The sequence below is a fragment of the Bos indicus x Bos taurus genome, chromosome 3, assembly GCF_003369695.1.
Source record: "Bos indicus x Bos taurus breed Angus x Brahman F1 hybrid chromosome 3, Bos_hybrid_MaternalHap_v2.0, whole genome shotgun sequence".
NCBI classification, from domain to species: Eukaryota; Metazoa; Chordata; class Mammalia; order Artiodactyla; family Bovidae; genus Bos; species Bos indicus x Bos taurus.
In genome coordinates, this window is record NC_040078.1 from 52134629 (window position 1) to 52278807 (window position 144179).

The 144179-nt window shown below is 37.3% G+C and overlaps 1 protein-coding gene and 1 pseudogene across 1 annotated transcript; one reads left to right on the forward strand and one right to left on the reverse strand.

Moving 5' to 3' along the window:
• The first annotated feature begins 4436 nt into the window (after positions 1-4436).
• Positions 4437-114377, forward strand: HFM1 (HFM1, ATP dependent DNA helicase homolog). Its single transcript, XM_027536541.1, has 38 exons — positions 4437-4538; positions 11145-11257; positions 12453-12762; positions 19522-19787; positions 20045-20092; positions 31299-31369; positions 31810-31942; positions 32783-32934; positions 33480-33557; positions 33750-33908; positions 35952-36152; positions 36236-36324; positions 41226-41269; positions 41376-41477; positions 41874-42019; positions 43003-43097; positions 43706-43839; positions 44665-44712; positions 47787-47867; positions 56004-56095; positions 57521-57627; positions 57721-57768; positions 63830-63927; positions 64015-64143; positions 70011-70096; positions 70396-70479; positions 70604-70761; positions 72116-72219; positions 72674-72820; positions 92175-92255; positions 92501-92616; positions 96022-96101; positions 97099-97202; positions 105195-105308; positions 106678-106768; positions 112725-112827; positions 112930-113081; positions 113825-114377. The coding sequence occupies exons 1-38, from the start codon at positions 4468-4470 to the stop codon at positions 113892-113894; spliced, it is 4305 nt and encodes a 1434-aa protein (XP_027392342.1). The 5' UTR covers positions 4437-4467; the 3' UTR covers positions 113895-114377.
• LOC113889621 lies at positions 29337-30016 on the reverse strand (annotated as a pseudogene).
• Positions 114378-144179: the final 29802 nt, after the last annotated feature.

Genomic DNA, 144179 nt, shown 5'->3' on the forward strand with positions numbered 1-144179 from the left:
TCCCCGCCCAACCATAAGTTCCAGAATGGAGTTTTATATACCATTTTTTCATAGCTGCATTATTCACAACAGCCAAAAGGTTGGAAGCAACACAAATGACCATCCATGAATGAATGGGTAAACAAAATGTGGAATATATGTACAAATGGAATTCAGTTTCATAGACTCAGTCTTGTCTGACTCTTTGTGATCCCATGGACACTGCCTGCAGCACGCCAAGCTTCCCTGTCCATCACCAACTCCCGGAGCTTGCTCAAACTCATATCCATCGAGTAGGTAATGCCATTCAACCATCTTATAATCTGTCCTCCCCTTCTCCTCCTGCCTACAATCTTTCCCAGCATCAGGGTCTTTTCCAGTGAGTCAGTTCTTCACATCGGGTGGCCAAAGTATTGGAGCTTCAGCTTCAGCCCTTCCAGTTAATATTTAGAGCTGATTTTCTTTAGGGTTGACTGGTTTGATCTCCTTGAAGTCCAAGGGACTCTCTAGAGTCTTCTCCAATACCACAAATGGAATGCAAGTGAAAGTCACTCAGTCGTGTCTGACTCTTTGCAACCCCATGACTACACAGTCCATGGAATTCTCTAGGCCAGAATACTGGAGTGGGAAACTTTTCCCTTTTCAAGGGCATCTTCTCAACCCAGGGATCAAACCCAGGTCTCCCACATCACAGGCGAATTCTTTACCAGTTGAGCCACAAGGGAAGCCCAAGAGACTTGAGTGGGTAGCCTATCCCTCCTCCAGCAGATCTTCCCCATCTAGGAATTGAACCAGGGTCTCTAAGAGTCGGACACGACTGAGTGACTTCACTTTCACTTTTCACTTTCATACATTGGAGAAGGAAATGGCAAACCACTCCAGTGTTCTTGCCTGGAGAATCCCAGGGACCGGGGAGCCTAATGGGCTGCCATCTATGGGGTCGCACAGAGTCGGACACGACTGAAGCGACTTAGCAGCAGTAGCAGCAGCCCCTGCATGCAGGCGGATTTTTAACCAACCGAGCTATCAGGGAAGCTCACCTTAAAAGGAATAAAACTCTGATACTTGCTACCTCATGGATAAACTCTGAAAACATCATGGTAAATGATATAGGCCAGACATAAGATAAACACCATCTAAATCCATAAATCCACTTATATGAGGTACCTCAGATAGACCAATTCTTAAGGAGGGAAACTAAAATTACCAAGAGCTGAGGGAAGGATTAAGCATTTTATTCAATGAAAATAGGCAACAATATCCGGAAAGCCATAATTTAAAAGGGATTATAAACTTCTGGAGAAAACAGGGAGAGGCGGGAAGGGAGAGGTTGGGGGCTCCGGCGATCCATTGCTTAGAGCTCGGCTTAGCCAGGCTGGGGGTCCTCCGGGCCGGTGAATAGGCGCTCGGCTCCCAGGGCCGGCGAAGAGGTGAGTTTGGCGGAACCTGGACGCCCGTTGGGGAAGGTGGGGACTGGGACGCGGGGCTCTCACAGGAAGGAAAAGATGGGAGAACAGGGACCCAGCGGGGAGGGAGGCCAGGTTGGCTGCTGGGAAGTGGTCGATTTTCCAAAGCAAGAGTCGAGCGGCAGGAGACGGGCGCGGGGAGGTGTATGTAGTACGGCCGGCAGGACCCCGTCCCCGCCCCAGCCCGCGCGGTTCCTCAGCCGCCTTCCAGTCAGAAGGTGCGAGGCGAGGCCTGAGGAGGCTCCGGCTTGTGAGGGACGGGTTGGAAGGCCGCCGGCCCACAACGCTAGCGGAATCGTGCGTTGCTTTGGTGGTTCCCGGAGTCCCGCGTGTTTATTCCGAAGTGTGTTTCACGCCCGGGGCGGAGCTGGAGGGCGGCGCGAATGTAGCCGTGAGTCCGCAGCGACGCGACCCTAGATTCCCGGGCCCAGTGGCGGCGCTCGCGCCCGCGTCGTGGTCACTCGCCCGGCTTGAAGACTTCCGCCGCGCGCTCGGGAGTCTGGGGTGGGCTTGCTCGGATTTAGGGTACATCAGGGGGGTGTTTTTACCTCAGACCCCAATTCGGTTCCTGCTGTAGTTTTTCGGCCCCCTGCGTCTCACCGGGCAGGTGGTGGAGATCAGGCCTCCGACTGTACAGACCTCTCCCTGGCTGAGACTCAGGGTGGTAATTTGTTCCCACGTTCATTCTCTTTGCCAACTTACTTCCCTGCAGTCATTTGTGACGGTTGGTTTTTCCAGTGAATGTTGGTCTGTCTTCACTGACTACCGATTTCTGGCAAATCCGTATTTATTATCTAGGTTCTGCACTTTTGAAATGTGTATTTCTGAGGGTAAAAGTTTTAAGAGATAACTAATGGATCTGAACATTTTATACAATAAGGATTGTAGAAGGTAAAATCGGAGAAGGCAATGGCACCCCACTCCAGTACTCTTGCCTGGAAAATCCCATGGACGGAGGACCTTGGTGGGCCGCTGTCCATGGGGTTGCTAAGAGTCAGACATGACTGAGCGACTTCACTTTCACTTCTCACTTTCATGCATTGGAGAAAAAAATGGCAACCCACTCCAGTGTTCTTGCCTGGAGAATCCCGGGGACTGGAGAGCCTGGCGGACTGCCGTCTATGGGGTTGCACAGAGTTGGACACTGCTGAAGCGACTTAGCAGCAAATGATTAATAAATTGAGAAAAATGAAGAGGGCAACTATGCTAAACAGATGGAAAGGAGACAAGCCCAATAACTAAACAAATGAAAACCCCCACAATATTCTGATAAAGTAAGAACAGTTCTAATGTAATCAGATTTAGCCCTTTGTTAGTAGCATTTTGTAAAGGGGTACATATGGAAACATTTTTCTCTACATACTTCCTGATGTAATAATGTGTCTCTTCATCACATCAGGGAGGGCTCAAAATTGAAGGGACTTGCTCTGACTTGGTCGGAGAAGGCAATGCACCCCACTGCAGTACTCTTGCCTGGAAAATCCCATGGACAGCGGAGTCTGGTGCGCTGCCGTCCATGGGGTCGCTAAGAGTCGGACACGACTGAGCGACTTCACTTTCACTTTTCACTTTCATGCATTGGAGAAGGAAATGACAACCCACTCCAGTGTTCTTGCCTGGAGAATCCCAGGGACGGGGGAGCCTGATGGGCTGCCGACTATGGGGTCGCACAGACTTGGACACGACTGAAGCGACTTAACAGCCGTAGCAGCGGTAGCTCTGACTTGGTAATGTGGATTTCTCCACGAGATGGCGCTCATATAGTGTCTTTGATTTTAGTTTCCATCCTAAGGAACGATTTTCAGTATATTAACTATCACAGAATAAATAGAAATGTGGCTTATATTTTATGATATGTGCATCTGATTTCGTGTTTTATCGTGTAGAGTTTTATGTTTCAGAAATTAGAAAAAAAATTGAGATGTAGTGTTGATGTGCAGGGGGAAGAATTGTATGTATCCATAGACATGGTTCTATTTGTGTGTGCGAGTGTGTCCAACTTTTTGCAACTCCATGGACTGGAGCTCACCAGGCTCCTCTGTCCATGAGATTTTCCAGACAAGAACACTGGAGTGGTTTGCCATTTCCTCCTCCAGGGAATCTTCTCTACCCTCGGATCGAACCTGAGTCTCTTGTGTCTCCTGCATTGGCAGGTGGATTCTTTATCATTGCACCACCTGGGAAGCCCAGATTTTTTCAGGTAGCCAATACTGAATGTTTTTATACTTTACATTTAGATAACACCACTGAATGTAAAAATTATCTTTTTAAGCATATATATATGTGTGTGTTATATAATATGAATATAAATATATATGTGTTAAACTTGTTAATTTTTTTATTTTGAAAAATTCAAACATATATAAAAATAGACAGCATTCTAAGGAACTCCACGTACCTATTATGTAGCATTAGCAATTACTAACTCATTGCCAATTTTTTTCATCAGTATTCCTTAACATTTTCCTATTTATTTAGAAGTAAGTCTGCTCTGTTCCTTGATTTTGAAGGAAATCCCTGCATATGTACACAGTATATTTTTAGAAACACACACATTCACAATAAAATGTACTGTCTTATACAATATCACAGTAAAATGCACTATACTCAAAAATAATGGTATGAACAAAGTATTTTAAGAGCCCAAAAGGAGTCACTAATTTTGTTTTCCATAAGAGGACAAATTCAGAGAAGCCTTTGAAGAAGAAATGACATTGACCTGTTCCACGAAGTATGGGTAGGAATATGTCAGGTGGAGAGTGGAAGAAAACACATTTTAAGCATTTGTGCAGCATGAAGAGAGGCATACATGTGTGACTATGTGTGAATGAGTGGATAACAGTGTAATGTATTTGAATATTTAAGCACTTAGGAGGAAATTGCAGAAGAAAACCTGTGATTATTTTAGGAAATTAATAATTATAGTTTATGGATCTAGAAAAATTTTTTCTACATCTTTGTAAATGGGCTATAAATGGATTTTGGTATTTTTTAGATTTATGACAAAGTCCAGCTTTTAACAATGTTGGAATCAAATGACTCCGTGTTTTCCTTGGATAATTTGTTTTTTGAAAAAACAGATGAAGCTGAAAAGTAAGTCTGCTTTAAAAAATAGCAGTCTGTTTTTGGTTTGTTATTTTTACAGCATTTTAGTTTTATCTTTGGTAAATTTATAAATAAAAAATAAGGGATCAACAGAATGACATTTCAGATATATACTTGGTAAACATGGAATTCAGGTATAAGGGAATAGCTGAAGTTTGACATATTTTAATTTAAAAAATAGAATAGATTCTTGCCTATTTGGCTTTCATTTATTTGCATTTCTGGTTTGTTCAAGTTACTTTTGGCTAAAGTAAAGACTGAAAGTAATGGTCAAAGAGTAGCTCAGGATAAGGAGTGATGATGGCAGCTTTTGGAAACAGAAAGGGCAGTGTGCCAAAGGCCAAGTGTGATAGGCAGGTTCAATAGGCAAGCAGTAATCAGGGGTGGAAATAAAAATGTGACACTAAAGGAAATATGAATTGGGGAATAGGGAGTCTGTTAAATACTGGCTTTTAAGGATTTTCACAAGTGAATCATTTTAATTCTAAGTTTTCTATGTATTCTTTTTTAGTGAATCATTGAGTAAATTATTTATTGCTCACTTATTCTTTTATTTATTCAAATATTGACTGAATAAGACTTTTAAAGACTTTAAAGACTTTTACTTTAAAAAACTTAAAGTCAGCTTGAGGTTCAACACATATATGGAAGAATCATTCATAAATAATGTGACCATGTAATTCAGACTGGAACACTTTTGAGAGTGAAAGAATGCATCCAAATAGAATGACAGTTGTTAATCAGGACTGGCATCAGCAAATTTGGAACATATGGTTGCTCTTCTAACAATACAAAGTATTGTTAGTTCCTTCAGACTTCACCTAACAGTCATGAGTAGGACTGTATTGCTGAGTCCTATGGGACCCTATGGGAAGTCCCTTCCCACCAGGGAATCATTGACCCTGGAGATGATCTTAGAACTCTGTGACATAGTCCTGAATTTCAGTTGTTTTGGTGTATTGTCAGACAATCTGTTAGATATTGTCAGGTAATGTGTTCAGATTTTTTATTTGGAAAATAGAGCTGCAATAGCTATGTTTGAGGTGCTATGAGATGTAGAAAAGTGAAAGACTGGCCTCTTCTGGGAGATAAAACCCTAAACAAAGCAATAAGGAAAAAGATCATCAAATCCTCAGGACTTGGCTTAGACAGTTTATGTGGTGTTCTTCAACTTTATTTTCTGTTTCCCAATGCTTGCTGCTGCTGCTGCTAAGTCACTTCAGTCGTGTCCGACTCTGTGTGGACAGCCCACCAGGCTCCCCCGTCCCTGGGATTCTCCAGGCAAGAACACTGGAGTGGGTTGCCATTTCCTTGTCCAAAGCAGGAAATTGAAAAGTGAAAGTGAAGTCACTCAGTCGTGTCCGACTCTCAGCGACCCCATGGACTGCAGCCTACCAGGCTCCTCCGTCCATGGGATTTTTTCAGGCAAGAGTATTGGAGTGGGGTGCCATTGCCTATCTTTGTTCTAATGAAGGACAAGCCAACTTAGGTTGGAAAGGAAATATTAAAACATTACATGTTAATAGGATCACAGCTGAACTATAGGGCAATAGGCAGATGCCAACAGGGTGACAAAATCTCATCAGTTACTACAGGTTTTCAAACTGATTGTCAATTTCAACTGATTTCTTGGCTTTTCTGTTGTCATAGATGATTTTGGACCAGGAATATTAGGGTTAAGACATTAATTAGTAATAATGTTTTGGTGTCATTTATAGACTTATGACCCATGATTAGTTGTCCAGTATATCATCAGTAATTTGTTAACTTGTATTGGTTAAGATGCTAAAGTTTTGGAATGATTTATTACTTTTTTTTTAATATTGGAACAGATTAAGATCCCTGTTACAGCATTTGAATTGGAGAAAATAAAATGGAATTATAGCCATTATTTAGATAGCATACCTCAGAGCAGTGTCATTAATCCCATGATACACAAGGAAAAAAGATTGAGAATGTATAGGGATATGCTATATGCTGCTCTATAAGGATAAATTGAAGTCATCACAGAAAGGTAGTATATTAAGTTTAAGAGTTTGTAACTGAGTGTTGTTCAGTTGCTCAGTCTTGTCCAACTCTTTGTGACCCTATGGACTGCAGCACACCAGGCTTCCCTGTCCTGGAGTTTGTTCAAACTCATGTTCATTGAGTCGATGAAGCCATCCAACCGTCTCGTCCTCTGTCGTCCCCTTCTCTTCCTGCCTTCAGTCTTTCCCAGAATCAGGATATTTTCCAATGAGTTGGCTCTTCGCATCAGCTGGCCAAAGTATTGAAGCTTCAGCATCTGTCCTTCCAATGAATATTCAGGACTGGATTCCTTTAGGATTGACTGGCTTGATCTCCTGGCTGTCCCAGGGACTCTCAATGAGTCTTCTCTAGCTCCACAATTTGAAAGGATCAATTCTTTGGTACTCAGCCTTCTTAATGGTCCAACTCTCACATCCGTACACAACTACTGCAAAAACCATAGCTTTGACCATATAGACCTTTGTCAGCAAAGTAATGTGTCTGCTTTTTAACACACCATCTAGGTTTGTCATAGCTTTTCTTCCAAGGAGCAAGTGTCTTAATTTCATGGCTGCAGTCACTGCAGGAATTTTGGAGCCAAAGAAAGTAAAGTGTCACTGTTTCCATTTTTTCTCCATTTATTTGCCTTGAAGTGATGGGACCTGCCTCTTGAGAAATCTGTATGCAAATAAGGAAGCAACAGTTAAAACTGGACATGGAACAACAGACTGGTTCCAAATAGGAAAAGGAATACGTCAAGGCTGTATATTGCCACCCTGCTTATTTAACTTATATGCAGAGTACATCCGGAGAAGGCAATGGCACCCCACTCCAGTATTCTTGCCTGGAAAATCCCAATAACAGCAAAGCCTGGTAGTCTGCAGCCCATGGGGTCGCTAAGAGTCATACACAACTGAACGACTTCACTTTCACTTTTCACTTTCATACACTGGAGAAGGAAATGACAACCCACTCCAGTATTCTTGCCTGGAGAATCCCAGAGACAGGGGAGCCTGATGGGCTGCCATCTATGGGGTCACACAGAGTCAGCACGACTGAAGTGACTTAGCAGCAGCAGCAGCAGCATACATCATGAGAAACATTGAGTTGGATGAAGCACAAGCTGGAATCAAGATTGCTGGGAGAAATGTCAATAACCTCAGATATGCAAATGACATCACTTTTATGGCAGAAAGTGAAGAAGAACCAAAGAGCCTCCTGATGAAAGTGAAAGAGAAGAGTGAAAAGCCTGGCTTAAAGCTCAACATTCAGAAAACTAAGATCATAGTATCTGGTCCCATCACTTCATGGCAAATAGATGTGGCAGACTTTATTTTTTGGGGGCTCCAGAATCACTGCAGATGGTGGCTGCAGCCATGAAATTAAAAGATGCTTAATCCTTGGAAGGAAAGTTATGACCAACCTAGACAGCATATTAAAAAGCAGAGACATTACTTTGCCAACAAAGGTCCGTCTAGTCAAGGCTATGGTTTTTCCAGTAGTCATGTATGGATGTGAGAGTTGGACTATAAAGAAAGCTGAGAGCTGAAGAATTGATGCTTTTGAACTGTGGTGTTGGAGAAGACTCTTGAGAGTCCCTTGGACTTCAAGGAGATCCAACCAGTCCATCCTAAAGGAGATCAGTTCTGAGTGTTCATTGGAAGGCCTGATTTTGAAGCTGAAACTCCAATACTTTGGCCACTTGATGCGAAAAGCTAACTCATTTGACCCTGGTGCTGGGAAAGATTGAGAGCAGAAGGAGAGGGCGACAGAGGGTGAGATGGTTGGAATGACATCACCGACTCAATGGAGATGAGTCTGAGTAAACTCCGGGAGTTGGTGATGGACAGGGAGGCCTGGTGTGCTGCAATTCATGGGGTCGCAAAGAGTCGGACACGACTGAGTGACTGAACTGATGGGACGGGATGCCATGATCTTAGATTTTTGAATGCTGTTGTTTTTTTTTAATTTATTTTAATTGGAGGCTAATTACTTTACAATACTGTGGTGGTTTTTGCCGTACAGTGACATGAATCAGCCATGGGTGTACATGTTTCCCCCATCCCAAACTCCCCTCCCACTTCCCTCTCCATCCCATCCCTCTGGTTTGTCCCAGTGCACTGGCTTTGAGTGCCCTGTTTCATGCATCATACTTGGACTGGAGATCTATTTCACATATGGTAATATACACGTTTCAGTGCTATTCTCTCAAATCATCCCACCCTCACCTTGTCCCACGGAGTCCAAAAGTCTGTTCTTTATATCTGTGTCTCTTGCTGTCTCACATATAGGGTCATTGTTACCATCTTTCTAAATTCCATATATATGCTTTAATATACTGTATTGGTGTTTTTCTTTCTGACTTATTTCACTCTGTATAATAGGCTTCAGTTTCATCCACCTCATTAGAACTGATTCAAATGTGTTCTTTTTAATTGCTGGGTAATATTCCATTGTGTATATATACCACAACTTTCTTATCCATTCATCTGCCAGTGGACATCTAGGTTGCTTCCATGTCCTAGCTATTGTAAACAGTTCTGTGATAAACATTGGGTACACATATCTGTTTCAGTTCTGGTTTCCTCAGAGTGTATGCACAGCAGTGGGATTGCTGGGTCATATGGCAGTTCTATTTCCAGTTTTTTAAGGAATCTCCACACTGTTCTCCATAGTGGCTGTACTAGTTCACATTCCCACCAACAGTATAAGAGGGTTCCCTTTTCTCCACATCCTCTCCAGCATTTATCGTTCGTAGAGTTTTTGATAGCAGCCCTTCTGATAGACATGAGATGGTACCTCATTGTAGCTTTGATTTGCATTTCTCTGATAATGAGTGATGTTGAGCATCTTTTCATGTGTTTGTTAGCTATCTGTATGTCTTCTTTGGAGAAATGTCTGTTTAGTTCTTTGGCCCATTTTTTGATTAGGTCATTTATTTTTCTGGTATTGAGCTGCTGCTAAGTTGCTTCAATCGTGTCCAACTCTGTGTGACCCCATAGACGGCAGCCCACCAGGCTCCCCTGTCCCTGGGATTCTCCAGGCAAGAACGCTGGAGTGGGTTGCCATTTCCTTCTCCAATGCATGAAAGTAAAAAGTGAAAGTGAAGTTGCTCAGTCATGTCCAACTCTTTGCGACCCTATAGACTGCAGCCTACCAGACTCCTCCGTCCATGGGACTTTCCAGGCCAAGAGTACTGGAGTGGGGTGCCATCACCTTCTCCGGTATTGAGCTACATGAGCTGTTTTTATGTTTTTGAGATTAATTCTTTGTCAGTTGCTTCATATGCTATTATTTATCCCACTTTGAAGGCTGTCTTTTCACCTTGCTTGTAGTTTCCTTCATTGTGCAAAAGCTTTTAAGTTTAATTAGATTCCATGTGTTTATTTTTGCTTTTATTTCCATTGCTCTGGGAGGTGAATCATAGAGGATCTTGCTGTGATTTATGTCAGAGTGTTTTGCCTATGTTTTCCTCTAGGAGTTTTATAGTTTCTGGTCTTACATTTAGATCTTTAATCCATTTTATTTTTGTGTATGGTGTTAGAAAGTGTTTTAGTTTCATTCTTTTACAGGTGGTTGGCCAGTTTTCCCAGCACCACTTGTTAAAGAGATTGTCTTTTCTCCATTGTATATTCTTGCCTCCTTTGTCAAACACAAGGTGTCCATAGGTGCATGGATGTATCTCTGGGCTTTCTACTTCATTCTATTGATCTATATTTCTGTCTTTGTGCCAGTACCATACTGTCTTGATGACTGTAGCTTTGTAGTATAGTCTGAAGTCAGGCAGGTTGATTCTTCCAGTTCCAATCTTCTTTCTCAAGATTGCTTTGGCTTGAATGTTGAGTTTTAAGCTAGCATTTTCCGTCTCCTCTTTCACCTTCACCAAGGGGGTCTTTAATTTCTCTTTGCTTTCTGCCATAAGGGTGGTGTCATCTGCACATTAAGGTTACTGATATTTCTCCTGGCAATCTTGATTCTACCCTGTAATTCATCCAGCCTGGCATTTCTCATGATGTACTCTGTATATAAGGTAAATAAGCAGAGTGACAGTATACAGCCTTGATGTGCTCCTTTCCCAATTTTGAACCAGTCTGTTGTTCCATGTCCATTTCTAATGATTGCTTCTTGACCTGCATCCAGGTTTCTCAGGAGGCAGGTAGGGTGGTACGGTATTCCCATCTTTTTAAGAATTTTCCAAAGTTTATTGGGATCCACAGTCAAAGGCTTTAGCATAATCAATAAAGCAGAAGTCAGTGTTTTTCTAGGATTTCCTTACTTTTTCTATGATCAAACAGATACTGGCAATTTGATCTCTGGTTCCTCTGCCTTTTCCAAATCCAGCTTATACATCTGGAAGTTCTCAGTTCACATACTGTTGAAGCCTAGCTTGAAGGATTTTAAGTATGACCTTGCTGGCATGTCAAATGACTGCAGTTGTGCAGCAGTTTTTGGCATTGCCCTTCTTTGGGATTGAAATGAAAACTGACCTTTTCCAGTCTGTAACTGAGTTATGTTTAGTTAATAAATACGTAGTTTCTGATGTTATATCTTTGTTAACATAAATTCATATTTTTGTATTTTATATAGCCACCTAGACAGTGAAATATCTATGGATTGGTTTCTTCCACCTGCTCCACTGATTTCAGAAATTCCAGATACTCAAGCATTAGAGGAAGAAATAGAAAATCATCAACTGTTAGGTAAACTATCACATATAAGTTGTAAAGTCAAACCCATTCAGCTCATGTCAATGTAAAAAAATCTAATATTGAAATATTCATTTCTTTTATATTAATGGAATAAAATGAAAGTTAGAGACTAATTCAAAATAGTGGTCACCAAACCTTAAAATCTGAAACATTTTCCTTCTCCATGCATACATATGCACACATATGTATATTACAGGCACAAAACATACTATCACACACACCTGTTATATTGTTCTGTGAATTTGTTTTCCTCATCCCATTAAAACTATCACTGCTATTTAGTTTTTGTCTTAGACTTTACTAAAGGTAGGATCCTCTGGTTTAGGAAACCAGATTCATGAAATACACTGAGTGAAAAAAACAAGATGCAAAAACTATATAGTGTGTTATCATCTTTACAAAGTTAGAAAACAAACACACTCAAATAGTATATGTGACCTAATGTGATATTGTTGGTAAAACTGATTTTTAAATTAAGTATTAGGTTCATGCATGTTTAAGTTTCAAAATTTTTATATATTTTATACTCATATATAGAAAATTATATATAGAATGTAGTAATTCTATTGTGTGTTATAATAGAACACACACCCATATATATAATATGTATGTATACTAGTATAGTATAAATGATAAGGCAAATTTAAGGCCTAAAAAGGCCTCCAAATGCCTTCCAGACTTTCAAAGATACTTATAAAGTCTCTGTAAAGACACCTTTAAAGTTCCATCACCTTGATGAAAACATTCTATTATCTTAATTTTTGGGCTTCCCAGATGGTGCAGTGGTAAAGAATCTGCCTGTTAGTGCAGGAGACACAAGAGACATGGGTTCAATCTCTGGGTCTGGAAGAGGAAATGGCAGCCCACTCCAGTATTCTTGCAACCCACTTCCAGTTATGGTTATTTCTGTGGGTCAGAAATTAAACCTATTTTATAATATAGGCTTAAATTTCAAACTTAATTTCAATAATTCTTAACTAATTTCGAGTTATCCTTCACTTATGATGTACCATAAGAGTAACAACTATTGTATTTCAAAATCACATATGGTATTACAGATCATTTTGTTATTTTCATATTCACCTAGTAAGCTCTTTTGAAAAATTTTATTAAATTTTTCTATCATCATTTTTAAATTTTGTTTTCAAGGAGAATGTGTAATAATTCAAGTGTTTCTTCTTTGTAGGTCAGAATAAAAAATCAAAAATGTTACCATCAAATTTAAAGATAACTAATGAAGACATAAATTATGTTTTACAAACTCAAAAATTCCAGTTTGACTTCCCTTCTAATGAATATGAAGAAGATGATCTAAATTTAGGAGGGGCAGGTAACAATGACTTACATGTTGCTGGCAAGCTGACATGTGGTTCTTCTCAGAAATGGAAAAATCACATTGGCACTGAGATAGAACTTGAGAAAAATGTTCCAGATGATACAAAGTTAGTTAATTCTGCACAAGATAAAGGAGTGAGCACGTCAGCCTTCCGCAAAAGGTAATTAGTTAAATGAAATAAATGATATTCAGTGATACAGTTGAATATTTATGTGTATGTCCAGAAGTTTGAAGTATGATAGAATCTGAATGAAAAAAAAAATCAACAACAAATAGAGGTCTACTGTGTACTCAACACTCTTTTAACTGAGTTCTAGCCATAGGTTCTTGCCTTCAGAGAGCTTGCAGTTTATCAAGGGAAAGGCAAGTAATAACTAAAAATAATTAAATACTTTTTGTATGACAATTATTTTGATGAGATATATGGCTAGAGCAGAGGTTCTCAAACTTTTTGTTTTTAGGACCCCTTTCCACTTAAAAATTATTGAGGATTCCCATAGAGCTTTTACTTTTTTGGGTTATATCTATTGATATTTAACCATATTATAAATTAAAGTGATGGGGAAAAAGTGTTATGGAAATTGTTTTGATCCTATGAACTCTCTGAATCTTGACCATCATTTGAGAATGGCTGTTAATATGGGATCCTAATCTGCTGCACAATCAGGGAAGATGTTCCTGAAGAAATGATTTTGTAAGTTTAAGGAAGAATAAAGTCAAGCTGAGTGCAAATAAAGTAGAATGTTCCAGGCAGAAGGAATAGTCTGTGCAAATGGACTAGAGCTTGGCTTATTCTTAGAAATTTTTATAGTTTAAAGTGAGAGAGAATGAGAGCATGCTAAGAGACAAAGTATGGAGGGGCCAAGTCCTTCAGAATCTTGTAGGGAGTGAAACATTTTGTACTTTTAAGGTAGTGCTTATTAAATTGTGGCCTGTGAACTCACTGCATCAGAATCACATGGAGTGCTTGTTAAAAAATTTGGATTCCTGGTTCCTTTCTTAGATCTGTTGAATCACACTCTGGATCAAGGTGGGGATGGGACCGAGGAATCTTCATTTTTAACACATTTTTTGAATGATAGTTAGGCACACAAAAGTTTGAGAACTGTTGCCCTAAGGTCCTGGGTTTTGAGCAGAGAGGTAAAATTAGATATTCTTTTTTTATTTAAAGTCCATTTTTGCCCCAGTAGGATAAATTAGAAGAGAACTAGAATACATTGTGAAGGGTCATTTAGATTATTTTATTAGTCTAGATGAGAGAAAATGGTAGCCTGACCTAGGACCTGAATCCTAGATGTCTGGCTTGAACCAGATTGATGAAGGATGATAGTATTCTTTCATGATGTAGAAACTGTGAAGGAAGAATAGAGGAAGGTGATGAGTACAAATTTGTACATGTTGTTTTAAGTACTTACAAAATGTCCAAATAGACAATTGGATATATGGGTTTAGGATTCAGAAGAGATATCATTGATAGTTTTTGTTTTTTCTGTAACATAAGAGATGAAGTCATCTGTGGAATTTGAGGGGGAAAGTAGAGGTATTGAGCAAGTATGAGAAGGGTGGAAGAAATTATGGAAAATGGGAAAGCAATCTAATTAGAATAATGGTAGAATTGTTGGACATTGTGAAGGTCCCAGTTGAGGTTGATGTCTGTGAATTTTTAAATAAATTTTATTATGATGTAATTCACATATCATAAAATACATTGTTTTGAAGTGTACAATTTATAGGTTTTAGAATAGTCACAGAGTTGTGCAACCATCACTACTATACAATTTTTGCTGCCCCAGACTAACTCTGTACTCATTAAGTTACTCCCCATTTCTCCATCCCTCACCCAGCCCTGGCATTTACTAATTGTTTTCTGTTTCTGTGGGTTTTCCTATTCTAAATATTTAATATTATAAGTGGAGCCTTTTCTGTCTGGCTTCTGTCTCTTAGCACAACATTTTCAAGGTTCAACCATGTTCTGTCATACATCAGTACTTTATTCTTTTTATGGCCAGTAACATTTCATTGAATGGGTATATCACATTTTGTTTATTGATCTGTCAATTGGTGAACTTTTGATTTGTTTCCACTTTTTGGCTATTATGAATAATGTTGCCATGAAAATTCAGATGTAAGTTTTTGTGTGAATAGGGTGTTGACCTCCTGGGAAGTCAGAAATTGAAATACAACTTTATAGTTGGTTTTCCTTATCTGTAAATCTGCATCAGTGGAGTCAACCAACTCAGATTATATAGTATTGTAGTATTTATTGAAGAAGAAAAAAATCCGAGTATAAGTAGACCAATGCAGTTTAAACTTATGTTGTTCAAGGGTCAAATGTATTTTAATTCTTTTGGATTTATACTTAGAAGTGGAATTGCTGGGTCATATATTAACTCTATATTTATCTTTTTTTGAGAAACTGCCAAATTGTTTTACAAAGTAACTATGCTGCTGCTGCTAAGTCGCTTCAGTCGTATCCGACTCTGTGCGACCCTGTAGACAGCAGCCCACTAGGCTTCTCTGTTCCTGGGATTCTCCAGGCAAGAATACTGGAGTGGGTTGCCATTTCCTTTTCCCAAAGTAACTATACCGCTGAACAATTTCACTAGCAGTATATGGAGTTTCTGAATTCTCCACCTCCTTGCTAGTACTTGTTGTCTGTCTTTTCTATTATAGCCATACAAAATGGGTGTGATGTATGTCTCATTGTGGTTTTGATTCGTGTGTTTCTGCTGACTAAAGGTTTTGGGCAGCTTTCCATGTGACTATAGGCTATTTATATATCTTATTTGGAGTAGTGTCTATTCAAATCCTTGATCTGTTTTTAAAATTGTGTTGTCTTTTTATTGTTGAGTTGTAAGGGTCCTTTACTTATTCGGGTTGAAAATCCCTTATCAGTTATATGAGTAGCAAATATTTTCTTACATTCTGTGTGCTGTGTTTCACTTTTCTGTTCATATCCTTAGCTGGCCAAAAGTTTTTAATTTTGATGAATTCCAATTTTTCTAATTTTTGATTGGATTTTTGGTGTCCTATCTAAGAAACCATTGCCTAATCCAAGGTTGTAAAGACTTACTCCTACATCTTCTTCTAAGATTTCGCTCTTACATTTGGGTCTATCATCCATTTTGAGTTAATTTTTTCAGTATAGTACAAAGTAGAAGCCCAGCTTCATTCTTTTGCACATAGATATCCAGTTGTTCCAGCACCATTTGTTAAAAGCAAAACAAAACTGTTCTTTCCCCATTGAATGACATGACACTTGCACTTATAATCCATTGACCATGAATGGAAAGTCTGGAGTGTTTTCTTACCATCCATTTATCTGACTCTTCAATATCAATTGGTGTGCAACAATACAATTCAATTTTCTTACTAACTCCTAGAGTTAGCATCAGACTGCAAGAGTTAAGTAAGGATTCAGTCCCACAAGACTACCCTACTTCAAATGCCAGCCACAAATAGGGTGACAGGCTACCCAAATTTCTGCCTTGCAGTCTACAAATTTGGGAGTTCCCACTACTGTGCATTTGGTATAACACTTTGCTAGAATTACTCACAGATTTAAAAAAGCATTTTACTAAGGATTACCAATCTGTAAACATGGGATATTTCCACTTATTTAGATTTTCTTTAATTTCTTTCAAATATATTTTGTAGCTTTCAGTGGACAAGTCTTATACTTATTTTGTTACATTTACTCATAAGTACTTATTCTTTTTGATGTTATTTTAAGTGGAATTTCAGATCGTCCATTGAAAATGTATAGAAATACAGTTGATTTTTGTATATTGATTTTGTTTCTTCAGTCTTGGCTGATGTGAATTTGAATTTGAATATTATTCATCTACCTAACAGTTGTGCTTTTTTCAATAGTGTTCTACCACTTGACTGCAATTATGAAAATATAGTAGATAGATTTACATAGAATTTCAGATTTGCAAGATAAGTATGATAAAAGTATAAAAGGGGAGAGGGGTTTAGAATATTGATAAGAGAGTGATTGAAAAGATATGTCATGGTATTAGAAAAGTGAAGGGGAAGATGGTTTGGGAGAAAATAAAGAGGTTAATTATAGTAATTTTTTTCTTTGACCTCATTAGTACCTTGAGCAAACAAGCTAAAAGGATAGGAGGTTGTGGTCAGAAAATGATTTTTTAGAATTGTTGTTTTGAGAAGAGGATAATGGTAACATCTAAGGCGGGAGAGTAGGTGACTGAAATCAGATGAGGGAGAAAGCTACTAGAGATAAAAGGCTAAGAAACGTAGAGGGTAGAATTTTGAATGGGTTGTCTATGTAGATGGTAAAGTAACTCAGTTACTCTGGGAGATGGTGAAGGACAGGGAAGCCTGGCGTGCTGCAGTCCACGTGGTCACAAAGAGTCCGACTAGACTGAGCAACTGAACAACAACCACCCAGTTTATGGAAGAGCTTGTAATTAAGAGGAAAAGATTCTAAAGTGAACAGAGGTTGATATAGGATATATGCAATGAGGAGGAATACAATTTTGCATAGCTAGACAGCACAGATACTTTTGTGAGAGAGTAGAAACATAATGGTGTAAATTTGGTGTGGAGAAGAAATGTGAGAGAATTAGCAGTTTGTCCACTTAAGAGTTTTTTTAAGAGCGAGAGTTTTCCAGGGCAAGTAAATATTTTTGTTAAGAGCAGGAAGTAAATATAAAATTCAGTAAAGAAGCACAGGACATAAGAGAGTGTGGCATGGAAGAGCCAAAGGACCTAGGGAGAATATGAAGTTCAGGGAATTTAAATAGTTGTGTGGATAATATTTTTACAGTTGGAAAAATCTATTTCAAACTCTAACTTTAAAGTCATACAGATAGAAAGTGGAGGAGCTTTTGATTTATACCCAGGTTTGTCTGATTCCAAAATCTGTGCTTTTAAGTGATATCACAGCATATAGCACTGTTGGTATCAGTGTTTTCCTTGTTTTCAATACCATTTTAAAATGGGATTCTGTTGTATTATGAAAGATTAACCATCTGCTTTTGCATTTTCTGTCTTCAAAAACAGAACTGCTACCATTGGACGATGCAGCTCTATAGTTTGTTTTAGAATACATGTCTCTAGTTTTTTGAAAGATTCGATTCAGTTCAGTTCAGTCACTCAGTCGTGTCTGACTCTTTGCGACCCCATGGACTGCAGCACGCCAGGCCTCCCTGTCCATCACCAACTCCTGGAGTTTACTCAAACTCATGTTCATTGAGTCAGTGATGCCATCCAACCATCTCATCCTTGTCACCTTCTTCTCCTACCTTCAATCTTTCCCAGCATCAGGGTCTTTTCAGATGAGTCAATTCTTCACATCAGGTGATCAAAGTATTGGAGTTTCAGCTTTGGCATCAGTCCTCCAATGAATATTCAGGACTGATTTCCTTTAGGATGGACTGGTTGGATCTCTTTGCAGTCCAAGGGACTCTCAAGAGTCTTCTCCAACACCACAGTTCAAAAGCATCAATTCTTTGGGGCTCAGCTTTCTTTATAGTCCGACTCTCACATCCATACATGACTGTCTCATACAAAAACTTGGGCTTCCCTGGTGGCTCAGATGGTAAAGAATCTCCCTGCAATGCAGGAGATGTAGGTTCAATTTCTAGGTCAGGAAGATCCCCTGGAGAAGGAAATGGCAACCCACTCCAGTATCCTTGCCTGGGAAATCCCATGAACAGAGGAGCCTTGCGGGCTGTAGTCCATGGGGTCGAAAAGAGTTGGATGCAACTGAAGTGACTAACACAAAAAAACCTGTCATTAAGAGTAATAGTGAAAATAACAGAAAATATTTTATATTCGTATTGTAATTATTTGGGTGTCATTCCTTACAGAATTCTGTAAGACTGATAACCTGCTGTCAGCTCTATTACTTATTCTATAACTTGCTGCTGCTGCTGCTAGTGTTGTATTATTAGGAATCTTATTGATTACTTCTTCCCTTAGGGCTATTAAGGGAATCCATCCATTACTTTGATGGATTGTCTTTGAATCAGTCAACTATAGTAAATTACAATCATAAAGATGGCCTTTCTTTGTTTTACAGAACTTTGCAGAGAGCCATTTCTTACACTCAAGTGATTATTGAACAGTGCTTGGGAAGTTGGTGCTAGTTACTGACAAGAATCTGTCCACATGGGCTGCTCTGTAAGATTGCTTCAGTGTTCTCATGTTATAATGGCTAGGTCCCCTCAGAATGAATGATTTAAGAGACTATGTGGAAGTGACAGTCTTTTATGACCTAGCCTTAGATGTCACATGCTTGTCCTTCCACAGCATTCTGCTAGTCTTATAGGCAAGTCCTGATGCAAAGAAGGTAACTCCAAAAAAGTGAGCACCAGGATACAAGGAGCATCAGAGCTGTCTCAGAGGCTGGCCACCACAGATGGATTTATCTGAGTTTTAAGAAAGTGAAAAGACATAATTAGGTGATAAATTTAGCAAATCATACTTTAGAAGAATGATTAGCTTTTGTGTTCTAATAAGCCATAATTGGTAAATTTAGCAAATCATACTTTCGTAGAAGGAGAAGGCAATGGTAACCCACTCCAGTACTCTTGACTGGAAAATCCCATGGACGGAGGAGCCTGGTAGGTTACAGTCCATGGGGTCGCAAAGAGTCAGACACGACTGAGAGACTTCAGTTTCACACATTGGAGAAGGAAATGGCAACCTACTCTAGTGTTCTTGCCTGGAGAATCCCAGGGATCGGGGAGCCTGGTAGGCTGCCATCTATGGGGTCACACTGAGTCAGACATGACTGAAGTGACTTAGCAGCAGCAGCAGCACTTTAGGAGAATGATTAGCTTTTATGTTCTAATAAGCCATGACCTATAGGTATTTTTAAAGAAACCAATTTTATCCTAGTTTTTTATGTTCTAAGTAATGATTACATATGCAAAATTTTTTGCAGGTTATTTAAAATATCTGATAATATACATGAAGATGGTTATTCCAATGACAGTGCAAACTTGGACTCTAATACTGGCTCAGTGAAAATTGTCCAAACAGAAGTGAACAAAGGGAAATCATGGAAAGATAGCAATAGTAAGCAGAAACCTCAATATTCAGACTGTAACATTTTGACAGCCACTGATACACTTTTTGCTTCTGAAATCAGAGAAGGCATAATCAAAGCACCACTTTTTCCAGTTGCATCCCAGCCTCATACAGTTCAAGGTAATTTCTTGCTTTTTTTTACTTTATTTTATGAGTACAGTCTAGTTTGTATTTCTTAGTATAGGTAAGAATACAAAAATAAATTTGAGTAGGTTGTTACTCTATGTGCAATTTATTATATTGCATTTTTTTAACCTGTGATATAATATTGTTTTATCTATTCTTTTAGTAAAAAGTTTATACAGATTCTATTGAAGTAGCTTTTATGGAAAAGTTTAAAAATATCCGTAAGAATGTAGGATTTTTTTTTTCCCTAGGGGTAACAGAAAAAAGTTTAGATTCCTTGAAGGCTGTCACAGAAATTCGTATCCTTTAAAGTTTTTTACTACATTAGCATTATATTTGATGTCATAATTTTAAAGCATTTTATTTTCATTGCATTTCTGTTTGTTTTGGCTGACAGAGCAAAAGAGGGAAATGTGGATCTTTTGGGTCATGTAGGAGTCCCAATATGTGTGATAGTGCTACTGAAAGTGTCATCTGCAGACTGGTGCCAGTTGTGAACTGTTGGTTACCAGTCAGTGGCAAGTACAGATATGAGATTTATATTATGGAATGAACTTTTAGCATATTTACTTACAGATTGATACAGATAATTTCTTATTTTTTAGGTATTGGTATAAACGTGGGTAGGGGAAATGACTGAGAATGGGATATTCTATAGATTGGGGACATTTTTACAAACTGAGTAATTTTTGAAAGAACCTAGTTTGTAGTTTATACTATTTTATATTTCTGGGCATTTCCAATGTAAATATTTTGAGTATGTATGTTTTGAGTACGTATCTGAAGGTAACATTTTTTCTTTGATAGTTTGTGTATGTCTGTCACACTATATTTATTCTATTTTATAATTCATCAGCTGTTTCTGTGACTATTTCCCTTTGACCTATGGACTCCTTGAAGGCAAGGACCAAACCTTGTGTATCTTCTTATGTTTAAATACATTGAAAGCCATATAAAGTAGGGAAGTTGTTCTGGCAAAAAAGTAGCCCTGAGGAAGGGGGAGGATAAGAAAGTATGGAATATGTTTGAAAAGAACAAGAATTCCAGCTTGGGTGAAAAAAGTTATGATTAAAGGGTAATATTCATGTTGATGTATGGCAAAACCAATACAATATTGTAAAGTAATTAGCCTCCAATTAAAATAAATATATTTTAAAAAAGGGTAGTATTAATAGAAAATAATGATGGTTAGGTATATTAGGATTAGATCATTTAATGCCATGAATACCAAGTCAGAAGTTTTTGCTTTTACTTTTTATATATTTATTAAGCCATGAAGAGAAACCATGAAGTATTTTTGAGCAAGTCAAGTTACATTACCAAAACCATGCTTTAGGATTATGGAATTAGTGACTCAAAGCTGGAGAATGTTCTAGAATCCACAAAAATAATGATCTAGTTGGCAAAACAGAAACTGAATTTCAGATATTAGGTAGTTGAGCTGGAGAAATCTAGGGATGAGTGATTCTTATCCTGGGTATCCTGAGGACTGAGATAATTCTGAAGTATAGTTAGAAAACGTTTGCTTGGCCACTTGTGAAAAGTTGCCTTCAATGCAGATAAATGAGTGGGTGGAATGGGAGGAGCAGATTATAGAAGGGTTATAATTGATTATATAATAATGTCACACATGGCTAGCCGTTAGTGCTCCTATTTACCATGGCATCTCAATCTCACTGCATTTCCTTCTGTCTGGTGACCTAAATAAATTCTGGTGTGGGAATGTAGGAAACACGTTAGCAGTAAACAGTTAGTTTCATTATCTGTATGATGGGAAATTCTTATCCCATACCTGAACTGGCCATATTATGACACTTATTTTTGAAGCGTTTTAAAGATTTTCTTGCTATCTTAGCACAGCTGAAGTGGTTCTACTACTTAGGTCTCTTTGTTAGTTAAGACTGCTGCCTACTCTTGTGTCCCTTGTATCATTTTCTGTCAAACTCACTGAACTTACTATACTTTATTGTTTCCAAGTGTGTATTTAAAGTGGAAGACTGTATCCTACTCATGATAATGTGAGACTTTGGGGACTTCTTGGACTTATTTTCTGATTATTTTACAGAATTTTGCTATATTTGAATCCTGAGGACTATAGAAGTTTGATCACATTGATCCTGCCACAGTACTTTGTCATTTTCAGGTCTGCAGACATCCCCTCCCCCCCATACACTATTATAACATATAATTACTGGGAGACTGCTGAGAATTTGTTGGACAAAAGGAAAAATTCGATATCAAATGTTGATAGAGATAGTAAATGATGTACTTAGTAGTTGAGTTTTCCCATAAGCTAGAAAACTGATTTTACATCTACTCTGAATCATAGATTCATTTTTGCAAGTGTAAATTGACGTGGAACTACCTATTGAGAGAAAAACCAGCATGATGACCAACTTGTGGGCTTGTTAAAAATAAATATTTTAAAGGAAGAGATATATTTTGAAGGAAAAAATGAGATTCATTCAAAAGCTGATGGATTGACAAACTTAGTATTACGTTTTTGTTTTGGAATGAGTATTCTGACATAGTATACAACTGAAAGTAAACTAAAGATTTGTGAGTTATCTGCTTGATTTAATATATACAAACCTGCATAAATTGAGTTCTTACTATGTGCCAGGTTTGTGATATGCCAGTTAAGAAAACAGACAGTGAATTCTTACCCTTGAGAAGTTAACATTTTTGAGATGGAGGTGGGGAACAATTGTAACAGTATATAAATAAGTCCTATGGTATTTTAGGAGGTTATAAATAATATGAGAAAAGAAAAATATGGGGCAGAGTAAAGGAGATTAAATTGGGAATGCTGGAATAGACGTTTAGGATTAGAATTAAATAGAAGAATTAGGATAAAGAAAGAAAAGTGAAAGTGAAGTTGTGTCCGACTCTTTGTGACCCAATGGACTATACAGTCCATGGAATTCTCTAGGCCAGAATACTGGAGTGGGTAGACTTTTCCTTCTCCAGGGGATCTTCCCAACCCAGGTCTCCCGCATTGCAGGCGGATTCCTTACCAGCTGAGCCACAAGGGAAGCCCAATAATACTAGAGTGGGTAGTCTATCCCTTCTCCAGTGGATCTTCCCGACCTAGGGATTGAACCAGGGTCTCCTGCATTGCAGGCAGATTCTTTACCAACTGAGCTATCAGGGAAGCCCAGGAATCAGGGTGGGTCTTTAGAAAAAGAAGCTGGAGGAAATGAATCAGAAGCAAGAGTAGTAGACACATGAGGTCAGAAACACAAAGGTGAAGTGGGGAGGCAAGATTATGTAGGGCCTTGTGGCCAATACTTTGAGAGAAATGGGGGAATTTGAGCAGAGCTGTAATGTGCTTTGGTATAACTTTTAACAGGATCACTTACCACAATCTGTCAAATTTTTTATATCTTTATAAAAATGTAATTGCTTAAATAGCTACATACTTGTATTCTGAAATGTATTATCTGTTTTATATCTCCTAATAGATTGTAACAGCCTCAGTTTCTGGAACTCACCTTCTTCTTTATTTACAACTTCCTCAGCTTTCTAAATCTAGTAATGTATTCTGCATAGTGTTTACTAAGTGTAGTTGACAAATGTGACTCAAAACTAATAAGAAAACCATGTAAGTATTAATATCTCCCCAACTGGCAATAGACTCTTAACTTGGAAAGGAGACAGTTTATTCTTTATATCTACTACTATTTTTGAGCTTTCTTAGAGGAAGGCTGATTTAAGTTCCTGTTGAGCCAATATGCTGATAATTGCAATTAAATCCACCACTTAGCACAACTAAATTACCAAAAACAAAGGAATTAAGGGATTAAGTGACCAGCAACAAAATATATCAGCTAATGAAACATAATCAACAGTTAAAAAAAATGAAATTTGGGATTTTAAAAAAGAGATAAAAATCAAGTGGCCTAATCAAGATGAATAAGAAAAAAATATCACTCTGGAAAAGATAAACTTCATGCTTAGTTCTGATATATTTTCACATATATGTTTGCATGTCTTCTGTCAGATCTTATTGTCAAAGTATAAAGGCAATGCCAAAGAATGCTCAAACTACCACACAACTGCACTCATCTCACACGCTAGTAAAGTATGCTCAAAATTCTCCAAGCCAGGCTTTAGCAATATGTGAACTGTGAACTTCCAGACGTTCAAGCTGGTTTTAGAAAAGGCAGAGGAACCAGAGATCAAATTGCCAACATCCACTGTATCATGGAAAAAGCAAGAGAGTTCCAGAAAAACATCTATTTGTGCTTTATTGATGATGCCAAAGCCTTTGACTGTGTGTATCACAATAGACTGTGGAAAATTCTGAAAGAGATGGGAATACCAGACCACCTGAACTGCCTCTTGAGAAACCTATATGCAGGTCAGGAGGCAACAGTTAGAACTGGACATGGAACAACAGACTGGTTCCAAATAGGAAAAGGAGTACGTCAAGGCTGTATATTGTCACCCTGCTTATTATACGCAGAGTACATCATGAGAAATCCTGGGCTGGAGGAAGCACAGGCTGGGATCAAGATTGCCTGGAGAAATATCAATAACCTCAGATATGCAGATGATACCACCCTTATGGCAGAAAGTGAAGAGGAACTAAAAAGCCTCTTGATGAAAGTGAAAGAGGAGAGTGAAAAAGCTGGCTTAAAGCTCAACATTCATAAAACAAAGGTCATGGCATCTGGTCCCATTACTTCATGGGAAATAGATGGGGAAACAGTGGAAACAGTATCAGACTTTATTTTTTTGGGCTCCAGAATCACTGCAGATGGTGACTGCAGCCATGGAATTAAAAGACGCTTACTCCTTGGAAGGAAAGTTATGACCAACCTAGATAACGTATTGAAAAGCAGAGACATTACTTTGCCAACAAAGGTCCATCTAGTCAAGGCTATGGTTTTTCCAGTGGTCATGTATGGATGTGAGAGTTGGACTGTGAAGAAAGCTGAGTGCCAAAGAATTGATGCTTTTGAACTGTGGGGTTGGAGAAGACTCTTGAGAGTTCCTTGGACTGCAAGGAGATCCAACCAGTCCGTTCTAAAGGAGATCAGCCTTGGGTGTTCTTTGGAAGGAAGGATGCGAAAGCTGAAACTCCAGTACTTTGGCCACCTCATGCGAAGAGTTGACTCATTGGAAAAGACTCTGATGCTGGGAGGGATTGGGGGCAGGATGAGAAGGGGACGATAGAGGATGAGATGGCTGGATGGCATCACCGACTCGATGGATGTGAGTCTGAGTGAACTCTGGGAGTTGGTGATGGACAGGGAGACCTGGTGTGCTGTGGTTCATGGGGTCGCAAAGAGTCGGACACAACTGAGCGACTGAACTGAACTGAACTGAACCCTTGGATAGTCTTGTTTCTCTACAAGGACCTTATAAGTTCTTTTCAGAATATGGAATGTGCCTGGGGACTGGAATAATTTAATTCCTCCTCCACCCCAGCTTTATTAAGGTATAATTGACAAATAAAATTATATTTAAAGTGTTCAATATGGTAGTTTGAAAAACATATACATTACAAAAGTTTCCCACCATCAAGTTAGTTAACACATCTGTCACTTCACATATTTACCTTTAAAAAATTTTTTTGGGTGAGAACACAAGTTCAACTCTCTCAGCAAATAATACAGTTATTTTCAACTCTACTCACCGTTTTATACATTAGGTCCTCATATGTTAATCTTCTTATAGCTAAAAATTTGTATTCTTTTACCAGCCTCTGTTTCTCCTGTATCCCCAGCCCCTGGCAACTCATTTTTATGAGTTTGACCTTTTTTTTTTTTAGGATTCCACTTGTAAGTGATACCATGCAGGATTTGTCTTTCTCTGTCTGACTTAGTTCACTTTGTATGATGTTTCATCCATGTTGTCACAAAAGGCAGAATTTCCTTCTTTTTAAAAGCTGAATAATAGTCTGTTGTATATATTTTTTCTTTATCCATTTATTTCTTAATGGTTAGGTTGTTTCCATGGTTTAGCTACCGTAAATAATAACTGCAGTGAAATCAGGTGTACAGACATTTCTTTTTTTTTTTTTAATTTTATTTTATTTTTAAACTTTACATAATTGTATTAGTTTTGCCAATTATCAAAATGAATCCATCACAGGTATACATGTGCTCCCCATCCTGAACCCTTTGAGATACTGATTTTGTTTCCTTTGGATATAACCCAGGGATTGCTGGATGATATGGTACTTCTGTTTTGAATTTTTTGAGGAAACTCCATACTCTTTTCCATAATGACTGTTTTGATTTATATCCCTACCAGTAGTATGCAAGGATTCCCTTTCATCCATGTCCTTGCCAGTATTTATCTCTTATCTTTTTGATTTGTAAGTGTTAGGTGCTATCTCATGATTTTGACTGGCATTTCCCTAGTGAACAGGGATGATGTGGTGACTTTTTCATGGGATGATAACCTTTTCATGTGCTGTTAGCCATTTGTATGCCTTCTTCGGGAAAATGTCTGTTCAGATCCTTTGCCTATTTTTAAACTGGATTATTTGTTTTTTGAGTTTTGTAAGTTCCTTGTATATTTTGGATATTAACCCTTGGTGGATGTGTGGTGTGCAAATATTTTCTCCCATTCCATTGGTTTCCTTTTCATTTTGTTGATGGTTTCTTCTTTCTACAGTGCAAAAGCTTTTTAGTTTGATATATATTTAAACTCGTTTATTTTTGCATCTGTTGCTTTCACTTTTGGTATCAAATCCAAAAAATCATTGCCAAAACCAGTGTTAAGAAGCATTTCCCCTTTGTTTTTGTTTAGGAGTTTTATGATTTCAAGTCTTCTTTTAAAGTCTTTAATCCATTTTGAGCTTATATTTGCATATGATGTAAGATAGGGGTCCAGTTTCATTCTTTTGCATGTGGATATCCAATTTTCCCATCACCATTTATTGAAGAGATTATCCGTTCCTAGTTCATGGCTCCTTTGATGAAAGTTAATTGACCATATTGGCGTAGGTTTATTTCTGGGCTGGATATTTTGTTCCATTGATCTATATGTCTGTTTTTAATGTCAATATCATACTGTTTTGATTACCATAGCTTTGTAATATAGTTTGAAATCAGGGCATATTATGGAAACAAGGCTGGAGAGCTTTGTTCTTTTTTAGTATTTATTGCTTTGGATGTTTTTTTTTTTTCTTTAGTGGTTTTCTATGAGTTTTTATTTGTTTTTCTATTTCTGTGAAGAATGCAGTTGGAATTTGGATAGAGATTGCATTGAATCTGTAGATCACTTAGAGTAGTGTGGACTTTCAGCAATATTAACTCTTTGAATCCATGAACATGAAATATCTTTCCATTTATTTTTATCTTCAATTTCTTTCATCAATGTCTTATAATTTTCAACATACAGATCTTTTTACTTAAGTTTATTCTTCAGAATAAATGTATTCTTTATTGACCTTTTCTGTTGTTTTTCTGGTGTTTCTTTTTATTTATTTCTCCTCTAATCTTTGATATTTCCTTTTTCTGCTAACTGTGGACTTATTTCGTTCCTCATTTTTTAGTTTCTTGAGGTGTGAAGTTAGATTGTTTATTTGTGATTTTTTTTTTTAATTTTGGTATTTATCACTATAAACTTCCCTCTTAGAACAGCTTTTATTGGATCCTATAAATTTTGGTATGTTATGTTTTCATTTCATTTGTCTCAAGGTATGTTCCCTATTGATTTCTTCTTTAACCCTAATGGTTGTTCAGGAGCTTGTGGTTTAATCTCCATATATTTGTGAATTTTCCAATTTTCTTCTTTTAGTTGGTTTTTAGTTTTGTGTTATTGTGATTGGACAAGGGGCATGATATGATTTCAGTCTTCTTTTAAAACGTTATTAAAACTTGTTTTGTGCCCTAACTTATGATCTATCTTGGAGAATGTTCTATGGGCACATGAGAAGAATGTATATTCTGTTTCTGCTAGAAGGAATGCTCTGTGTATAGTTGTTTGATCCATCTGGTGTAAGGCATAGTTTAAGTCTAGTGTTTCCTTGCTGATTTTCTTTTTGGATGATCTATCCATTGTTGAAAGTGGCATCTTGAAGGTCCCTACTATTATTGTATTGCTGTCTATTTCTCTCTTCAAATCTGTTAATATTTGTTTTATATATTTAGGTGTTCCAATGTTTGGTTTGCATAAGTATTTACAATTGCTCTATCTTCCTGATGAATTAACTGCTTTATCATTGTATAATGACCTCTTTGTCTCTTATGACAGTTTTTGTCTTTAAGTTTATTTTGCTGATATAAGTAGAGCTACTTTACTATGTGCTGATTTCCATTTGTATAGAATATCTTTTTCCATCCCTTTGCTTTCAAACTATGTGTATCCTTAAAGCTGAAATGAATCTCTTGTAGGTAGCAAATAAGTTAGTCCTGTTTGTTTTTTAAGTCCATTCAGCCACTTTTATGTCTTTTAATTAGAAAATTTATTCCATTTACCTTTAAAGTATTTATTGATAGAGATGGACTTACTATTGCCACTTTAATGTATTTTGACATTTTGTGTTCTGTTGCTTCTTTCTTCTCTTGTTCTTTTCCTTTGTGATTTGATGATTTTCTGTAATGGTGTGTTCTTGCTCTTTTCTATTTATCTTTTGTATCAACTGTAGAGTTTTGTTTTGTAGTTACCTTGAGACTTCCATTAAAAAGTCTTACAGTTTTAACAGTCTCTTTTAAACTGATAAAAAATTTGAACACATACAAAAGCTCTACAATTTTATACTCCCTCACATTTTGTTTCTGATGCCACAATTTATATCTTTTAATATTGTGTATCCAATAATAAATTATTATAGATACAGTACTTTTATCTTCTAACCATTATACTGGAGTTGTAAGTGATTAACTACCTTTACTAATTAGCATCCTTTCATTTCAGCTTGAAGAATTTCCTTTAGCATTTCTTGTAAAACTGGTCTAGTGGTAACCAACACCTTCAGTTTTTTTTGTTTTTTGTTTTCTTTTAAGCTTTTATTATTTAAATACACCATACTAGAGCAAATGTCTCTGAAAATATCACAAATAAAAGATTTTTTTTTTTCATTTAGCAAATTAGAAGTGGGAAATTTCTACATAGTAGCTGCTATGAGCCTGATTTTTTTTCCCATTTTTTTTTTTTTTTTGTCTTTGCCATGGGAGTAGCAACATTAGGATAAAAACACTTAAATGTATACATACAATGTATTTTACAGAGATACAATAAAAGTGTTTGTGATAGAATATCACAAAAGCCACATCTCTTTCCTTTATCTCATGTTCAGTTTTGATTGAAACACATTTCCTTACAACACTTAAATATACAAAGAGCAAACAGAATGTTGTTAAGGTAAAACACAGGGTACAAACTCTGGCCAGTGCCCTGCTAATTGTTAATGAGGGTAGAAAGCAAATTTGAATGCTTCTTTTAATTAGCTTCATTAGTCATTTCCCTCTTCCCAAGCTCCCTCCCCTCCTCTCCCCCCACCAAAGATATCCTCCAGTGGATCTTTTTTCATTTTCTCTACAGTCTCCCATTAGCTCAAGTTCACGGAGTCCTTAATGTTCATATTCAGTCATTTTAATACACCCATAAATGCGGGAAGAGCAATCAAGACTAAAGAAGGTGCAATGGCATGGAGCTGGCACTGGTGCTAGCTACAAAGGTGACTTGTCTACTGAAGACACATGGGATCCACCTGTGATGAACAAGATCTAAGATGAAGGCACGCATTCTGCATTACTCTGACCTTTTAGCAGACCTTCTGGTCTGGCAGTAGTGGATTGCTCTGAAGTGAATTCAAATGGCCATTGATGAGAGCTGTAGGTCTATCATGTTCACAAAATAAACTGCCATTGATGTAGTGAAACTGATCTCCCGGGACCAGGCGATTCCGGCAGGTAGAGCATGTAAAACACTTTAGATGATACACATTGCCTTGGGTCCTCATGACGAGTTTACTCGCAGGGAATAGACAGTCCACAAGCACTGCAAGTACTATTCCCAAATAACCTAATGTAGTCATTTCTGCAAAGGATCATGCTGCTCTTGGTGTAACAGGACGTGCCGATGTCGCCCAGCTGCGCCTGGCAGCAGGAGCACTTGAGGCACCGGCTATGCCAGTAGCTGTCCATGGCACAGAGCAGAAAGCGGTCTGCAATCTTGCCCCCGCAGCTTGCGCACAGCTTCCAGGAAAGGGAGCTGGCCGTCAGCAGGGGCGGCTGGGAGGTGCTGTCCGGATTCACCATGGTCTGCTTTCCCCCTATCTTGCAATATTGCAAAAGGGGACGGCGGCTGCTTTTTTTTTTTTAACGCGCAGCTCTGAGGCTGAGTTGGGCAAGGGTCCCACGTAAGTGTCCGGCTGCGGGGAGCAGAAGTGTCAATCTGTTCTCGCCGTTCTTCTCTGGCTCCGCGCGAGCAGCTGCAGAAGCCCTCGGCACGTGCAGCACGGCGCAGCGGCAGCAAGTGCTGCCACACCTTCAGTTTTTTTTCTAGCAAAACCTCTTCAGAATTGAAGAAAAACTTTGCTACGTAAAACATTATTGGTTGGCAGTTTTTTTCTTTCCACACCCAAAAATTATCATTCCACAATCTGCTCCACCAGGGTTTTGCTGAAATATTCACTCATAGTCTTATGGGAATTTCTTTGTAATGAGTTGCTTTTCCCTTGCTGCTTTTAAGGTTCTCTCTTTGTCTTTTGTTCAGCAAGTGAAAGTGAAAGTTGCTCAGTTGTGTTCAACTCTTTGTGACCCCATGGACTGAATAGTCCATGGAATTCTCCAGGCCAGAATACTGGAGTGGGTAACGTTTCCTTTCTCCAGGGGATCTTAACCAACTCAGGGATCAAACCTAGGGCTCCCGCATTGCAGGTGGATTGTTTACAAGCTGAGCCACAAGGGAAGCCCAAGAGTACTGGAGCGGGTAGCCTATCCCTTCTCCAGTGGATTTTCCCAACCCAGGAATTGAACCAGAATCTCTTGCATTGTAGACGGATTCTTTACCAACTGAGCTATCAGGGAAGCCCTTTGTCTTTAACTTTTGGCAATTTAATTACTGTGTGTTTCAATATGGGTCTCTTGAGATTCACCTTCTCTGGTAATTTCCGGGATTTTTTTGAATCTGGATGTGTTTCCCCATGCTAGGATAGTTTTCATACATTATTTCTTTAAATAAGTTTTATGTCTTTTTCTTCTGGGACCCTTATAATGTGTATATTGGTCCACATGATGTTGTTCCATAAGTCCCTTAAGCTAATTTCACTCTTTGTCAATCTTTTTGGTTTTGCTCCCCTGATTGCATTAACCCCAATGTCCTGTCTTTTAAGTTCACTGATCCTTTCTTTAAGTTGAGCCTCTTGGGGTGCCATCTCCATCCTTCCCTCTGTAGCTGTCTGTTCCTTTCTTATGATGCCAAAATACAAGTATTAAAGCCTCGAAATTAAATATTGTCAGTCAATATTGATTTAATTTTTCAGTTGAGTAACCCGTTTTTAAAATTTTGAAATATTTGACTCCTTAATGTCATTCTCAGCTGCTAAATTTAGAAGTATTTTCAAAGAATTCCCATATTTCAATTATATACAGTCCAAAGCCTTTGATGATGTAAGTATTTTGTTTAATTATTTACCTGTCTACCTTTTCTTACTGGATTGTGTGCTCTCTAAGGACAAGGACCAGATCACATTCACTTTTATGTCCTTAGTGCTATCAGTGATTGGTACATTATAGGGGCTCAAAAAATGTTTGTTAAATGAACACATGCAATTTTCATAGGTGGGTTGTTTAGATTTATAAAAATGTCTCTGAATGCTAAATAAATTATTTACTTCTAGGTCTAGCATATTACTTTGACAAAACTTGATGATAAATTATTAATAGTATTAATTTTTGAGAGTGGCAGATGTAAAGCAAGCTTATTTTAGTAAGTTTAGAAGTTAAGATGTTTGAACTATTATTCCATAGACTCTTCCTAAGGCATATTTTCTAACAAACTGAGAATTCAAAAATTCTATCCTATGATTGATTAAATTTTATTTTTTTAGCTTCTTTATACAGATAGGAATTTTGTGATTTGTGCTCCAACTGGTTCTGGGAAAACTGTAGTGTTTGAACTAGCTATAACAAGACTGTTAATGGAAGTACCATTGCCATGGTCAAACATTAAAATTGTTTACAGTAAGTATCTGTATATTGAAAAAGTAATAATTAATCATAATAATGAAAACCCATTGAGGTAAAAGTAAGAAATAAGTTCAAATTCAAGACATAAGAATTATTATTTAGTTTCTCATACTTTTTAAATAAAGACATATCACATTTGGATCTTCCCAACCCAGGGATTGAACCCAGGTCTCCTGCATTGTAGACAGACACTTTACTGTCTGAGCCACCAGGGAAGTCCTATTATTTAGTTTCTCATACTTTTTAAATAAAGCCATATCACATTTGGTCCTGTTACCATTGAATTCAAAACACATTTTCCCAGATTTCAAAACATATTTTCCCAGACATATATATTAAAATTTTTTTCATCAAAAAATATATGTGCTTAGTCATTCTGTCATGTCATGACTCTTTGCAACCCTGTTGACTGTAGTCTGCCAGGCTCCTCTGTCCATGGGGATTCTTCAGGCAAGAATACTGGAGTGGATTGCCATACCCTCCTCCAAGGGATCTTCCCAACCCAGGGATTGAGCCCAGGTCTCCCATATTGCAGGTGGATTCTTTACTATCTGAGCCATGAGGGAAGCCCCCCCAAATTTATACACATGGTTAAAAAAAGACGATGATCATAAATGGTGATAATTTCCTGTCTTACCTTTCTTCACTATTAGTTACAATTTTCCCTTGTTAGTTCTGCTCAGTGATTAACTTTATATATCTGAATATGTTTATGTTATTAACTTTTAATGTATAAATATTAGGTGGCATCTAGATGTGTGCTAACTTTATTAACATTTGTGAAAATAATTTTTAAATTGCACTGACATTCAAAATGGATATCTTATATTGCAGTGGCACCAATAAAAGCCCTGTGTAGTCAGCGTTTTGATGATTGGAAAAAAAAATTTGGACCAATAGGATTAAATTGTAAAGAACTCACTGGAGATACAGTAATGGATGACCTATTTGAGATTCAGCATGCCCATATTATTATGACAACTCCAGTAGGTGTTATTTATATATTTTTTTTTGTTTTTTAGAAAATATCTCTTTCTCTTTACCATGAATGAAAACTAAAAGAAAACACAAAGTAGAAGAATGTATTTGCAATGTGAAGCAAACAAACAAAAAGTACTACTGTTCAGGGTATATAAGGAACACTAACAAGTCAATTAAGTAAAAGATAAACAATTAAAGGGAGTAAATTGGCAAAAGATATGGATAGGCAGTTTGTTATTGTGGACAATTTATAATCATACTTGTTGCTATATTCTTTTATCCAAATGTTATGTATTATAGAGAGAGGACCTTGGCAGAGCTTAAAAAGGGTAATTAGACTATAACTTTGAGTAAAAGTTAAAAATAAATGGGGGTTCAGTTTTTTAAACACAGTATTATCAAAATTCCATAAGTCTCTTTGGATACTTTTAAGACATCAATATTAACTAAAATATTGCCCATCATCTGTAATATCTTAAAATTTTATCAATATCTTACTAATACTTATTACAATTCCTTATATATTAAACCACTTGCATTTTTTTCCTAGGAAAAATGGGATAGCATGACTAGAAAATGGAGAGACAACTCTTTGGTCCATCTGGTTCGATTGTTTCTCATTGATGAGGTAGTGAACACATTATTCACTTTCAGATATAAACATGAAGAGATGATTTGAATGGACAAACTCTATATGTGCTTTATCCCTTCAAGGGGAAAATGCTTATTTTCTTAGGGAAGTGTGTTTAATATTGTTTTACATTTTAGTTGACTAGATAGATTTTTGTTTTTAGCTAATGAGTCTTAATTTTTTTCTCAGGTACATGTTGTAAAAGATGAAAATCGTGGACCAACTCTTGAAGTTGTAGTCAGCAGAATGAAAACTGTGCAGATTTTATCTCCTGCTGTAGAAAATACCAACAGTATTATTCCAATGAGATTTGTGGCTGTATCTGCAACGATTCCAAATGCTGAGGATGTAAGCTAGAATTTTAATCTATCAGTTTTTCTTTTTATGGCTTAGTGAAATATTTGATCTTAGAGAAAAGTGAGGAGTTTTTTTCTGTAAATCACCTAACCAATTTAATTGGAAGGTATGTTGTGGAAGGTTATGGTTAGATCTTATAGCTATGACAGTATTAAGGCCGTGAAATTTGGTTGAGTGGATTTAATAAAGTATGTTTGGTGCAAGTCCATTGTTTATTAGTATCTAAAAGTCATAATTTCATGGATTTTAGACATTTCATAAAAAGCTGGCTAATATGATTGTTGTAACCAGCTGACTCTAGTTGTCTAGCAAATATGATACAGAATAAAAGTAATTAGTATTAGTTGAATGATTGCCACCCACCTCCCCCATTTCTATTTGCCTGGAATTGTCGTAGGCACTCTTAATAGATGCAAAAGTGAAAACATATAGACCCTGCTCTTCAGGAGGATCTCAAAGTTAATAGGGTACGCGAACAGGTAAAGAAATAATTGTGCAATATTATACTTTCTATGACAAATACATGTCCTACTTTTTTCTTCAGTTTTTTGGCAAGCTTGAAAAATAGGACAGTCTCCCTCTGCTTTCTCACTCCTATTTACTTAACAGCCTACTTGTAAGGTGACTTGTTCCCTCAGCTAATTCTTAGAAATTGTTTTCATAAAAGCTGCTATACAGTATTCTCTAATCCAGTGTAAAATTTTGCCTTTACTCTAACACAATTAATCATTTTTATTTTTAAAATGACAACTTCTTTTGCTTATATTCAAAACTAATAGAGAAAATTTTAAAGTATGTATAAACAACAAAAACCAGCATTTGTCCTTCTAGATGTATTGATGAATTCATAATATGCATACTCATTTATGACTTACATGCTACTTTTAAGTGTTTCCATGTCAATAAATGTTATATTCATTTATACTTCTACCATTAGCTATTTATCTGCAGTCTAACACTGGATAATATAATGAAATTATTGTTATTATTACTTATAAATAGTTCTCATTTGTTATTGAAAATGGTACCTTATTTTAAAATTTTGTACTGCTTTGATTACTACTGAAGTAAATATTTTTAATATTTTAGTCAATCACTTTAAGTTCTTTTTGTTTTGCAACTTGTCAGGTCATAGACTTTGTCCTTTTTCACATTGGGATACTAAACTTTTATATTGATTTGTAAGCAATTACTAAATATCAGTACTCTAATTCTTGAAACTGTCTTCCCCTTCGTGATAATCATTACTTCTGTGAACACCATCTGTCTCTTTCTATAAGTCCTGTTCCTCAGTTTTGCCTTTATCCTTGGCCTTCTCAAATTGTAAATTCTTGTTCTCATCCGTACCTATGAGAGCCTTGAAGATGTTTTAATAATTCCTTCCTATGCAGTTAGAAACTCATTAATCTTCCTGTCAAAGAAACTGTTTCAAGCAGAACATGAAGCCTAACCAGTCTATGTGAAGTTAAGGATTGCTCTCCACAGTTCCAGAAATTAACTAAGGACTCTAGAATTGAGTCTGAAATATGCTTTTGGCATTTCCATCTCACAAGTGTTTATTTGTTCTGTGTTTAGAAAAGTTGTCAACCTTTGCCAGCCTTTGCCAATCATTACTTTGCTACTATTCAGCTAGTATTCAGTATAACACAAAAGAAGTGTCAGCTATATCTGAGCAATATCTGAAATATATATCTGAAATATATCTGAAAAATAGCAAAGAAGTTACAGTGCTACTGAGAAATTAAATTTCTTTGTTGAAATTAGTTTTAATTTAGACTCTATAGAAGGAAACTAAAACAAAATAATAATTGAAAGTTTATCATGTTAAAAAGTGGGTGTAATCTTGAAACACTGCTAATTGAAAATATTTACCAATATATCAATTGAATAGTATCTTTAAAATATGTAATGTTGAAAAAGACTACTTGACTAAATATTTTTATACCTTGACTTTAAGGTGATCTGTAATTGGGCATGTTAGCCATAAAACTTTACTAGAAAAAAATTCATTGTGTGTGTTTCTGTCATTTAAAGATTGCAGAATGGCTTTCAGATGGTGAAAGATCTGCTGTATGTCTGAAAATGGATGAGAGACATAGACCAGTGAAACTTCGGAAAGTGGTTCTTGGGTTTCCCAGCAGTGATAACCAAACTGAATTCAAGTTTGATTTAACCCTCAACTACAAAATTGCCAGTATTATACAAACGTACTCTGATCAGAAACCCACACTTGTGGTATGGATTGTTGGTTGATTATTTTTTAATGTAATGTTTAATTTTTAATATGATTAATATAAAAATTATTCATTCGTTTTTAGTTTTGTGCAACAAGGAAAGGTGTGCAACAGGCTGCTTCGGTTCTTGTGAAAGATGCAAAATTTATTATGACTGTGGAACAGAAACAGAGGTATATTTTAAAATATTTTCTTGTATGTAGAAAGACTTTCAGGGATAACGTAAATGAGATGAGAAAACTGGGTTGACCTTTTCAAGTTACTTGACTTTCCCAAGCTTGCTTCCTTATCTGTAAAATAAAGATAATAGTAATTTGGAGGATTAATAAGACAATGAATCTTAGTACAACTGTTGATCCTGTCTTCTTTATTTCATAGCCCTATTTGAAAGATTATTCGTATTTCTTCATTTTTTTACCCACTTCCAATCCATGTTGTATCGTTTACTAAAGCCAATCTTGTCAAGTCATCTCTCAGGAGCCTCTAACACATTTGACCACTCCTACCTTATTTAAAAACACCAGTCTGTGTGTTTTCATGATCACTGTCTACTATGTTTCTTCCTATTTTGCTTTCTACTCCATCTCAGTCCGTTTTCACTTCTTCTACCTAATTATTAAATGTTAACATTCTAGGGGTTCTTTCTACCCAAGATTCTGTTACTAAGGTTTCTAAACTTGTCTAACATACCCAACATTTTGTTTACTTTGGTCTCCATAGATTTTTTAAAAATAGTTTTTCTGTGTATCATGTATTTAAATTTAAGAATTTTTTACATTTTGAAAAAATTTAGTTAACTTCAGGAAGTTAATTGGTAGTATGCTTGTAGTGAAAGTGTTTCCTGAGATTTTGGGGGTTTTCCCTCTTTTTTTGGATGGTTTTATTTATACTTATTCATTTCCTTATTTTTCCCAGTTTTATTGAGATATAATTGACATCTGGCACTGTATAAGTTTAAGGTATAGAAAATAATGATTTGACTTACATATAGCATGAAATGGTTACCACATTAAGTTTAGTGAATATTTGTCATCCATACCTATAGATGCAAAATTAAAGAAATAGAAATGTTTTTCATTTGTGATGAGACTCTTAGGGTTTACTCTCTTAACAACTTCTATATATAACATGAAGCAGTGTTAATTATATTTATCATATTGAACATTACTTTCACTTTTCACTTTCATGCATTGGAGAAGGAAATGGCAACCCACTCCAGTGCTCTTGCCTGGAGAATCCCAGGGACGGGAAGCTTGGTGGGCTGACGTCTATGGGGTTGCACAGAGTCGGACATGACTGAAGCGACTTAGCAGCAGCAGCAGTAACTATTTATCTTCCCCTTCATGGATTACAGCCTTGTCACAGTGAAGGGGGTTGTGTAATTTAATGAAACTATGAGCCATGTCATGCAGGGCCACTCAAGATGGATGGATCATAGGGAAGAGTTGTGACAAAAATTGGTCCACTGGAGGAGGAAATGGCAGCCCACTCCAGTATTTTTGCCTGGAGAACCCCATGGACAGTATGAAAAGTCAAAAAGATATGATACAGAAAGATGAGCCCCCTCAAGGTCATAAAGTATCTAGTATGCTACTGGGGAAGAAAGGAGGGCAATTACTAATAAATAGCTTTAGAAAGAATAAAACGACTGGCCCAAAATAGAAACAACACTCAGTTGTGGGTGTGTCTGGTGGTGAAAGTGAAGTCCAGTGCTGTAAAGAACAAGGTTGCCTAGGAACCTGGAATACAGGTCCTTGAATCAAAGTAAATTGGACATGGTCAAGCAGAAGATGGCAAGATTAAACATCTTAGGAGTAAGTGAACTAAAATGGATGGGAATTAGCAAATTTAATTTAGATGAGCATTACATGTACTACTGTGGGCAGAAATCACTTAGAAGAAATGGACTAGCCCTCAGAGTCAGCAGAAGAATCCAAAATGCAGTCTTGGGTGCAATCTCAAAACAGACAGAATGATCTCAGTTCATTTCCAAAGCAAACCATTCAACATCACAGTACTCCAAGTCTATGCCCCAACCACTGATACCAAAGAAGCTGAAGTTTAACAGTTCTATGAAGACTTACAACACCTTCTAGACTAACCCCAAGAAAAGACATAGTTTTATCTTAAAGGATTGGAATTCAAAAGAAGTCAAGGGATACCCAGAAGAACAGGCAAGCTTGACCTTAGAGTACAAAATGAAGCAGGACAAAGGCTAATAGAGTTTAGTCAAGAGAACACACTGGTCATAGCAAACACCCTTTCCCAACAACCCAAGAGACAAGTCTGTACATGGATATCACCAAATGATCAATACCAAAATCAGACTGATTATGTTCTTTGTAGCCAAAGATGGAGAAACTCTATAGAGTCAGTAAAAACAAGACCTGGAGCTGACTGTGGCTTAGATCATGAGCTCCTTTATTGTAAAATTTAGGCTTAAATTGAAGAAAGTAGGGAAAACCACTAGGCAATTCAGGTATGAACTAAATCAAATCCCTTATGATTATACAGTAGAGGTGACAAATGGATTCAAGGGATTAAATCTAGTAGACAGAGTGCCTGAAGAACTATGGATGGAGATTCATAACATTGTACAGGAGGCAGTGACCAAAACCATCCCAAAGAAAAAGAAATGCAAGAAGGCAAAATGGTTGTCTGAGGAGGCTTTATGAATAGCTGAGGAAAGAAGAGAAGCAAAAGGCAAGGGAGAAAGGAAAAGATATACCCCCCCCCCCAAAAAAAAAAGAAAAGAAAAGATATACCCATCTGAATGCAGAGATGCAGATAATAACAAGGAGAGATCAGAAAGCCTTCTTAAATAATGTGAAGAAATAGAGGAAAACAATAGAATGAGAAAGACAGATCTCAAGAAAATTAGAGATATCAAGGGAACATTTCATGTAAGGATTGGCATGATTAAGGACAGAACTGGTAAGAACCTACCAGAAGCAGAAGAGATTAAGAAGAGATATCAACTACCTCATGTATACAGATGATACCACTCTAATGGCAGAAAGTGAAGAGGAACTAAAGAGCCTCTTGATAAGGGTGAAAGAGGAGAGTGAAAAAGCTGGCTTGAAACTCAACATTAAAAAAACCTAAAATTAAGGCATCTGGTTCCATCACTTCATGGCAAATAGACAGGAAAAAGTGAAAGCAGTGACAGATTTTATTTTCTTGAGCTCCCAAATCACTGCTGGTGGTGACTGCAGTCTTGAAATTAAAAGATGCTTGCTCCTTGGAAGGAAAGCTATAACAGACCTAGACAGCATATTAAAAAGCAGAGACATTATTTTGCTGACAAAGGTCTGTATAGTCAAAGCTATCATTTTTCCAGTACTTATGCATGGAAATGAGAGTTGATCCACAAAGGAGGCTGAGCACTAAAGAACTGATGCTTTTGAATTGTGGGGCTGGAGAAGACGCTTGAGAGTCCCCTGTACTGCAAGGAGATCAAACCAGTCAGTCCTGAAGGAAATCAGTCCTGAATATTCATTGGAAGGACTGTTACTGAAGCACAGCTCTGGTACTTTGGCTACCAGATTCAAAGAGCCAGCTCATTGGAAAAGACCCTGATGCTGGGAAAGATTGAAGGCAAAAGGAGAAGGGGATGGCAGAGGATGAGATGGTTATATAGTGTCACCAACTCAATGGACATGAATTTGAGCAATCCAGGAGATAGTGAAGGACAGAGGAAGCTGATGTGCTATAGTCCACGAGTCTCAAAGAGTTGGACATGACTTAATGACTGAAAACAACAACAACCTATTTATCTTATAACTGGAAGTTTGTGCCTTTTGACTATCTTCATCTAGTTCCCCTTCCCCACCATCTTTTTCCATGAATTTGTTTGTTCCTTTTTGAAGTATAATTGACCTTCAACACTGTGGGGTCAGTGTCCCTGTTCTACAACAGAGTGATTTGGTGTTTTCTATACATTTCAAGATTATCGTCATAAGTCTAGTGACGATTGTCATGATCGTCATAATGATCTGTCACTATATAAGGTAATATTGATACATAATTATTGACTGTATTCCCACACTTTACATTTTGTACCCATGACTCATGTTTTGTAACTGTATGTTTGTTCTTTTTAATCTCCCTTACACATTTCTTTGCTTCCCTCTCCCCCGGCAACCACCTGTTTGTTTTGTTTCTATTACTCTATTTTTATTCTGTGTTTGTTCATTTGTTTTGCTTTTTAGGTTCCACATAAGAGGAAAATCATATAATTTTTGCTTTTCTCTATCTGACTTACTTCACTTAGCATAATACCCTCTAAGTTTATCCGTGTGGTTACAAATAAATGGCAAGATTTCATTTCTTTTTTATTACTGAGTAATATTCCACGTGTGTGTGTGTGTGTGTGTGTGTGTGTGTATACCACATCTTATATATCCATTCATCTATTGTTGGACACATTGACTCCATATCTTTGCTATTGTAAATAATGCTGCAATGACCATAGGGATGCGTATATCTTTCTGAATTAAGTGTTTTTATTTTTGTTGAATAAATACCTAGGAATGAAATTGCTGGATCATATGGTAGTTCTATTTTAAAACTTTTGTGAAATCTCCATATTGTTTTCCATAGTGGCTGCATTTGCTATATTCCCACCAACAGTGCACAAGGATTCCCTTCCCTCCACATCCTCACAAGCACTTGTTATTTGTTGTCTTTTTGATGATAGCCATTCTGACAGGTGTGAGGTGATGTCTCATTGTCGTTTTGATTTGCACTTCCCTAATGATTAGTGATGTTGAGTACCTTTTCTTATCCTGTTGTCCATTTGTATGTCATCTTTGAAAAAAAAAGTCTATTCAGGTCCTCTGCCCTTTTAAAAATTGGATTATCTAGGGGTTTCTGTTTTTGTTTTGCCTAGCTGTAAAATTAGGGACTTCTCAGTGTGAAAGTTAGGTAGTCTCTACTTGTTGAAGATGGTTTTTGAAAAATGATGTTATAAACATATTTTGATATCTGTAATCTTCAAAATAATTAAGTAATACACTATCCAAGTTTTTGATGCTAATAGGAAAAACTCAATAATTTTTTGTTTTTTAAATAGGTTACAAAAGTGTGCATATTCCATAAAAGATTCAAAACTGAGAGGTAAGTTTAGAGATAATTTCTAAATCATATTTTCACCTATAGATAAAAGGAGCCAATTACTAATTAACTTTAAAAGTACATGACAGATGACATTTTTCTTTTGTAGATATCTTAATACATGGTGTTGCTTATCATCATGCTGGTATGGAACTGTCAGATAGAAAAGTAGTTGAAGGAGCTTTTACTGTTGGAGATATACCAGTTCTTTGTAAGTAAAACATATTCTTGTGGATATTGTAAGATCTTTTGGAAACTATTTTGAGGGAAAAAAAGAAAAAACTCAGGTATTCTTACTTATTTCTATTTTCTTCCAAGAATCTAAATTGTAACTACCCATACAAATATGTGCTACAGTAAACTCTCTTGCAGTTTTAGTTCTTTATTATTTTAGCAAATACTGCAGTTTGAAAAGTAAGAATTAGTTTTTCAGCTTTAAGATATATTATTTTGCATAGTGATGTTCTTTTCTTTCTTTTTATTCTGAATTTCCTATATATAAGTTTTTATTGTTATACATTTATAAAAATATTCTTTTATAAGAAAACTTTTACCTGAAACAATAAAGTTATATGACTTAAAAGTAATATTCTTTAATTTGATACAGTTACTACCAGTACCTTAGCCATGGGAGTCAATTTGCCTGCTCACCTAGTGGTTATAAAATCTACAATGCATTATGCTGGAGGAATGTTTGAAGAATACAGTGAAACAGATATTCTACAGATGATTGGTAGAGCTGGTCGACCTCAAGTAAGTGACAGTATTTCACTTTTTTGTAATTCATTTTAAAGACAATGTAAAATGAAAAAAAATAAAATAATAAAGACAGTGTAAAAAGCAAAAAGAAATGTGTATGCTTTGTTAAACAAAAGATTAATATTTCACATTTAAAGTAGGTTTGAAAATAAATGTAACTAAGAAAATCTACTACTTTCATGGAGGAGTAGAAGTAAAACAAGTCTCATCAAAGTCCCACATAACTCCCTTCACAAGTCTCAAGTACTCCCTTCACTCCCTCTAACTCCTACTTGTTGATAAGTGATTGAGTTTGTGAATGTATATGCTGTTACAGGGTTTTGGGGTTGTTGTTGTTTTTTTTTTGGCTTTGGGGATTATTTTGTTTTGTTTTGTTTGCTTTTTATACTGAATGGCATTTTGGATGGGACTGATTTTCATTCCATAGGACTCGTACATTGCAGAACATGTAGCATCCCTGGATACTATCACAAATGCCAGTAGTGGTCCCCAGATATTGTGACAATTAAAAATCAGCCCATATACATTATAAAACATGGCCTAATCTGACAAATTCCTGAATAAAAAAGTCATTCATATATGGACTAAGGTAAAATTTAGGAGGAATATCTTTTCAGAGAATACCAAAATATTATGTTACACAAATTTATAATTTTTATAGGATAATTTAGATTATATGTGAATTACACTAAATCTTGCAGCTTTTAACCAGTTACCTAAGTTTGTTTTGGTTTTACTATTGCCAAAATTGTTATATTGCAACCAAAGTGGTATTTTTATGTCTATACTGTTGGGAGGATTTTAAGGTAAATTTTCAGTTAACATTCAATTCAGAAGCATTTTTAAGGTCTTTTTGACCTGTTGTTTAAGACAGGGAATTGTTTAATATAAAATGAAAATCTTGAGTTATTGAAGAAAACTGGTATGAACATATACTTTTCTTTATTAAATTTCTCTCTCTTTTTCTTTTCTTCCAGTTTGACACTACAGCCACTGCAGTTATTATGACTCGGTTAAGCACAAAAGAGAAGTATATTCAGATGCTTGCTTGCAGTGACACTATAGAAAGCAGGTAATATGTAAAATATTCCAAAAAATAATGTTAATATATCCTGTATTTTTCCTTTTAATAGATTAGGGATTTTCTAAGGCCATTTTCTTGGAATTTTTCAATAATCTAGTTAGAAAGTTTATTCTTTTAAGAAATTAATAGTTAGAAAAAGACAGTGTAATAGTTGTTTAGCATTGTTTATCAGCATGCAGTTGCATGTATTCTTGTTATAAAAGGCCAAATTAGTAATGAGAGGAATATAATTTTCACATCTTTAAATTTGCATAATAATAGAAGACAGGAACCCTGAGACCTTGTAGTAAAGTGTTTGATTATAATACTCTTGGGGAAAATAGGATGTAATCTATTCCCCAGCCTTTTTTTTTTTAAGCAATATTGTTTTCTAGAGTCATGGAGTAGAAAGAAATCTGTAACTTTTGAAAAGTTAAACTGACATTAAGGTTTACTCATATTTTTGAAAATTAAGTTAACTTTCCTGAATTATTAAAGTAGCAATAGTATTCAGTTATAGTCAACTATATCATTAAATTATCAAATATTATTCTAAACAATGAGTTTTATGACATTGAAATGCATAATACTAATGAAAAGTTTTTTTCCCCCATTAGTTTGCACAGACATCTTATTGAGCATTTAAATGCAGAGATAGTATTGCATACCATCACAAACGTGAATATTGCTTTGGAATGGATACGATCAACCTTGCTTTATATCAGAGCCTTGAAAAATCCATCTCATTATGGTTTGTTACTTTGATTTTGAAGAGTAATAATTTTATCAAGCCATTTGGGCCTATTTTTTACTAATAGGTCACAGAATAGATTATAGAAGTTAAAAGGTAGCAGAAATAAAAGTAACAACTATAACAAATACATTTAGAGGCAAGATTAGACAAACATGAGAAATCTTTATCTGTTTTACTTCTAGTCTTTTAATAAGGCTTGAAATCAACACCGTTAAATATAGACCTTTTAGAAAAAAATTGTCTCCAGTAAAAATTTTTTAAATGCTTAGAATTATTTAAAATAAGTTAAAGGGCTTCCCTGGTGGCTAAAATCAAAAACAATTTTTGAATTTTGTCCAAACTGGTGTTCAAACCAAAATATATGATAATATTGTTGCTGTTGGAATTTTCATCTTCCTTCTAAAGCTAACATTTATGGTTATGTTGCTTCTAGAGGGTTCTTTCATGTGGTAAAGATTATAAAGTAAAAATACTTGGAATTGCAGAATATAAAATTAAAACCTGACTTGCTATAATACCATTCTAATTCCACAGGTTCAAAAGTTTCAGATCTGTAAGAGGAAAAAATACATATAGTATTCCTGGTCACTGTTATACAGTAAAATTAACAAAAGAAAGCCATTTGATATTGAAAGGATTTCACAACAATAGTTATTTTCTATAGATGTTTAAGCCTTTTTTTAACTTTAAGGTACTTTTTTCTTCTATTTAAGATTTAGTTAGACTACTCTTTTCTAGTTAACTGGGGTATCAAAGTAAGCCTCTAAGGATGAATAAATCTCATTCTATTTTATTTTTAATAAATTTTCATAACTTAAATAGGTTTTGCATCTGGATTGAACAAAGATGGAATTGAATCAAAATTACAAGGTTAGATGCATTTCCTTCTAAAAAATTATATTCTATAAATTTTAATGAAAAGGTCTAGTTGTAAAACTAGGAATAGTCCAGTAAAATATTTTTTAAAATTACTTTATTTGCAGAAAAAATATATGGATTTCTTTTTTCACAGGTAAATAAAGCTTTACACATATACTTTTTTTTCTGAATTAATCTATTAATTTTATCAGACTATCTTCCTTTGTATGACATTAATTAATTTGTTTTTAAAAATGATCCTGGCCTTTGGCAATGTTGACTATAGATATACAATTTTATTATTTATTTTCCTTTTCTAGTTTAATTTTAATTGAAAATATAAGCTTAGCTTGACTGTGGGCTTCTTATCCCAGTCTGTGCTAATAAAGTATTCCTGTCAAACCTCAGTTTTAGTTTTCAGTTAATTTCATTATCTCATTTTTGAAATGAGTATTTTCATTCCTTCATTTCTGAACTCAGTATTTCATTACATATCTTTGAAAATAACAGATTGTTGAGCATTTATTAGGAGTAGAAATTGCTGCCTCTACATTGTACTGAGACTGTCTTCCAGTAAAAGAAAAAATGTTAGACCCCTAAAAATATTTAGCCAATTTTAATTTATTCTCTACTTGGATATATACATATGGCAAATAAAAATTCAGAGATAAGGATGAAGAAGTAAAATTATCATTCTTAAAGAATAAATATTTCGTTAAAAATGCTGATAAGCGATAGCTTAAATTAATAATGCTGCTGTTGAGAAACAGATCTGTAAAATAGTTGTATTATCCTTTCTGTATTGACCAAATTTGAAATGGAGTTTTAAAAGCTTACTTTTCCTCACACACACACACAAAAATAAAGGCGTACTTTCTTTAAATCAAAATGAGCAAATACACATGAAATGAGAAATAATTCATGAAATATTACCAAGAAATATCTTGCTATATTCTGGTAGCTGTAATGATTTAACTTTTCTAAACTGTTCTTAACAGTTCGTATTTGTCTTATTGTCAGTTATTATAGAGTGGCTAATTTTCCCCTATAACGAATAGCTGAATTTATTATGTAACTGGATAGAATGTTTTGGTTTCCTTAGAGTTCTGCCTTAAATTTCTTAGGAAGGATCCTTAGCATAGATTATGCTGTTTCCTAAATTTGGTTATATTTTCTTGCTCTGTATCCTCCAGTAGCTTTACCAATGTGTGTGTTTGCTAAACACTTTAGTCGTGTCTGACTCTTTGTGACCCTATGGACTGTAGCCAGCTGGGATCCTCTGTCTTTGGGATTCTCCAGGCAAGAATACTGGACTGGGTTGCCGTGGCCTCCTCCAGGGGATCTTCCTGACCCAGGATCGAACCCATATCTCAGGTCCCCCGCACTGGCAGGAGGGTTCATTACCACTAGCGCCACCTGGGAAGCAGCCTTACCATCACACTTAGAATAAAATGCAAATCTTCACCACAAAGTCCTGTTTGATATCCCTGTGCCTGTTTGTTTCTCTGACTTCATTTCTTGTCACTTTCCCCTCCTTTTTTCCACTCTGTCCAAATTGGCTATCTTGCTGTTCCTTAACCACATCAAGCTGTTCCCACTTCAGGTCCTTGCAGTCTCTTTATTCTTGGAACATATCTCACATGTTTTACATAGCCTTTTAAAAAGCAAGAGAGTTCCAGAAAAACATCTATTTCTGCTTTATTGACGATGCCAAAGCCTTTGACTGTGTGGACCACAATAAACTGTGGAAAATTCTTCAAGTGATGGGAATATCAGACCACCTGACCTGCCTCCTGAGAAACCTATATGCAGGTCAGGAAGCAACAGTTAGAACTGGACATGGAACAACAGACTGGTTCCAAATAGGAAAAGGAGTACGTCAAGGCTGTATATTGTCACCCTGCTTATTTAACTTATATGCAGAGTACATCATGAGAAATGCTGGGCTGGAAGAAGCACAAGCTGGAATCAAGATTGCCTGGAGAAATATCAATAACCTCAGATATGCAGATGACACCACCCTTATGGCAGAAAGTGAAGAGGAACTCAAAAGCCTCTTGATGAAAGTGAAAGTGGAGAGTGAAAAAGTTGGCTTAAAGCTCAACATTCAGAAAACGATGGCATCTGGTCCCATCACTTCATGGGAAATAGATGGGGAAACAGTGGCAGACTTTTATTTTTGGGGGCTCCAAAATCACTGCAGATGGTGATTGCAGCCATGGAATTAAAAGACGCTTACTCCTTGGAAGGAAAGTTATGACCAACCTAGATAGCATATTGAAAAGCAGAGACATTACTTTGCCAACAAAGGTCCGTCTAGTCAAGGCTATGGTTTTTCCAGTGGTCAGTATGGATGTGAGAGTTGGACTGTGAAGAAAGCTGAGTGCCGAAGAATTGATGCCTTTGAACTGTGGTGTTGGAGAATTCTTGAGAGTCCCTTGGACTGCAAGGAGATCCAACCAGTCCACCCTAAAGGAGATCAGTCCTGGGTGTTCTTTGGAAGGACTGATGCTGAAGCTGAAACTCCAATACTTTGGCTACCTCATGTGAAAAGTTGACTCATCGGAAAAGACCCTGATGCTGGGAGGGATTGGGGGCAAGAGAAGAAGGGGACGACAGAGGATAAGATGGCTGGATGGCATCACCAATGCGATGCACATGAGTCTGAGTGAACTCCTGGAGTTGGTGATGGACAGGGAGGCCTGGCGTGCTATGATTCATGGGGTTGCAAAGAGTCGGACACAACTGAGCAACTGAACTGAACTGAAAGCTTCAATTTCATTCAGGTCTTTTTGAGGATTAAATGAGATAATACAGATGTATCATTTTAAGTTGTAAATGTTATCACTTGAGTGTTATTTTTATTACTTTTACTGTTATAAAAAATTTTTCAGCGTATTAGGTGGCTCTTTTGTTTAAATGAGATTTTTTTCATTTGTTTTGTTTTTACCACTTAAGTAGGAATTACAGTTCTTCCCAGAAAAATTACACAGAAACATGACTTCAGAATATTTAATAATATATTCTGTTTTTTTATTGCCTTTTTATTTTACTAAAGTTTAAATATGTTTTTTATATTTGAACAGAATTGTGTTTGAAGAATCTGAATGATTTGTCATCTCTGAACCTGATAAAAATGGATGAAGATATTAATTTCAAACCAACTGGTAATTTTTTCATTGTTAGTAAATTTAACAATTAAGACTAAATTTAAACATTTGTTCCACTAAAATTTAGATGATGGTAAAATTAAATTGGGGTTTCAATTCTCAACAGGGTATCATCATTATTAGAATGAAAAATTTATATGATTCCTATTTATAAGATTATAGAGCTGCCTTTTTGACAGGCATTAAATTTCTGTTCACTAACTTTGGTGACTTATGTGGCAACATGATGGAAAACTTGAAAATGAGGGGGAAAACATAATCTCAGTATCCTAAAAGAACCATTCAGTTAATAATTTTGGATTTGCTTCCAATGTTTTCCCTATTTTTTTTACAATTGCAATCCTAATATGTATACGATTTTGTATCCTGTGTATTTCTCTTAGTGTATGTCATAAACACTTTTTCACATTGCTTGTTTTTGAAATCATTTTAACATCCATTTCAGTATTTCATGGAGGAAGTGTACCTATCATTTATTTAGTCATGTACATGTTTGAATTTTTTTTTAAGTTACATATAACAGAGAAGGCTATGGCAACCCACTTCAGTACTCTTGCCTGGAAAATCCCATGGGCGGAGGAGCCTGGTAGGCTGCAGTCCATGGGGTCGCAGAGTGGGACACGACTGAGCAACCTCACTTTCACTTTTCACTTTCATGCATTGGAGAAGGAAATGGCAACCCACTCCAGTGTTCTTGACTGGAGGATCCCAGGGACAGGGGAGCCTGGTGGGCTGCTGTCTATGGGGTCACACAGAGTTGGACATGACTGAGGCGACTTAGCAGCAGCAGCAGAGGATTGAAAAGTTCAAATCTTTGGGTTGCTTCAGTGACATTGTAACTCTTGTAGCTAACATTTTACCAATTCTTACTTCTTCAAACAAGGCTTATGAAGATGGTTAGTTAGGTGCCTTCTCTTTCTCTCTCTGTCTCTGCCTCTCTCTTTTTGATTCTATATAGGGTATAATAGAAGCAAGAAAGAGTGTTTTGTAGTTTTTAGCACACATGATTAGAAGTTTCTTGGGGAAAAATATCGACTTCATTGTACTTTGCCTAATAAAATTGGGAAGCATAGAAAAGTTTGAAAAAATCAATATATGACTATCTAACTTTGCATGTATCCTTCTATTTTTAAATGCGTTTTTATGTACTTGCAACCATACCATAGCAATGTATGATTTTGTGTCATGCTCCCTAACTCTCAGCCACAGATTTATAACATTTTTTTCCTTCTCCCGTGGTCTTCATTTTGGTAAATCTGTTTGTGAGAATTACCTTCTTTGTATTCTAGGATGTCTCACTGAGGAGGCATGAGAATCACTAATATAACTTCTTCCTTTTTTATTTTTAACCCTGTCATTTTATTTAAAAAAAATTTTATTGGCATATAGTTGCTTTACAATGTTATATTTCAGTTTCTACTGTACAGCAAAGTGAATCAGCTATACATATACATATTAATATATTCCCTCTTTTTTGGATTTCTTTCCCATTTAGGTCACCACAGAGTATTGAGTAGAGTTCCCTGTGCTATACAATAGGAGGGAAAACTAATATAACTTCATCATCTATTCTTTATATACTTTAATTCTCAAGAATCTTATTCCCACTGTCATTCTTTCCCTGTGGAACTTCTCGAATCCACTGATACCATTTCTTCTGCCTTTAAACATACCTAATAAATGATATATATATATATATACTATTTGCTGTCTTTCTCCATCATCAGTGAATACTACTTGATTAATTTTATTCTTTTTAACTTGCTTTTGATTCTATTTTTTCTGCTTCTTTAATGAATTTCTGTTTGCTGACTTTTTTTGCCTTACTATGGGCTTCTTAAACATGCAGATGTTGGACCTTTATTCTCAGTTTATGATAATTTCTTTGAAAACATAATTTACTTTCACAGGTTAAGCTATAGTCATTATGTAATTGTGGTTTTGATCTAGGTCTTTTACCTTTACTATAACATTTGACCATTAATTTTCTATTGGAAATCTTTTCTTACATATGTGACATGAAATTTGACACTTGGAAGCATATAACTGTTAATTTGACCTGGAATATTGTACAATGATATGAACATAAAATCTTTGTTTCAAATACCTGGATTTCAGTTCCATTTCTGCCACTATGCTAGCTGGGACCTTAAACTCACTGAGCCTTAGTACTAATATATATCTGCAAAATAAGAATATATATTACAAGAATATATAATATATATATTTACCTTATTAGGTTGTTATGATGATCAAATGGGATAATGAACATTTATAGGAAAAAAAATTCTGAAAACGTGAGTTGTTGCTCTCTTTTGTCCAAGGTTAGGAAAATATCTCTACTTGCCCCTCCTTCTCAATAGCCTAACCAGTTTGTTAAGCCTGAAATTATAAAATGTTTGATGTCTTTGGTTTCTCTTTCATTCCTCACTCATTGCATGACTAGGCAGGATGTGTCCAAAAGGACAATCCAGTCTTGGAGCTGAAAATATTCCCTATCACATAGCAGGGTAATGTTTCCTAAGTCTGGTTGGGTTAACTACTTACTCTCAAAATCATCTAAGAGTGCTGTTATGTTAAAAATGAAACTAATGAGCCCTACTCCAGACTTAAAATCCTCAACTTCTAGGAGTAACACCTGGTAATTTAGATTTTAAGCTTGAACCCTGGATGCATATTTTGCACATAAAATTGAGAACTACTGCCCTGGGAGTGATATTTCAATAAATAGTATAGTGAAAATCTATTCAGATCTTTGTGTCATACTCACAGTTTATCTCAATGTGTATTCTGAAGGTGTGGGGAAGAGATTCCAAACTGAAATAGAGAATGCAGTTTTACTCTAAACTATCTTCTTTAGGAAAATCATGGGGTTCAATGACATATTAAATGTGCTAAGAAGAAAGGCAGTAAGAAAGAGCCAAAATTAGTTAGCCTAGGGTTTTTACATTTTTATTTGCCCAGAGAAATCTTTTAAATGGAATATCCATTAATATTGCAAAGAACACTAATGTTCTATCAGTGTATAGTGTATCAATTCAATGTTAGTGTTATCCAGAAACATCCTTACAAACACACCCAGCATAATATTTGACCAAGTATTTGGGCAGCTTATGGCCCAGTTAAGTTGACACATAAAATTTAGCATCACAGCAGCTTAACATAAAATATACTTTCTAGCTGAATGCAGCTGAATTCTCAGAAGAATTATTGTGCATGATGCCCTTTTACATACTCCTCTGTGCTGAGGTTGGTCATATATTCTGCTTTGAAAACATATATTATGCAATTCCCAATCATTGGATATTTTGTCCTTTGTGTTTATTAACTCAGCATCCTCAACTCTTGTTACACCCTAAACCATTAAGTTAGTTTAAACACACACACAGTGTTATATATACATTAATGTACGTATTTCTTTATGAGGAATTTAACATGTATTTTTAACTGTGCTAGTATTTTTATTAGGATTATTTAGGTTAGTTCTTTTGATACAATGTTGTATGAATTTGTTGTTTGCCTCAATACTTTTTTTCCATAAGCATTGTTATTTTTCATATGCAGTTTTATATGAGAATTTATAGGAATGCATATACTATGTATTTATAGGAAATAAAGGTTTACATAAAAATATAGGAATACTATGTATTTAAGGACAAGAATTTTTATTAACTGGTTTGTAATAGTTTTGTTATCAATCAGTTTGTTTATTTTCTAATTTCCACTATTTCTTCTTTGACTTATGGATTATTTGGAAATCTGGTTTGTAACTTCTGTACATCTGATGGTTTTCTAATTATTTTTCTTTTCTAGTTTCATTGTTACTCCAGTACTTTTGCCTAAAAAATCCCATGGACGGAGGAGCCTGGTAGGCTGCAGTCCATGGGGTTGCTAGAGTCGGACACAACTGAGCAACTTCACTTTCACTTTTCACTTTCATGCATTGGAGAAGGAAATGGCAACCCACTCCAGTGTTCTTGCCTGGAGGATCCCAGGGACAGGGAAGCCTGGTGGGCTGCTGTCTATGGGGTCGCACAGAGTCGGACAGGACTGGAGAGACTTAGCAGCAGCAGTTTCATTGTTACTGTTCTTGACATGTGATGCAGTTGCTTTGTATCAGATAATGGTCTCTGTATGATTTCAGTCTTTTGAGATTTCTTGAGACTTGTTTTATGGACCCGTATGTGGTCAGTTTTTATAAATTTCGAGTGTGCTTATTCTTTTGGTCTTAAGTTCCCTCCCAGATAAATATCATGTTAGTTCTTTGATGATTAGTAAAAGATATTTCATGTATTTCATTTTTCTGATTTGGTTGCCTTCAGCAGAGGGATTGGTTCATAATTACTTTGTTGTTGTTGTTCAGTTCCTCAGTCATGTCTGACTCTTCATGCCTCCATGAACTGCAGCATGCCAGGCTTCCTGGCACCTAACGAACTGGGGAGTTAATCTTTCAATGTCATATCTTTTTGCCTTTTCATACTGTTCATGGAGTTCTCAAGGCAAGAATGTTGAAGTGGTTTTGCCATCATGATTACTAAGCCTACTATTAATGTGGGTGGATGCTCTTTACATATTATTTCTAATTAATTCTTTTTTATGACTTCATGATCCTTTGCTATTATTTTCTTTTATCTCTTTGAGTATTTTTTAAATTAAATTTTAGTCTATATGTTCCAGTAATTCTACTTCTTGCTTTTGCCTTTTTAATTTGTAATCATAATACTCAAGTATCTAGGTATTTTTATCTGTATGCTTGTGTTCTTGTCTGGGTTTTTAGCTCTTCTGCCTGCTAATGTATATGGAAGAAGGGCTCAAAAGACCAAGTCTTATTTTGTGCAAATTTAAGGATTAACAACCTAATGAAAATTGACAGTAACTGCAAAAAGCACAGAAAGTCATTCAACTGGGATGCAAATCTTACCTCTATGAAGGAGAGAGAAGGAAGGAAGGAGGAAAGGAAGGAAAGATAAAAGGAAGGAGAATTTTGTCCTGCAATGCAGTCCTAAGACCATTCGGCAAAGTTGATGGGGAATCTTCAATTCAAAGTTGCCCATCCAAGGAGTCCCATTAAGGTCTACATTAATATTCCTGCCATGCCCGGTCATTTGTTTGGAGCATCTCATGAGAAGTGTAATCTTGGTGTGTACATAGTGATAGATTCAGAACACAGCAGCTGGGACCATCCATCAGAGCACTTCTTGCAGTAGGAGATATGAGAGGTGTATTCTCATCACCTCTAGTTCCCTTCCCTCACTCCAACTCTATGACTTTTATTTTGAAATACCCTATATTTGCTACTATGAAAATATTTATCATTCAAAAACTATATTGATAGCGAGTTGTCTCTTTATTTTCTCTCTTCACTTGCAATTCTTTTAAAATTCTTTCCATTCTGTCTCCCTTGACTCATTTTCTTCATAGTTTCATTTCTAGGTTATTTATATACCTTAGCTAGGTAACTTTCATTCTTACTAATCAGCCAGCAAATATAAGCCTTTTCTCAAAAACTTTCATTTTCTCCAGAAGGGAGATCAGATCAGATCAGATCAGATCAGTCGCCCAGTCGTGTCTGACTCTTTGCGACCCCATGAATCACAGCACACCAGGCCTCCCTGTCCATCACCAACTCCCGGAGTTCACTCAGACTCATGTCCATCGAGTCAGTGATGCCATCCAGCCATCTCATCCTCTGTCGTCCCCTTCTCCTCTTGCCCCCAATCCCTCCTAGCATCAGAGTCTTTTCCAATGAGTCAACTCTTCGCATGAGGTGGCCAAAGTACTGGAGTTTCAGCTTCAGCATCATTCCTTCCAAAGAAATCCCAGGGCTGATCTCCTTCAGAATGTACTGGTTGGATCTCTTTGCAGTCCAAGGGACTCTCAAGAGTCTTCTCCAACACCACAGTTCAAAAGCATCAATTCTTCGGCGCTCAGCCTTCTTCACAGTCCAACTCTCACATCCATGCATGACCACAGGAAAAACCATAGCCTTGACTAGACGAACCTTTGTTGGCAAAGTAATGTCTCTGCTTTTGAATATGCTATCTAGGTTGGTCATAACTTTCCTTCCAAGGAGTAAGCGTCTTTTAATTTCATGGCTTCAGTCACCATCTGCAGTGATTTTGGAGCCCCAAAAAATAAAGTCTGACACTGTTTCCACTGTTTCCCCATCTATTTCCCATGAAGTGATGGGACCAGATGCCATGATCTTCGTTTTCTGAATGTTGAGCTTTAAGCCAACTTTTTCACTCTCCACTTTCACTTTCATCAAGAGGCTTTTGAGTTCCTCTTTACTTTCTGCCATAAGGGTGGTGTCATCTGCATATCTGAGGTTATTGATATTTCTCCAGGCAATCTTGATTCCAGCTTGTGTTTCTTCCAGTCCAGCAGTTCTCATGATGTACTATGCATAGAAGTTAAATAAACAGGGTGACAATATACAGCCTTGACGAACTCCTTTTCCTATTTGGAACCAGTCTGTTGTTCCATGTCCAGTTCTAACTGTTGCTTCCTGACCTGCATACAAATTTCTCAAGAGGCAGATCAGGTGGGGAGATACCCTATAGTAATTTATAAACATCTAGGCTAAGAAGGGGCTTCCCAGGTGACTCGTGGTGAACCCGCCTGCCAATGCAGGAGACATAAGAGACACGGGTTCGATCCCTAGGTCAGGAAGATCCCCTGGAGGAGGGCATGGCAACCCACTCCAGTACTCTTTGCCTGGAGAATCCCATGGACAGAGAAGCCTGGTGGGTTGCAGTTCATAGGGTCACACAGAGTCAGACATGACTGAAGCAACTTAGCACAACACAGCACAGGATAAGAGGAGCATGGCTCAGGTGGTAAAGAATCCGCCTGCAATGCAGGAGACCTGGGTTGAGAAGATCCCCTGGAGAAGGGAATGGCTTCTCACTCCAGTATTCTGGCCTGGAGAATGCTATGGACTGTATGGTCCGTGGGATCACAAAGAGTCGGACAAGACTGAGCAACTTTCACTTTCAAATATAATGTATACTAGTTCCCTTGGTAGTCATATTCTCACTGTCTCACATACAGCTCTTAGAATCTCACTTTTATGAACCACTACATTACTCATGTTTTGGCTGAACATGTTCACTAGACTCCTGAGAAAGTGGCTATTCCTGAGTCTAAGTTCTGTCCACTGTACCTTGTTCTTGATGGCTCTAAGTGATGGAATGTCACATTCTTTATTCTTCAGCAAAACCTGTAGCACATAGGTAAATAATAGACCTTACCTTGAGAAGCAGAATACCATTTTCCTCTTCTCAGCTGTTTTCTGTGTGTTCACAAGACTTGAAATTCTTTGTGCTGTTTTTGACAACTTATAATTGAAGCCAGTAACCTTTTAAATGAATTCCATTTCATCAATTACTTATCCTCACTCTGCCCATCCTCCTACCCTCAGCCAACCTAATGTTTTATTTCTAAAACAATTTAGTTTCAAATTCCAATTTCATTAAAATAATGCTGAAGAATTTTAAGTGGTGTCTTTTGTACCTGATGCTATTAAAGGCACAGTTCAGTTCAGTCGCTCAGTCGTGTCCGACTCTTTGTGACCCCATGAATTGCAGCATGCCAGGCCTCCCTGTCCATCACCAACTCCCAGAGTTCACTCAGACTCACGTCCATCGAGTTAGTGATGCCATCCAGCCATCTCATCCTCTGTCGTCCCTTTCTCCTCCTGCCCCCAATCCCTCCCAGCATCAGAGTCTTTTCCAATGAGTCAACTCTTCACAGGAGGTGGCCAAAGTACTGGAGTTTCAGCTTCAGCATCATTCCTTCCAAAGAAATCCCAGGGCTGATCTCCTTCAGAATGGACTAGTTAGATCTCTTTGCAGTCCAAGGGACTCTCAAGAGTCTTCTCCAACACCAAAGTTCAAAAGCATCAATTTTTTGGCGCTCAGCCTTCTTCACAGTCCAACTCTCACATCCATACATGACTACTGGAAAAACCATAGCCTTGACTAGACAGACCTTTGTTGGCAAAGTAATGTCTCTGCTTTTGAATATGCTATCTAGGTTGGTCATAAGCTAAAGAAATGTGTGTTAAACTGATGAAAATGCAAGTTGTATCAGCTGATTTGGAATGTTTATTTTTTCCATCTCTCTCTACAGAGGCAGGAAGATTGATGGCTTGGTATTATATTACATTTGAGACAGTGAAGAAATTTTGTACAATGAGTGGAAAAGAAACTTTATCAGATCTGGTAAATTAATTTTCACAAGAAAATAAGTATACTGTGATATAGTATAAAATAGTATTGGGGGAAACAACTTATTTGTATATCTCCTGCAATTTAAGAATAAATGAGCAGAAAAGAAAGCATTTCTAGTAGTGCATATATTTTCCTCTTTATTTGCCTTTAATTGTAAAATATGGAATATTACTCCTTAGAATATATTTCCAACAGCATCTTTGTATTAAGGCTAAGAAAATTTATATACATACCCGAAGAAAGGATAGCAGCTACCTTTCAACTTATGTGATAATTCTGATTACCTTGGTAGTGGCTACCAAATATAGTATGTTTAGAAAGATTCCAAGATGGTGTGGCATGATATATTAGGAAAGTCTGCCATGAATGAAAGACACATGCCTCTTACTTGCAACTCTTCCCTAAATCCTTTGCATCAGGATAACAATAACTGTAGAAAGAGAATAGTATTGGTGATAGGCCAGAAAAAATAACTAATTTTGGAGAAAATGGGAATTAAAAACAGGCTATCCTAAAATATTGCCAGTGGGGTACCTTTGTAGCTACAGCAGTGAATAAAAGCATAGTCATATTTTTGGCACCTGTAACTATATTGCTCCTTCCTTCCTTAACTGGGAATATGAACATGAAACATGACTTTTATATTTATTCTCAAATTTAAACTATTTAAAATATCTAAGTTGATTATTGCAATAAGATCATTATATTGATACTAAAAATTGTACAAAAGTTGATGAGTAGAAGGCTTGTATTTTCATGTAAATACTCTTCTAATTTACTTTTTATTGAAGTATAGTTGATTTACAGTGTTGTGTTGAATATTATTCTTAACTGAGAAGAAATCAAGAGTTAACATTAACCCATCTGATTTTGAGTTCTGTAAGTGTAAAAGAGAATTAGAATTAGAAAAGGTGCTAGTTTCATTTTACAGGTGTGAGAACTCAAAGCAGAGTGCTTTGCTCAAAATCATCTGGGAGAATTAGGTAGGTTCTTGAATACAAATTTCTTTATACCAACATCATTCTTTTTCATTAAAAAATTATCCTCAGTAAGTATAACCATTTGCAAACTATAGAAGCCTGAACAATAATATAACAGTAGTAATAGTGGTAGTAATGAAATCTTCATTTATTAAGTGCTTATCATATGGTACATGCTAGGCTGAATATTTTAAATTTCATCTTGTTAATCTTTACAATCTTATTGGTATAGAGCCAGTGTGTAGCAGAGTGTCTGGCATATATAACAGGTGTTTGTAAATATTTGTCAGTGAATGAATGAATCCTTAAAGAGGCAAAATGTGCTAAATGTGATGTCCCAAAGCAGCATTAAAAATAAATAAGTACAGAAAAATAAATGAGAGAAAAGAAGTAAAGAATGGACATAACCAAATGAACAAATGCTGAAATTTTATAGGTCACAATGATAGCCAGCTGCAAGGAATTTCTAGATGTACAATTAAGAATAAATGAAAAGAAAGCATTGAATACTTTGAACAAAGATCCAAATCGGACAACTATCAGGTACAGAAATTAAATGTTTTAAATAATTTTTAAAAAGGTTTCATTCAGCTACAATAAGTAATAATAATAAAAGTTTGCCTTGTTTATTTCCAGATTTCCAATGGAAGGAAGGATTAAAACAAGAGAAATGAAAGTAAATTGGTAAAGAAAATTAATTGTTAAATGTCTTAAAATATTGATTACTTGTCCATGATTCATATTTATGAAGGTATTTTATAAGTTTAAAACATTTTAAATTTGTTTCCTTAATACAAAGAAAGAACATTTACATAAGAATGAGGAGTCAGCATGCAGATGTAAAATTAATTTCTCCAAACTCCCAAGTCTTTAATTTAAAAAGATAACTTGTGAATTTTTAAATCAACAAACACTGAGAGTGTGATCTGTTGAGGCATGGTAGACAATAGAAAGAAGATGTGCTTCTCATCTACAAGAACTTTCAAGTTGGCTTGAATGAGAACCATGTGTATAAAAATAATTGACGGTATGAAAACACATATAGTAAGTGTCTGTAGAACATTAATGATATTCTGCTGCTGCTGCTGCTAAGTCGCTTCAGTCGTGTCCGACTCTGTGTGACCCCAGAGACGGCAGCCCACCAGGCTCCCCCGTCCCTGGGATTCTCCAGGCAAGAACACTGGAGTGGGTTGCCATTTCCTTCTCCAATGTATGAAAGTGAAAAGTGAAAGTGAAGTCGCTCAGTCGTGTCTGACTCTTAGTGACCCCATGGACTGCAGCCCACCAGGCTCCCCCGTCCATGGGATTTTCCAGGCAAGAGTACTGGAGTGGGGTGCCATTGCCTTGGAAAGACATATTAAAAGAAATAACCTGAGTGAAGGAATGCATATGTGATAATGGGGTGACTGTTATGCCAGCAATGGGAAGTCTGTATAGAGGAGAGTAATTGGAAGAGTAAACTAAAATTACATTGTAGCTTTTAATGACTTTACTGGGTTTGCAGTCACACAGGCAATGATACTTTTTCTAGATGCCAAGTGCTTGGTTTTCTAAGTAGCTATATCTTAGTGTTAATCAACTTGATTTAGATCACGTGAGTTCAAGTAAAAATGATTTTTTTTCATGGGGCTCAATAAAACCAGTTGGCCAAAGAATTTCCTTTTGTCTCCTTAGCTAAAGGAAGTCACTCTTTCTCTAGGATACTTCCTAAAGTCTTATTAAACTTTATCTCCCAAATACCTTGACATCTCAGAAACAAACTTCTCACTGTTGTATACTTATTCCTCAGGCAGATCTATAGCTTGGAGGGCAGAAGTTAGTGTTCTGTTTTTTAGCCATATTTCTCTAGAAATTTAAATATCCCTAGAGATCATACAGAACTTAGAGATCATGTACCCAAATCCTCTCATTTTACAAATGAAGTAAGTGATGCCTAGGTAAGTTCTGACTTGCTTGAGGTTATGGTGCTATACTGAGGACAGCTGTAGAATTAGAATCTAGGTCTCTTGAGTGTCACAATGGATTTCTCAATATACCCTGTTGCATTAACTACTGAGTCAAATTAAATCAAGGTATTTTTGCACAAGCATCTTGTTGGGAACACTATATTTGCAATTTTAATGCTTTCACTTACACCTTGCCTTAGATTGGATCATGCATTCTTTTGATTAGGACTATCAGATTCTTAAAATTCATGACTTTCTAATTATTTCTATATGTATCATAGGGCTTCCCAGGTGGCGCACGTAGTAAAGAACCCACCTGCCAGTGCAGGAGATGTAAGAGACCGGGTTCAATTCCTGAGGGTCAAGAAGATCTCCTGAAGGAGGGCATGGCAGCCCACTCCAGTATTCTTGGCTGGAGAGTCCCATGGACAAAGGAGCCTGGAGGGCTACAGTCCATAGGGTTGCAAAGAGTCGACACAACTGAAGCAACTTGGCACACATGCTCACATATGTATCATAAATTAGCTTCCTTTTGTAATTTTCCACCTTATGTCACTACTTGACTAGGAAGAGTGACTGTCTGGGAGGCATTTTCTTAATCTAAAATGTACAGTCTTTTGGTGGGTAATGAAGGCTAATATTTACCACTTTCATGTCTCTCTCATATTCTTATTACTTTGCTGAATATCAGATCAGTTCTTTTACAGCCAGGTGTTAATCCTCTTAATTTTAAAATTTTATCCTTCAACTTTCTGCCCTTTATCACTGTTTTTTAATTTTTCATAATTCTGAGGTCTATCTTCTTCAGGATTAGCTCTGTTTCCTTTGGTATTTGTCAATGAACTTATAGGATGTGTTTCCAAATCAGTGATTTCTTTTCATATTTGTTTCTTCTTATATAATTCTTATATAAATCACCTTTATAATAAATAATGCATAGATTCATTTTTAAAGATTCAAAATTAAAATTTATAAAGCAAAAAATCAGGTCTCCTTTGACCCCCAGAAGTAACTATTATCAGTAGTTTTCTGTGGGTCATTCCAATTTCCTTTCTATTTATTTAGTACATATATATTTAATATGTGCTAATAGACATGTTATGTCTGTATATAAAAAGATCTTACTGTAATTATTGCTCTTGTGATATGAAGATTCTATATCAGTACCTACACATGTTAATCTCATTTATTTTAATACCAATGTATATTTTAACAGCAATGTATTCTATAGTATGAACATACTGTAATTTTTAACCATTCCTTTATTGATGAAGAGTTAGATGGCTTATAAATTTTTGCTATTACAAATAAGGCTGAAATGAACTTCTTTATATTTATGCCATATTTTTCAAGAATTTCCAGGTGAAAGGATATACATGAGAAGATTTAATATTTAATGCAAATTGCATTCAAAAAGCTTCTCTTATTTACAGTTGTCATCCACAGTGTAAAAAGAATGATTCCATACATCCTCCCAATACTTGTTTTGTATCTTTGAAGTTTTGTTAATCTAATGAGTGAAAAATTATATTAAAAAATTTTCAAATCTGTATTCCTGTCTTTCTGCCTTGCTTTCCCACACTTTCACACTGAGTACATGGCTAGAGCCAAGTGCAAAGGAGACAGAGAAATGTCTTGTTGTTACTGTGCCTTTATTAAAATTAGGATTCTGCTATTAAGATGGAAATAGAAAATGAGTGTTACGTAGATAAAGCAGTCTGCCACATATCCTAAGATCATAGGACTTTTCCTATCATCTCTTCTAATACTTTAAAATCATTTGATTTTTATCTAAAGGCTTCTCATAGGTTTGGAGTTAATTTTTATGTGTGATAAGAATTTAATTATATTTCATCCCTGAAAGACAGTCAGGAGTGTTTAATAAATATGTTGTCTTTCTCTCTTTGCTGATTGATTTGGAATGCCATCTTCACATAAACTAAATTCCTAAGGGTGTGATTCTGGACACTTCCTGTTAGTCTGTTTATTTTGTTGCTATGACAATACTACATTGCTTTACTTACTACCATTTTATTGCATGTTTTGTTATCTGGTAAGGCAAGTCCATTCTTACTGTTCTTTAAAAAACATTTTGAATATTCCTGCATTTTTCCTCCCTATGAACTTTAGAATCAGTTTGTCAAGATCTAGGAAAAGGCCTTTTGAAATTGGTTTTATAGATTAGTTTGTGGAAGAATTCTTCTTTCTCGGTACTGAAATCTAAAAGTATGATATCTCTAGCCATCTACTCAGATCTTTCTGTGATATTTTATAACTCATCATTTAGGTTTTATATTTCTTCTTTAATTTTTTTTAATTGGAGGCTCATTACTTTACAATATTGTAGTGATTTTTGCCATACATTGATATGAATCGGACATGGGTGTACATGTGTTCCCCATCCTGAGCCTCCCTCCCACCTCCCTCCCCATCTCATCCCTCAGGGTCATCCCAGTGCACCAGCCCTGAGCACCCTGTCTCATGCATCAAACCTGGACTGGCAATCTCTTTCACATATGATAATATACATGTTTCAGTGCCATTCTCTCAAATTATCTCACCCCCGCCTTCTCCCACAGAGTCCAAAAGTCTGTTCCTTACATCTGTGTCTCTTTTGCCATCTTGCATATAGAGTCATCGTTACCATCTTTCTAAATTCCATATATATGCATTAATATACTCTCTTTGTGCTTTTCTTTCTTACTTCACTCTGTATAATAGGCTCCAGTTTCATCCATCTCATTAGAACTGATTCAAATGTGTTCTTTTTAATCGCTGAGTAATATTCCATTGTGTATATGTACCACAACTTTCTTATCCATTCATCTGCCAATGGACATCTAGGTTGCTTCCATGTCCATAGCTTTGACTATATGGATCTTTGTCAGCAAAGTGATATCTTTGCTTTTTAACACACTGTCTAGGTTTGTCATAGCTTTCCTGCCAGTGCTTTACAATTTTCAGAAGTTTCACACACATGATTTCGTATAATGCCATAATAATTCTATATTCCTCCTACCCTTATATTGCCCTGCCCCCATCTCTCTCCCCACTGGTAATCACCAGTTTGTTCTTTGGATCCATGAATCTGTTTCTTTTTTTTTTTTTTTTTTGCTTTATTCACTAATTTGTTGTATTTTTTAGATACCACATAAAAGTGATATTATATAATAATTGTCTTTCTCTGTCTGAATTATTTGACTTAGCATGCTGTGCTGTTCTTAGTCGCTCAGTCATGTCCAGCTCTTTGCAACTCCATGGACTGTATCCATCCGTCTATTGATGACTCTTAGGTTGCTTCTGTTTGGGGATTGTAAATAATGCTGCTATGAACACTGGGGTGTATAACCATTTCTAAATAGATGTAACAAAATAATTTTCAGAAGCATATATTGTAGCCAAAAAATAATTAACCTGTTATGTTGTTGTTTAGTCCTGTCTGACTCTTTTGCAACTCCATGGACTGTAGCCTGCTAGGCTTCTCTGTCCATGAGATTTCTGAGGCAGGAATACTGGAGTGGGTTACCATTTCCTTCTCCAGAAGATCTTCCTGACCCAGTGATCAAATCCATGTCTCCTGCATTGGCAGACAAGTCCTTTTTTACTACTGAACCACCAGGGAAGCCCCAATTAGTCTATAGTTTCAGCTATATACATCCATTCTGAGATGTGAGTTAGTTGCTTCTTTCTATTTTCATATATTGTTTACTAAAAGCAAGCCATGAAATATAACTATTCTACCCTTTGTCTTTGTATACCAGTTTTTGATCTTATAAGAGATCCCCCCCCAGAACATACGAGTCTAATGATTTTAGTTAGAATCTTAGGGGGATTTGCATATCAAGGCCTGGTTAGATAAGTAAACAGATAAAAGAGGTAGCAAAGACCTGAGATACAGTAGTTACAATAGATAATAACTCCTTTTCTCCCCTCTTACCACCACTCAAATTTTTATAGCCAAGCAACTGCTTGTTTCTAATAATCAACTAATAAGCTGCTGCTGCATCGCTTCAGTTGTGTCCGACTCTGTGCAACCCCATAGACTGCAGCCCACCAGGCTCCCCCATCCCTGGGATTCACCAGGCAAGAACACTGGAGTGGGTCGCCATTTCCTTCTCCAATGCAGGAAAGTGAAAAGTGAAAGTGAAGTCGCTCAGTCGTGTCTGACTCTTAGCGACCCCATGGACTGCAGCCTAGCAGGCTCCTCTGTCCATGGGATTTTCCAGGCAAGAGTACTGGAGTGGGGTGCCATTGCCTTCTCTGACTAATAAGCTACCAACCTTCAAATGTTGAACAGAATCTTCAGCACCTAACAGGATGCTTTATAAATCAGCAGGCACTTAATAAATATTTGTTGATTATATAAATTGTGTTGTTTTCTATAATACTTATATATAGTAAAGTTCAAAGACAGAGCTGCATTGGAGAAGAATATGGAAACAATTTTAGATGTATTGAGGTGGAAAGAAAAAACAGTCTAAGTGCAAGTGCCCTGTGATCACTTGAAATTTATCAGTCTAGAGATTATAATGAAAGTCTTGAGAAGAAATGAGATTTTTTTTTTGAGAAAAAGAGAGGTTGAGTGAGTAAAGAAGAGTAGAGAAATAAGAACTGACTGAGAGGTTGGGAAGAGAAGTCAACAATGACTTGCAACAATAATGATAAAAGATACAGAGCTGTATAATGTCACAGAAATCAAGGCAGAGAGGAATTTTAAGAAGACAGACTTCAGCCACTGTGTCAAATATTGTGAGATAGTAACTTTTAAAAAGAAATAATGAAATTTCTTCTTTCCCCAGTCTTATTCAGGCTCAGCTAGGATGCATTCCCGTACAAGACTTTGCTTTGACGCAAGATACCGCAAAGATTTTCAGAAATGGCTCACGAATTACAAGATGTATGTTATAGGCTTATTAGATTTTCAGTATTTCCCCAGTAAAATAGTATACTAGATTTAATACTGGAAACTTTTTTTTTTTTTTAGGGTTATCAGATTTTGTGGCTACTCAAGAAAAGTTTGCGGTATTATTGAACAGTTTGATTTTAGCTAAATGTTTTAGATGTAAACTTTGGGAAAACTCTCCACATGTATCCAAACAGCTGGAAAAAATTGGTAGGTAATGGTACAGGTAGGCAGTGTATCAATGTCTGCAATTTATTTTTGTTTTTCACTGTTAGGAAAATTGTTCTATGATGGTAGACCTTTAAGGAAAAGTGTGCCTATGGGCCTAAGTAAGTTACTGTACTTTCCTTCTCTTGAAAATCTGATTTTCATTTTCTTCTGCTTAAAGAATTCATTTGAAATCAATTTGGAAATCTAACAAAAATGAATACTCTTATTTTAAAAATTGTTTTGAAACCAAGAGTGAAATTTTGTTTTAGTAATTAGGTAACTATATTGTGTTCTTTCTTCTACTTTTATGACTATTTGGTTTTGATCTCAATGACAAGGTACAGAGCTAGCAGTCCTGGTCATTCCTAATTCATTACAAAAAATTATGCCACTTATTTGTATCTTTTCCTCTTTTTTCAGTAACATTTCAATGTTAGTACTGATTTTCATAGAGATACTATAAAATTCTGTAGACAAATTTATTTCCTGTTGGGATCTAGCTCAGAACACGAACTGAAAAACTCTAGAGGGTGCTATTTACAAAGACTGGGATATGCCTCAAACACTTTGGAATTTTCCAGTTTGGTGTCTGGCTTTGTGACCCTACTCCTTCTTAGATAGCTAGGACTCCAAAAAGACAGTTGTTTTTTCATGACTGATAGTCTTATTAACTGTATAACTTTATATGCATCTTGGGGACATTAAAATTTTAGATAATGGGTTGCTAAGGGTTCTCTGATTATTCCTTAGAACAAAGATCTCTAACTATTTTGTGAGGAAGTACTACTTTGTATTTCCTTGACGTTTGAGATCAGTGAGGGAAATCAGTCAGGAGCTGACCAGTCCTGGGAGCTGGGGTGAAGGTGGAGATTGGATCATGTAAGTAAGATCAAAGTAGAAAGTTTCTTGATTAATGGCTCACCTTCCTGTCAGTATATAAGTGGTGGCAAAGCAAATGCCACACCCACTCCACAAATACAAGATTTCTGAATTAGGGAGGAGGTTACATACAACATTTAGGAAATCACAACTTTCAGAAAAATTTGAACTTAGGTAAATGGTTAATAATATTATAGCACTAAAACACTTATCTTAGAAAAGTAGAAAGGTCTCAAAACAGTGATTTCAGTTTCCATGTTATGAGAAAAAGAGCAAATTAAGCCCAAAGTGGGCAGAAAATAAGAAATAATTTTGAAAGAACATAAATAAATTAAAAACAAAAATATAAATGAAACAGAAACATGATTATTTTAAAATCATTAATACTGTAGTCAGACTGATCAAGAAATAAAGAGAAAAGATACAAATTTCCAATAACAAAAATGTGAGATATAACTATAGATCTTATAGATAACAAAATGATAGAAAGAAAATGTTATAAAACACCTTATATCATTAAATTCCTCAACTTTGATGAAATGGGAAAATTCTTTGAAAACACAAATTGACAGAGTCCACTCAAGAAGAAACAGCATGAGTAGGATATATTTATTAAATAAATTTCTGGTTTAAAACTTACAAAGAAAACCCCATGCATAGAAGGCTACACTGGTGAATTCTACTGAACATTTAAATAAGAAGCAGTATTAATTCTAAACACTTTTTCAGAAAATTTAAAGGGTGGGGGGTGATAGTTCCCAACTCATTCTATGAGGCCAGCATTGCCTTGTTATCAAAACCTAATGAAGACATTCAAGAAAAGGACAGACCAGTAGCTCTTAGTAATATAAATGAATTAATTCTTTATAAAATTTTAACAACTTGGACCAGTGATAAATAAAAGGGGGAACATATCATGGCCAAATGTGGTTTATTCCAGCAATACAAGATGAGTTTACCACTTGATGTCAATCAGTGTAATTTATCATATTAACAAACTAAAAAATACCAGATGGTCATCTCAGTAATGTTAAAAAATTTGACAAGATGCAAAATCCATTTCTAATAAAACTCTCAACAAATTTAAAAAGGAAGGAAATTTCTCAAACTGATGAAGAACATCTATGAAAAACCTATAGCTAACATTATATTTAATAGTGAAAGACTGAATGCTTTACCTCTAAGATCAGGAATGAAATAAGGATGCCCACTGTTACTAATTCCAGTAAACATTATACTAGAGGTTCTAACCAGTACAATCAGCCAAGAAAAAGAAATAAAAAGGGTACAGTTTAGAAAAGAAAGAAGTATACATGTTTTTATTAATACATGATCAGATGGTCATCTGTGTAGAAAATTCCATGGAAGGTAGGAGAGGTTCAGCATGGTTGAAGGATACAAGGTCAATGTGTAAAAATTAATTTTATTTCTACATACTAGTAAGAAAAAATCAGAAGCTAAAATTAGAAAAACTATGCTTTATTAGTTTTCTACTGCCATTATAACAAATTACCACAAACTTTGTGACTTAAAGCACCAGAAATTTATTATCTTTAAAGTTCTATAGATTTCTGATGTGGGTCTCACTAGGATAAAATCAAGGTTTGGCAAGGCTGTTTTCCTTAGGGGTGAATCCATTTTCCTGCCTTCAACTTCTAGAGAATACTTGATTCCTTGATCATAGCCCTTTTCCTCCATCTTCAGAGGCAACAAGTGATCTTAGATTTGGCAGAGATATCTTAGATACAGTGCAAAAGCACAAACTATAAAAGAAAAAAAGTGGATTTAATCAAAACTTAAAACTTTGCTTTTCATAAAATACTGTTAAAGAAGGAGGAGGAAGAAGAGAAAATAAGCCACCAGACTGTAAGAAAATATCTGCAGAACATATATGTTATGGAGGACTTGTACTTAGAATATATAATAAAACAAACCACTGAATAAAACAGTGGGCAAAAGATTGAAACAAACATAATCAAAGAAGATGTGTGAATGGCAAATAAGTACCTGAGAAGATGTTCAACATCATTAGTCATAAGAGAAATGCAAATTAAAATGACAATGTGATACCAATACACATCCACACAATTAAAATTAAATTTGTTAATTTAATTATATTTATCAAAATTTTATTAAATTTATTAATTTAATTTAGCACACTTAAAATTATACAGTACACATAGTACACAATTAAAAATTGACAGAGTGCTGGAGAAAATATGGTTCAACTGGAACTCTCACTGTGGAAATGTAAAATGTTAAAACCACTTTGAAAAACCATTTGATTATTTCTTTAAAAGTTCAGCATAAACCTACCATGCCACGTGGTCCTGTCATGGTTAGGTATCCAAGAGAAATAAAACCATGTAGACACACAATTCTAGTAACAAAGACATTTGAAAACAGCCTAAATATCCATGAACAGGCAAATGGAAATTAGTGTTATATCCCATGGTATGAATATATATACTCAGCAATAAAAAGGCATGAATGTTGACACAAATAACAACATGGATGAATCTTACAATATAATCATACAGAGTAGAAGAAGCCAGACTAATTACATTTAAATGAAAGACTAGAAAATAGAATAGTAATAGAAAGCAGATCAGTGGTTGCTTAGGGACAGTGTGGGAAGGGCAGGACAAATTACAAAGGGGCACAAGAAAACTTTTAGAGGCAATAGTGTTGTTTATTAGCTTGGTTATAGTGATAGTTTTTCATACACAAACACATGAAATCACATGTCAAGTTTATTGTAAATCAGTTATATTCAGTCAATAAAATTGTAAAAATGAAAAAATATTCACTCACCAAATGAGCAAAAACTAAAGTCTTGTGGGGAGATAAAATAAGGTTATGAACATGCTCATGCAGTGTTGGTTGGAGCTTAAGTCTAACGGTGTCAATTAAATTGCACAATCTTTTTAAAACAGCTGTTTCACTAACAGTTAAATTTATAGAAATATTTCCACAAAGGTACAAATATAAATTTGTACAAAGGTACAAATTATTTACCATTGCATAATCTTAAATGATCATGGCATCTGGTTCCATCACTTCATGGGAAATAGATGGGGCAACAGTGGAAACAGTGGCAGACTTTATTTTTTGGGGCTCCAAAATCAATGCAGATGGTGACTGCAGCCATGAAATTAAAAGACACTTACTCCTTGGAAGGAAAGTTATGACCAACCTAGATAGCATATTCAAAAGCAGAGACATTACTTTGCCAACAAAGATCCGTCTAGTCAAGGCTATGGTTTTTCCTGTGGTCATGTATGGATGTGAGAGTTGGACTGTGAAGAAGGCTGAGCGCTGAAGAATTGATGCCTTTGAACTGTGGTGTTGGAGAAGACTCTTGAGAGTCCCTTGGACTGCAAGGAGTCCAACCAGTCCATTCTGAAGATCAGCCCTGGGATTTCTTTGGAAGGAATGATGCTAAAGCTGAAACTCCAGTACTTTGGCCACCTCATGCGAAGAGTTGACTCATTGGAAAGGATTCTGATGCTGGGAGGGATTGGGGGCAGGAGGAGAAGGGGACGACAGAGGATGAGATGGCTGGATGGCATCACTGACTCGATGGACGTGAGTCTGAGTGAACTCCGGGAGCTGGTGATGGACAGGGAGGCCTGGTGTGCTGCGATTCATGGGGTCGAAAAGAGTCGGACACGACTGAGCGACCGAACTGAACTGAATCTTAAATGCTCACCAGGAGCAAAATGATTAAAGTATGAATTATCCATAAAAATGATTATTAATAAAATTTCACTATATTTGAAGAAGTCAGTCTTTCTGACTTTCTAGAATATTGTCAGTCTGGGCATCAGTTGCATTCTATCCCTTCCAAATTGTTGAACACAAACATGTTTTTCACACTTCCTCAGTACAGCTGAACAGAAAGAAACAAATATTGCCCAGCAAAATTCATGCAATAGAGAAGTGAGAGAATCCAAACAAAAAAGTAAATTGAGCATCAGGAAAAAATAATGAATACAAGTTGATTTTCAACAGTGTTTATCAGCTAAAAATTAAAACTCAGGAAAGGTTTTAAGGGAAAATTGAAATTAAAATTAAGGAATTAAGAATACTAGGAGTTGTGTCTTAGGAATGAGTAAGAGAAATTCTCAAAAATAGTCAGCTTTGAGTAAAGAAAGGAGTATCATACCCTGCCCAGTAATATATGTTCCTTAAACAAGCTTGTACTACTTTGGAAATTTATACTTCTGACAATATTTTCTATTTGAGGATTTGGCTAAATTCATTCATGTGAGTATAAGAATTAAAAATTACAGTTTCTTAAATGCATGAAGAAAGAGAAAATGTACAAAGGCAGAAGAGCTCTTTGTGTTTAAGAGTTCTTTCTGTTTAAGGAGCAAAATTAAAGTTGATGTGGCTGCAGTATAGTCAGCAAGAGGGGAATGGCAAGAAATTAAATTGGAGAGGTAGGCTGTGGTCAAGTCACTAGGTAAGAGAGTTTTAAATTGCCACTTTATTCTAAATGCAATGGAAAGACATTGGAAATTTTAGGCAGAAGAGTAAAATTATCTAAATTAGTACAGCAACAGAGAGAGAACTCAATTTCTAAGACAAATGCTCAGAGAGCCATAGCTTCATAAAGTAATATTCCATCCCTGAATCATGTTGCCTTTAAAAAAAAAAAAACACGAGTATAACCATAAATGTTTCTTGGTACTTGCTCTATGGATGACATAAGGTAAAACTAAGGGGTTGAGACATCACGTGAATCAAAGAATTCCTCTTTATTTTATAAAGCATATGCGTGTTCTATTTGAGTTTGAAAAAATAAATATGAACAACCAAATAATGTCACAGACCAATCAATCCAATTGAGACTATCTTTTTAAAACTTTAAAAATCATTAGTCTGCTCTCAGATTTTATAGTAATGTAGATGTTAAATATTTAAGTGTAGATTTAGTTTAAAACGTATTGTTTAAAAACTACTGTTTGATTAATTTTCCACAGGTATAACATTATCAAATGCTATGGTAAATGCAGGTTTGACTTCCTTTAAAAAAATAGAAGAAACAGATGCAAGGGAACTTGAGCTGGTATTTAATATTTAATTATTCCTAATGTTACTTGAATTCTGTATACATTTCAAAGCCTGACATTTATATCTTTATTTCTACTAAAAAAATGATTTTCCCTATCATAGTCATTAAAATGCCTGACATTTATATCTTTATTTCTACTAAAAAAATGATTTTCCCCATCAGAGTCATTATATATTTTTAATTTAAAATTTTGGGTAATAAGTGTATTAAAACTATTAACTCTAAAAGATATTTTACTAAAAGAGTTTTTAGTGTTATAGTAAGAATATAATGATATAAGTATGTTGTTTTAGATTTTAAATAGACATCCCCCTTTTGGAACTCAGATAAAAGAAACAGTGATGTATCTACCAAAATATGAACTTGAAGTGGAACAGGTAAATATTTTCTATTTTTCATATGTTTTGATTTTCAGGAATAAAGCTACCCATAGCTGATTTGGAACTGAGTATAAGTAGTAAGGTTATTTTTAACACATTTTGTGCCTATCCTTTTTTAAAGATTACAAGATATAGTGATACCATGGCAGAAATATTAGTGACTGTTATATTAAGAAACTTTGAACAGCTACAAACTAAAAGAACAGCATCAAATTCTCACTATGTCACCTTGATCATAGGTGATGCAGATAATCAACTGGTTTTTAAGCACAAAATTATGTAAGTATGAAATTTCTGTTTATTTTATTTTAAAGCATGTATTATAAAAGAAAAATTCTGCTGAAGAAAAGAGTAGTAAAATAATGGTGGGGTCAATTAAATTACATTTTCCTGATTCTATAATGGGACATAGGAAATTGTCTATTAAAGAAGGTATTAATATTAGGTCTGTTTTAGATTATTTAGTACTCAAATTAACGAAGTATAAAGTCATTGGTTTGAAACAAGTAATAGGTGACCTTTAGGAGTAGCTCTAATTCAGTATTGCTGAACTTTCTTATTTTGTTGCTTTTCTCCTATAATTCATGACCTTATTACTCTTTGAGTGCAATCTTCAAAATATGTTTTCTATTTCTGTATTAAAATTTAACTGCTAGAGCCACTATAGGATCCAGGCAACCAGATCCAATAGATGAAGGAGATACCTTGCCTTATATTTTGTTCTGTAGCATATCATTCTATAATTTTCACTTCAGCCTTTTTTCTGATACTCTTATATATTTTCTCCCAGGGGTGTCATAAGCAAATTCTGAGGATAATAGTTGTAGCTGCAACTAATACTTTTTGAGCACTTAGTAAGTTCCAGGTATTGAACTGTTTAATCATTATGTAGGTAGTCTATAGCAAAAACTAGATTCGAAGCCCAGCATTCTGAGTCCAGAGTCTATGCTCCTAAGCATATAATATACCTATGAGTTCAGGATGGTACTAACTGAAATGGGAATCTACTAACTGTTGCCAGTGTACTGGAAGATACTTTCCTAAAACACCCCATGCAAGGATCCTAAAGAGATATGCTTTTCACTGATAATTACTCTCCTGCAACTAGCCTTAATACACTTACAGAGAATATATAATTATATAAATCTTTATTCTCTGTGACAAGTAAATCTAATGACTTTGACTATAGAAGGCTAAAATAAGTTCAATCACAGAATTGACTGCTGGTGATATGATGTTATTAGGTACAAACTATTTCATATCATTTAAAAAATACTCAAAGTTCTCACAAATCCATGTAACTTATGTATAGCCATTTAAAAGTGGTAGTGATTTAAGGGCAAGATCATAGGTTATCAAGAACAACTATATGTACAGGTGGGCTTGAAGTGATTGTGTGCAACTTAGAACCAGCTGTTGGGTGAACATATAGTTAAGTAAATTATGGAAATGGTAGCTCCATTGAAATTCCATTTTCCCTATCCAAAGAACTTGGGGAAAGTAGTTTTCAGAAACTGACTTAAGTTTACTACCAGATGCGATATACCTTAGTATCAGTTAGCCCTTGACAATTAATTTATTATTTCATTTAACATTCAAGATCACAATTTAAATGACACATTGCTTTTTTCAGGGATTCTGTTTTGCTAAAAGCTGGAAATTGGGCTAAAAAGTTTGATGTGAGGAGAGCTCTTAAATCTGAAAATCTTAGCATAAATCTAATTAGTTCAGAATATGGTAAGTTCATTGAAATAATGAATACATGAATGTAAAAAATATGATAGCACTTAAAAATTTCCTTTATGTAAACAGAAAACATAAGTGATATTGTATAAAAATAATTTAAGTAAAATGAATAATTTTAAAGGAAGTTTCATGTATTTGGGTATGTAAAGATAATGTAGACTAGGATAATAAAATTAAATTTTCGTCTGTTCATTTATAGACATTTTCTTTTTTAAGGTAAATTTCAATTATTGTAGGAGCATTGATTTTTATTTTTATGAAAGATGTGTACTTTTTCACTTGTTATACTTTTCTAAAGTTTCTTTAAAACATTTTTATTTCCTGAACTTGTTAGACTTTTTAGTTCAACAAAGTATAAAATATAAGAGGTATAAAAATAAATAAATGGTCTCATGCATGAATATATATGACTTAAGCATTTGTATGCTTTTTTTTCTTTTTCCAGTTGGACTTGATATACAGCGCAAATTTACAGTCTTTTACTCAGGACCGAAGAGATTTGGAAATCAAATAATTATACAAAAAAAATCAGAAACAGAGATTTCCCATTCTGAACATTCAGATAGATCTACTGTAGCAGGCCCCAAAAAAGGTAAATAGCTGTGTTTATTCCTGTTTTGCATTAAAGCAAATATAAGGCTGGGGATGGTATCATCAGTATAGTATTGCTTCATTTAGATTGTGGATACTCTGGAATTAGATGTTTCAGTTCAGTTCAGTTCAGTCGCTCAGTTGTGTCCGACTCTTTGCGACCCCATGAATTGCAGCACGCCAGGCCTCCCTGTCCATCACCAACTCCCGGAGTTCACTCAGACTCACGTCCATCGAGTCAGTGATGCCATCCAGCCATCTCATCCTCTGTCGTCCCCTTCTCCTCCTGCCCACAATCCCTCTCAGCATTAGATGTTTAGGCTTTCTAATAATTGCATTAATAATATATAGTAGGAATTCTTATAGTTAGTATTTGTCAAATTGGGGTGATTTTTTATTTCTCCATCAGTTTTGAATGAGATCCTTGCCGGGTACAGTAATCTTGGTTGTAGGTTTTTCCCTTTCAGTTCTTTAAATATATCCTGCCATTCCCTCTGGCCTGCAGAGTTTCTGTTGGAAGATCAGCTGTTAAATGTATGGGGTTTCCCTTGTATGTTACTTGTTGCTTTTCCCTTGCTGCTTTTACTATTCTATCTTTGTTAGTTTGATTGGTATGTGTCTTAGCATGTTTGTCCTTGGTTTTATCCTATATGGGACTCTTTGCCCCTCTTGGACTTGACTGATTATTTTCTTTTCCACGTTGGGGAAATTTTCAACTATAATCTCTTCAAAATTTTCTCATACCCTTTCTTTTTCTCTTCTTCTTCTGGGACCCCTATAATTCGAATAGTGGTGCATTTGATATTGTCCCAGAAGTCTCCGAGACTATCCTCAGTTCTTTTCATTCTTTTTGCTTTATTCTGCTCTTCAGAAGTTATTTCCATCATTTTATCTTCCAGCTCACTGATTCATTCTTCTGCTTCAGGTATTCTGCTATTGATTCCATCTAGAGTATTTAATTTCAGTAATTGTAGTATTTGTCTCTGTATGTTTATTCTTTAATTCTTCTATGTCTTTGTTAATTGATTCTTGCATTTTCTCCATTCTGTTTTTGAGATTTTTGATCATCTTTACTGTCATTATTCTGAATTCTTTTTCAGGTAATTTTTGTATTTCCTCTTTATTTGGACTTCTGTGTTTCTAGTTTGTTCCTTTATTTGTGTAGTATTTCTCTGCCTTTTCAATATTTTTTTTTAATTTATTGTGTTTGAGGTCTCCTTTTCCCAGGCCTCAAGGTTGAATTTTTTCTTCCTTTTGGTTCTGCCCTCCTAAGGTTGATCCAGTGGTTTGTGTAAGCTTTGTATAGGGTGAGATTTGTGCTGAGTTTTTTGTTGTTGTTGTTTTTCCTCTGATGGGCAAGGCTGAGTAAGGTGGTAATCCTGTCTGCTGATGATTGGGTTTGTATTTTTGTTTTGTTTGTTGTTTAAATGAGATGTCCTTCACAGGGTGCTACTGGTGGTTGGGTGATGCCAGGTCTTGTATTCAGGTGGTGTCCTTTGTGTGAGTTCTAACTATTTGATACTCCCTAGGGTTAGTTCTCTGGTAGTCTAGGTCTTGGAGACAGTGCTCCCACTCCAAAGGCTCAGGGCTTGATCTTGAGCTGTAGAGATAACCTTCACCATTCATGGCCACATAGAGGCTGGCCTTCACCCATTGGATGGCCACCACATGCAGGCCCACAGGGATTAGATTGAAGAGGGTGTAGTCGCTGTTTTCATCCTTGGTCCCATCGACAGCACCATCTGGGTACATCCTCAGGAAATATCCCTGCTGGCTGAATACCATCGTCACAATTCCTTTCAGCTGAGGTTCACTTAGCCTGCTGCTGGACCTCAGGCTCCTTACAAAGAGACACTGCAGCATTTGTACTCCTTTCTTCAAAGAAAGCTCAAAAATCTTCTGCGGTGATTTTTGGCGAAAAAAATTGACTAGTTTTTATATATGTTTCCCCTTTTCATACCCACTCCATTCTTATGGCCATGTTAGGGAGATAGTAAGTGATATACAAGAATTAACAGATTTGATAAGACAAAGCAGGTGACAACTTTTTTTTCTTTATTATGGGACATTCAAATAGAGATTCAAATAAACATTCAAATAGAGAGTAGAAAGAAGTGTATATGTACCCATCATCCACCTTAAACAGTTCTCAGCTCAGGGTTCATATTTCCCCTTGTATTTTTTTGAAGAAAATCAGATATTATATTATTTCCTCCATAAATGTTTTAGTATATATTTGTAAGGATTTAAGAAAAAATAACTGTATTACATAAAAAACTGCTGCTGCTGCTAAGTAACTTCAGTCGTGTCCAACTCTGTGCAACCCCATAGATGGCAGCCCACCAGGCTCTGCCATCCCTGGGATTCTCCAAGAGCACTTCAGTTCAGTTCAGTTCAGTTCAGTTGCTCAGTCGTGTCCAACTCTTTGCACTAATGGTAACTAATTATTTTCCAATACTGAGTTAATGTTCAAATTGTTGATTACTCATAAATATCATAGATATATCATCTTGATACCATCTAGATATACCAGATTGGCTCCTGAATCCTTTTGCTATGTCCTTAGTAGTTTTGATCGCTTTCATGCTGTATGGGATGATATGATGTTCTAGGCTTACCTTTAATAATTCCAGCCTCAGACCTGTAATAAGCCTTTTCTCCAAAGATCCCTGGTTTCTTTTCATGATAAATAATTTGTGTGCTTGAGGAGCTCATTGCCATTGAGAGATTATCTCTTACCTTTTTCCATGCACAGAATTATGAAATATGTGATTTTTTGTTTTTAAAGACAAAATACATAATTTATTTATAGTTAAATGTCCAAATAAAATTCAGAGCTATAGTTTTTATCCTTAAAGTCAATGGTCTATACTCAGTGATCTGTATCTCCTTTCTGCCATGCTGAGAAATTTGATTCTCAATGATTACAAAAATGATAGAATGCTACTAATCTTCTTTATTCTATATTATACACACAATTAGTTGTTGTTTATCAAGTTAACAGCACCAAACTGCACTTTTTTTGGCTGCATCACACAGTTTGTGGAATCAGCCATTCACTATGTTTTCCTGACAAAGCAAAAAGCAAACCCTTGCTGGTGGAATATAATGTAGTCCAAAATCTGTAGATATAATGTCTGCCATACAATAAGAACTTACAAAACCTGCAAAGAGGCAGGACCATATGACTCATAATTAACTATATAAGAAAATGAAACAGGCCTGTAGGTGATTCAAATGGTAGAGTTGGCATTTAAAGATTATAAAACAACTGTGATTAATATTTTCAAGAAAATAGGGGGAGGAAATATACAAAATTAATGAAATGATGGAAATTTTCACCAGAAAATTGGAATTCCTAGAGATTTAAATGAACTTTCTAGAACTGAAAAATGTAGTATCTTAAGTGAATAACTCATTAGGTAGGTTTAATATTAGTTTGGATATGTTCAAACACAGGATTTATGAACTGTTAGACATATCAATAGAAAATATTCAAATGGAAGCCCAGAGATAAGAGAACAGAAAGAACACAAAACAGTATAATACTCAAAATGATAACATATGCATAAAGTCTGAGTAGAGAAAGAATGGGACAAATGCAGTATTCAAAGAGACAGGCTGAGAACATTCCAAAACAGTGAAAGACATCAATCTACAGATTCAGAATTTCAGCAAGCCCAAGAAGAGATAAATACACAGAAGACCACATAAGACTGAAAATGAAGAGATAAAACATGAATTAACAATATCAAGAATGAAAAAGGTGATATCATTACAGATCGTATAGGCATAAAAAATCTGCTAAGATATTATAAATAACTTTACCAATAAATTTGACATGATTTAGGTAAAAAGGAACAAATACCTTAAGAAGAAATCTTACCAAAACTGACAGAAGAAAGAAAATCTGAGTAGTCTTGACCCTAGTAATAAAACTGAAGAAATTTAAAAAGATCTTTACATAAAGAAATCCTGAGGTTCAGATGACTGCATTTTCTTATATAGTTAATTATGAGTCATATGGTCCTGCCTCTTTGCAGGTTTCATAAGTTCTTATTGTATGGCAGACATTATATCTACAGATTCTGGATTATGTTATATTCCACCATACAAGAGATGTGGCTATGCCCCCTGGATCAGGAAGATCCCTTGGAATAAGAAATAGCAACTCACTACTATTCTTGCCTGGAAAATTCCATGGACAGAGGAGCCTAGTGGGGTACAGTCCATGGGGTCACAAAGAGTCAGACATGACTGAGCACACAGAACAGCACAGCAATGTAAAACTTACCCAAACTTTTTTATAAAAAATGAATATTTTCTAATGTTTTAATTTTCAAAAGCCAGCATGACTTTGACTTCAAAACTTGGCAAGGACATTAAAAGAAAAAGAAATTGTTCAAACTATTAGCAAGTGGAATCTAGCTACATATTTAAAAAGCATAATACAGTACAGTTAAGTATAGCTTATTCTACCTGTGCAAGAAAGCCTTAGCATTTAAAAATGGATCAATATAATTCTTACATTAACAGGGAAAAAAAAAACATGTGATCCTTTTTATGGATGTCAAAAAAAGGTTGACAAAAATCCAGTGTTTTTATTAAAAATATATAGTAAATGTTATACACAATATTGAAATATTTTTTAAACTTTCTTATTTAAATGGAGAATGATGAAATGGTCTTCTCTATTACTACTTCTTTTTAATATTGTGGTAAAAGCCCTAGTCAGTACAACTATTTAGAAAAAGAAATATAAGGGATAAGGATTGGGAAGGAAGAAGTAAACTATCATTACTTGAAAGCAACATGATTATGTACCTAGAAAATATAAAAGACTCTGTGGACACACTATTAAAATTAGTATATAAATTTAGAAACATCACTGGATACAGAGTCAATGTTAAAAACTTCCCATCAAAAAAGAATAAAATGCTTAATAAATTTGACAAAATGTTAAATTTTGTTGACAGTGCAAGATGTGAGCACTGCAAACTATAAAACAGCATTGGAAGAAATTAAAGAAGATGTAAATAGATGGAAAAATATACCATGTTTGTGGATTAGAAGTCTTAATATCACTAAGATATTTAGATATTTAGGCAATATTTCCTAAATTATTTCAAAAAATCAATGCAATCCCTATTCAAAATTCCAGCTTCTTTTGACAGAAATTTACAAGTTGATTCTAAAATTCATACGGAAATGTAACGGACCCAAAATAGCCAAATCAATCTTTAAAAAAAGAACATACATGGAGACTCACAATTCCTGATTTCAAAGCTTACTATAAAACTTAATCAAGGTAGTGTATTTGTGTTATGTTGTTAGTCACTCAGTTGTGTCTGACTCTTTACGACCCCATGGACCCTCTATGCTCCTCTGTTCTTGGGATTCTCTAGGCAACAATACTGGAGTGGGTTGCCATTTCCTTCTCAAGGGGATCTTCCCAACCCAGGGATCGAGCCTGGGTCTCCCATATTGCAGGCAGATTCTTTACCATTTGAGCCATCAGTGATTCCCAAGATAATGTAGTACTGGTATAATAATAGACCAATAGAATATAATTGAAAGTACAGAAATAAATGTACTAAATGTAAATGTAATAAATACATCTATGGTCAATTGATTCTGATCAAAGATGCCAAAACAATTCAGATGGGAAAAAACAGTGTTTCACCAAAAATGGCTAGGCATCTGGATAACCACTTGCATTAGTTTGAACCTCTACTTCATCCTACATATAAAAATTTACTCTGAATGGATCAGTGACCTAAAGATAAGAGTTAAAATGTAAAACCCTTAGAAGAACACATGAGTGTATATTTTCATGACCTTGGATTAGGCAGTAGTTTATTAGATATGACACTCAAAGCTCAGGCAACCAAAGGGGGAAAAAAAAAGCAGATGAATTGAACTTTATCAAGATGGAAAACTTTTGTGCTTCAAATGAAACTATCGAGAAAGTGAAGAAAAAGTATGTGGAAAACAATCCATAGAATGAGAAAATATTTGCAAGTCATATATCTGATAAAAGAGTAGTATCTAGTATATATAAAGAAATCTTACAGCTCAACAAATAAAAAGACAAACAACCCAATTAAAACTGGTCAAAGAATTTAAGTAGATATTTTTCAAAGAAGAACTACAAATGGCCAATATACAACATGAAAAGATGTCCAACATCATTAATCAATACAGAAATTCAAATCAAAACCAGGGTGTTACCACCTAGTAGGATGGCTTTAATAAAAAAGATGGACAATGACAAATGTTGGCAAGGATGCAGAGAAATTGAAACTCTCACACTTTTGGTAGTGGGGATGTGAAATTGTGCAGCTGCTTTGGAAAACATTTTGTCAGTTCCTCAAACAGTTAAACATAGAATTACCATGTGATCTAGGAATTCCTCCTTTAGGTATATGTCCAAATGGATTAAAAAATACTCATAAAAATGTATTTGTGAATGTTTATAGTAGCGTTATTCCTAACAGCCAAAAAATAGAAACAACCCAAATATCTATCAACTAGCAGATAAGGAAAATGTGGCATATTCATTTAGTGGAATGTTACTCAGCCATAAAGAAGAATAAACTACTAATATATGCTACAACATAGATGAACCTTGAAAACATTCTAATTAGAGAAGCCAGTCACAAAAGATCAGATACTGTATGATTCCATTTATATGAATCTCTATAATAGACATATACATAATGACAGAAAGTAGATTAGTGATTCCAAGAGAAAGGGGCAAGTAGGTTGTTTGTCTTGTTTATACTACATTCTCTTTGGACCTTTGTTCTGGCCACTATTTTTACGACAGCAAAATTATCAGTAGCTAGCGTAACCTTCTTTTATTCAGGCCAAAGTCCAAATTCCTAGAAGGAAAGAGATACATCCATTTAAGAAAGACAATTTAGAATTAGGATTGCACTGAGAGTATATAAAATCAAGGCTATCGGTAGTGATCCTTTACCATGTACAGAAATTATCAAAGATAGCTGGACTGTGTAAGAGAAGACTAAAGCAAAGGTACAGAAAGAAGCAAAGGTGAGAACTCTAGAGCTGAAGTTCTACTGACTTTCCATTTCTTGGTTTCAGTCCCTCCTGATCCCTAGCTGCCATACTGCTTTTGGATTCTGTGAGATAACAACAACAAAAAAAAGGTGTCCTTTTCATTATAAGACTGGAAGGCAAAAGTAGGAAGTCAAGAGATACCAGGAGTCACAGCAAAGTTTAGCCTTGGAGTATAAAATGAAGCAAACTAACAGAGTTTTGCCAAGAGAATGCACTGGTCATAGCAAACTCCCTCTTCCAGCAACACAAGAGATGACTCTACACATGGACATCAACAGACGGTCGATACTGAAATCAGACTGATTGTATTCTTTGCAGTCAAAGATAGAAAAGCTCTATATAGTCAGCAAAAACAATACCTGGAGCTGACTATAGCTCAGCTCATGAGCTGCTTATTGCAAAAGTAAGACTTAAATTGAAGAAAGTAGGGAAAACCACTAGGCCATTCAGCTATGATCTAAACAAATCCCTTATGATTATATAATGGAAGTGACAAATAGATTTAAAGGAGTAAATCTTGCAGACAGAGTGCCTGAAGAACCAGATAAGAGCAGAGGTTCATAACATTGTACGGGAAGTGGTGACAAGAGCCATCCCCAAGAAAAAGAAATGCAAGAAGGCAAAGTGGTCTGAGGCACGAAGGCAAGAAGGTCTGAGGAGGCCTTACAAATAGCTGAGAAAAGAAGAGAAGTGAAAGGGAAAGATATATCCTACTGAAGCCAAAGTTCCAGAGAATAGCAAGGAGAGATAAGAAAGCCTTCTTAAGTGAACAATCCAAAATGATAGAGGAAAGCAATAGAATGGGAAAGACTAGAGATCTCTTCAAGAAAATGAAGATACCAAGGGGAAATCTCATGCCAACATGAGCACAATAAAGGACAGAAATGGAAAGGACCTAACAGAAGCAGAAGAGATTAAGAATAGGTGGCAAAAATACAGAGAAGAACTATACAAAAAAAGGCCTTCATGATCCAGATAACCATGATGATGTGGTCCCTCACCTAGAGCCAGACATCCTGGAGTGTAAAGTCAAGTGGGCCTTAGGAAGCATTACTACAAATAAAGATAGTGGAGATGATGGAAAGCCAGCTGAGCTGTTTCAAATCCTATGATGCTGTTAAAGTGCTACACTCAATATGCCAGCAAATTTGGAAAACTCAGTAGTGGCCAGAGAACTGGAAAAGGTCAGTTTTCATTCCAATCCCCAAATTAGGCAGTGCTAGAGAATGTTCAGACTACTATACGGTTGTGCTCATTTCACATGCTATCAAGGTAATGCTCAAAATCCTTGAAGCTAGGCTTCAGCAGTACCGGAACCGAGACCTTCCAGATATACAAGCTGGATTTAGAAAAAGCAAAGGAACCAGAGATCAGACTGCCAACATCTGCTGGATCATAAAAAAAATCAAAGGAATTCCAAAAATGACATCTGCTTCATTGACTACACTAAAGCCTTTGATTGTGTGGACCACAACAAACTGTGGAAAATTCTTAAAGATATGGGAATATCAGACCACCTAACCTGTCTCCTGAGAAACCTGTATGCAGGACAAGAAGCAAGTTAGAACTGGACATGGAACAACGGATGGTTCCAAATTGGGAAAGGAGTACATCAAGGCTGTGTATTGTCACCCTGATTATTTAACTTATATGAAGAGTACATCATGCAAAATGCCAGGCTGGAAGACTCAAGCTGGAATCAAAATTGCTGGGAGAAATATTGACAACTTCAGGTATGCAGATAGTACCACTCTAGTGGCAGAAAAATGAGATGAACTAAAGAGCCTTTTGATGATGGTGAAAGAGAAGAGTGAAAAAACTGACTTAAAACTCAATATTCAAAAAACGAAGATCATGGCCTCCAGGCTAATCACTTCATGGCAAATAGATAGAAGAAAAGTGGAAACAGTGACATATTTTATTTTCTTGGGCTCCAAAGATACTGTGGATGGTGAATGCAGCCTCAAAATTAAAAGAGGATTGCCCCTTGGTAGAAAAGCTATGACAAATCTAGACAGCATATTAAAAAGCCAGAGACATCACTTTGCCAGCAAAGGTCCATATAGTCAAAGCTAAGGTTTTTCCACTAATCATGTACAGATGTGAGAGTTGGACCATAAAGAAGGCTGAGCACTGGAGAAGACTCTTGAGAGTCCCTCGGACAGCAAGGAGATCAAACCAGTCAATCCTGAAGGAAATCAACCCTGAATACTCATTGGAAGGACTGATGCTGAAGCTGAAGCTCCAGTACTACTGGAAAAGACTCTACTGGGAAAGATTGAAGGCAGGAGAAGTAGGGTGAGGCAGAGGATGAGATGGTTGGATGGCATCATGGACTCAATGGACATGAGTTTGCACAAATTCCAGGAGATAGTAAAGGACAAGGAAGACTGGCAGTGCTGCAGTTCATGGGATCACAAGGAGTGGGACTCAACTTGTTGGCTGATCAACAATGTAATATATTTCCACCAACCCCACAAGGGGTTTTTTGTTGTAACTTTTTGTTTAAAATAGCTTGAATTGTTTCTGTTGTTTGCAACTGTAGTGGAAATTAGGATGTTTATTATACTTAGTATTAGCATGAGACTTTTTAAGAGCAAAAGTCCCACAGATTTTCAGTATGACCCTGTAGAAAACAGATCAAAGATGCCTCCTATCAGGCAAGTGTTTTATTACACACATACTCCATTCACATACACATATTATATATACAACCATCTCATTATACATTCTGATTTATACAGTCAGATTATATTTGAAATTTACATTATATCTGAATTACATCTGAGTTATACATTCTGGATATAGAATTCAGTTCTTATATACAAAATCAAATATCCCCAAATAAAGATGTGTAATTATCTCTTCATGTATGACATACATACACTACCTGCATTTCCTTTCTCAGTAAAGTTACACAATGACGGAATCATAGATTTACCCTACTGCTACTGCTAAGTAACTTCAGTCATGTCTGATTCTGTGCAACCCCATAGACTGCAGCCCACCAGGCTCCCCCATCCCTGGGATTCTCCAGGCAAGAACACTGGAGTGGGTTGCCATTTCCTTCTCCAATGCATGAAAGTGAAAAGTGAAAGTGAAGTCGCTCAGTCGTGTCCGACTCTTCGCGACCCCATGGACTGCAGCCTACCAGGCTCCTCCGCCCATGGGATTTTCCAGGAAAGAGTACTGGAGTGGGGTGCCATTGCCTTCTCTGATTTACCCTACTAAGGTTGTGAAAATAGCCTTTCAAAACAATACAAATTTCTGTTTTTCTGACCTCTTGTCTGACCATATTATTAAATGTTAAAATATTTAGTTCATAAAATCTAGTTGCTTAAATGATTGTTTCCAAATATGCTTTCGGGTTCAACAAATATTTTAATATTTTATTTTGTCAAATTGTAGGACCATATTTAGACAAAAGTATATACCTTAGAGTACATAATAGAATTTAAAATTCTTATTATGCTTCCTATAACAGTTTGAACAAAGGTTCATCTAGTCAAGGCTATGGTTTTTCCTGTGGTCATGTATGGATGTGAGAGTTGGACTGTGAAGAAGGCTGAGCGCCGAAGAATTGATGCTTTTGAACTGTGGTGTTGGAGAAGACTCTTGAGAGTCCCTTGGACTGCAAGGAGATCCAACCAGTCCATTCTGAAGGAGATCAGTCCTGAGTGTTCTTTGGAAGGAATGATGCTAAAGCTGAAACTCCAGTACTTTGGCCACCTCATGAGAAGAGTTGATTCATTGAAAAAGACCCTGATGCTGGGAGGGATTGGGGGAAAGAGGAGAAGGGGACGACAGAGGATGAGATGGCTGGATGGCATCACTGACTCGATGGATGTGAGTCTGAGTGAACTCCGGGAGTTGGTGATGGACAGGGAGGCCTGGCGTGCTGCGATTCATGAGGTCGCAAAGACTCGGACACGACTGAGCGACTGATCTGATCTGATCTGATAACAGTTTGAAAACATTTTCTAGCTGTAGTTTCTCACAGTCCAATAGATAAAAAATTTTGTAAATTTTAAGGAAAAATATTTTTGCTATTTTTTTAAGATCAGGCAGTGTGAAAATACACATTTTCAGTTGTAAAAATTGTTTTAACTTTTATTTTTAGCATTTAAACTTCTTATCCTTTAAGAAGCACAAGCTGGTTGGATGTCATCACCGACTCAATGGACATGAGTTTGAGTAATCTCTGGGAGTTGGTGATGGACAGGGAGGCCTGGCATGCTGCAGTCCGTGGGGTTGAAGTATGGGCTTTGTTTCATTTGAAGAAAATTAATTTGCCATTAATAAGTTCATTTGCATTGGCTATGCCTTTTGAGTATGAAAATTTAATGTATTTGAAGAATGCAAGGATAATATCAGTGCCCAAGCACTTTGGAAGTATGTACATTTAAATACTAGTCAAAAGGCAGTCTGCTTTTCTTTATACTTTTCAGTGTATATATTCATTAAATTGCAAATCAAGGACTCCAATTCATCAGTGTTACCCTTTTTTTTTTTGATAAATAACAAAATGATAGTATAATATTTGACAAAAATTAAAATGAGGTTTGCCTTCTCATTTAAAAAGTAAAATTATAAAGTACATCAATGCGATTACCATGTATCAGGAACTACAAAATGAAAGTAATATTCTTTTAAACATATTAACTCCAGAAGCTATGAACATCCAAATTATTTGAATTTATAGTTAAGAGGGGGGCTTCTCAGGTGGCGCTAGTGCTAAAGAACTCAACTGCTAATACAGGAGACAGAAGAGCTGTGGGTTCTGTCCCTGGGTTGGGAAGATCCCCTGGAAGAGGGCATGGCAGCTCACTCCAGTATTCTTGCCTGGAGAATCCCATGGACAGAGGAGCCTGGCGAGCTATAGTACATGGGATCACAAAGAGTTCGACATGACTGATGCACACGTGCACACATAGTTAGGATGTGAACCTAAGTATGGCAAGGCTGCCTCCTATTTTAATTTGTTTTTTTCTAGATTTTAAAAAATCTTACCTGACCTTACCCTATTGGTCATTATTGACCGTGTTAAAGTAATTTTATGTATTCACTTCAAATGCATTTCTATTTCACGTTAATGATTTATTTTGCTTTCAGTACTTGGAACTGGAGCTTTAAAAACATATAAATTAATATATTATGTGGCAGAACTAAGAAAATGTATACATTTCAGATTTTGATAATGATGGAGTATGGGATCTGTTAATTTGATCCCTAAATGTATATTTTATGTCAATTTTCTCTCAAAACCTTATTTTTCTAGTTATAAATCTCTGTAAGCTTGTGTTTGTTAATAAGACAAATTCAGACAATTCTCAGAACTTAGGGAGTGGAGTGGGGGATGGAGGAGCACTTATGTTTCTGAAGTATCATTTCTAACAGAAATATAGTAGAAGTTTCTGTCGCTTAGGTAATATCCATATGCTGCTGCTGCTGCTGCTGCTAAGTCGATTCAGTCGTGTCCAACTCTGTGCGACCCCAGAGATGGCAGCCCACCAGGCTCCCCCGTCCCTGGGATTCTCCAGGCAAGAACCCTGGAGTGGGTTGCCATTGCCTTCTCCATTGTGTGAAAGTGAAAAGTGAAAGTGAAATCACTCAGTCGTGTCCGACTCATAGCGACCCCATGGACTGCAGCCTACCAGGCTCCTCCATCCATGGGATTTTCCAGGCAAGAGTACTGGAGTGGGGTGCCATTGCCTTCTCCATCCATATGCTAGTATTCTGTAAACAAGCTGAAATAAAGCTCTCATTCCTAGCAAGACTTGTCAATTCTTTCAACTCTGCCTTGAAATTTTGGGGTGTCCCCAGAACCTATATAATTAGACTTTCAGATCCTAGTTATAATTTCTACCACTGGTAACAAATGTGTATAGTCATTGTGCACCATCATGTGGTAATGTTTTTAAGTTCATCTATTAGATGTTGTTGGATAAGGGACAAAGTGACTCCTTATCCGTTACTGCAAAACAACAACCTGCAAGGCATTTCCTCCTATTCTTCCCACCCTATAAACCATGGATTCCTTCCCTAAGTAAATTCAGTTCTGTTCAGTTGCTCAGTCGTGTCCGACTCTTTGCGACCTCATGGACTGCAGCAGGCTAGGTTTCCCTGTCGTCACCAACTCCTGGAGCTTGCTCAAACTCATGTCTGAGTCGGTGATGCTATCCAACCATCTCATCCTCTGTTCTCCCCTTCTCCTGCCTTCAATCTTTCCCAGCATCAGGGTCTTTTCCAATGAGTCAGTTCTTCGCATCAGGTGGCCAAAGTATTGGAGTTTCAGCTTCAGCATCAGTCCTTCCAATGAATATTCAGGACTGATTTTCTCTAGGATGGACTGGTTGGATTTCCTTGCAGTCCAAGGGACTCTTAAGAGTCTTCTCCAACACCACAGTTCAAAAGCATCAATTCTTCAGCACTCAGCTTTCTTTACAGTCCAGCTCTCATATCCATTACACGACTACTGGAAAAACCGTAGCTTTGACTAGATGGACCTTTGTTGGCAAAGTAATGTCTCTGCTTTTTAATATGCTGTCTTGGTTGGTCATAGATTTTCTTCCAAGGAGTAAGCATCTTTTAATTTCATGGCTGCAGTCACCATCTGCAGTGATTTTGGAGCCCAAGAAAATAACGTCTCTCACTGTTTCCACTGTTTCCCCATCTATTTGCCATAAAGTGATGGGACCTGATGTCATAATGCCGTGATCTTAGTTTTCCGAATGTTGAGTTTTAAGCCAGCTTTTCCGCTTTTCTCTTTCACTTTCATCATGTAAGTAATTAATTACTTGATAAAATTTCATCACTAAGTAAATTAAATGCATTATGTGGGGGAGAAGTAAGGCAGCTGCTATAACCAGTAAAGCAGGGTGGTTGAGAGGTCAGCCTCTGAAATTTGATTACCTGAATTAAAATCTGAAATGTGCTACTTATTATTGCACAGTCTTGAACATGTTACTTCACCTCTTTATGAATTAATTTCCTCATCTGTGAAGGTATAATAGAACTGCCGCATAGGCAGACAACCATGGATAAAGAGGCATTCAAAGAAAATTTGGAACATGTGAAAGAAAGCCCCAAATAAGTAAACAGAAAGTGGATAAAATAAAAACAGGATAATTCACAGGTGTAATATAAACAGATTAGTAATCTCAGACAAATTAAAGATTAAATTGCAACTATAAAACAATAGGATACCATGAAAAAAATCAATTAGAAAAGAAGAGTAAGCACAGGGAAGTAAAAACTATGATTCCAAAAAAAAAAAAAAAATAGCCTAGTTGGAGGGCCAGAAGATAAAGTCAGTATAATCTGAATGAAAGCAAAACGATAAGAGACAGGAAACATGGGACAGGAGGGCAATCTGTAGCCTGATACCTGACTAATAAGAGTTCCAGAAAGACAGAAAAAACAAATCAGAAGAAATAATTTGAGAAGATTTGCTAGACTTAAAGCGAGGCATAAGTCTGCATATCAAAAGGGTTTACTTAGGGCTTCCTAGATGGCACTACTGGTGAAGAACCCCCCTGTCAATGCAGGAGACATAAGAGACATGCTGGTTCCATCCCCACATCAGGAGGACCCCGGGGAGGAGGGCATGGCAACCCACTCCAGTATTCTTGCCTGGAGAATCCCATGAACCGAAGAGCCTGGTCCATAACGTCGCACAGAGTCGGACATAACTAAAGCAACTTAGCACAGTGCTAGTTAGGATGAATGAAAGAAGATCTACAAAGAAGAGAACATTTCAGAACATCATGGATAGAGAGAAAATCATAAATGCTTCTAAGGAACAAAAATTGAAATAGTTTAGTGTTTTCATCAGCAATACTGGATGCTAGAAGACAGTGGACTTAAAAGTCCAGGGGAAAAAATTATTTCCAACCCTGTGTTCTATACCTAGCCAAACTATTAATTAAGTGTGAAAGTAAAGACATCTTAATATATTCAATTATTCAGAAAATTTAACTGTCATGCATCCTTTCTCAGGCAGTTGTTCAAGGATAAGCACAACCAAACCGTTAAACAATAAAGAAAAAGTCAAAAAATCCAGCAATAGTAGATTCAATCCAGGAGCTTAATGAAAGGAAGTTCCAGGATGACAACTATAGTACAGGCCTAGATTGCATTGGGAGGAGGCTGGAGGGCTCTAGAAAAGAGATAACTATTGAGGCGGGAGTCCGGCAAGGTGTTTTCATGTGGTTGTCCTTATCTTTGGAATATTGAATGAACTAATAAGGAAACTTAAGATAGACATAGCTAGACTAAAAGGAAGGCAGTAAAGCTTCAGAGAAAATAAAATATTGCTCAAGGAAAAAAAAAACACTAACTTGATTCTGCTTGAAAAATACATTTACCTTCTGTATATCTCTTAAATTAGTCCATTCTCTTTGAATCTGCTAATACTACCACTCTGGACTGTTACCATAATTTTCTTTTATCTACTCTGTCTGCTCTCAAATCTATTCTCTTACAGTAACCTCTTAACTAGTTTTCTTGCATCTACTCTGTCCTCTCTCAAATCCATTCTCCATACTATACTCCACAGATTACTTTTTCAAAATGCAGATTCAGTTATGTTCCCTCTTTGATTAAAACTCTTCAGTGGCTCCCATAGCTCTTAGAATAAAAATACAAATCATTAACATTCTCAACAAGTTTCCATATTATCACATAATCAGTGAGTTCCTAAGTAGCAGTGGGGTGCCAGCTGCTATGTAAGTCTTGCTTCACCTCCAATAGGGTTGACTAGTAAGGACCCAAGAGACCCAAATGTGTTTAGACAGTTTATTACTTACACAGATGGCAAAACAAGATCAGCATGATATCAGCTGCATGTATCCATCATCTCATAGGATGACACTGAACTGGAGGGGCCAGATATCATCAAAGATGAGTTGCTTTGTTTTTGAGGAGTCAACTCTAGGTGATAGCTAAGCAGTTTTATAGCCTATAGGTGTGCTTGAAAGAGGCAAAGTGGACAGTCGTATGCCTGACTAGAACCAGGAGACAGATGAGAAACTGCCTCTTGGCAGCCTTATGCAAAATAGGGAGCCTCCTACAAGCCAAGGAGGCAGATGAGAAATGGCCTACAAACAGTTCCTCGCAAGACCACATATCTTGACATGTTCCAGGGAAGATCAGAGGGCATTCTGTAACCAGCAGAGCCTTGCCTAGGTGGTGACATGCAATCACCAGAGTGCCATGATAGAGCCATTTCCCTAGGAACATAGACTGATCTTTCTACCAATGTAGTCTCATCTCATGCACTCTGTCTTATTTACTGAGCATCAGCCACATTGACCTTTTTTTTTGACCTTCTTTTAATTTGTATGCCATGCTTTCCCTTGTCTTAGAGCTTTTTCATATGCTATCCCCTCTGCCTGAAACATTCTTTCTCCTACCCCTTGTAAATGCTGCTCTTTTTTCAGTCCTCAGTCCAATTATTACTTCCTTAGGGAAGCTTTCCAAAACATTCCTAACCAGACCATTCCCCTGTTATATAGCATTGTGCTCCTCTCCTTCATAGCAGTCAAAATAATTCTATACTTACTTGTATAACCTTTAGTTAATGTAATAGTAGAGTTAATACATATACTAATATATTAGTTTATTACTTAATTTTAAAATGCAGTCACATACATAATTTCATTTTATCTTTTTACTTCGTGAGATAACAAAACAGTTTATTTTTAATCCCTGTTTTCTACAGAGAACATCCCATATTAGGACTCACATTATCTTACTCTAGTTTAGGGTGCCCTATATTTCTTTACTGAGTTTTTCATGTAAATACATTAAGTATAAGGCAGCATACAGTTAGTGAGAGGGACAAACAAATGCCATAAGGGCTCAAAGGAGAGAGAAATCACTTCCAATTTAGGTGATCAGAGTGATTTCCTAATGATTAGATCTCCATGATAGAGGTGCTATTTGAGTCGGTCTTGAAAGTTGATAGGCTTCTGATAGACAAAGTCTCTAAGACAAGAGGTAATATCAGAGGTACAGTCATAGAAAGGCTTGGGACTGTTTTAATACTAATGGCAAATAGATATATTTTGATGGTAAGGGTTAATGTGGGTCCTAAAAAGGATGATAAGAATTACATCATAGAGGACCTTAAATATGGAATTAATTTTGTTGGCAGCAGGAAGTAACTAATGTTTCTAAGTGAGCAGATGATCTGATCAGAGCTGAATTTTGGGAGGATTAACTAAGCAACAGCATATAAAATAAATTGTAACATGGTAGGACTGGATTCAAGGAAACCAGAGGTCGTGAACTGGGACAAAACTTCTCAACCTGTGGCAAAACTTCTCAAGCTGTGGCACACCTTGTAAAATATAATGTTAAAAACTTTCAGACAAGGGCCACTAGGAGCATACCTGTATTTGAGATGATGATGATGATCAGTCGCTCAGTCATATCCCATCTTTTCAACCCCATGGACTGTAGCCCATCAGGCTCCTCTGTCCATGGTATTTTCCAGGCAAGAATACTAGAGGGGTTTGCCATTTCCTACTCCAGGAGATTTTCCTGACCCAGGGATTGAACCTGCATCTCTTGTGTCTCCTGCATTGGCAGGCAGATTCTTTACCCCTGTGCCACCTGGGAAACCCATATTTGAAGAAAGTTAGGTAGTTTCTAACTGCTGCCTCAAAGGAGAGTATAGCATCTGCAGAACTGTGGGTCATCTCAGGGAATCAGAAGGAGCCTACTATAGGAGTTCAGCTTGTGACAGGCAATTCTTAGAAGGACTTAGGGAAAGCAGAGGTCAATTCTAGATTGGGTGCTGTTGGCAAGTAGGGTATTGGATATTTTGGTATGTCTTGTCTTGGAGATGAACGGATTAAAGAAATGGTAGTCATTTGCATTAGCCAGAAGAGGGAGATGTTTAGTTATTTTTGTGGTTCTTCAGTGTCCTTGTCTCTACTTTCAGAAATAATTATACAGTAGTCTCACATCTGTCTTCCATTATAATCATAGAGTGGCCTTATCTGAGTATTGTTTATATTTTACCAAAATTGTTTATGTTCAATTGGGAACACTGTGGTTTAGCTATCAGCTTCCAGCTGCCCATAATATTTTATTACTTATTCAGTACCCAATATATTGATTTTCTCAGTCTCGTGGCATCTAACTAGTTCCCTCATATGGTGAGCAGCCTTATTCATTTACCCCAGGGTGCTATATAGATATTATCTTTGTTTAGCTATGCCATGCTTTGAAAAAGGTTGATTGAGTAACACACTGAAAATGAAGAGTAAAGGTCCAAGAAAGATTACAGAAGTATTCAAAGCTCTTCACTATCTCCAGCATTTCTAATTCATTTAAAAATCTGTGCTCCAGTGAAAATACACCAATTCTTTTCTCTAGTCTGTGGTTTGCTGCCTTTGGATATTATGCTCTGGCTTGGGACATCTTCCTGTGGTCCCCTTCTCATGTCCAGATCATGTCTGTCCTTCCAGGATCAGTTCAAATGTCTCTCCCTTCCTACATGTTGTTTGGACAGTTGGAATCAAGAAAAAGCCTACTTAAATATAATAAATGAAGAATAAATTATGTATTTAGGTGTATTAATTCTAGCTTACAGGGGTCAAGCTGGAAGCAATCTCTTCTTTCTGTGAATTCATATAGAAAATTATTTATATCCCTAAAGCACTTATTTCTAACATTTATTAAATATGCATAGTGTCCTATCTATTAGCTGCTGTCTCTGGTGCCAACAAAATGCCATGAGGTTTGCTTCTTTCCAGATTTTTCAGGCTTAAGTATAAAGTAGAAAAAAAGTTTCAAAACTCCACCCACATTCTTACCTCATTCAGCAAGAGTTAACTGATATTCTGTGATATTTAATTCTGTTTATATTAGGAGGGATGGTATTGGGAGGGAGGTGGGAGGGGGGTTCAGGATGGGGAACACATGTACACCCGTGGCAGATGCATGTTGATGTATGGCAAAACCAATACAATATTGTAAAGTAAAATAAATAAATAAATATATTAGGGAGGTTAAGAGAAGCTTATAGGTGACTCAGTGCTTCTTGTGAAAAGCTGGGATAGAGCTGATGGTAGGCAGGGACTGAGTGTTATCAGAATATCTTTTGAAAATACATATGAAATGGGTTAATTTTTGAGGAAGTGTGAAAATCATGATCTTTTTGTACCATCAGAAAGGAAAGAGGTGGATAAAAATTAATTATAATTAACAGTTGTGTTAATAGATACAGTGAAAAAGATTTTTTTCCCCTTATATTGATTTAGGAATGACTGCTTGCAAAAAACCTGGGAACCGAGAATGTAATCATCACTGTAAAAATAAACATACATGTGGACATGACTGCTGTGAGTTCCATAAAACAGTTTATTTCAGATTTTAAAAATTAAAAGTTCTTTGAGGAATAGTAATCATACCCTGATTATCTATACATGATATTTATATTATGCAGCTTATAACTCAAATAATTTTTATTCTTTTGTGGACAACATTTTTAAAAAGTAAATATTAGATTAGAAATGTTGCAGAAATTTGGTCTTATTTGAATAATACCTAAAATTGAAGTTAAAGAATCTAGAATTTCCTTTCATAGGTAAAACTGGAGTTGCACAGAAGTCAGAAGGGAAAGAATCAACAATTTCTTCATATTTATCTGATTTAAGAAATAGAAATGCTGTTTCATCTCTTCCTCCAGTTAAACGTCTGAAGGTTAGTTTTAATAACATTTATCCCTTGTTCTATAGTTAAATATATATGCTGCTGCTGCTGCTGCTAAGTCGCTTCAGTCGTGTCTGACTCTGTGCGACCCCATAGATGGCAGCCCACCAGGCTCCCCTGTCCCTGGGATTCTCCAGGCAAGAACACTGGAGTAGGTTGCCATTTCCTTCTCCAATGCATGAAAGTGAAAAGTGAAAGGAAAGTCGCTCAGTCGTGTCCGACTCTTAGCGACCCTATGGACTGTAGCCTACCAGGCTGTGTATCAATTAGATAGGTATCCACAGAAGTACTTTCGAGTTACATAAAGGCTTGACTAGGAATATGACTTTTATTCATAATATGGTTTCTATAGGAAAAGTGTGAAGGAAATGTCTGACTCAGTCATGAATAGGTAGCCTATCCCTTTTCCAGCAGATCTTCCCGACCCAGGAATTGAACCGGGGTCTCCTGCATAGCAGGCAGATTCGTTACCAGTTGAGCTATCAGGGAAGCCCATAGGGAAAGATACTATAATTTTTAATAATTAATCTATAAATCCATGTTTGGAGCATAGTTATACAAACCTTTCCTTCATTAGCCTTTTTTTTTAATTTTTTAAACTGGAGAGAGGGAAATGGAGAGGGGTATGTAGCTTGCTTTGGTTCAGCAATTGAAACTAGATCCTCTTGCCTTTTCCTGGCTCCATCTGTGGTGGACTGGGCTGGAAAATCTAAATGAAGTGAAGTGAAGTGAAGTGAAGTCGCTCAGTTGTGTCCGACTCTTTGTGACCCCGTGGACTGTAGCCCACCAGACTCCTCTGTCCATGGGATTCACCAGGCAATAATATTGGAGTGGGTTGCCATTTCCTTCTCCAGGGGATCTTCCCAGCCCAGGGATGGAACCCAGGTCTCCCACATTGCAGGCAGATGCTTTAACCTCTGAGCCACCAGAAAATCTAAAGCCGATTTTAATTGTGACTTATGAGAGTGACTCATCATCACTCTCCTAGATGAGTACTGAGTCTCCCTTTCAAGTGATGAAGGAATGGGAATTCCTTCTGGTTGATAAGTCACTAGCAGACTAACTATAAGCCTTGGTCATCCAGGGCAAAATAATTGATCAAGCTGGTGGCTCAGAGGTTAAAGCGTCTGCCTCCAATGCGGGAGACCTGGGTTCGATCCCTGGGTTGGGAAGGTCCCCTGGAGAAGGAAATGGTAAACCACTCCAGTATTCTTGCCTGGAGAATCCCGTGGATGGAGAATCCCATGGATACAGTCCACGGGGTCGCAGAGAGTCAGACACAACTGAGCAACTTCACCTTCACAGAACAGAACAGAACAGAGCCAAGAAAATGACAGAGCACCTGTTTCTTTTCTGTTGTTGTTCAGCTCTAAGTTGTGTCTTAACTCTTTGAGACCCCATAGACTGCAGCACACCAGGCTTCCCTGTCCTTCACTATCTCCCAGAGTTTGCTCAAACTCTTGTCTGTTGAGTCGGTGATGCCATCCAACCATCTCATCCTCTGTCTCTCCCTTCTCCGTCTGCCCTCACTCTTTCCAACATCAGGGTCTTTTCCAGTGAGTCAGCTCTTCACATCAGGTGGCCAAAGTATTGGAGCTTCAGCTTCAGCGTCAGTTTTGCCAATGAATATTCAGGGTTGATGTCCTACAGGATTGGCTGGTTTCTTTTCTAGGGTTTTTTTTATAAAAAGAAGATTCTGAGTCATCAGGCTAAAATATGGAGACTATTGGAAAACATGGAGCGGTTTGCAATTTGAAATGGCAACCACCTTTTCTGAGACAATTATTTTTTAGTATCCCAATTTTTTCCTTCTTTTTTTTTCATATTTATTCCACATCATTCCTTCCTTCCTTTTCATATTCATTGAACACCAAGAATGTGCCAAGCACTATAGTAGATGTGGAGGATACAATGATAAGAAAGTTTTAGTCTCAGTCCTCGTAGAGCTTACAGTTGAGTGAAGGATACAAATAAGTAAGTAGGTTTTTTCAACACACTGTGATGAGTGATTCTGTGACCGAAGTGTGAGATAACTTGAACTTATATAGAAAGTACACTCACTCCATTTTCAATAGGCCAGGAAAGGATTCCTGATAAACATGACTAAGACCTGAAGGATATATAGGCATAAGCCAAGTATGGCGAGAGGTGAATACCAGAGTAGTGGTGAAGAGGGTTAGAAAATTATTTCAGATGTAGAGAATATGCAGTGGCCCAGGGCAGAGAAAGAGATACAGATCTTTTTAAAAACTGAAGTAATGCAGTATATCTGGAGTTCATGTACAAGTAGGAGGGTGGAGACAGATAAGGGTGAAGAAATAAGTAGGATCTCGGTCATGAAAACAATTTTGCTATTTTAAAGATTTGGACTTTATCCTGAAAGGGAAATCACTAAAGGACTTTAATCAGTGGCTGTTTTGTAAAGTTCACTCTGGATGCAATGTAGAGAATGGATTAGAGATAATAGAAAAAGAGCATAAGGATTCATTTGGGAGGTTTTACAGTAATCCAGGCAAGACAATGGCCTAGTCTCATGTAGTGGCAGTAGCAATGGAGAGAAGTGGCTGGGTTTAAAATATTTTTCAGAGGTAGAATCAGCTACCTTGGTACTTAATTGCTTATGAGAGGTGAAGTAGAAAGAATTGTTAAAGATGATGCCCAGCTTTCTGGGATTCCCTGGTGACTCAGACAGTAAAGAGTCTGCCTGCAATGTGGGAGACCTGAGTTTGATCCCTGGGTCAGGAAGATGCCCTGGAGAAGGAAATGGCAACCCACTCCAGTATTCTTGCATGGAGAATCCCATGGATGGAGGAGCCAGGTAGGCTACAAAGAGTTGGATACGACTGAGTGACTTCACTTTCACTTTCTGGCTTGAGCAATTGAGGAAAAAGTGGGGCCTCACTAGGGTAAAAACTCTAAAGGGAAAGCAAGTTTGGAGGAATAGAGACATGATAAGTTCATTTGAGAAATACTGAATTTTGAGGCCTACAAGATGTCTAGGTAAAGATGTTCTATCAACAGTTGGATATAGCTGTTTGAAAGTCAGGAGAGAGCTGAACTAGAAAATTAAGAAAGAGAACTGAGCTCAAATCTACAGAGAGCTACAGATTTGAGAGTCATTTATGTGTAGATGGTAACTGAAGCCATGGGAAGAAATGAGATCTTTGAGAATGTGTAGAGTGAAAAGAGAAGATGGCCTAGTGAAGAAGAAGCATGAATAATATCAGCATTTAAGAAGGGCCTGAGAAGGAGATTTGAATTGAGAATTAGCCTGTGTTTCTTATAATTTGTTGGTTTGGGGACTATATGTGTCAGCAGAAATTTTGCTGTTTGTCTCATTTGTTAAAAGGTATTGATGTGAAATTGATAGTTGAACTTATTATTTTTCATTAATAGATGCAGATGAATAAATCTCCAAGTGTGGACCTTAAGGACTTTGGTTTTGCTCCAAAACCTTCTCTTCCCAGTATAGCAAGGTACAAATATAATGTTAATATCTGAGGTAAACTATTCATCATAAACTGTTTCTCCAAATAATCATTTACTCAGAGAAAGATTGTTACTGGCTACCTTTAAATCATAGTAATTAGTTAGTTCTATAATGCGGTAATGACATCATAAGAGTTTTATCTTTTGTACCCCCAGGTTTTTTTAGAACTCTGTAGTTATAGTATACTTTTAACATAGATCAAATCATCTCTTTCTTGGAAAAACTAGTCATCCTATGTGTCATGCTCTCAGGTTATAAACTTAACAGGTGACAAGAGTATACTTTAAAAGGGGAAATCATGTTAGTGTATAAAGTCCAGTCTTTTCTGTTTAGGGCCCACTCTATATTAATAATATCTCAGATTTATAAAATATTTTATAACTTAAAAATTGAGCTTTTATGCATTATTTCTTTTGACCTTAGCAACAACCTGGCTTATAAATCAAGGTATTTTTATCTCATTATATGGATGAAATAACCAAAACTCATATTCCTAGTAAGCAGAGGGCTCTAGATGAGAACTCAGCATTCTTTTCCTATATTATGATGCCTGAAAAATAACAGTATATGTAATTTCCCTTCCAGATAAGGGTATTCCATATGCTGGGATGACATTTAATATACTTAACAGTCAGTACAGAACAGCCACTGACCAATCAGAATAGATGCCAACAGTATTCAAGAGATCCTAGCTTTTGTTATCTAACTGAAAGAAGCATTAGCAATAAATTTTTAAGGCTACACACAGATATCAGAAATCTATGGGGACATGTGAAGATGACTACACGACCTAAGTAGTTGTCACTTCCATTAAACAGAAATTTTTTTTAACCCTTTACTACTCAAGCTAGCACAGTTAATCATAGAAGTACTGAGTAGATGAACCAATTTTTTTCTCACTTATATGAATAAGTAGTTTTCAAAGTCAGATTAATTGTAATATTGTCTTTAACATTTTCATGGTTTTATTTATCTTTATAAAGGTCAGAATATTTAAACACACCTGAATTGCCTATAATGGAGCAGAGGGATCAGCATGAGATCTATACAAAAAGTCAACAACAACCATCTGCATATCAAGACAAAGGTAAATTACTGTTGATATTGACTTGAGAGAGAATATGATTTATCACTACTTTGGACTGACAAGCAATGTTATTGAAAAACCAGCATCTAAAATTATTATCATTACTAATGTCAACATTTTTCTCTTTAGTTATTGAACCAGTTTCAAATTCTTGGGTCTGTTATTTCAGATGGTCTTTCTGTGTCTGTCACAGATTTTTACAATCTTTTCCTACATAGCATTGACTATTTGATTCATGTCAATGTATGGCAAAAACCATCACAATATTGTAAAGTAATTAGCCTCCAATTAAAATAAATTAATTAATTTAAAAAGATAATATGAGGAAAAGCTGAAATATAAGGGCTCTTTGAACATTTAAAGTATTAAAATACCAAACTGTTACTTTTATGTGTCTTTAGAATTATTTGAAATAATTTTTTTGTTTATAAAATTAGTTTCATTTTACAAAATAGCTGTGTGACCTTGGTAAAATTATTTAACCTCTTTTGAGCTTAATCTTATCTTTAAAATTAAAGAATAGAAAATTTAGTGACTTTAATATCTCTGTAGATCTTAAAACTATAATTTTTACAGTCTCTATGATAATGTGAGACTATAACCCAGTTTATGGGATATAACTCATTTGTAATATAGATTTGCTTTATATCTGTGTCTGTCATTAAATTAATGAAATAATACATATAAATTCTTCAGTGTTGGGCCTGGTTCCTCCTTAGTCCTTATCCTGCCGTTAATAGTACCATTTCTTTGGGTCATGGTACCAATAGCCAGTCTGTTAAAACATGTAAGAAATAATTCTGGCCATAAAGTTGTTTATTCAAGTACCTATACATAGAAATGGTAAGCTTGGGGTTTTCTGAAAACAATTTCTTATGTGTATTGTTTTTTACTTCTATTGCCACCCTTTCTTTTATTCTTTCACTCTATTGCTGTCATTAGCCATAGTTTAAGATCTGAAGTAGGCAAGGACTTGAGTACCCACCACCCCTTATGACACTGTGGCACTCGTTAGACCCAATATAAAAAAAAAAAAATCCCCTAACCTCACCTAGAATATCAGAGCATTTATCCAATTTGTTGAAAGCCTGAAAAATATCATTACAACATGGATAGAAAGTGTAAGATTGCTAGCCCTCTTATCTTTATCTCTCTTCAACCTATAGCCCTCTAACTTACTCCTTGTATAGCTACTCTATCCCCTGCCCTTCTCCATGCCAGAGTTTATCCTTCCCTCTGATTACTTTCATGTTGTCTTTAAATAGTTTTTCTACTTTTATTTCTTTCCCACCTGCCATTCCAAATGTTATTTTTATTATGATATAAAAGTCTCATCTAAATACTTTAAACCCCAATAATAACTATACCCATCTTTTACTGAACGCCTCCCCCATTTTTTTTAAAGAAGTTGTATAATATAGTAATTAAACTTGCAGGATATAGAAATAATCTGTCTAGGTTCAAATCCTAGCTCATTTAGTAGTTGAGTGACTTTTCAAAACTTCCCAGTTTGTCTCAATTCCATCATCTGGTTATATATTAGGAATTTTAGGATTAAATGAGATAATGTATGTAAAGCCCTTAATATAGTATCTGGTACTATTATTAATAGTAAATGAGTATATTCATTATACTTTTTACACATTAGTCTTTGGTGGCAAAACATATTTTAAATGTATTCAACTATTGCTCTTAAGACTATTTTAAGAAAAACATGGCATTTTTTATCATCTGTATTCCATGTTCAAGAAGAGAAGAAAAAAAGATTTTAGAAATTTTATGATAAAGCATGTTGAATTGTACAATTTAAATTGTAAGGGACCTTTGTGCAACTCTCATTTTACAGTGAAAGAAGCCAAGACTCAAAGAGATTAAATGACTTGTCCAAAATCACATATCTAATTAATGGCAAGGCTAGAAATAGATTCCATATCTCTTGATTCCCAAGCAATACCATTTCTATAAAATGAAATTGACTTTTAATTATCAGTGGAGAATTGAAAATCAAACCTATGATATATGAACTCTTTCAACTTTCCACCCCACAACTATATATTTTTCTGTTTCTGTACTCATCCTTAACTGTTTTAAAAAAAAGAATTATCTTTTCTTCTATTTAAGGTTTATCCTTTCATCTGTAATCTTAATTTTTCCAGTTCTGCCTCCCCTGGAACTTTGGAGACTAACTGTCTCCCTTCTTTTGCCCTTATTTTCAATATCTTCTTGCTATGGTCTCTTACTTTCCAACATACAAATATGCTCAAGTCTCTTCCTTCTTTAGCTGCCAGTCCCCATCAAGCCAGGGATTCTCAGGTAGTAAAGAATCTGCCTGCCAAGCAGGAAAATTGGGTTCGGTCCCTGGGTCAGGAAGATCCCCTGGAAAAGGAAATAGCAGGCAACCCACTCCAGTATTCTTGCCTAGGAAATGCCATGGACAAAGGAGCCTGGTGGGTGACAGTCCATGGAGTCGCAAAAGAATTGGACATGACTTAGCAACTAAACAGCAGCAGCCCATCTAGCCAGATGGTCCTCTTCTCTATATTTCCATTGCACTTTGTACCTACTTCTCTTTGTACAACATAGATATGTATGTGTTCAGTTCAGTTCAGTTGCTTAGTCATGTCCGACACTTTGCGACCCCATGAATCACAGCACGCCAGGCCTCCCTGTCCATCACCATCTCCCGAAGTTCACTCAAATTCACATCCATCGAGTCGGTGATGCCATCCAGCCATCTCATCCTCTGTCGTCCCCTTTTCCTCCTGCCCCCAATCTCTCCCAGCATCAGAGTCTTTTCTAATGAATCAACTCTTCGCATGAGGTAGCCAAAGTATTGGAGTTTCAGCTTTAGCATCATTCCCTCCAAAGAAATCCCAGGGCTGATCTCCTTCAGAATGGACTGGTTGGATCTCTTTGCAGTCCAAGGGACTCTCAAGAGTCTTCTCCAACCCCACAGTTCAAAAGCATCAATTCTTTGGCGCTCAGCTTTCTTCACAGTCCAACTCTCGCATCCATACATGACCACTGGAAAAACCATAGCCTTGACTAGATGGACCTTTGTTGGCAAAGTAATGTCTCTGCTTTTGAATATGCTATCTAGGTTGGTCATAACTTTTCTTCCAAGGAGTAAGTGTCTTTTAATTTCATGGCTGCAGTCACCATCTGCAGTGATTTTGGAGCCCAAAAATATAAAGTCTGACACTGTTTCCACTGTTTCCCCGTCTATTTCCCATGAAGTGATGGGACCAGATGCCATGATCTTCATTTTCTGAATGTTGAGCTTTAAGCCAGCTTTTTCACTCTCCTCTTTCACTTTCATCAAGAGGCTTTTTAGTTCCTCTTCATTTTCTGCCTAAGGGTGGTGTCATCTGCATATCTGAGGTTATTGATATTTCTCTCGTGTTATCAAGGTACAAAAGTAGAATAATGTGAACTGGAGTTGGAGGTAGAGTGAAAGCATAGAGAAAGTTTTGGATAGTGTAGAGGTTATTTAAAGTGAAGAAAAATTTTACTGGAGTGAGCTTATACCAGCTTGTGAGAGTATAAGGGGATTCTTTCAGGCATTATTAAACTTTAATTATATAAAGTTTCAATTAAATAAATTATATTAAAAACTAAGACTATAAATATTAAAAACTAACCATTTCCTCATTATTCTATTTTACTATTTTTTTTACATTTTACTATTATCCGTATTCCTGGTGGCTCAGTGGGTAAAATCTGCCTGCAGTGCAGGAGGACCATGTTCGATCCCTGGCTTGGGAAGATCCCCTGGAGAAGGAAATGGCAACCCACTCCAGTATTCTTGCCTGGAGAATGCCATGGACAGAGGAACATGATGGGCTACAGTCCATGGTGTCACAAAGAGTCAGACACGACTGAGTAACTAACACTAACACATGAAATTTACATCTATATTTGTATTTATACGATGGAAATACTTCATGAAGAGGTGTTATTGTGCATTTCTTCCAACTTTGCATTCAGTTGTGTCACACTGGTAGCTTGAAATCAAGCTACCAGTGTGACACATAGTGGGAATCTTTACATCGTAGAAGTCAGCAAACAATACAAATCATGGCTTGACTTATTGTTTATACTTAAGAAAGTGATGGAGAAAATGTTAGAAGTTAGGTTTGTCAGTGTCATGTCTGTAGCCCTTACATTGTGGATAGCATGGAAAATTGAAAGAATATGCTTCTAGCATTGGAAAATTATTATCTAATTCAGCGAAGAAGTTGCTTAAGTCTTTGGTTGAATGAATGAAGTTCCAACATGTCTTTGTTGTTTTACTTTTATTAAAGAAAGAAAGTGAAGTCGCTCAGTCATGTCTGACTCTTTGCAACCCCATGGACTGTAGCCTACCAGGCTTCTCTGTCCATGGGATTTTCCAGGCAAGAATACTGGAGTGGGTTGCCATTTCCTTCTCCAACTTTTATTAAAGTCAACTAAAATATCAACCAACATTTGAATTGACAAATGAATGTGAGAACTACATTTATCAATTGCAACCATATGTTGATACAGAACAAGAGTTTGGCAAAATTCAATAGAAACATTCAGTGATAATCAATTAGATGTGTGGAATTTACAATTGAGCGTGCTATGTATTTTATCATGTGTAAATTGTGTGCTACACATCCTTTCAGTTCGGTTCAGTTCAGTTGCTCAGTCGTGTCTGACTCTTTGCGACCCCATGAACCACAGCACCCCAGGCCTCCCTGTCCATCACCAACTCTCAGAGTCCACACAAACCCATGTCCATTGTATCGGTGATGCCATCTAACCATCTCACCTACTGTTGTCCCCTTCTCTTCCTGCCCTCAATCTTTCCCAGCATCAGAGTCTTTTCAAATGAGTCAGCTCTCCGCATCAGGTGGCCAAAGTATTGGAGTTTCAGCTTCAACATCAGTCCCTCCAATGAACACCCAGGACTGACCTCCTTTAGGATGGACTGGTTGGATCTCCATGCAGTCCAAGGGACTCTCAAGAGTCTTCTCCAACACCACAGTTCAAAAGCATCAATTCTTTGGTGCTCAGCTTTCTTTATAGTCCAACTCTCACATCCATACATGGCTACTGGAAAAACCATAGCCTTAACTAGACAGACCTTTGTTGGCAAAGTAATATCTCTGCTTTTCAATACGCCATCTATTTGGTCATAACTTTCCCTCCAAAGAGCAAGCATTTTTTAATTTCATGGCTGCAATCACACATCCTTTACATATAATAAATACATATAATACATATATATGCACAAGATTTTTTGGAGAAACAAATTATTACTATTTATTAACACACTACTGTGGAAAACTGCACAGGTAAAGACATTTAGTTTCCATAATAATCATATGTGTTAGGTACTATTATCCCTGTTCTGCAGAAGAGAAAACTAGGCTCAGAGTTTAAATTACTTGTCTAATATCATCGAACCAGTAAATCAGAGAGGTGGAATTTTCACCTGGGTAGTCTGACTCTAACTCAGGCTACATACAATGGGTAGTCTGGCTCTAAACCCAGGTTATATACAGTGGATAACACTGAGGATATTTTAGCAGGAGAAAAATAAAGATATATTTTCATAGCAATATTCAAAATTAACTGCTTGTAAGGAAAGGAGATGGGATAGGAAGCCCATTTTAGAAGCTATTACAATCCAATCTTGGAATAAGATTATTCTTATGCAGAAATTAAGAGGGAAAATTAATTTTATCTAGAAAAATACCTTGAAAATTAAATTTAGTGTAGTAATCAATCACTACATGTAATGTAAATAAAACTGGTTGACTAAAAAAAAAAAAAACTGGTTGACTATAGTACTCAATAATGCTTGACCCCAGTGCTTTAGAAAACTACTACTCAAGACCTCTGTTTAGTATTAATAGTTGAAAAATGTGTTTCATATGTCAATAGATAATGATGCTTATGGTTTTAAAAGTACCTATACTTACTTACTTCTCTTCTTGAAGAGAGTAAGTACCTATACTTACTCTCTTCAAGAAAATTAGAGATACCAAGGGATTATTTCATGCAAAGATGGGCTCGATAAAGGACAGAAATGGTATGGACCTAACAGAAGCAGAAGATATTAAGAAGAGGTGGCAAGAATACACAGAAGAACTGTACAAAAAAGATCTTCACAACCCAGATAATCATGATGGTGTGATCACTCATCTAGAGCCAGACATTCTGGAATGTGAAGTCAAGTGGGCCTTAGAAAGCATCACTACAAACAAAGCTGGTAGAGGTGATAGAATTCCAATGGAGCTATTCCAAATCCTGAAAGATGATGCTGTGAAAGTGCTGCACTCAATATGCCAGCAAATTTGGAAAACTCAGCAGTGGCCACAGGACTGGAAAAGGTCAGTTTTCATTCCAGTCGCAAAGAAAGGCAATGCCAAAGAATGCTCAAACTACCACACAATTGCACTCATCTCACATGCTAGTAAAGTAATGCTCAAAATTCTCCAAGTGAGGCTTCAATAGTATGTGAACCGTGAACTTCCTGATGTTCAAGCTGGTTTTAGAAAAGGCAGAGGAACCAGAGATCAAATTACCAACATCCCCTGGATCATGGAAAAAGCAAGAGAGTTCCAGAAAAACATCTATTTCTGCTGTATGCCAAAGCCTTTGACTGTGTGGATCACAATAAACTGTGGAAAATTCTGAAAGAGATGGGAATACCAGACCACCTGACCTGCCTCTTGAGAAATCTGTATGCAGGTCAGGAAGCAACAGTTAGAACTGGACATGGAACAACAGACTGGTTCCAAATAGGAAAAGGAGTACGTCAAGGCTGTATATTGTCACCCTGCTTATTTAACTTCTATGCAGAGTACATCATGAGAAACGCTGGACTGGAAGAAACACAAGCTGGAATCAAGATTGCCTGGAGAAATATCAATAACCTCAGATATGCAGATGACACCACCCTTATGGCAGAAAGTGAAGAGGAACTAAAACGCCTCTTGATGAAAGTGAAAGAGGAGAGTGAAAAAGTTGGCTTAAAGCTCAACATTCAGAAAACGAAGATCATGGCATCTGGTCCCATCACTTCATGGGAAATAGATGGAGAAACAGTGGAAACAGTGTCAGACTTTATTTTTCTGGGATCCAAAATCACTGCAGATGGTGACTGCAGCCATGAAATTAAAAGACACTTGCTCTTTGGAAGGAAAGTTATGACCAACCTAGATAGCATATTCAAAAGCAGAGACATTACTTTGCCAACAAAGGTCCATCTAGTCAAGGCTATGGTTTTTCCTGTGGTCATGTATGAATGTGAGAGTTGGACTGTGAAGAAGGCTGAGCGCCAAAGAATTGATGCTTTTGAACTGTGGTGTTGGAGAAGACTCTTGAGAGTCCCTTGGACTGCAAGGAGATCCAACCTGTCCATTCTGAAGGAGATCAGCCCTGGGATTTCTTTGGAAGGAATGATGCTAAAGCTGAAACTCCAGTACTTTGGCCACCTTATGCGAAGAGTTGACTCATTGGGAAAGACTCTGATACTGGGAGGGATTGGGGGCAGGAGGAAAAGGGGACGACAGAGGATGAGATGGCTGGATGGCATCACTGACTCGATGGACGTGAGTCTGAGTGAACTCCGGGAGTTGGTGATGGACAGGGAGGCCTGGCGTGCTGCGATTCATGGGGTCGCAAAGAGTTGGACATGACTGAGCAACTGAACTGAACTGATACTTACTTATGGGAGAAGGCAATGGCAACCCACTCCAATACTCTTGCCTGGAAAATCCCATGGACGGAGGAGCCTGGTAGGCTGCAGTCCATGGGGTTGCACAGAGTTGGACACGACTGAAATGACTTAGCATCAGCAGCATACTTACTTACAAACACATGACAGATTTTTCTTGATGGACCTATTCTATAACTTCAAGTGAAAAAGCCCCTCAACAATTCTGTTCAACAAAAATCTTAATGCATATGGAAACTAGAATTTGACAGATGCGATTAAAAGTAATTTCTCATTTTCAGAAGTTTTGAAAGTGAACTTTGAATTGGGAAATGAAATTTGGGATGACTTTGATGATGAAAACTTAGTAGAAATTACTAGCTTTTCAGCTGAAACTGAGAAGACAAAAACATCAGGTAAATAGCATGAAATATATTTCATTTGTATGTATTTTTGTATATATGTATTGTATGTATTTAATTTTAAATGTATGTATTTTAGAATGAAATAATTCATGAGAAATTCCTCAAATGTTTTTCAGTCAAGTTTTTTAAACTAATTTTATTTGCCTTTTTGGTGCGTGTACTTAATTAGCTTTGATTTATTCAGATTATAGTTTTTAGCAAAACTAAAAATGTGGCCCTCTCACACATAACATTTCCTATCTCTAGCACAGAGGTCAAGGTTATTCCATAATGGTGATATAGCGAATGAGTTTTTTCTATTCTATTGTCCCTTCTGTTGCTAAAGGCTGTATTAAAATTAAGATTTATTGAATTTTCCCTCGTAAAAGAGACTATCCTGCTCTACATTTTAAGATTTACATGGTCTGGTAATGTTTTTGAAAGACAAAAATGTTCCACTTTTTTTAACTTTATTTTGCATTGGGGTATAGCTGATTAACAATGTTGTGATAGTTTCAGGTAAACAGTGAAGGGACTCGGCCATACATATACATGTAACCATTCTCCCCCAAACTCCATATATATACATGTAACCATTCTCCACCAAACTCCTGTCCCATCCATGCTGCCACATAACATTGAGCAGCGTTCCATGTGCTATACAGTAGGTCCTTGCTGGTTGCTGGGGTTGGCAGGGGCAGAGAGGAAGATGGGGGGCAGCAATAGTTAGGGAGTTTAGGATGGACATGTAAACAACTGCTATATTTTAAAATATTACATTTTTTAAAATATTCTTATATGCTAGTAAACAACATAAAATATTATTTCTAGCAGAAATAATACATGAATTGACTTTTCAGGTGTAAATAATTAAGAGGAAACAATTAGTTTCTCCTGTATTAGATATTGTGTTTAAATCATATACAATCCAAAAATAATGGAACTAGGCCTTTGAGTTACTGGCAAATTCAGCCTATTTCACTAAAACAGAGAAGTGAAAACCTAGATAAGTATAAGACAAGATAGCGAGATGGAGAGACTCTGTCCCAGGATGGCTGACGGCAGGAAATCAGCCCTTTGTAGATCACTGAAAATATTGAATAACTTTGACTTGATCATTTACATGGCTTATAAATGAATAAAAGTGGTTTGGGGGCCTTTTAATATAGTGACTAATAAGCTAACCTATGTGTTATGTAGTTTTACTCCATTAACTTCACTCCTTTGTTTTATATATGTACAGTAAATTTAATTGTTGAGAATTTTCATTCTCTCTTTAACCAGATCATGTCTTTTTGGAGAGAGTCCTTGTAGAACTTGTGAAAAGCTTTATTCATCTGTTTCCTGGTATTTTATTTCAAAATGTTATCTCTTTACCTAGGATTTGGAAACACTTTGAGTTCAAGTACTGGGGAAAGTAAGCTACCATTCCAAGAATCAAAAGGCCAGTTCCAAAGAGAATCATCTAAGAGGCAAGTTTTAGAACTTTGGTTTCAAATACTTACAACTTTATATTTTTATGACATGTAAGTAGAGAGGAGGATCATGTCATTAGATGGCAGAGAAGCAGTAGGGTATCAGCCAAGCTAAGCCCTCTTAATCTTAGAGCAGTGTTTCTCAAAGTCCTCTTGTCAGACCACACAAATCAAAATTGCCGTGTGTGTGTGTGTGTGTGTGTGTGTGTGTGTGCGTGCTTAGTCACTCAGTTATGTCCAACTCCTAGGGGAACACATTAAAAATGCACATTCCTGGGCCCCCATGCTAGACTTACTACTGAATCATGGTCTTTGGGGCTGAGGTGAGGAATCCTCACTTTTCACAAGACGTGAAAACTGAATAAGAGTTTGACAGGGAGATGGACTTCCCTGGTGGTTCAGTGGTTAAGAATCTGCCTTCCAGTGTAAGGAACACAGGTTCGATCCCTAGTTAGGGAACTAAGATCCCATTTGCCGTGGGGCAACTAAGCTCACACACTGCAACTTCTGAGCCCACATGCTGTAATGGAAGGATCTCGCCTGCTGCAACATAGATCCCAAAGATCCTGTGTGTTGCATCTAAGATCAGACACAGCCAAAAATAAATAAACATTACAAAAACAAAACCGAGTTTAACAGGTATAAAAGAAAAGACTAATAGCTGAAAAAAGAAGAGACGTGAAAGGCAAAGGAGAAGAGGAAAACTATACCTCTTTGAATGCAGAGTTCCAAAGAGTAGCAAGGAGAGATAAGAAAGCCTTCCTCAGTGATCAATGCAGAGAATTAGAGAAAAACAACAAAATGGGAAAGACTAGAGATCTCTTCAAGAAAATTTGAGATACCAAGGGAACAATTCATGCAAAGATGGGCACAATAAAGGACAGAAATGGTAGGGACCTAACAGAAGCAGAAGATATTAAGAAAAGGTGGCAAGAATACAAAGAAGAACTATACAAAAAAAGATCTTCATGACCCAGATAACCACGATGGTGTGATCACTCACCTAGAGCCAGGTATCCTGAAATGCAAAGTCAAGTGGGCCTTAGGAAGCATCACTATGAACAAAGCTAGTGGAGGTGATGGAATTCCAGTTGAGCTATTTCAAATCCTACAAGATGATGCTGTTAGAGTGCTGCAGTCAGTATGCCAGCAAATTTGGAAAACTCAGCAGTGGCCACAGGACTGGAAAAGGTCAGTTTTCATTCCAATCCCAAAGAAAGGCAATGCCAAAGAATGCTCAAACTACTGCACAATTGCACTCATCTCACACACTTGCAAAGTAATGCTCAAAATTCTCCAAGCGAGGCTTCAATAGTACGTGAACCGTGAACTTCCAGAGGTTCAAGCTGAATTTAGAAAAGGCAGAGGAACCAGAGATCAAATTGCCAACATCCGGTGGATCAACAAGAAAGCAAGAGAGTTCCAGAAAAACATCTATTTCTGCTGCATTGACTACACCAACACCTTTGACTGTCGGGAACACAACAAACTGGAAAATTCTGGGAAAGATGGGAATACCAGACCACCTGACCTGCCTCCTGAGAAAACTGTATGCAGGTCAAGAATCAGCAGTTAGAACTGGACATGGAACAACAGACTGGTTCCAAATCAGGAAAGGAGTACGTCAAGGCTGTATATTGTCACCCTGCTTATTTAACTTATATGCAGAGTACATCATGAGAAATGCTGGGCTGGGTGAAGCACAAACTGGAATCAAGATTTCTGGGAGAAATATCAATAACCTCAGATATGCAGATGACACCACCCTTATGGCAGAAAGTGAAGAAGAACTAAAGAGCCTCTTGATGAAGGTGAAAGAGGAGAGTGAAAAAGTTGGCTTAAAGCTCAACATTCAGAAAACTAAGATCATGGCATCCAGTCCCATCACTTCATGGCAAATAGATCAGGAAACAATGGAAACAGTGTCAGACTTTATTTTCTTGGGCTCCAAAATCACTGCAGATGGTGACTGCAGCCATGAAATTAAAAGATGGTTGCTTCTTGGAAGAAAAGCTATGACCAACCTAGATAGCACATTAAAAAGCAGAGACATTACTTTGCCAACAAATGTCTATCTAGTCAAGGCTATGGTTTTTCCAGTGGTCATGTATGGATGTGAGAGTTGGACCGTAAAGAAAGCTGAGTGCCAAAGAATTGATGATTTGAACTGTGGTGTTAGAGAAGGCTTTTGAGAGTCCCTTGGACTACAAGGAGATCCAACCAGTCCATCCTAAAGGAAATCAGTCCAAATATTCATTGGAAGGACTGATGCTGAAGCTGAAACTGCAATACTTTGGCCACCTGATACAAAGAACTGACTCATTGGAAAAGACCCTGATGCTGGGAAAAATTGAAGGCTGGAGGAGAAGGGGATGACAGAGGATGAGATGGTTGGATGGCATCACCGACTCAATGAACATGAGTTTGAATAAACTCCTGGAGTTGGTGATGGACAGGGAGGCCTGGCATGCTACAGTCCATGGGGTCACAAGGAGTCAGACATGACTGAGCAACTGAACTGTATGCATTCCAGGTAGAAGAGTGTATGTAAAGGGATAAGGTTTGAAAAGGCATCTGGTGCTCAAGGGTCAGTAAAGTGGGTCAATGTTGGCACAGAATTAAGGCTAAGATTGCTGAGGTCTGTGAGGGGCCATATTTAGATACCTGTGCTGTATCCAGTAGGTCAGAGTTCACAAACTCAAACTGCTTCCAGATCTGATGGGCCAAGGGTAACTGCAGAGTGCCCCCTCTAAAGGAAATAACCACTGCTCAGAGTTAACCAGATGTTGCGGTGCAGGAACTGTAAGTCTAGTGTTGTCAGATTTTCTGATTTTTCAAAAAAGCTAAGAATCTAAAATTTATGTGACATCTCCTGACATTTAAATTTTGACAACTAATTTTTTTAAGTATCTGCAGCACCCCTTATCCAAAAAATAATAATAATGCTTATAGACCCATTGTAGCCTAGCCAGCTCTGGGTTCTGATCTCCATAGTAGGCAGTGAAGAACCATCCAAGATATTTAAGCTATATTTGTATGCAGGTCAGGAAGCAACAGTTAGAACTGGACATGGAACAACAGACTGGTTCCAAATAGGAAAAGGAGTACGTCAAGGCTGTATATTGTCACCCTCCTTATTTAACTTCTATGCAGAGTACATCATGAGAAACGCTGGACTGGAAGAAACACAAGCTGGAATCAAGATTGCCTGGAGAAATATCAATAACCTCAGATATGCAGATGACACCACCCTTATGGCAGAAAGTGAAGAGGAACTAAAAAGCCTCTTGATGAAAGTGAAAGAGGAGAGTGAAAAAGTTGGCTTAAAGCTCAACATTCAGAAAACGAAGATCATGGCATCTGGTCCCATCACTTCATGGGAAATAGATGGGGAAACAGTGGAAACAGTGTCAGACTTTATATTTTTGGGCTCCAAAATCACTGCAGATGGTGACTGCAGCCATGAAATTAAAAGACGCTTGCTCCTTGGAAGAAAAGTTATGACCAACCTGGACAGCATATTGAAAAGCAGAGACATTACTTTGCCAACAAAGGTCCATCTAGTCAAGGCTATGGGTTTTCCAGTGGTCATGTATGGATGTGAGAGTTGGACTGTGAAGAAGGCTGAGCGCCAAAGAATTGATGCTTTTGAACTGTGGTGTTGGAGAAGACTCTTGAGAGTCCCTTGGACTGCAAGGAGATCCAACCAGTCCATTCTAGAGGAGATCAGCCCTGGGTTTGCTTTGGAAGGAATGATGCTAAAGCTGAAACTCCAGTACTTTGGCCACCTCATGCGAAGAGTTGGCTCATTGGAAAAGACTCTGATGCTGGGAGGGATTGGGGGCAGGAGAAGAAGGGGACGACAGAGGATGAGATGGCTGGATGGCATCACCAACTCGATGGACGTGAGTTTGAGTGAACTCCGGGAGTTGGTGATGGGCAGGGAGGCCTGGCGTGCTGCAGTTCATGGGGTTGCAAAGAGTTGGACATGACTGAGCAACTGAACTGAACTGAACTGAAGGCTATTTAAGCTTATAACTATTAAAGTTATATAATTCAATCAGAAAAATACCATTCCAGCAGTGATATGTAGAATGAATTGTAGAGGGTAGGACCACCAGGAGCATAGTGGCCAGTGAGAAAGGCAGGCTATGATAAGTCCTCAACTGGGGCAGAGGTGATAGAAACTGAGAGAGAGAATTGGATTTTTGAGTCATTTCAAGAATAGATTTAGAAATTGATAGAATATTGCAGTAAAGGAACAGGGAAGAATAAATGACAAGTGGGTAGACATAAATATTATTTAAGGATATACAGCATATGAGACATTTGAAAAAAAATATATTAGAAGTGTTCAACGTAAAGTGTCTTTGTAGAAATGTAAAATACATTTGTATGTTGTACTTGATTAGAACGTAAGGGAGAGAAGTTATAGCCAGAACCAAAACTTTCCCACAGAGAAGAAATATTGGTAACTTTTTATTCAGGGTTCAGTTTTCTACTAAAGAGTTATTTCTCCTACTTTAAAAAATTTTTTTAAGTTTGTAAGTGTCATATAATATTTTTGCTATTATTTAGTCATTTTACTGAACATTAGTATCTACATCACAGAATCATAGATTTCATAGAATTCCAGAGTTGAAAGGAACCATCCAACATTACCGGCAAGTAATCGTGCTGTTTCCACCAAGACAATTCCAGTGACCAGGAGCTTATTCATTCTATAGTGCTTGTTTCATGTTTGGATTTCTCAGGTCATTCACTAGCTTTTAAAATTTGTCTTTTTATCATTTCCATTCATTGGTTCTAACTCTAAGTCATACACAGTAAACAGATTAGAAGCATCACAGTGGAACAAAGCCATGGGTATAAAGAAAGTAGGCAAATCAAAGTAGGAAAGTAATAAGGCATATGAATAGTGTTGTGCACCACAACTTTAGAAAAGTACAAATAATTTTGGAAGAGTTTAAAAGTGACCAACAGAAAATAGGTGGGTTTAAAATGGAGTTCTATCAAGAAACCTCTGAGAAACTGGTGCCAAAAGTTGCTGCTGGGAAGGCCTGTGAGCGCTGAGGGTCTATGATGAAAAGGAGACACATGCTCTTCCTTTCATACTCTTTTTACTGTTTTAATTCCTTGCCATTCCTTGCTATAAGAGATAAAAAGATTCTGTCCTAGCAATATGTGTGATTCTTCCCTACACCATCTACTATTTGTAGCTCCTTGCATGACTGTCACATTTTAGCCTGTGTCAGCTTAAATTGTCACCTCCTCAGAGTGGCATCCATGACCGTCTTTTTAAAGGGGGTTTGTGCTCCACACTGTTATCTACTATATTATTACTCAGTTCATTTCCTTCATATCACTTCAGGATCTGTAATTATGTTTACTGTTTGTTTATTGTCTGCACCTCTATAGGTGATCACCTCCTAAAGATTTGTTTACTACTTATACTTAGCTCCTAGTGCAATATCTGGCTTATGGTAGTGAATCATGAAATGTTTTTTAATGAATGAATTTAATATAAAAGATTAAAGATGAACACTAATATACAGTTACACATGAGAAGATAACTAGAGATGTCTGTCTACAGTGAGACCAAAATAGGGAAAGGATACTAAAAGTTAAGCAAGTGGGATTTAGAGAAGATTTATGGACTGCTTGATTACAGATGACTAAGACTCAATTCTAATGAAAACTGCTGAATGATTGTTTCTGTAGGCCTTTAAAAGTAGTATTCATATTTAATTTGGAATATACAAATTGCTTTTTTGTCAAAAAGAAAGAAGAGACACCAATTTCACCATGAGTCTAAGAAATAGAGCATCAATTTTATGGGTGATGAATATGATAAGCTAATCATATTTTCCAAAGAATTACTATTGATCTAAATTAGAATGGTTTGTTTCTCTTATATGCCACAATTGACCAAGTAATTCATTTTGATTTTTAGTTTTGTTTCATCACATGAGAAGCCAGATATTTATTTATCAAATTCTGCTGTGTCCAAGTTTGGTGCATCCTCCATGACACAATTACCTCAACAATCTGGAAATGCAAGTATTATAAGAAGAAACACTTCTCTCTTTTTTCTTTTAAATACTGCCTGAATAGTTAAACCTTCAATGGTTGCTGACTTTTTTAACCTTAAAATATAGGTCCATTTACAAGAAAGAAAACAACAAAGTCTGTCACCAGAGATTGAAAAGCTATGCTTTACTCACTCTGAAAAAATATCAAACTCTTCAAATTTTAATGAGAAAGTGGATTGCTTTATTAGAAATGAATGTAAAAAGGAGATTGATTTCAGGTAAGAACTCTTTAAAAATATTTTAAGACTATACAAGTGAAAGCTTTCTACAAAGAATTTCAGCATTCCTTTTCCCTTGGTTCATTTTAAGGATCAGAACCTAAATGTTTTATTTACTTAAAGATGTAAAAATTTTAGACCTCTGGTTAGCTAAGCTCCCTAAGATAATTCAAAATATCAAATATCTCAATTTTTGAGAACCTATGTATTTGATGCTAGTACTTAAAACACTGTATTACATTGATAAACTTTTTTACTAATTTGAATACAATATGTTGATAATATGAAATATGAGGTCACTTGAGAAATGAGATCAGCTAATTTTTCTAATGTTCTAGTTGTATTTCAGCCACCAGGTTCTGTTATAATTCTACAGGTTCAAAGAAGAAGTCAGGTTAAGTCTAATCAGTGCCCCTACTGCTGATCGTTTTTATGGTTACCTTTAGCAGTTTCCATTTCCCTCTTGAATAGTCAAGGTTTTGAGACCTGTTGACAGTGATTAAATGGCACTACTTTCCAATATGTCTAAAGAAATATCTATCTAATATACTTGTCTCTACCTTTCATAGTTCATGAATTCTAATTTCCTCCAGACTTCCTATAAGATTATGCCTATTGAAGTTCGTTTGATAAATTACCTCTCAGCAATCTTCAAGTTTATCCATTTTATATATTTAGTACATTATTTATTATAAATCTGTGTTATAAAAATAGTTAACTTTTACATTTGCTTTTTCCCCCAGTAGGTATCATCCTGATGATGAAGCTGACGAAATAAAGTCTTTTCTGGGAATATTTGATGGTATCTTCTAAAACAGACAAAAATGCTTTTTATATTAATAAGACAAATTATAAGGACACCTTACAAAGCATGATTTTTATTTTTAAAAAGCAGTTCATACTTGTTCAGATTTTCTATTCTTGGATTTGACCAACTTTGTTGACTTTTTTTGCAACAAAATATTTGGACTGATTTTTTCCCCCATAATATTGTAACTTCATGAAAAGCACTTTTACAGAGGCTTTGTTTCATAAGCTGATAATTAAGCTTCATTTAGAAATAACTATTTGGTTATTAATTGGATTTAGACCAGAACCAACTTAATATTATCTTAAGAAGAAATTCTGGGAAGGCAAAATGTTTGTAGGTCAGTAAATCTATTTATTGTATCAATTTTTCACCATTAATTTTTTTTACTAAAGATTTTTAAGAATCCAGTGGCTGTCTGAACCTATTCTTATATCATTTCAAGCAACAATAAAGGAAACATTAATCAGTGTAGACTGTCTTCCTTTAACTTGTTTTTTAATGTGGTGATTTCTAACTTTGTTATGTTGATTTTAATACAGCAAAAGTTATTTGATATTATTTTCCAGTGAGTTATCTCTCAGATTTCTTTATTAATAAGTAGTATCATAGGCACGCTAAGCAGTGTTTATTATCTAATTTATTTATAGATACAGTGTGAAGTTGAAGCTACTTCAGAAGCTTTAGGAATTTTTCTTCAGATGTAAAAGCCTTAGAGACAAGAGAAGTAGAGAAGAAGATGAGGTTGTTGGCTGTTATTAGTAAACATTTATGAGGCATCATATGTATTAAACTTAGAACAAGTTTAAGACTTTGTCTCTGTTGAAAAGTAAGAGCAACCAGCCCTTATTTTAGTCGTCTTTACAATTGGTGTTTCTGCATCTGAATCAATCATGCTACAACCTTTAAAGGTTATTAAACACCATTAAAATGAAAAATTGGTTCACTGCAGTCTGCTCATCTAGCATACATAGACTTTGACACTAAAGAAATAGCAGTTTAATTTAAGAAGACTTATTGTGATCTGCTAAGTGAAAAGTACTATGCCTGGTAGTGCAAAGGATACAAATGATGAAGACACTACTTTTGCTCTCATGGAGCTTTACATTCTGGCAGAGAAGTTAAGACCTATAATATAACAATAATAAATATAGACTACATTAGAGAAGTGGGCCTCAAGTTTCAGGATGTGTTGGAATATTCTAGAGAGCTTATTTGAAAACAAATTGCTGAGCACCATACCCAGTTTCTGACTCAATAGATCTGACATGGGGCCTAGAATGTGCACTTCTAACACATTCCCAAGTGATGCTGATACTGCTATTCCAGGGACTACACTTTGAGAATCACTGCAATAGAGATTTAAAGAACTATAGGAGTTCTGGAATTCCCTGATGGTACAGTGGAAGGGGTCCACCTGCCAACATAGAGGACACGGGTTCAATATCTGGTCCGGGAAGATTCCACATGCCATGGAGCAGCTAAGCCTGTGTACCACAACTACTGAGTCTGCACTCTAGAGACAGGTCACCCCAAATGCTGAGCCCATGTGCTGCAACTGAAGCCTGTACACCTAGAGCCTGTGCTCCACACCAAGAGAAGCCACCACAGTGAGATGCCCGCACCACAATGAAGAGTAGCCCCTGCTAGCAGCAACTAGAGAAAGCTTGTGTACGCAACGAAGACCCAGCTCAACCAAAGTAAATAAAGAATATTTTTTAAAAATAAAGAACTATAGGAATCTGTAAGAGAGAGAGTATTATCCTGACTATGGGGTCAAGGAAGCCTTTATAGGGGTAAAAATTTGAACTGAGCTTTGAAAGATGAATAAGATTTTGATGGGCAAATACATGAGAGAAGGACATTGTAGGCAGAGGGGAGAGTTTGAGCAAAGCTCCGAGGGAGGAATAATGAATAGATAATTATAAACATAGGTAAATGTTGTAGATGTTTGATCTGTACCTTGAGGTCACTTTGTGGAAGACTTTAGATGTTAAAATAAGAAGCTTGAACTTTACTCACAAACTGATGTTTCCCAAACTTTGCTCATCATAAGAAATGTATGGATAATATAGTAAGTACACAAACTTGGCAGACTTCATCTCAGAGCAACTAATTCAGAATCACCAGTGAACAGAACTAAGAGTTCTATGGTTTTAAGAAGCACTCCAGGTCACTTTCTATCATCAGGGCAATTTTAGAAACACTTGGGTAGATAATTTGCCATTTGAGCAAGTGCTTACCTGGAAAATTATGTGTATGTTAAATATATGTGATTCAAAACCTTGTTATATATACTGACCGCTTAAAGGAGTACAGTCACTGGGTATTCTTTCCATGAAGTGAATAATAACCCTAAGTTTTCCTATTTATTAGCTATGCTATAAATACATTGGGTTAACTTATTCCTATAGAATGAACCATACAACAGAGTTTTCACAAAAATCTTTGTTGGGTTAAATATCCAGAAGTTTTTTTCGATTAAAAATGTCCTTAATTGGCTGTTTGGCAGCTACCTCATAGGTATGGAGTGAGAATTTAGTAAGCCACTACATAGAAAGTTCTTAGTTTAAGTACTGATACATAGTATGTGTTCAATGAATGGTAACTATTTGTACTGAAAAGAAATATTCCTTAACAGCACTTCAAATAACCCATTGGGAAGGGGTGAGATAATACAATATTTAGTTGTCATGTCTGAGTTGTGTTAAATCATATAGGACTTGAATAATGAACTCTTGATTTCCACAGATTATCATCCATAGAAAAGATTTTAATCTTAGACCTCCCTCCTATATATACTTCCTCATGCTTTCAAATAGGTCCCCTCCATTCCCATTCCCTCCTTGCCAACACTCTTGGTTGGTTTATGGTCAGAGCACACAAATCTATTTTAATATTATGATAAGTAAAATGTAATTATAAATCTTTGGCATATTCTAATACATTCTAAAGCCAAATACAAATGATTGCTGGATTACTCACTTTTCTAGATGTTATCACAGTTTACTCCTTAGTAGATTATGGAATAGTCTCTTTACCAAGACTCCATTTCTAGAAAATGGGAACAACAGGAACTGTAGGGAATATACTGTTCAAGGACCCCTAACCTAGAGGGAGAGCACTGGATACCAGTGCATCCTAGATAATAACAGGTATGTATAGAAAAGGTACCAGTGAGGAGGAAATCAGGGCAAAGAGGAGTAAACTAAGCTAAGCTTAGAATTAAGCTAAGTGAGTAAGCTAAGAATTTAGTGTGAGTTTTGATTAGTTAGTGGAACAAACAAAACAGAAGGGAAAATGCTGCCACTTACTATTTCTTGGTATTTCAACTCCTGGCTGCCGGTAGTTAAAGACCTTGCTACCTAAAGTCTGATCCGAAGACCAGTAACATGGGAGATATCTGGGAGTTGATTAGAAGGTCTTGGGCCTCCCTCCAGACCTTCTGAGTCAGAATCTGCATTTTAACAAGATCCTCAGGTGATTATATGCACATTAAAGCGTAAGACGCACTTGTTTTCACTGGAAAGGAAGAGAAGAGGATGATATCAGAATTTTAAGAGGATCCATTCCAGAAGACAATTATAAAAGAGTAATGATTATTACTTGGTTTTCTGCGCATATATTTCCCATTTTAAATGTAGCATGGTGGTATAGCTCTTCTTTAATTACCTCTCAGTATAGGTTGTTTTCTTCACCAACTGTCTAAATTATCTTTATAATTCTCATACATCAACTGGGTATTTTGTTATGTAGCTTTGAGAGGCACTTAGATGCCCTGTAGAGTTTTGTTTTATTAGCGTAACGTAAAAGCAATAATTCAGTCTTCCCTGGTGGCTCAGTAATACAGTCCACCTGCCAATGCAGGAGACACGGTTCGATCCCTGATCCGGGAAGATCCCACATGCCTCGCAGCAACTAAGCCTGTGTGCCACAACTGTTGACCCTGTGCTCTAGAGCCCGGGAGCCACAACTACTAAGCCCACCTGCCACACTACTGAAGTCCGCACACCCTAGATCCTGTGCTCCCCAACAAGAGAAGCCACAGCAATGACAAGCCCATGCATCACAACTGGAGAATATCCCTTTTACTGCTACTAGAGAAGAACATGCTCACAGTGAAGACCCAGCACAGCCCTAAATAAATAAATAAAATTTTTAAAAATTAGGGCAGATAATTCAAAAGAGCAATCTTTGTCTTTCTTTTCACATTTCAATTCAGAAACCTTTCCCTAAACTAACACCTGCCTTAAAAATCCCTACATAGTTCAGCAAAACAAAATGAACCCAAACTAATCCAAACAAAATAACCCAAACCCCACATAGCATTCTAAAAGATTTAGAAAAGTGTCCATAAACCTACAGTCATGAATTTTATGTTGTAGTTATAAAATGTTTTATTAAAAGAGGAATTAAAATTCAGCTGACATTAACATTTTGCCTGAATTTACCTCCTGTGACAGTAGATGGCTTCAAACCTTTAAAATTATACAAATGACTAAAGTCACCTTTGTTTTTATTATTTCTAAATTGTTAACTTTGGAAACAACTTTTACCAATTAGAACTTTTTTTAAAGCTAAAAGAATTTTGCTACAATTTTTTTTCAAGTTTATTTTAGCAAGACAAATTATTCAGGTTACAGATTATCAAAAGATCAACTCAATTTTAAGTCTCATTAAAAAGAAAAAAAGCCAAAAACCTAAAAACAATGAAAATACAGAAATAAAGGAAATTCATCAACAGGTCTCTAAACTTGAAAATGGAGACAGAAATTAATTTGCACAACTCACTCATCCACTTTTGCCTCCATTTGTCCTAGGGCTTGCTTGATAACATGGTCAAATTTTTATTTTTGTCATGTACATGCTCATTTTCTTGACCATTTGACTTTTGGTTTTCCTTTTCCACTGAGGTTCTGGTCTCATGTTCCTGGTAGGAATCTATTTTCAAGTATAGGAGTATCTCTTCTGAATAGACAATAGACTGGAGTCATGTTCAAATTTTCAGCCTCATTTCACTAGATGCATTTTTCTTTAATTTTTCCTTGTTTGTGTTTTCAGGATTTTTTTCATGTTTCTTTTTTCTTTTTAAAAATTTTCTTCAGAAGCACTTTCAGAATCAGAAGACTGAGACTCTCTTGAACTATCTGAGTCATGGGATGATGGTGAGGATGGTGATGATGACTTATGCCTTTTCTCCTTAATTTTAGTTTGGGAATTAGCTCTCTGCAACTGAATATTTGCACCTCAGTAAATGGCTTTCTAGCTGCATCTGTTTTCTGATTTTTCTCTCTTACACAACTTCTTGACCATATTTCTACTCACTATATCATTAATAGTGATAGATTTGTGCAAGAAGTCTCATTTCTTAATATGATCTATGGAAATCATTGCAATTGCACCAATCTCAGTATAAAAATTAAGATCTGAGTCTCAGGTGGATGCTCAAATGTTAAACATGCTTTCTTTTTTTAAAAAAAAACTTCCTAAGTAAGGCCCTCTGGTACATAGAACATAGATGGCATATACCCTTAATCTTTACAATAGCCCTATGAGGTAAATTCTCTTGTTATGTATATATTTTATACATGTGTATGTGCTTTCTGCATCGATTCAGTCATGTCCTACTCTTTGTGACCCCACAGACTGTAGCCTGCCAGGCTCCTCTGTCCATGGGATTTTTCTAGGCAAGAATATGGGAGTGGGTTATCCCCTTTGCAGGTCACCTGTCAACATCAGTAGACATCTCTTCTTCCCATTTGGCACTGAGCCTCAGGTAATTGTTTTTCGGTTTTCACACTTAAGCTTCTGTTCTTTAACCTACTTTTTGTCCTGCCTCCAGATCCCTGGAGCCTATTTGTTTATCTTTCCTAGGTCAATGACTTCATTTTGAAACCCAATATTTTGAAGAGAGAAAGGAGAGCCTGTGTTCAACAAAATCCTTTTTGTAAAGACAATTTGGTTTTGTCTGTTAGTGTTGTGTCATAAAGCTTTCTGTCTGCTGTATGTGAAAACTACCCTAAAAAAGACAGAGAAGAAACCCAATTATTTGTGACATTTTCCAGCATCATAGGACTTAAGCATTATCTGCTTGAAATATGGCTCTCATCTTGCCACTTTCCCCCATAATAAATAGTTACATGTGATTTTTTTTCTGCATCTATCATCTAGGAATATACTGTTTTGAGGAGAAGTTTGAAAGTTAAACACAAATCTTACTGAGAGTATTTGATATCTATCTTATAAAAATATGATTGTATAAAGTAATTCTTAAAGTTCTATTTTTATCCTTAAATTAAAGTTTAAAGAAAGGAAAGGGATTATCAGTTGTTATTAGATTTTTATGTTGAAAATTATGAACTTTCAGTATATAAATTTCAAGTTTTTCCCCATAGGCTTTATTACTTCCTCCAGTTGTCTTTTCATTTTCCTGTGCTGTCCATCAACTACTTCCTATCCTTCTGGGATTCTCCTCAATTTCTGTTTGCATTGCAACGCCATATTTCTTTTATTTTAAATGATTTTAATTTCATTTTTAATATATAGTGAGAACACACTTTATTAAGTTCATTTCACTACTTTCCACTATCAAAATAACTTTGTCTTTTGAAAATTTTGCCTCCTAAAATATTCTCTTTGCTCTTTGAATTTTCTACACTTATGGAAAAAAGTTACATATTCCAAATACATTTCTAAAGTAGAGGTGTTTAGGAAAATAAAATTTTCAGTGTAATAAATAATCCTCCAGTTGGATATTCCATTTACAAAATCATATAATTTATGGTTTTATGCTCTGATGTTAGAAGAAGTCTTTTCAATAAAAAGTTTTGTTGGATTTTTTCTGATTATGAAAATAGCATATGCTTATTTATAGTACTTATACTATGAAAATAATTCAGGCTCTACTACAAAGCCACAGTCATCAAGACAGTATGGTACTGGCACAAAGACAGAAATGTAGATCAATGGAACAAAATAGAAAGCCCAGAGATAAATCCACACACCTATGGACACCTTATCTTTGACAAAGGAGGCAAGAATATACAATGGAGAAAAGACAATCTCTTTAACAAGCGGTGCTGGGAAAACTGGTCAACCACTTGTGAAAGAATGAAACTAGAACACTTTCTAACACCATATACAAAAATAAACTCAAAATGGATTAAAGATCTAAACGTTAAGACCAGAAACTATAAAACTCCTAGAGGAGAACATAGGCAAAACACTCTCTGACATAAACCACAGCAGGATCTTCTATGACCCACCTCCCAGAATATTGGAAATAAAAGCAAAAATAAATGGGACCTAATTAAAATTAAAATCTTCTGCACAACAAAGGAAACTATAAGCAAGGTGAAAAGACAGCCTTCAGAATGGGAGAAAATAATAGCAAATGAAGCAACTGACAATCTCAAAAATATACAAGCAGCTCAATTCTAGAAAAATAAACGACCCAATCAAAAAATGGGCCAAAGAACTAAACAGACATTTCTCCAAAGAAGACATACAGATGGCTAACAAACACATGAAAAGATGCTCAACATCACTCATTATCAGAGAAATGCAAATCAAAACCACAATGAGGTGCCATTTCATGCCAGTCAGAATGGCTGTAAAAGTCTACAAGCAATAAATGCTGGAGAGGGTGTGGAGAAAAGGGAACCCTCTTACACTGTTGGTGGGAATGCAAACTAGTACAGCCACTATGGAGAACAGTGTGGAGATTCCTTAAAAAACTGGAAAAAGAACTGCCATATGACCCAGCAATCCCACTGCTGGGCATACACACCGAGGAAACCAGAAGGGAAAGAGACACATGTACCCCAATGTTCCATCCCAGGGCATGGAAGCAACCTAGATGTCCATCAGCAGACGAATGGATAAGAAAGCTGTGGTACATATACACAATGGAGTATTAGCCATTAAAAAGAATACATTTGAATCAGTTCTAATGAGGTGGATGAAACCGGAGCCTATTATACAGAGTGAAGTAAGCCAGAAAGAAAAACACCAATACAGTATACTAATGCATATATATGGAATTTACAAAGATGATAATGATAACCCTGTATGCAAGACAGCAAAAGAGACACAGATACATAGAACAGTCTTTTGCACTCTGTGGGAGAGGGTGAGGGTGGGATGATATGGGAGAATGGCATTGAAACATGTATAATATATGTGTCCAGTCCAGGTTCGATGCATGATACAGGATGCTCGGGGCTGGTGCACTGGGATGACCCAGAGGGATGGTATGGGGAGGGAGGTGGGAGTGGGGGTCAGGATGGGGAACAAGTGTACATCCATGGCAGATTCATGTTGATGTATGGCAAAACCAATAAAATATTGTAAAGTACTTAGCCTCCAATTAAAATAAATAAATATATATTTTAAAAAAAGAAAATAATTCAGCAATAGACTAGTACACATAGCAACAGAGGCCTAAAAATCAGTACTAGGTGAAAAATGTTAAGAAATAGAACGTGAAGCTATCTAAGTAAATTTAAAATATCTGTACAAAAAAAAAACAAGAAAAAATATTTTGTAGAAATATAGGCAAACTAAAAAATTTATATCATGCATTAGAATTGTTGTCATTGGTGGGTGTGGTTTGAGTGATCTAAATGGGAAATGTGGATAAAAGAAATTTCAGAAAATACAGAAATGCACAAAGAAGTTAAAATCACCTGCCATCCACCACTGGATGGTAATCACAGTTTGCATATTTTGAAGTACAGTCATCCAGATACACACACACACACTTTAAAGTGAAATTATAGTCTTTTTTCTTTATTTTCATTTAGCAATACAATATAAATGTTATACATAATCAGTTTTCCTGTATCAACAGAATGAACATGGTGTGCAAAACATTTAATGACTACACTGCTACTGCTACTGCTACTGCTGCTGCTAAGTCACTTCAGTCGTGTCCGACTCTGTGTGACCCCATAGACGGCAGCCCACCAGGCTCTCCCGTCCCTGGGATTCTCCAGGCAAGAACACTGGAGGGGGTTGACATTTCCTTCTCCAGTGCATGAAAGTGAAAAGTGAAAGTGAAGTCACTCAGTCGTGTCCAACCCTCAGCGACCCCATGGATTGCAGCCTACCAGGCTCCTCCATCCATGGGATTTTCCAGGCAGGAGTACTGAAGTGGGGTGCCATTGCCTTCTCCGAATGACTATTCTATTCATATATATTTAGATTGTTTTCAGTTCTTTAATAACTGGTATTGCAATGAGCATTCTTATACATTCATCTTTCACTAGAAATGTACCTTTAAATTATTGAAACAAATTATTGTCAAATTGCCCTCCAGAAACTCCATTTTTACATTCCCAATATGAAAATTTCTGATTCTTCTAGGAACCTAAATCTTTAGGCTTTCGGTTCTAAAACTTAATACACTTGTAGAACAAACCTACAGAAACAAAGTTATCTCTATATTCCAGGAGATTGAAATGTCCAGACCTCAGCAATAGAGTAAATTTGCTCAGAGTCCTTTCTGTTCCGTGGGAAATCAAAGACTACAAAACATGATGATGTCAGCGCACAACTGACAATTGAGCACTGCTTTATGATCTAAACATCAGAAATGGAGTGAACTATGGACTTCCCTGCTGGCTCAGCTGGTAAAGAATCCGCCTGCAATGTGGGAGACCAGTGTTCTATCCCTGGGTTGGAAAGATCTCTTGGAGAAAGGAATGTCTACCCACTCTAGTATTCTGCCCTGGAGAATTCCATGAACTTTATAGTCCATGGGGTTGCAAAGAGTCAGACACAAATGAGCGACTTTCACTTTCACTTCATAAAAACAGCAGTAAGGATGCACCTAGAACTATGTCTCATGCCATTTATATGTATTCATTTAAGTAGTACATCAACTTTTTTACACCTGTGTGTGTATCAGACTCCTGAAAAAAAATTAAAACCTTTAATTACTAGGGGTGAAACTTGTGTTCTGAGTAATTGTGAGTTATCTATTTTTCAACCTGGTTCCTAAAATGCCTTTAAACTTTCTTCGAAGATTTGGAGTTCATTAGCAACCTTATGTTGGAGAAGGCAATGGCACCATACTCCAGTACTCTTGCCTGGAAAATCCCATGGACGGAGGAGCCTGGTAGGCTGTGGTCCATGGGGTCGCTAAGAGTCGGACAAGACTGAGCAAATTCACTTTCACTTTTCACTTTCAGGCATTGGAGAAGGAAATGGCAACCCACTCCAGTGTTCTTGCCTGGAGAATCTCAGGGATAGGGGAGCCTGGTGGGCTGCCATCTATGGGGTCGCACAGAGTTGGGCACAACTGAAGTGACTTAGCAGCAGCAGCAACCTTATGTACCAAACAGTCTGGTGAGTTTTCAAACCCAGGTTTGAAAGGGGACAGCAGTTCCAGTACCCCTCTTTCCACTGGAGCAGACTGATGGGGTGGGAGGAGCCATGCTGCAGAGCCAGACAGACCCTGGGCTCCCTGTAAACCCCTGGGCTGCCTGCAACAACCCCTGTCCAGGGCCTGAGCACCTCACTAAGATCCTCTGCCTCAGTTTCCTCAGCTATGATGTGGAGAAAGGATATCCACTTGACTATCTCCAGTATCTAGAGAAAATATTTCAACAAATAGCTGTTAACTCACGGTAACGATTAGGAATAATGAATAACAAATGTGCAATGGGAGACTTCCCTGGTGGCCCAGTGGCTAAGATTCCATACTCCCCATGCAAGGGACCTGTGGTATGATTCCTGGTGAGACAACTAGATCCTACATGCTGCAACTAAATATCCCATGTGTTGCAACTAAGACCCAGGGCAGCAAAATAAATAAATAAATAAATGAAACATTTTAAAAAGTGAAATGTCTGGAACCTAGCAAATACTCATTAAGTGGCAGCTATTGTGGAGAAGGCAATGGCACCCCACTCCAGCACTCTTGCCTGGAAAATCCCATGGATGGAGGAGCCTGGTAGCCTGCAGTCCATGGGGTCGCTGAGGGTCCGACACGACTGAATGACTTCACTTTCACTTTTCACTTCCATGCATTGGAGAAGGAAATGTCAACCCACTCCAGTGTTCTTGCCTGGAGAATCCCAGGGACGGGGCAGCCTCATGGGCTGCCGTCTATGGGGTCACACAGAGTCGGACACGACTGAAGCGACTTAGCAGCATTGTCGATGTTAACATAAATATGGGAATGTTGTTAAAGGAGAGAAACAGAAAGCAAAAAGTTTCAGATAAATGTGTTGGCTGATGGGAGTCCCATTTTAGGTGCTGGGGTCAGTGACAGTTTAAAAATGTGGGCATTCCTATTGACAGGTTAGAAAAAGAGAGGGAGTTGCTCTGAATTAGGCTCAGCATTCAGAGCTATCAACAGCTTCTCTGAATGGAAAATACCCATGTGGCTTTTAACAATGGTTGAATGTGAATAAGCAACTCATGGAGGTAAAGTCCTTAAGCTTTTCCTACCCAGCATCACTGCTACACCCAAACCACATTGCAGAAAGAACTGCTAAATGCATGTTTCCTTAATGCTACTATATGGCAGGAATTTGATAATCTCTTTTCAAGGCACACCTTTATTAAAAAGGAACTATTCAAAGCCATCTGAGTGGTAATTACTACCTAAAGGCTAATTGACCTAATTAATCTAATATGGGTCAATGGCTTTATAATACCCAAAGAAGAGCATTTTCAAGTGAGGAAAAAAAAAAAAACTCCAAAGGAATTTCTTTAAGTGAACATCCTTAAATTTAGTGAGTCTGATTTATTTCTTGCACACAGATGTTATAGTGCAGCATATTATATTGCAGGAGTGGCTGAGCTGGGATAAAAAGAGATAGCCTAATTCTCCGAGGATACTAAGGAATATTCAGTTCATCACTCAGGGGAAGGCACTATATAAATTACATTAAAACAATACTGCTTCTTTCTGATAATGTAGCACTGAAAGAAGAATTCAACATGACAAGAAGTCAAATTTACTGTCATACTGTTTTGATTCTCTTGGTGATGTGAAAGAGTGCATGCTGATATCTGCTTTTTATCTGATTAACTCTGGCTTTTCTGAATGCCAGCTTGTGCCATTTGAAGTATTGACCTAAAATACGGATAATATCTAGGCCCTATGACTGAGGAAAGAATGTGTAATCCATCCCTGAGGTAGACAAAATAAGACCCCCAAAGATGTCCACATTTTAATCCCCAAGTCCGTGAGTATGTCACATACATGCAAAAGGAACTTTGCAGATGTGAAGTTAAGGATTTTGAGATGGGGAGATTATCCTGGATTATCTGGGTGAGCCCAGCCTACTCTCAAGGGTCCTTATAAATGAAAGAGGGAGGCAGGAGAGTCAGAATCAGAGGAGATGTGAGGGTGGAAGCAGAGCTCAGGAGAGAAAGAATTTGAAGATGCCACACTGATGGAGAGTAGTAGTAGTATTAGTTGTTCAGTCGTGTCTGACTCTCTGTGACCCCATGGATTATAGCCTGCCAGGCTCCTTTGTCCATGGAATTTCCCAGGCAAGAATACTGGAGTGGGTAGCCATTCCCTTCCCCAGGAGATCCTAACCTAAGGATTGAACCTGGGTCTCCTGTGTGACAGGCAGATTCTTTACCATCTGAGCCACCTGGGAAGTCCATGATGGAGAAAGGGGTCACACAAGTCAAGAGATTCAGGCAGCCTCTAGAATTTGGAAAAGGCAAGGATATGGATTCTCCCCCTAGATCCTCTGGAGGGAATGGAACCCAGGGTTTTAAAATCAAGTAGCTTTGATTTTATCTCCAGGAGGCCTCTGACCCCCAGAACTGTAAGTGATAAATCTGTGTTATTTTAAGCCACTAAGTCACAGCAGAATCCAATGGGCTTATGGCACAGAACCATACTGATGTCATTTTAATTGAATTTAAATGAATTAAATTCATTGTGCCTGTAATGCAAGACTTGGAGGTCCTGCAACAGAGGCTCACTTTGTTCCTGTTTATTTTCAGGCCTTTTGGGAAATGGACTGTTGGTGAGGGTTCCTAAGTATGGGAAGAAATCAGTCCTTTTGTGAGTTAATATCCCTCTCCCAGGTTTTTAAAACCTAAAAACATTTTCTAAAAAAGTATTTACAACCATGCACAGTGTCTTTTAATCTATTTATCCTCGATTCTGTATGCAAAATTAAGCAAGAGTAAAACACTTGGGACTTGGGGCCTTCCTAGGTGGCTCAGTGGTAACCTTCTTTGATGCCTGGGCTCAGCGGTAACCTTCTTTGATCCCCTGGAGGAGGAAATGGCAACCCATTTAGTTTCAGTAGTGGACACAAAGTTCCAATAGTCTTGCCTGGAGAATTCTGCAGACTCAGACGCTTGACCGGCTCTAGTCCATGGGATCACCAAGAATCATACACAACTGAGAGACTGACCACGCATGCATATAAATTATAAAACTTCTTAAGTATCACTCTTCATGCATGTATGAATTATATGTACAATTTAGCATATAAATAATTTCTGGGGGGCAAATTTCCATTAAAGCTATATCTGTAATATACCTGTCGTATATATATGTATGACAGGTATTAGAGGAGTTTCTAAATCACTCTGAACTGTAGTTGTAAACATACTTGGCAAATTAGTATCTAATCTATGGTTAAAACATATGTCATTTTGATATTTGGCAAAACTAATACAATTATGTAAAGTTTAAAAATAAAATAAAATTAGAAAAAAAATATGTCATTCCAATATTTTATAATAACCTATAAGGAAAAAGAATCTGAAAAAAATAGATAATATGTATGCAATAACTGAGTGACTTTGCTGTACACTCAAAACTAACACGTTGTAAATCAACTATACTTCAATAAAAATAAAAGAAAATGTCATCCCAAATGTGAAAATTTTCATGATAATATTAGACAATGGTTCTTGTACATCATTGTATTAAAAGTAAACCAATGTGTACCACCTTATACCCATTAGGATGGCTATTATTTAAAAAAAACAAAAACAAAAAACAGAAAATAAGACTTGTTGAGAACATGGAGAAACTGGAACCCTTGTGCACTGCTGGTGGAAATGTAAACTGGTGCAGACACTGTAAAAAACGGTATGGGAGTTCCTCAAAAGTTAACCATAGAATTACCATGTGGTCCAGCAATTCCACTTCTAGGTATATACCCAAAAGAATTGAAAGCAGGGTCTCAAAGAAACATATTCATACTTAGAATACTCATAAATAGAATATACTTGTATTTTCCTATTCATATAAACTATGACATTATTCACAATAGCCAGAAAGTAGAAGGAACCCAAGTAGTCATCAACAGATAAATGGATAAGCAAGAACAGCTTATATATACAATGAAATATTATTAAGCTAAAAAGGAAGGAAATTCTGACATATGTTGCAACATGAATGAACCTTCAGGACATTGTGCAAAGCGTAATCAGTCAGACACAAAAGGATAAATTCTGTGTGATTCCATTATATTCCTAGAGCAGTCAAATTCATAGAGACAGAAGATAGATGGTGGTTGCCAGGGGCTGGGAGGAGGAGGGAATTGAAGGTTATTGTTTAGTGGACACAAAGTTTCAGTGATGCAAGATGAAAAGAATTCTGGAAATGGATGCTGATAAAGATTGCAGGGGATTTCCCAGGTGCTGCTAGCGATAAAGAACCCTCCTGCAAATGCAGACGTAAGAGACACGGGTTTGATTCCTGGGTCAAGAAGATCCCCTGAAAGAGGAAATGGCAACCCACTCCAGTATTCTTGCCTGGAGAACCCCGTGGACAGAGGAGCCTGGTGGGCTACAGTCCATGGTGTTGCAAAGAGTCAGACATGACTGAGCATATAATACTCATTTTGTATATTTTGTGTTTTTTGTATTTTTTACAACTGTATTATGTATTTTTTTACAACTTTGATACTGATAATAATATTGTGAAGTGCACAGGACAGATATGATCTCTATTTTTAAAATTAAAGAAACTGAGGCTCAGAGAGATGAGACTAGAGCCTAGGACTCCTGATTAAAGGACCATGTATCACTTCTTGTCAGCTCTTCCCTGGCTACATTTTGCTCCTAGTGGCTGGATTTGTATGTGTGTATGTATGTGTGTGTGTGTGTGTCTTTTACATTAGCAGTGTGTTTGGATGTTTTCGCAGTTATAAACATCTCTGATAGGTTGATATGGTAGAGATGTTTGTCTCTTTGCCTAGCTGGTGACAATTTAATGATAGTATTTTCAACCAGTGTATTCAATGATTATACACATTTATCAGACAATGTAATCATCTCTATCATGCCAGTTGCTCACACACCAGAACTGAAACTCCAGGAACACTCTATTACTCTGACAGGGATAATAGGTCATTATTACCAAATCAGCAGCACAGTGCTTTAAAAATAAATGACCTGCTTCCCATCATTATTTATTTTTCATAAGTGCCTCAGGTTTATCTTAGCGTCTAACAGCAGGAGACAATTATCCTATAATATTCTTCTTCTTTTTTTTTTTAAAGCATGTCCTAAGTGGTCTTAAATGGTAAATGGAACATTTCTGTTGACCCCAGTGTAGAAGCCTGGGAGGTTTTATGGAGTGTTAATAGAAGATGGAATTCTAGAATTCATATATATGGTATGATATAATAGTAGAATTCATAGTATATGGACACCTAGTGCATATAGTCTTTTCCTTTTCCATCCAATTCTGTTGACAAAGAAGACCAGCTAGGAGGATGGGAGTGGGAGGAGAGAAGGAGAATTTCTATGCACTTATCCCATGAATTAAGCTGAGTTTTTAATGTTCCTTTAACGCTGTTTGATTGAGCCCTCAGAGGGTACAAACTGTCCCCATATGCTGTCCCTTCCCTGTGTGGAGTGTTTTAAAGGGAAACTCATAACTCATAAAAGGAAAAATTCTCCTCCGCTTGGGGAGGAATTCTCCTCCTCCTTCTCCTTTCAAACAGAACAGCCTGAGGGGGCCTGAGGGGTTTTCCTGGGTCTGGACACCTGCTCATCCCACCTGGCAGGAGGTTCCACTGAGAGTGCAGGCCTCCTTTGTACTAGAGTCTGGATTAAATCACAACCCAGATGCAGACCAGCGATGGCCATGGCTGTGGTGGGAAGAAGGTAGGTACCAAGAAGGATGGAGCATTTGATTCCCAAGAAGAAAAGGGGCAAGCTGACTGGGTGAGGAGCCCTGTTCCTTTTGGTAACTGAGAACCGTCCTCTTAGAGGTGTCCGCTCACTTTCAAAACAATAAGAAGCTTGTAACTGTAAAAGGCTATGATGGGTTTCCTGCTTCCCCACCCTTTTAGAAGCAAAACCTATTTATGAGGCTTTATTAAGTGCAAATAAGTCCCTTGGCTTCAACCGAGAAGCAGCAGCTGCTGAGGATGTGGTCATTTGCATATAAATGACATGATTTCAGCTTAGAGAAGAATATTGAAAAATATACATGTCGACAATGGAATCCTGATAGATTCACACATATTAAGGTCAGATATTGTAATTTTTAAGGCTGCTGCATGCTGATGACTGCATCCTGTCACATTTTCAATTCTGTTTGGGTTAGATGAGTTTTATCTTCTATGAGAAGATTTTTATTGTGAATTAATTAGACTACTTTTTTTTTCCTAAACATGGGAACATTTAGGTCAATAAGCTAAATGCTCTCCAAATGGATAGGCTCTGTGACAGCCAAAGCTACCAACTGCAAACTTGGTTTTCTGTATAGCTAATGAAGAGGGTTGAATGCCCAGGAACCTCCCGGGGAGGAGACAGCAGTGATTTCTCTGCTTTCACTCTGTCCTCTGCAGGGTCAACCTTTTTTGTGAAGAGCCAAAGACTTCCCTGGTGACTCAGGTGGTAAAGAATGTGCCTGCAATGTGGGAGACTCGAGTTCGAACCCTGGGTCAGGAAGATCTCCTAGGGAAAGGAATGGCAATCCACTCCAGTGTTCTGGCCTGGAGAATCTCACAGACAGAGGAGCCTGGTGGGCTACAGTCCATGGGGTCGCAAAGAGTCAGACATGACTGAGCAATTAGTCACTCACTCAAGGGAAGCTCCAGTTTCCGTGTTCTAAAAAGTTTTCCAACAGCTTGACTAAAAGATTATTGGAGAGGGGGACTTCCCTAGTGGTCCAGTGGCTAAGACTCCATGCTCCCAATTCAGGGGGCCCAGGTTCAAACCCTGGTCAAGGAAGAGTGGCCTTGCTTGCTGCAACTAGAGAAAATCTCTGTGCAGCAATGAAGACCCAGTGCAGCTGAAATAAATAAATAAATCATTCTTTTCCTTGCTAGCTTTTTAATTATTTGTTAGTCATCTTTAACTATCTCTTTTGAAAGTGTATATATACCAAGGACTTTCATCATTTAAAGATAACACACAGAAAGTTTAAAAATGGCCTGTGGCTTGAGGTTCACAGCTGGGAAGAGACAGACCCTGGAATCATCTGCACTGCTTCCAGACAAGTGTCCCCCATGCCGGCTGGAGGAATTCCTCTGAAATTTGCCTCCAATTTTGGCTGTGCATTGGTTTCATGCTTATTGGCTCCTTCCCCACCTGCAAGATAGAGCTTATTTATCTTGTTGTATATTGTCTGCTGGGAAGGCCAGAGAAATACATACCAGCCCCTTCACCTTGCCAACTAGTCTGCACCTCTTTCAGGAAGAACATTTTCCTGTAAATGATGATCCCTCAAGTGATAACTTTAGATTTTCTTATAGAAAAATAATATCTTGTGATCCTTTAATAACAGACTTTACTCATATCAATTCAGCATTTGATCACCGCATTATTTATTCATTAAATGAGTCAGTTAACTAATCCTCAACATACTTTTAAACCTTCAGTGTTAACATTTACTGGATGATAAAAGTCCTTGGTATATATAAACTTTTAAAAGAGATAATTAAGATGACTAATAAATAATTAAATAGCTAGCAAAGAAAACAAACTATTTGTTTAGGTTGTACTGAGTCAACTGTGGTGTTGGAGAAGACTCTTGAGAGTCCCTTGGACTGCAAGGAGATCCAACCAGTCCATTCTAAAGGAGATCAGCCCTTGGTGTTCTTTGGAAGGAATGATGCTAAAGCTGAAACTCCAGTACTTTGGCCACCTCATGTGAAGAGTTGACTCATTGGAAAAGACTCTGATGCTGGGAGGGATTGGGGCAGGAGGAGAAGGGGACGACAGAGGATGAGATGGCTGGATGGCATCACTGACTCAATGGACGTGAGTCTGAGTGAACTCCGGGAGTTGGTGATGGACAGGGAGGCCTGGTGTGCTGCTATTCATGGGATTGCAAAGAGTCGGACACAACTGAGCAACTGAACTGAACTGAACTGAGTCTTCGTAGCTGTGCACAGGCTTTCTCTAGTTGTGGTGAGCAGGGGCTACTCTTCATTGCAGTGCACAGGCTTTTCATTGTGGTAGCTTCTCTTGTTGTGGAGCACTGGCTCTAGGCTCTCAGGATTCAGTAATTATGGCTCCTGGGCTCTAGAGTGCAGACTCAGAAGTTGTGGTATGTGGGCTTAGTTGCTCCAAGGCATGTGAAATCCTCTTGGGCTCGAACTGTATCCCCTGCATTGGCAGATGGATTCCCATCCACTGTGCTACCAGGGAAGTCTGTAAAAAGAAAAACTGAGAAACTCACCATAAGTAGATGTATTTCACAGAGAACTTTAAAGCTTTTACAGAACTCTGTTATGCTAACCTGAAAAAAGTATCTCAATGTTGATTTGCTGATATATTCTATATATTTTCCATAAAGAGGTATTATATAAAGCTCTAGGTTTAATAAAGATTTTAAAACTATAAATTCTGTAAAGCTTAGTCCTACAATTGATTAGATTATACATAGAAGATGATTATATTACCCCAAATTTGTCATCCGTTTACTGCTGCTGCTGCTGCTGCTAAGTCGCTTCAATCATGTCCGACTCTGTGCGACCCCATAGACCGAAGCCAACCAGGCTCCCCCGTCCCTGGGATTCTTCAGGCAAGAACACTGGAGTGGGTTGCCATTTCCTTCTCCAATGCATGAAAGTTAAAAGTGAAAGTCAAGTCACTCAGTCGTGTCCAACTCTTCGCAACCCCATGGACTGTGGCCCACCAGGCTCCTCCATCCATGGGATTTTCCAGGCAGGAGTACTGGAGTGGGGTGCCATTGCCTTCTCCGCATCCCTTTACTAGAGAAGGGCAATTAACCCATCCAGGGGTAGATCCAGATATTGCGAAGCCTAAAGTTCATTCAATTTGGAAATTTTTGATACAAAATTGAGTACAAAGTGAATATTTACTTAGGTGGAGAGAAAAACACAACAAATTTTAAAAAAGAAGCAACACAGCAAGTTATAGGCCTCACAAAAGCCACAAAACTAATGTACTTTGATTAACTGGATACACCTTTATAACACTTTCTCTACAATGGACTACCTGTTCAGTCTACCCTGTAATGTAGTTGATAAAAATTTGTTGCTTATTAATGATAGTTTTTAGAATTTACTTCATCTTTACAATATGTTATATGTAACATCACGTAAAGTTTTAGGATTGTTATCAAATTGGAGAGAGCCTCTAATTCTTTCATACATGAGCTTTGAAATTTCAGGGAATTTCAGATTTTCTTGTGGCTTTGTTGTTTTTAATTGCTAAGTTGTGTCTGACTCTTTTGTGACCCCATGGGCTGTAGCCCACCAGGATCCTCTGTCCATGGGACTTCCCAGGCAAGAATCCTAGAGTGGGTTGCCATTTCTTTCTCCAGGGGATCTTCTTGACCTGGGGGTTAAACCCAAGTGTCTCCTGCTTGATAGGGAGACTCTTTACCACTGAGCCATGTGACTGATCCTAAATACGTTCCCATGTTTCTAGCACCTTAGGCCATAGAACACATTGGTTTTTACTGCAATGTGATCTCAAGCCCTGCACTTTCATGTCCCCAGAATTAATGTTTATAGAAGCTGTCCCCAGATTAGGACAGTTAGCCTTATCTTGACTACATACAGAATTGACTGTAAAACAGGTAATTCCATGTATTTCCAACCCAGCTGACATGGCTGAAGGGAAAGAGTCTTATAAGAAGAGCCCCATGGAAAGCTTTCTGGATCTCTCTGCCTTTGGAGAGTCTGGTGGTTCTTATACACCAGAAAATCATGGCTGATTTTAAAGGCACAGTGTCTGGGATGAGAAGGGGGCTATGAAAGCAGAAGACAGGTGGATAATTTCTTTGTGGCAGTACAAGTCCCTTAAAGTTAAAAAAAATCTATCCCCTAAGTTCACAAAAATAATATTCTGCACCACCCTCCTCCCCACCGACTCCCTCCTACCAGCATTCTCTGTACACCAGTTCAGTTCTGCCAGAGTAGAATTAAAACCAGAAAATGCCACGAGAAATAGGAGAACCAGTGGATGCAGGTCTCTCTGGGGTGTGATTAACTGAACACAACCGATTCTCTAGTGTATCAATGGTCATCATCTTCCGGAAGACCTTTGCTAAAAGCAGAGCCTCACAGCTCTGCTGCCAGAGAGGGGATAGACGCTCTCATCTGCTCTAGACAGAAGATGAACTGGGCAGTTTAGACTGCTGAAAAACAGTTGGAGATAAGCTTGTAGTTCCAAAAAAAATTAATCCATGCCTCTAGATAGCATGTAAGCCTATTGGAAAGCTTTTCCAATTCAAGCAGTTAATAATATATCAAGTCTTGCAGCATAAGGGATACAATTTTCAAAATTATTGTACTGAGGGAATCATAAATCCCACCAAGAGGAAGGTTGTAGTCCAGATATTTTATTTTAGATTTCCATCCAGGGTACACTATGACACTCCACATGAAAGTCAAATCGTCCATGTAAAATGGTTTCCAGGTGATAAGTTTACCCCAAGGGGTCCAGTGAGGTAATACATTCAGAGTTATATCTGACTTTCACAATCTATAAAGACTAGTTATCAATTTTTTGAAAGATTTGATAAGCAGGAACAAAAAAATAGCTTATGGATGCTGACATTTGTCTCATTAATGGGAGCAGTGTAAGAAGTACAAGCCCCTTCTGGATTTGGCTGTAAATACACCACTGACATACATTTTGGAAGGTTGCTGTTTTGTGCTGGTGGGAATGTATTTGTCTAACCTTACACTGACTCTAATAGACGTAAGGAAGCAGTGGTATTACTGTCAGCCACATTCAGCTTTTTAAAACAGGGGCACCCACTCTGCCAGTATCTGTCAGATTCCAGGCCACTACCTATTAAAAATTATGTTCCATCTACACTAGTCTGGACTAGTGGAAGTTTTATTAGGAAATAATTCTCCTGTTGTGTTTGGGGAAGGGAAGGGAAAAAAAATCCCACTTCACCCCACAGGATTCCAAGGAATAATTAATGTTTCTTCCATCCTTGAAATAGGAATGCTGCTGCTTTCTGTAGCATTTCACATGGAAGACACAACCCCGCCTGGCAAGGGCAGAACTAATCAACATTTTAGAAACAGGTAGGAGGCCCAAGTACTAAATAATCGCCAATTTGAGTGTTGTCTGTCATTGTATCATTCTTTGAACTGCAAGGCAATATTTTCATAAGTTATTCCCTTGTCACCAGGGAAAAAGAATTAGATTTTTTTTTTTAGGGAAGATTGGTAGGTTTGCTGAAGATGCTTATTAAAACAATAATAGTAATAACCAAGTGCTGACTTTTGCTTGGTTTCAGTTAAACTCTCTAAAGAGGACAGGTGTATGCTGACTGCCCAAACTGCAGAAGCAATTCTTTGAGCATCATTGCTTGAGCTCATGGGGTGCAATACAGGAAATGGATACACTATTCACCTGTCCAGAACTGAAGACTAAACCCATTCTTCAAAAGCTCATCGTGCACTTAATAGAAGTCTACTGCAGGGACACTTTATCTAGCCAACATCATCAGTAAATGGGTTTGTTTTCCCTCAGTCTTCCTTAAATGATATTTAAATTTTAATCCATTCAGTGTAACCATATTGCATTTTAGCATTTCTACAATAATTGCATATTTCCCTTCCTTTTAGATTTGAGTGAAGACATACGAACTTCTTTGTGAAAATAAATTCTTGTTACCAGTTACCACTCAGTAGTGGCTGCTGGGGCTCTTGGGCTGTGGTTTTCAGGCCCCAGTTTGCCTTGGCTTCCCTGATGGCTCAGACAGTAAAGAATCTGCCTGGAAAGTGGGAGCCGCGGGTTTGATCCCTGGGTTGGGAAGATCCCCTGGAGAAGGGAATGGCAACCCACTCCAGTATTCTTTCCTGGAGAATCCCATACACAGAGGAGCCTGATGGGCTACAGTACATGGGGTCGCAAAGAGTTGGATACAACTGAGTGCCTAACACACACAGCCTGAGCATTTCCTTCTCCTGCGCCCCATGTGCTGCCTTGTAAACTCCCCTCACTGCTTCTAATCAGACAAGGCAGGATTTTGCCTTGAGAGAGGGCAGGATTTTGCCTTGAGAGAGAGCAGGCATTTTGCAGTTCAACATTCTAGGATGAATTCCAGCTCCATCACTTCCTGTGTGAATGTGAACAATTAATTTCCTGAGTTTTCTTGTTTATAAAACAAAGAAGAAATACTTGCCTAGGGTTGTGAGATGGAGGGACGTTGGTACAGAATTTGGCACAGATTTTCGAGGGCCATGGCTTCCACCAGATACACCTAAAAGTGAACTGGTTCTAAGAGAGGACCCTGGGGTATTGTGACAGCTCAGTGGACAGTTCACAGGACTTCATTCATTTGTGCATCCTTTGCTGGTCGCTGGAGGACTGACCTTACCAGCACCTGACCTCCAAAGACATGGACACGCAGACATTGCTGTGCTTGGTAATTTAGATCGTCACATCAGCATCCTCTCTGTGCCTTTTTGTCTATCTCTCTCTAAAAATAAAGTTAGGCTTCTTTTTTCTTGTTTTGTTTTTTTACATGAAAAGGATTGATTGGATTTCACCAGGCTTGGAGGCCTGACTTTGCATAGAGGCTGTACAGAAGGCCAAGTCAGTGGTCCTCAGACTTGAGGACACGGATTCCTGGGCCCCACTCCCAAGCTTGCTGATTCAGTAGGTCTGGGTAGGATTTGAGAGATCTGTGTCTACCCGTTCCAGGTAAAGCTGACGCTGATATGGCTGGTGTGGAGACCACACTATGAGAACCGCCGCCTTAGGTGAACTGAAGTAGAACGGGTGTTGATCCACAATCACCAGCCTCACACACTGCTTATCTTCAGGCTAGAGATCCTCCAGAGGTGGCTGGGAGGCCAGCTTGTCCTCCTAAAGTGAAGCCTGCTCTTAGATGCAAGTGGTTCTTTGCAACTTGATCCCTAAGACATGTACGATTGAAGGGAAGTGCAAGCAGATCTTTGGTAGCTTTAATTCCTTCCCACACCTCATGGCCTAGTGAGTGCAAACAGCTGGGGCACCCCCCTCCAATGCCTGACCTTCTTTTTTTTCCTCCCCTTAATCCACAGTGGCTGATAAAGTCAGGGTTTGAGTGGGACTTTGTGGTTTTGAATTATTGGCTCTTCGGTAAGGTGAGACCCATTTGAATTGTTCTTAATTTTTCCACCACATGTTTGGGTTGAGAAGGAAGCAATTTTGTAACATTTCCAGGTTGGAAATAGTGCTCACAAAATAATAAATTGAGATAATCCAAACCATATTTCCAAATTCACACACAGTTGAAATGGAAACAGCTTTGTAAGACCTGGTCTCAGTGTCCTGACATTGGAGGCGAAGGTGTTTCTGGGAACTCTGCCAGACCCAAAGAAAAGAACTATACATACAGGCCAGGCTTATCCTGTCTGGGTCTGTGTGTGGCCTGAGGAGAAAAGTAGGGCAGTGAGAAACCTCAGGCTGGGGCCAGTCGGGGGCAGTGGTGGTCAGTGTGAGGGAAGACAAGGAACTTTCGGGAACAGGGATAACAAGTTTTCATATTAAATGTCTCATATATTATTGTATAGGGGGCTTCCCTGGTGGCTCAGTTGGTAAAAAATCTGCCTGCAATGTCGGAGACCTGGGTTCAATCCTTGGGTTGGGAAGATCCCCTGGAGAAGGAAATGGCAAACCCACTCCAGTATTCTTGGCTGAGAAATCCTATGGACAGAGGAGTCTGGCAGGCTATAGTCTATGGGGTTGCAAAAAGAGTCAGACATGACTTAGTGACTAACCAACAACAACAAAATTGTTGTATAACCCTAATCTTAGAATGAGCCTGCTGCAGACGCTGTATTACCAGGGCTCACAGGGTGCTCTCCATGGGACAAGAGAGGGGAGCAGCCCAAGAACGTGCTGACACACGTCAGGTGGAGTGTTGGCAGGCCCAAGAGGTTAGTGAGAGGGGTGACTGAGAGAGCAGAGGCCCAAGGGTTTACTGAGATATTTGGGGGAAGGTTACTGGACTTCCCATAGCTTGTGCCCCACAAGACTTGAGGTATTTTTATTTAAATATTGAAGAAAAAAGGTGGCCTAACAAGAGGGTACCCAGGTGACAGACTCCTGTGTAACCTGAGGATTTATAGGAAGATGCTAAAATCACAACTCTGATTGGATTTGCCCCATTCCTTTTTCAGATTTCTTCAATCTAAAGAAAGTATGCTCATTGGAAGAATATTTCTGAGCAGCTGCTGGGGCCTAGCCATGTGGCAGATGCTGAGGAAATCATGGGGACCATGAGGCAGGCCCTCATTTCAAGGAGCTTGTCTCCCGGGTTCCCTCCCATGTCTTCTTTTCCTACAAACCATGGTTCCACCACTTGCGCAGTGCAATTCCACCTTCCTTCTTTGTGCTCTCACCAGAGACCCACTCCCAGAGCCTGGGGATTCACCCATTTATTACACAACTGTATGCCAGGCACTATGTGGGGCAAGGAGGACTCAGTAATGAAGAAAAGAGACAAAAATCTCTTGCTTGCCTGAAAGAGACAGAAAATAAATAGATAAAATAAAGCAAAGATACAGTATGTAAAAGATTCGTATGTTAGGCAGTGATAGAGAGTCAAAATAAGGCAGGGAGGGGAATAAAAGGAGTCTGGAGTGGGGTTTATTGGACTGGCCAGGGTAAGGCTTCTCTGAGAAGGTCTGAACTTAGGGAGGAAAGGCAAGTACAAAAGCCTGAGGTAGATGCTCACTGCTGGCACCTGAGCAGGAGTGGGGAGACCTCTGTGGCAGGAGCAGAGGTGGGAGGGAAAAGTAGGAAATGAGGCCAGAATGGGGCAGGGCTGGGGCGAAATCAGCTTTGCCTTGCAGGGCTTGGTAAGGACCTGGCTTTACTCTGCACCATGTGGGGAGTCGTAGGAGGGTTCTGGGCTGAGTGCTGACCCAGCATGTTTTAATTTTAGCAGGGTCATTCTGCCTGCTGTGTGGGGAATGGGCTGAAGGAGAACAAGGAAGAATAATCAGGAAGTTCTGGCAGAATCTAGGCAAAAGATGTGGGTGGCCTGGACCACTATGCGATGGTGGTGATGGTGATAAGTGGTCAAACCAGAGTGTAGTTTTAAGGTAGAGCCAGTAGGGTTTATTGACAGATTATGAGATATGAGAGAAAGGACGGACTCAGAGAACCTCAACAGACATTTTTCAAGAGAGGATGTACAAATGGCCAACGGGTACATGAAAAGGTTCTCAGTATCACTAATCATGAGGGAAATGCAAATCCAAACTATGAGTTAACACTTCACACCTGTCAGGATGGCTGTCATCTAAGTGTCAAGAAGTAACAAGTGTTGGCAAGGATGTGAATAAAAGGGAAACTTGTGCACTGTTGAAGGGACTGTAAATTGGTGCAGCCACTTGAGAAAATTTTGAATATACTTCAAGAAATTAAAAATTGAACTATCATCAGTTCAGTTCAGTTCAGTTGCTCAGTTGTGTCCGACTCTTTGTGACCCCATGAATCGCAGCACACCAGGCCTCCCTGTCCATCACCAACTCCCAGAGTCCACCCAAACCCATGTCCATTGTGTTGGTGATGCCATCCAACCATCTCATCCTCTGTTGTCCCCTTCTCCTCTGGCCTTCAATCTTTCCCAGCATCAGGGTCTTTTCAAATGAGTCAGTTCTTCGCATCAGGTGGCCAAAGTATTGGAGTTTTAGCTTCAACATCAGTCCCTCCAATGAATACCTAGGACTGATTTCCTTTAGGATGGACTGGTTGGATCTCCTTGCAGTCCAAGGGACTCTCAAGAGTCTTCTCCAACACCACAGTTCAAAAGCATCAATTCTTCGGCACTCAGCTTTATTTATAGTCCAACTCTCACATTCATACATGACTACTGGAAAAACCACAGCCTTGACTAGACAGACCTTTGTTGGCAAAGTAATGTCTCTGCTTTTCAATATGCCATCTAGGTTGGTCATAACTTTCCTTCCAAAGAGCAAGTGTGTTTTAATTTCATGGCTGCAGTTACCATCCGCAGTGATTTTGGAGCCCAGAAAAATAAAGTCTGACACTGTTTCCACTGTTTTCCCATCTATTTGCCATGAAGTGATGGGACCAGATGCCATCATCTTGGATTTCTGGATGTTGAGCTTTAAGCCAACTTTTTCACTCTCCTCTTTCACTTTCATCAAGAGGCTTTTTAGTTCCTCTTCACTTTCTGCCATAAGGGTGGTGTCATCTGCATATCTGAGGTTATTGATATTTCTCCCATCAGTCTTGATTCCAGCTTGTGCTTTATCCAGCCCAATGTTCCTCATGATGTACTCTGCATAGAAGTTAAATAAGCAGGGAGACAATATACAGCCTTGATGTACTCCTTTTCCTATTTGGAACCAGTCTGTTGTCCCATGTCCAGTTCTAACTGTTGCTTCCTGACCTGCATACAGGTTTCTCAAGAGGCAGTTCAGGTGGTATGGTATTCCCATCTCTTTCAGAATTTTCCACAGTTTGTGATGATCCACACAGTCAAAGGCTTTGGCATAGTCAATAAAGTAGAAATAGATGTTTTTCTGGAACTCTCTTGCTTTTTCCATGATCCAGGGGATGTTGGCAATTTGATCTCTGGTTCCTCTTTTTCTAAAACCAGCTTGAACATCTGGAAGTTCACGGTTCATGTATTGCTGAAGCCTGGCTTGGAGAATTTTGAGCATTACTTTACTAGCTTGTGAGATGAGTGCAATTGTGCAGTAATTTGAGCATTCTTTAGCATTGCCTTTCTTTGGGATTGGAATGAAAAACCTTTTCCAGTCCTGTGGCCACTGCTGAGTTTTCCAAATTTGCTGGCATATTGAGTGCAGCACTTTCACAGCATCATCTTTCAGGATTTGAAATAGTTCAACTGGAATTCCATCATCTCCCCTAGCTTTGTTCGTAGTGATGCTTCCTAAGGCCCACCTGACTTCACATTCCAGGATGTCTGGCTCTAGGTGAGTGTGAGTGGTCACACCTTTGTGATTATCTGGGTTGTGAAGATCTTCTTTGTACAGTTCTTCTGTGTATTCTTGCCACCTCTTCTTAATATCTTCTGCTTCTGTTAGGTCCATACCATTTCTGTGCTTTATTGAGCCCATCTTTGCATGAAATGTTCCCTTGATATCTCTAATTTTCTTGAAGATATCTCTAGTCTTTCCCATTCTATTGTTTTCCTCTATTTCTTTGCATTGATCGCTGAGGAAGGCTTTCTTATCTCTCCTTGCTATTTGGAACTCTGCATTCAAATGGGTATATCTTTCTGTTTCTCCTTTGATTTTCACTTCTCTTCTTTTCACATGACCCAGCAATTCCATTTCTAGGTAGATATCTGAGAGAGTCACTCAGATATCTAGTAGTAATGAAATAGTAATGAGATCACTATCTTGAAAAGATTATCTGTACCCCTATGTTTACTGCAGCATCATTTACAATCACCGAGACATGGAAACAACCTAAACATCCACCCACAGATGAATGGATAAAGGAAATGTGGTATATTTTTACATATAATGGAATATTATCCAGCCATGAGATAGAAGGAAATCCTGCCAGTTGCAACAACATGGATGGAACTTGAAGGCATTCTGTGAAGTGAAACAAGACAAAGACCAGTACCGTATCATCTCAGTTACACATGGAATCTGAAAGAAAAAACAAACTCACAGAAACAGAGAGTAGACTGGTGGTTGCCTGGACGGCAGAGTGGAGGATGTGCAGAAGGCAGTCAAAAGGTACAAACTTCCAGTTACAAAATGAGTAAGTTTTGGGTGTGTTAATATATAGCATGGTGACTATGTTAATAACACTCTATTATATACTTATTATATACTTGAAAGTTGCTAAGAGAGTAGAACCTAAATGTTCTCACCACAAAAGAAGAAGGTAACTAAGTGAGGTGATGGATGAGTAATCATTTCCCCGTGTATACATTTATCAAGTCATCACATAGTACACCTTTAACTTACGCACTGTTACATGTCAATTATATCTCAATAGAAGTGCAAGGAGAAGGACCTAACAGTGGCAAGAAGTGCCTTGACCTGAGCGATTAGAAGAAAGGGTTGCCATTTACTAAAACAGAGGAGACTGCAGGAAGAGCAGATGGGAAAGAGTTTGAGCTTAATTTTGGACAAGTTAGAGCTTGAAAAACCTACTAGTGGAGATGTCAAATAGGCAAGTGGATATCCGACTGTAGCTTAGGGGCGAAGGCCAGGCTTAAATTTGGGAGTGATTCTAATGACCCAACATAGACTTATGAGGGATTTCAGGGTCAGTGAAAGGGGGAAAGATCAGTTAATTTGAAGCTGGGGAGCCACTACCACATAAAGTCACGAGAGAAGCAAAGTCCTCAGAAAAGCAAGTGCCAGTACAAAGTAAGAAGCATTCAGAAAAGCAGAGGATTGAATAGGCATATTGCTGCCAACTGACAGTGAATTCCAGGTAGCACAGCGGAAGAAAATCAGGAGAAAAGAAGAGAGGGGGTCAGAAGATGTGATAGACTGGATTGAATGTGCATAAAATGTCCAGGGTATGAGAAATGATCACTGAGTCTGGGGCCTCTCTTGAGGAACTTGGTAAACAGGGTAAGGATGGGCTGCTGGTCTCAAGGAGAAGGCAATGGCACCCCACTCCAGTACTCTTGCCTGGAAAATCCCATGGATGGAGGAGCCTGGTAGGCTGCAGTCCATGGGGTCGCTAAGAGTCCGAGATGACTGAGCGACTTTACTTTCACTTTTCGCTTTCATGCATTGGAGAAGGAAATGGCAACCCACTCCAGTGTTCTTGCCTGGAGAATCCCAGGGACAGGGGAGCCTGGTGGGCTGCCATCTATGGGGTCACACAGAGTCGGACACGACTGAAGTGACTTAGCAGCAGCAGCAGCTGGTCTCAAGACCCGAGGGTGTGGCATGGCTGGGAGGGCGCATGCGCACAGGGAGGGACGTAGCCCGGATTGTTTTCCTTCATCCTGAGCTCCGCTCACCTTAATTCTCTCCAGCTTTGGCCCAGGGTTGACCAGGTTTTCTTCGTTCTACCTCAGCATCCAGTTGGGGCTCTTTTCCTGCTGGACCGGTTGATTGCAGGCTGCCCTCTCTCTGAGCTGGGGCTCCTCTTTCACCTGCGCTGCTTGGGAAACAAAAACTTTACAAAGATTCCTTCTGATGCTTCACACAGGCGCTGCGCTCTCGCCTTCTTCTAGATTCTAAAGGTAAAGATGTATTTGGAACTCAAGGGATAGCCTGATGTGTACCTGCGCCGAGCTTCTCTTTCATAATCTCTCAGATTTCTATATCCTTTCACTCGTATCCACCCCCTTCACCAGCCGTAAAACGATACCAGATATGTTAAGGCAAGTGTTTTGTGTTCCTTATTTTTAATTTTTAAAAAGAGCTGAAGTCAAGTTTCTTCATTGTGGGCTTCTTTTTAATTTTTTTTATAAAATTGGTAACTTCTGTGATTTAAAAAAAAAAAAAAAAAAGGACTCCCTTGTCCTCTTCTAGCACCTGGAAGCATTTATTTTCTGACAGTTTTTCTCCTATCTGAGGACAGTGGTCTGCCCACAGCGTTTCAACAGCCTGGGGTTTCTACCCTCTTGCCCACATTGTTTGAGCTCATCTTCCTGACCATGGACTTGGCACTGGCTCTGCAGGACCCCATCATCTTTGAGCTATCAGTTCAGTTCAGTTCATTTCAGGCGCTCAGTCGTGTCTGACTCTTTGCAACCCCATGAACTGCAGAACTCCAGGCCTCCCTGTCCATCACCAGCTCCCGGAGTTCACTCAAACTCATGTCCATCAAGTCAGTGATACCATCCAGCCATCTCATCCTCCGTCGTCCCCTTCTCATCCTGCCCCTAATCCCTCCCAGCATCAGAGTCTTTTCCAATGAGTCAA

Bases quoted from the DNA above. Each gene is read 5' to 3' on its own strand.
- HFM1 (XM_027536541.1), top strand. From the start codon at position 4,468: ATGTTGGAATCAAATGACTCCGTGTTTTCCTTGGATAATTTGTTTTTT. The intron at 11,258-12,452 runs GTAAACTATCAC...TCTTCTTTGTAG, and splicing joins AGAAAATCATCAACTGTTAG to GTCAGAATAAAAAATCAAAA. The intron at 36,153-36,235 runs GTATGGATTGTT...ATTCGTTTTTAG, and splicing joins ATCAGAAACCCACACTTGTG to TTTTGTGCAACAAGGAAAGG.